The 144,179-nt window shown below is 37.2% G+C and overlaps 3 protein-coding genes and 2 pseudogenes across 3 annotated transcripts; 3 read left to right on the top strand and 2 right to left on the bottom strand.

Annotated features, from left to right (window-relative positions):
- Positions 1–58,410: 58,410 nt before the first annotated feature.
- LOC140846065 (olfactory receptor 14I1-like) lies at positions 58,411–59,373 on the bottom strand. Its single transcript, XM_073221475.1, has one exon. It carries the CDS (start codon positions 59,371–59,373, stop codon positions 58,411–58,413), a length of 963 nt encoding a protein of 320 aa, XP_073077576.1.
- A 370-nt stretch (positions 59,374–59,743) lies between these two features.
- On the bottom strand, positions 59,744–71,496 carry LOC140846064 (olfactory receptor 14I1-like). The gene is made up of 2 exons (XM_073221474.1): positions 70,900–71,496; positions 59,744–59,962 (listed from the first exon to the last, which is right to left on the bottom strand). The coding sequence occupies exons 1-2, from the start codon at positions 71,494–71,496 to the stop codon at positions 59,744–59,746; spliced, it is 816 nt and encodes a 271-aa protein (XP_073077575.1).
- Positions 71,497–88,716: 17,220 nt separating this feature from the next.
- On the top strand, positions 88,717–89,667 carry LOC108387239 (olfactory receptor 14A16-like; annotated as a pseudogene).
- A 5,644-nt stretch (positions 89,668–95,311) lies between these two features.
- On the top strand, positions 95,312–96,258 carry LOC140846101 (olfactory receptor 2T8-like; annotated as a pseudogene).
- A 23,917-nt stretch (positions 96,259–120,175) lies between these two features.
- On the top strand, positions 120,176–129,207 carry LOC118967761 (olfactory receptor 6P1-like). The gene is made up of 3 exons (XM_036994979.2): positions 120,176–121,104; positions 122,641–122,687; positions 129,083–129,207. Exons 1-3 carry the CDS (start codon positions 120,176–120,178, stop codon positions 129,205–129,207), a joined length of 1,101 nt encoding a protein of 366 aa, XP_036850874.2.
- The last annotated feature ends 14,972 nt before the right edge of the window (positions 129,208–144,179 follow it).

The raw sequence follows: 144,179 nt of genomic DNA, 5'->3' as shown, positions 1-144,179 counted from the left end.
AGTGAATGTCCATTGCCAGCCTTCCAACATGAAGGCAAACTGTTTCTGGCTTTCCTGTTTATGTCAATACAGAAGAAAGCATTAAAAAGGTCCACAACATGACAATATATCCCTAGTTCATGTCTAAGAATGTCCATAATGGCTGCTACAGAAGGGACAGCAGCATGCAAAGGGGTTTTAACTTTATTCAATTCCCTGTAATCCATGATCATTCACAAGGACTTATCCACCTTTTTCACTGGCCATCTGGGGGATTAAAAGGACTGAATGAGCAACATGATGCCCACCATCTCCAACTCCTGCAGAGTTTCTCCAATTTCATTGTGCCCTCCAGGCAATTTATACTGCTTAATATTTGTCACTTACTTAGATACAAGCAGAGCTATAGGTGGGTGCTTAGCATGTCCCCTCAGAACTGCCTTTACTTAGGGTATCTGCAGTCTGAAATCACCTGCAGTGGTCTGTAACCACAGGCCCTGCAGGATATATACCCCCAAAACATATTCTGGGATGGGAGTAATGTACACAGCATAGTTCTTCAGGGGTAAACACCCTATCCCTAGTGGGATTTGGGATTTATTCACTCTAATTGCTTTATACCCACAGTCATCTATTGTGGCAGGTGTCCCAAGAAAATACTCAGCATTGCCGTAAATCAGAGAACATTAAGCTACTGTGTTCACTAGCACCGGGACTCATGGTACATTCATGGGGGAGCAATGATTGCTAATTTTCCATATAGTCTCTAGTCCCAAGCATGTCCCCCAAGATACAGACTTTGACTTCCTTCTCAAGTCAATCCATGACACCCAGTTGTCCTCCTTGGGGGTGAGGACCCAGGCAGAGACTGAGTACTGTCCCACAGGAAGTCTTGCAGGGGCCCAGGTGGCACATGGGGTTTGCCTCTGGCTTCTGTGTCCTGGTCATCAGCGACTGGAACTGCTGCTCTGACTTTACTTGGCGCTGCAGTTCTAACAAGATACTTTGCGCTGCCCATCAAGGTTTTTTTTTTACTACCACAGCCTTTATTCATCAACCCCCATCTGGGTACTCAAGACCTTCATGGGGCTATTTTCACCTCTCCTTTCAGTCATAGCCTGGGTGGGCCTTTAATATGGGGAAGATTGGTACCTCAGGTGCTGACTCAGCAAAAGTTCCTCCCTCAGCCCCAACCCCTCATAATCTCCCAACATCTCTTCTACCATTTCCTGGGCTGAAGGCGCCACTCTTTCCTCCCCCTTCCCATGGCCTCTGGCAACACAGATTCTCTAGCTGCCTCTTCCCTCGCTGCCAACACATCTTCCAGGAGCACAATCTCACTTCTCAATATTCTCAATACTTGCCCCTCTTTTCTAAAGGCATCAGATAGGTTGCTGTCCAGCTCCTCTAAGTGACACTGAAGTGTGACTCTCTCCTCAATAACCCTTTACACTGTCTCAAACACTAACATCCCACAATCCTGACTGCCACATGGGTACTCTGTGCCACTAAGCAGTCTTCTCTATCATGGAGGGCTAATTCCACAGCTTCTCATATCTCCACCCTTCCCCAACTCTGTCTTTAAAAAATAAATCATTCCACCCAGTAATTCCACTTCTAAGAATTTACCTAAGGAAACAAAACCCCTGATTTGAAAAGATACACATGCCCCTGTTTATCACTGCATTATTTATTATAGCCAAGATATGGAAGCCACCGAGCTGTCCATTTGTAGATGAATGGATAGAAAAGACGTGGAATATATACAAAATGGAATATTATTTTAGCCATAAAAAGTCGAGAAATCCTGCAACAACATGGATAAACATAGAGAGTGTTATGCTCAGTGAAATAAGGTGGGTAGAGAAAGACAAATACTATATGATTTCATTTTTTCATAGAATATAAAAACAAAGCAAAACAGAAAGAACAGAACAGTAGCAGCCCCTTAGGCACTGAGAGAAGACTAGTGGTTACCAAGAGGGAGGATTTGGGAAGTGTGTGTGTGGACAGTGAGTGGTATAAAGGGGCACAGAAATTCTCAGTCATAATATAATGTGATCTTGGGTACTGTAGTACAAAATGAGGAATATAATCAAAGATTCAGTAGTGTCTTTTTTTAAACTTACTTTGGTATCATTAATCTACAATTAAATGAAGGACATTATGTTTACTAGGCTCCCTGCTTCACCAAGTACCCCCACATCACCGTTCACTGTCACTGTCCATCAACATAGTAAGATGCTGTAAAATCACTACTTGTCACCAATTTCACAGTCATTGTCCTTCAACATAGTAAGATGCTGTAGAATCACTACTTGTCTTCTCTGTGTTGCACAGCTCTCCCCGTGCCACCCCAACACTATACATGCTAATTGTAATGCCCCCTTTCTTTTCATCCACCCTTATCCCTCCCTTAACACCTTTCCTCCCCAGTCCCTTTCCCTTTGGTAACTATTAGTCCATTCTTGGGTTCTGTGCTTCTGCTGCTGTTTTGTTTTCTCAGTTTTCTATTGTTCTTATACTCCACATATGAGTGAGATCATTTGGTACTTGTCATTCTCCACCTGGCTTATTCCACTGAGAATAATACCCTCTAGCTCCATCCATGTTGTTGCGAATTGTAGGATTTGTTTTTTTCTTAGGGCTATGTAATATTCCATTGCGTATATGTACCACATCTTCTTTATCCATTCATCTACTGATGGACACTGAGGTTGCTTCCATTTCTTGGCTATTGTAAATAGTGCTGTGATAAACATAGGGGTACACCTGTCTTTTTCAAAGTGGAGTGCTGCTTTCTTAGGGCAAATTCCTAGGAGTGGAATTCCTGGGTCAAATAGTATTTCTATTTTGAGCATTTTGAGGAAACTCCATACTGCTTTCCATAATGGTTGAATGAATTTACATTCCCACCAGCAGTATAGGAGGGTTCCCCTTTCTCCACAAGTTCGCCAACATTTGTTGTTGTTTGTCGTTTGGATGGTAGCTATCCTTACTTGTATGAGATGATATCTCATTGTGGTTTTAATTTGCATTTCTCTGATGACAAGCGATGTGGAGCATCTTTTCATGCGTCTGTTGGCCATCTGAATTTCTTCTTTAGCGAACTGTCTATACAGCTCCTCTGCCCATTTTTTAATTGGATTATTTGCTTTTAGTTTGTTGAGGTGTGTGAGCTCTTTATATATTTTGGATGTCAACCCTTTATCGGATCTGTCATTTTCGAATATATTCTCCCATACTGTAGGATACTGTTTTGTTCTAAGGATGGTGTCCTTTGCTATACAGAAGCTTTTCAGCTTGATATAGTCCCATTTGTTCATTTTTGCATTTGTTTCCCTTGCCCAGGGAGATATGTTAAAGAAGAGGTCACTCATGTTTATGTCTAAGAGATTTTTGCCTATGTTTTTTTCTAAGAGTTTTATGGTTTCATGACTTACATTCAATTCTTTGATCCATTTTGAATTTACTTTTGTGTATGGGGTTAGACAGTGATCCAGTTTCATTCTCTTACATGTAGCTGTCCAGTTCTGGCCTTTATTATGTTGAGGTACTTGCCCTCTATAACCATTTAATTGAGAGTTTTTATCATGAATGTATGTTGAATTTTATCGAATGCTTTTTCAGCATCTATGGAGATGATCATGTGGTTTTTGTCTTTCTTTTTGTTGATGTGGTGGATGATGTTGATGGATTTTCGAATGTTGTACCATCCTTGCATCCCTGAGATGAATCCCACTTGGTCATGGTGTACAATCCTTTTGATGTAATTTTGATTTCGGTTTGCTAATATTTTGTTGAGTATTTTTGCGTCTACGTTCATCAGGGATATTGGTCTGTAGTTTTCTTTTTTGGTGGGGTCTTTGCCTGGTTTTGCTATTAAGCTGATGTTGGCTTCATAGAATGAGTTTGGGAGTATTCCCTCCTCTTCTATTTTTTGTAAAACTTTAAGGAGAATGGGTATTATGTCTTCCCTGTATGTCTGATAAAATTCTGAGGTAAATCCATCTGGCCCAGAGGTTTTGTTCTTTGGTAGTTTTTTGACTACCGCTACAATTTCGTTGCTGGTAAATGGTCTACTTAGATTTTCGTTTCTTTCTGGGTCAGTCTTGAAAGGTTGTATTTTTCTAGGAAGTTGTCCATTTCTCTTAGGTTTCCCAGCTTGTAAGCATATAGTTTTCACAGTACTCTCTAATAATTCTTTGTATTTCTGTGGGGTCCGTCGTGATTTTTCCTTTCTAGTTTCTGATACTGTTGATTTGTGTTGACTCTCTTTTCCTCTTAATAGGTCTGGCTAAAGGCTTATCTATTTTGTTTATTTTCTTGAAGAACCAGCTCTTGGTTTCATTGATTTTTGCTATTGTTTTATTCTTCTCAATTTTATTTCTTCTCTGATATTTATTATGTCCCTCGTTCTGCTGACCTTAGGCCTCATTTTTTCTTCTTTTTCCAATTTCAATAATTGTGACATTAGACCATTCATTTGGAATTGTTCTTCCTTCTTTAAATATGCCTGGATTACTGTATACTTTCCTCTTAAGACTGCTTTTGCTGTATGCTACAGTAGTTGGGGCTTTGTGTTGCTGATGTCCTTTCTTTCCATATATTGCTGAATCTCCATTTTGATGTGGTCATTGATGCATTGATTATTTAGGAGCATGTTGATAAGCCTCCATGTGTTTGTGAGCCTTTTTGTTTTCTTTGTACAGTTTATTTCTAGTTTTATGCCTTTGTGGTCTGAAAAGTTGTTGGTAGGATTTCAATCTTTTGGAAATTACTGAGGCTCTCTTTGTGGCCTAGTTTGTGGTCTATTCTGGAGAATGTTCCATGTGCTCTTGAGAAGAATGTGTATCCTGTTGCTTTTGGATGTAGAGTTCTGTAGATGTCTATTAGGTCCATCTGTTCTAGTGTGTTGTTCAGTGCTTCTGTGTCCTTACTTATTTTCTGTCTGGTGGATCTCTCCTTTGGAGTGAGTTGTGTGTTGAAGTCTCCCAGAATGAATGCATTGCATTCTATTTCCTCCATTAGTTCTGTTAGTATTTGTTTTAGATATGTTGGTGCTCCTGTATTGGGTGAATATATATTGATAATGGTTATATCCTCTTGTTGGACTCAGCCCTTTATCATTATGTAATGTCCTTCTTTATCTTTTGTTACTTTCTTTATTTGAAGTCTGTTTTGTCTGATACTAATATTACAATACCTGCTTTTTTCTCTCTGTTGTTTGCATGAAGTATCTTTTTCCATCCATTGACTTTAAGTCTGTGCATATCTTTGGGTATGAGGTGAGTCTCTTGTCAGCAGCATATGGATGGATCTTGCTTTTTTATCCATTCTATTACTCTGTGTTTTCTGTTTGGTGCATTCAGTCCATTTACATTTAGGGTGATTATTGAAAGGTATGTACTTATTGCCACTGCAGGCTTTAAGTTTGTGGTTACCAAAGGTTCAGGGTTAGCTTCTTTACTATCTTACTGTCTAACTTAACTCGCTCATTGAGATAATATTTCTCTCCCTTCTTATTCCTCCTCCTCCCTTCTTCATATGTTGGGTGTTTTGTGCTGTTTTTAGGAGTGCTCCCATCTAGATCAGTCCCTGTAAGATGCCCTGTAGTGGTGGTTTGTGGGAGGCAAATTCCCTCAACTTTTGCTTGTCTGGGAATTGTTTAATCCCTCCTTCATATTTAAATGATAATCATGCTGGATACAGTAGTCTTGGTTCGAGACCCTTCTGTTTCATTGCATTAAGTATATCATGCCATTCTCTTCTGGCCTGTAGGGTTTCTGTTGAGAAGTCTGATGATAGCCTGATGGGTTTTCATTTGTAGGTGACCTTTTTTTCTCTCTGGCTGCCTTTTATACTTTGTCCCTTTCTTTGGTCTTTACCATTTTAATTATTATGTGTCTTGGTGTTGCCCTCCTTGAATCCCTTGTCATGGGTGTTCTGTGTACCTCTGTGATCTGAGAGGCCATTTCCTCCCCTAGTTTGGGGACATTTTCAGCAATTATTTCTTCAAAGACACTTTCTATCCCTTTTTCTCTCTCTTCTTCTTCTGGTACCCCTGTAATGCGGATATTGTTCCATTTCGATTATTCACACAGTTCTCTTAAAATTATTTCATTCCTGGAGATCCTTTTATCTCTCTCTGCATCAGCTTCTCTGTGTTCCTATTCTATTTTCTAGTCCATTAATGGTCTCTAACATCTCGTCCACTCTGTTTTGAAGTCCTTCCAGAGCTTGTTTTATTTCTGCATTCTCCTTCCTTAGTTCTTGCATATTTCTCTGCAAGTCCATCAGCCTGGTTATGACTTTTGTTTTGAATTCTTTTTCAGGAAGACTGGTTAAATCTATCTCCCCAAGTTCCTTCTCAGGGGAAGATGTAGCAGATCCCGAAGCTGTGTGGGTTAGTCTTGTCTGGATCAAATATTTTTGCCTTTTCATGTTGATAGGTGCAGTGGAGAGCTATTGTCGCATCTATCAGCTTTCCACTTGGCTCCTGGCCTTTCTTTACTGGGACAACTCCGACCCCTAGTGGCTTCTGTTGGGCAATTGCATGTAGACTGGGTCTTTGTATCTTGTCTGGCCAGTATGGGGGAAGCTCCCTTGCTGAGGTTGTGGCCAGCCTCAGGTTGCTTCTCTGCTTTGCAGGGCCCCAGAGGGTTAATGGATGGGGCGCTCATTGGCTGTTTACCTCTGTGAGGGGTCTCAGAACTGTTGCCCAGGGGGTTAGTGCACCCGGATTTTCCTTTAATTTCCAGCTTCTGGACTGTGACCTGGGTTGTTTCCATCCATCTGTGGCGTCCCTGTCCCTTTAAGACTTTCAAAAAGCACTCGCTTTTCTTTGTCACAGGGGCATCAGCTTTGGGACCCACTCAGAGTTCTTGCTGCCCTGTTTCCCTAGTATCCAGGACCCCATGCATGCACGGTGTCTGCGCTCTGGTCCGGATGGCTGGGGCTGGGTGTTCAGCAGTCCTGGGCTCCCTCTCCCTCCCCGCTCTGACTCCTCTCCTCCTGCCCGGAGCTGGGGTGAGGGGTGCTCGGGTCCTGCCAGGCCGGGGCTTGTATCTTACCCCTTTCACCAGGTGCTGGGCTCTCGCAGGTGTGGATGTAGTGTGGCTGTTGTCCTGTGTCTTTTGGAATGTCTTTTAGGATTACTTGTGTTTGTTGTATTTTCATAAATATATATGTTTTTGGGAGGTGATTCCCACTGTCCTACTCATGCTGCCATCTTGGCTCTGCCCTTCAGTAGTATCTTTTATGTGAACGGATAGCAACCACAGTAGTGGGTTTGAGGTTTAATAATGTGGATACTGTTGGCATTTTGATAGAGATTGCTTTGAATCTGTACATTGGTTTAGGCAGGATGGCCATTTTGACATTGTTAATTGTTTCTATCCATGAGTATGGCATGGATTTCCATTTATTGTTGTCTTCTTTAATTTTTCTCATGAGTGACTTATAATTTTCAGAGTAAAGGTCTTCCACCTCCTTGAATAGTTTTATTTCTAGATTTTATTCTTTTTAATGCAATTGTAAAAAAGTTGTTTTCCTTATTACTCTTTCTGCTAGTTTGTTCTTAATATATAGGAATATGACAGATTTCTGTGTATTAATTTTGTTTTCTGCAACCTTGCTGAATTCAGCTATAGTTCTAAGTTTTTTGATGAGATCTTTAGGGTATTCTATATATAATATCATGTTATCTGCAAATAGTGACAGTCTAATTTCTTCCCTATCAATCTGGATACCTTTTATCTCTTTGTGTTGTCTGATTGCCATGGCTGGGACCTCCACAACTATGTTGAATAAAAGCGGTGAGAGTGGGTATCCATGTCTTGTTCCCCATCTAAGAGGAAAAGCTCTCCGCTTTTCATATTAAGTATTATGTTGACTGTGGTTCTGTCATATGTGGCCTTAATTTTGTTATGTGCCCTCTATACCCATTTTGTTGAGTATTTTTATCATGAATGGATGTTGAATATTTTCAAATGTTTTTTCAGCAACTATTGAGATGATATTTTTATAATATTTGTTAATGGGGTGTATTATAATGATTTATGAATGTTGTACCATACTTGGAATAAATCCTACCTGGGCATGATGGATGACCTTTTTTATTTAGTTTTGAATGCTGTTTACTAATATTTTGAGAATTTTTGTATCCATGTTCTTCATTAGGCATTTGCCAAAGATAAAAAAAATCTCTGATTTGAAAAAGCATTTCCACCCCTATATTTATTACCACATTTTTTGCAATAGCCAAGATAGGGAAGCAACCAAAGAATCCATCAATAGGTGATTGGATGAAGAAGAAATGGTACACATACTCAGAGGAATATAATTCAGCTATAAGAAAGAAAGAAATCCTGCCATTTGTGACAACATGGATGGAACTAGAGGTTACTATACTAAGTGGAATAAACTGCATAGAGAAAGACAAATACCCAAACAGTGGAGGACTCATAGATACTGAAAAGTGACTGGTGGTTACCTTGGTGGCAGTGGGACAGGGATAAAGGGGCACAAAATCTCAATAATACCAAATTAGTCACAGGGATGAAAGTATAGCATAGCATAGAGAATATTGTCAATTTTTTCTGTAACACTTTTCTATACTGACAGACATTAACTACACTGGTTGAAATGAGGATTTAATAATGTAGACTGTCAAATCACTCTTTTGTATATCAAAAATACTTCAGGAAAAATATGTATCAAAAAATATGTTTTGTGCCAGATTGTAATCAGGCCATGGTTCCCCAATGCTTCAGTTTTTCCTAATGTGCCAGTAATTTATGACAGTACTTCAAGTGGCTAGTTATACAAACCCATGGATAGTAAAAGTATATATAATCCAAGTTAAAAATTGACATAAGACCTGAGTATACACTTTTCCAGAGAAGACATACAAATAGCCAACAGGTGCTTGAAAATATGCTCAACACCACTAGGCATTAGGAAAGAGACAACAAAACCACAATGAGATATCACATGAAAGTTTTGTGGTGAAAATATTTAAGATGTAGTCCCTTGGCAACTTGCAAGTATACAACTCAATATTTGTTAACTAAGGCCACCATGCTGTACCTATATTAACTCTCGTCATTATTATGGACATACCATCCCAGTATTTATTTATTTTATAAATGGAAATTTGCATCACTTACCTAACTCCTACCAGTTCCATTTCTCTCTACCCTCTGCCCCAGGTAACCACAACTCTGATCTCAGTTTCTGTAATGATTACTTATTAGTTCCCACAAATATATGAAATCAAATGGTATTATTTTTCTGTATCTGACATTTCACTTACCATGTTGCCTTCAAGATCCATTCATGTATTTTTTTATCTTCACAAGGTTTATTAAACATTAGAGGCTCAGTCATCAACTCTCTGAGGATCTGTGGATCCGAGGTTAAGACACCCTAGTGGTGGACATGGCACTAGTCTTGAGTTTGACTAAGTCATTTGTCATCCATGTGACCTTGGACAAATCAACTCTTCTCTCTGAATTTCAGGTTCCTTGCTGTGTTTGTTGAATGACTATTACATGGAGGACTCAGGGATGGCTGTATAATTTCTTAATTGTACCTTTTATACACAGTTCTACAGTATATGAATCTACTTACAGTCCTATGCAGTTCTATACAGTTATTTCAGATCTGTCATCAATAGCTTGTACTCTCCCACTGAAGAATTTCCTCTTTTCCTCCAACCCACCAGCATGAGTGTGCCTCTGGGAGATTCTACACCCTCACACACAGGGCAAGGCCATAGCCTTCTGTGTTAGCTTGCTGTTTCAACCCTTACGCATTCCTGTTCATGAATCACACTATTCTCGACCCACTGCTTCTTCCTACAATTCTCTTCCTTAAAACTCCACTAAGGCTCCCTACCCCGGCAGAGATCACACTGAAAACCTAATGGTCTTTTTTTTGGCTTACCTTGCTTAGTCGATCTCATCTCCTCAGCTCCAGTCAGCTAAATTTTACCACTAAAAGGAAGCTCTCAGAGGAGGGACAAGAGCGATGAGCGGAGTCCCTGGCTGGGCCACTTACTACCTTTTTTCATCCTGGGAAAATCACTTATTCTATCAGGGCCTTAATTTTCCCAACTCTTAAATGAAGTAGTTGGACTAGACAATTTCCAAGATCTCTTCCAGCCCTGATATTCCCTGGCCCCCTTACACTGTGCCCCCTAAATGCCATATTCTTTGCAGTCTGAATCCGTGCTCCCTCTGGGTCCACCTGCTGCAATGTTCTTTCTCTCAGAGTAAATGTCAGTATTCCTCATTTTTATGGCTGAAAACTTTATTATGATCCATTCATCTGCATAAAGGCACTGAGGGTTTTTTTTATGTTTTGGTTACTGTAAATAACGCTGCTGTGAACAAGGGCTACAGATACCTTGTAGCATAATTGATTCCATTGGACATACTCTAATAAATAGAAATACTAGTAGTTCTTTTTTTTATGTCTTTGAGGATTCTCCAAACTGTTTTTATAATGATGTACCAGTTTATAAGCCCACACACCATACACAAATTTTCCCTTTTTCTTACATCCTCATCTATCTCTTGTCTACAAGATGATAGCCATTCTAACAGGTTGTTGATAATGTGCTAACTATCCTTATTGTGGTAATAATTTCACCATATACTTGTGAATTGCATTATCACTTTGTATAACTTAAACTTACACAAAGTCAGAAAACAAAAATATCTCAATCAAGCTGGGAAATATAAATTACATATATTAGAAAAAATAGGTGCTGTTTCTGACACACTTTGGTGTTTGACAGACATTTTCTCAAAACTGAAGCAAATGTAATACAAAAACTGAGCTGCTCATAATAATATTTGTTTTAAGTCAAAACTATAATTTTAATGATTATGTTCCCCACATGAGCTTGACAATTTTATAGTACTTAAAGGCTTTTCTAATGAAATTAGTAGTGATATTTAAGTGCTTTATTTTTACATATGATAAAGTATGTCATATTTGTAAAATTTACATGTCTCTGGGAGCCAATCTATTCCAGGTGATCAACAATATGTTACAAAATCAGAATTGGTAAAATCCAAAGTGCTAAGTAGATTTAAATCAGCATATAAAAGTTCAATATGTTGTTTTAAATTATAAAACCAACTAATCTTCAATAAATCACTTGTTGAATTTAGCATGCTATCAATGATGAATATTAACTATTATATGGTGGTGTTTAATCAATGCTTCCAATTTCCAGCTATACATTTGTATGAGGCCTTATTTTCTCTATATACATTAATCCACAATAACTGCAACAGAGTGAGTGAAGAGGCATATCTGAGAATAACCTATCTTATATTAAGGCGGATATAAAACAGATTTGTAAAAATGCAAAATAATGCCTCTTCTCTTATTTGTGTTTTTGTAAAACCACTCGTCAACAAAATCAGATATTAAATTTGTATCAAAATGGTTTGTCACCTTATTAAATTCAATATATGTAAGAAAAATGTATCATTTCAAATATGTTAAGTAACAACCAACACATCCAAGACAAGTAACTTTAAGGTGTGGTGTCTTCAAACCTTTCAAAGAGTGAAATATCCCAATAATAACAAAAAAATTGAAAACTGCTGAATTATGTAAAACATATTCCAAATTATTATCTTTAGTATGTCACAGAACAAAGTTCAGTTTAGCATTTATTTTTGCCTATCATTATTCTTTTCAGTATCTTTTTGAGTGTTATGATTTCATTAAAATAAAATTTTGAAAATTTGGTAGTTGTCACATGGTAATTGTGTGTAAAACTGTGATATTTCCATAACCTCTCACTGGTCTTAGTCCATCTCACTATCAATAGGTGATTACAAGGGGGAGGGAGGGTACACCTGGACCAGAGAGGTATGGTGGGGTCCTTTACAGCCTGGTCATGAAAGACATAGGCAAGCAAAAGTAGGCAATTTCTTATAAGCAAAAACATATTTCTCCCACTTTATTTCTCCCTTTGACTGATTTTGGTTTCAAAGGTTTATTTAATTGAGCCTGTAAACATAAATCCAGCTGGGAGTTACACCTGCTGTTAGTGAGCAGGACCTCTAAACACAAAGTCTATCATTATGGAAGAAATGCTATGCCTGACTGCCCGTAGGGATGGTGGGGAGATTATTCAGGAACCCCCATGTGAATTGTGGGAAGGCCCCAGTTGCTGCTTCAGTGGGGCGTGATGATTCACCCAAGCCCCCCTTCCATGGGGCTTCAATTTGGGGAGCCCCCAGTGGGCAATTGGTCAAGGGTAAAGCAACTCCTAGAAGGGTGGAGACATCAGAAGCTGTGTAATTAGCCCTCCATGAGATAGAAGATTACATAGAGGACGTGAGGGGCCACATGGCAGCTGAGATTGTGGGATGTATGTTTCTCAAGATATTGGAAAGCATTATCAAAGAGAGAGAGAGAGACTTCAGCAGGACAGATTCACAGTTCAGCATCATGTGGAGGAGCAGGATGATAACCTACAGGATGCCCTTCCGAAAGAGAGACAGTTATTGAGAAAGTAGGTTGCATTCCTGGAAGATATGTTAGCAGCAAGGGAGGAGGCAGCAGGAGCATCCACACTGCAGGAGGCTGTTGGGGAGGTGGAGGAAAGGGCCGTGCCTTCAGCCTTGGAGATGGTAGAGGAGATTTGGGAGAGGATGGGGGGCTTGGGTTAAGGGCCTACCTGTTGTTGGGCCACCGCCGAAGGCTACCGCCCCTCCTCAGTGGGAGGAGCCATCCCCTCCCCAGGTTATGGACCACTCCATACTCCACCTGTATACCCAGGATGAGCTGGTGGACATGAGCATAGGTTTCGGTAGGAGCCGTCAGAACCTCGGCCTCCATGGCTTTTGCAATTTGCCATATGGGGGTGGAGAAATTGTTATGTTGGGTCCTGAAATGGGTTGACTGGCTTCCCAGAGGACTCACCTTTCCCTCCAGGTGCACTTGCAAAGTGCCCATCACCCACCAGGGAATCATGCCCTTCAGGATTGGATGACAACAGCATCAGGGTAGTTTGACCTAATCAGGGAGATTTACCATACTTACCCACTAGCTGGAAAATGTATGCAGAGCTCCAGCACATGTTATGGGAGCTGGGCAAGAAAAATGTCATCTATACTATGGACCTCTAGGGCCCCAATAAGGACTTGTTCATCATGGGAATGAGAAATCTGGTGCTCCATACAGCTCCCCCATCTCGCTTTAGGACTCTAGTGACTATTATTGCCCCCATATAAGGCAGCCCATAAGTGAGGCTACTTGCACTTTAGAAGTTCTCGGGGAGGGTGAAACAATAAGATCATGGAAGGAACTACGGGATACAATGGAAAGGAGAGGTGCAAAGGGCCCCATGAGATTATGAGGACCCAGGTGTGGGCTGATTGGATAAACGCAGGGGTAGTGAAAGAAAAACTTGGGGGTCAGCCCAATAAGATCTCGTTAAAGCTGTGGTACCAATTAATCCAGAGCAGCAGTTTCAGCCACTGAAGTCCAGGATACAGAACCTGGAGGCAAAGTCCCATGTCTCGCCTCTGTCCTGTCCATCTTGGTTATCAAAAATCAGCTCTAAACAGGGTTAATTCGAGCTGAGAAAATAGAAGTGATCATATATCTCACAGGCAGTTCCTCCAGTGCTCCAACTATTACCTACAAGACTCAGAATCACACACAGAGCTCTTCCTCTGTGACCTTAGATGACGTGTCAGTCCTCCTGCCTAAACCCAATCATTGCCTTTGAGCTTTCGCTCTCAGCCCCTTTCCAGACTCTAGGGAATCCATTCAGTAATTGGTCTCTTTATCTCTCTCTGTATCCTCACGATTTCTTTCTGAATATATAAGGCAAATACTAAAAGACAAGAAGGAATAAAGAGACATTAATACAATAATAGTAGAAGATATAGTACTTCACTTACATCAAATGATAGCTCACCCAGTAAAATCAATAAGGAAATTTTGGCCTTAAAGTACATGTTCGAATGGATGGACTTACTGAGGTACACAGAACATTCCATCTAAACAGGAAAGTAAATTCTTTTCAGGTGCACATAGATCATTCTACTGGAGTGATCAATGTCAGGCCACAAAACAAGTCTCAATGAATTTAGGAAGTCTAGGGTAATATCAAATGTCTTTTCTGACCACAATGGAATAAAAATAGAAATCAACTACAAAAGTAAAAGAAAAAAATGCAGACAGAGCGAGACTAAACAACATTCTAATAAACAGCCTATGTGTAACCAAACAAAATAGATACCTTGTTACAAATGCAAATGGAAACATGATGTTTCAAAATATTTCAGATGCAGCACTTACAAATATTTATGAAGAAAACAAAAAGAACAAGAAAATCATAAACAACCATGTGTTTGGTAATGAAGTTTCATATATAGAAAAAGGCATGACCAACAAAACAAATAATCAACAATTGGGATGTCATCACATGTAAAAGTTCTTCATGTGCAGACCACGGTCAAGAGAATGAAAATACAAGCCACACACTAGAAGAAAATATTGGCATTAACCACATCTAATAAAAGATTAATATTCCAAATATATTTTTTTAAAAACTTAAAAATATCCAACAATACAATCTGATTTAAAAATGTTCCAACGACCTTCACGGGTGGCTCATCACAGAGATAACATATAAGCATGTGAATATCCTACATCATGTGTTGTTATAGAAATCCAAATTAAAGCCACAAGGAGATAACCACTGAGCACTAAGAAATGTCAAAATCCCAGATCTGCATGGGCGAGGTCTTCAGTGAAGGCTTCCACTCCCCTGGAACCTGCTTGACCTTCCCCCTCAAGCAGGGAGCTGTTCACAGCTGGGAGCACTGCTGAGTGTAGCTAGTGTCCCTGACACCAGGATGCCTTGTTGGAGCACCAGGAAGTTGTATAAATCAGCAGGGCTCGACCAGACAGCATGGTCATCACATTGATCATCTGCACAGAAAAGGTTGGGGCTGCATTTATGCAGAGAACCTGGGAGTAGATCTGCTTGATCAAAACCAACAAAGACCTTGATTAGAACTGAAGCCCAGGCTTCCCAGGCAGAAGAGCTGATTCAAACCCCACTCCTGCTGAATGGAGCTCCAGGAACACATGGTTATAAGGCAAGACGAGAACCACTTGCAGGGAACTGGGACCAGCCCTCTAGATCTTAAGGATAGGGATCTAATAGCAGCCACACTGAGTGCTGAATAGATAACACAGCCCACCTGGATAAGGATCCAAATCATAGTAAAAGGGAAGCAGCATAGCAAAGCAACAGTCCTCCTGCCAGTGGCACTTAAACAGAGAGCAGAGCCCATGGATTACCACCTGCAGAGGAAACATGCAACTCTATCCCCACAGGGAACCAGTGCCCAGTCTTACCCAATTTGGGTCCACAGACAATGAGCCATGCAGGCCATGGGGCCAGTTCTGTTATCCCACAAGGACAGGGAAGCTCATTAATAAAGCTGCATACTGCTGGATACAAATGGGTTGGAAAACAGGTAAATGCTCAGGAGCCTGTCACACCTGGCCCTGGGGATCTGCTCTGGGAAGACAAGTCCACAATTCATTGGGCTTTTATAATTAATGAGGATGGATAGCAGGGAGAACAGGGGCACTATTGGAGACTGAGTCTCTGTGACTTATAGACAGGTATTTTCTGTTGTTCCCACTAAGACCCAACACAGAAGCAGCAGTTTAAAAAACGGACTAGTCTTGGGAATAGTGCTGCAGGGGTAGGGGTCTGTGGGAACTCCCTCCAGAGGAGAAAGAGCAGAAGTATGATGGTTCCCCAGGCCTCCTCCAGCCCAACTGGTCAAGAAAAACACAAGCCAGCAACAAATGCACCATCTCCCTCACTGGCAGCACAGACCCCAACAACTAAAGGAAAAGGAACTAGGACAAGAAGAACAAACAAAGCCAAAAGGTAGTAGAAGGAGGGACATAATAAAGATCACAGCAGAAATAAGTAACATAGAAAGTAGCAAAGAGAAAAAAAATCAATGAAACCAAGAGCTGGTTCATTGAGATAAACAAAATAGACAAACACCTAGCCCAACTTAACAAGGAAAAAGAGAGAGACACAAGTAAACATAATCAGAAAGAAAAAGGAAGGTACAATCAACAACACTGAAATATAGATAATTATTAGAAATTCTATGAAAAATTACATGCCAGTAAATTGGACAAGCAAAAAGTAATGGACGAATTCCCAGAAATGTACAATCCTGCAAGACTGATACAGGAAGAAACAAAATCTGAACAGACCACCTACCATTAAAAATTTTGAACTGGTAATCAAAACAACCAAAAAACAAAAAAGCAGCACCACATGGACTCAATGGAGTATTCTGTGAAGCATTTAAAGAATTAATATCCATTCTTAAAGTATTCCAAATTATGGAAGAGGAAATACTTCCAAACTCATTCTCTAAGGCCAAAATTACTCTAACATTAAACATATACAAAGAAAATACAAAAAATAGAAAACTACAGACCAATATCCTTAATGTACATAGATGCAAGAATCTTCAACAAAGTATTCAGCAAAGTGAATTTAAAATATACATCAACAGGATCATCCAGCACATGAGGGATTTATTCCAGGGTTGAAAGTTTGGTACAATATCTGCAAATCAATCAGTGTGATAAACCACAGTAACTGAAGGGAGGATGGAAAGCATATGATCATAACAATAGAAGCTGAAAATAATTTGACAAAATTCAACATCCATTCATGATTAAATTCTCAACCAAATGGTTATAGATGGAACATTTCTCAATATCCTAAAGGACACATACAACAAACACACAGCTAACATCATGCTTACTGGCAAAAGGGGAAAGTTTTCCTCTAAGATCAGAGACAAGGAAAGGATGCCCACTCTCAACTTTTTTTCAGCAGAGTACTGGAAGTCCTAACCACAGCAATAAGGCAACAGAAAAAGATAAAAGGTATCCAAATTGGTAAGGAAGGAGTGAATCTTTTGGTTTTTCCAGATGACATGATACTAGACCTAAAGATTCCACCAAAAACCTAAATCTAATAACTGGATTCAGCAAGTTTCAGGATACAAAATCAGTATACAGCAACCTGTTGTATTCCTATATAGTAACAATAAACTACCAAAAAGAGAAATCAGGAAAATAATTCTATTTACAATTGCATCAAGGAGATTAAAATACCTAGGAATAAACCAAACCAAGAAGGTGAAACACCTATACTCTGAAAGCTATAAGAGACTGATGGAAGAATTGAAGACAAAATCAATGAAAATCTATCCCATTCTCATGGACTGGAAGAACTAATATTATCAAAATGGCCAATGGGCCCAGAGAAATTTACAGATTCAATGCAATCCCTATTGCAATAATAATGAAAATTTTCAATGTAATGGAGCAAATAATCCTAAATTAATATGGAACCACAAAATGCCCTGGACTGCCACAACATATTTAAAAAAGAAACACAAACTTGGGTGTGTTATATTCCCTGACTTTAAGCTACACTAATCTAGACAGTATAGTAGTTGTGCAAGAACAAATGCATAGTTCAATGGAACAGAACAGAAAGCCTAAAAACACACCCAAACATAGATATTCAATTAATATATGACAAAGGATCTATTAATACAGAATGGGAAAAAGATATTAACTTCAATAAATGGTGTTGGGAAAACTGGATAATTGCATGCAAGTGAATGAAACTGTAATATTCCCAGACACCATATATAAAAGTACGCAGGGTATAGGGCAATGTGATCATTCAGAATTGAAGGGGAAATATTCGAGTAAAACAAGTATCAGGGTCCTTTGTGTCCCCTAAACCAGTCTTAAAAAATGAGAAAAAGAATGCTCCTAATTATAAATAGTTACATATATGAAAGAAAAAAAAATCACTGGTAAAGGCAAATATACAGCAAACATGATGGACCAGTGACTTGCATAAGGTAGAAGAAAGTTAAAAGACAAAAATAGTAAAATCAACTAGAACAACATTAAGTAGTTAAGAGACAGATAAAATAAATAGAGGTAATATAGGAAACTAAAAAATAAACAAGGTGAGGGAATTACAAACGGTGTGACTCTAGAATGTTCAAACTTAAGTGACTTAGGTTCAAATAGACTATAATATATAGAGGTCAATATATGTATATGTGAAACTCATGATATCCATTGACTAAGATGCACCAATAGATATAGAAAAATAAAGTGAAAGGCACACAAACGTAACACTGCAGAAAGAAACCAAACCACAGGTGAACATAGAGAAAAATATATGAAGAGGAAGAACTATAGGAACAACCAGAAAACAGTTAACAAGACAGCAAGAAGTCCATACCTATCAATAATTACTTTAAATATAAATGGAATACAATCTGAAATCAAAAGACACGGGGTAGCCAAATAGATAAAAATGACTCTGTGTTGTCTAGAGGAAATTCTCTTCAGTTAAAAAACACACAAACATTATGAGTGATGTGAGAGAAAAGACACTCTAATGCTGGAGAATCAATAGTCATATCTGACAAAACACTTTAATATACTGTTATGGAATACAAAGATGAGAATTGTGTAATGACTAAGGAATCCATCCAACCAAGACAAACATATAAAGATTAACAGTAACACAATTAAAGTAGATGATTTTAATACTAGAGTGGAAAGATCATCAAGACAGAAAGTCAGTAAGGAAATATTTTTCCTAAAAGACATAGATCAGATGAGCTTAAACATATATGCATAGCATTTCATGAAAACACTACAAAAATCACATTCTTTTTAAGTGCACATGCAACATTCTCCAGAATATGGCACATGTTAAGGTACAAAAAAATACTTCAGTATATTCTAGAGGATTTAAACCTTATCAAGCCCCTTTACCTACTAATACTGTAGGAATTAGACATCAACTACAGAAAGAAAACAAAAAACCTCACAAACACATGAAGATTAAACAGCATGCTACTAAACAGTGAATGAGTCAATAAAGAAATCAAGAAATCAAAACAGAAAAATTAAGAAAAATACCTTGAGGTAAATGCAAATAGAAAAGCAATGTTTGAAAATCTTTTGGTGGTGAGAAAAGCAATTCTGGTCTACCTCTAAAAACAAGGAATATACCAAATAATTAATATACTTTAAACACAAAGGAATTGGAATAAATACAACCAATGTCCAAAGTTAGTAAAATGAAGGCTATGATAAAAATCAGAGTGGAAATGATTAGAAAAGAACAGAAATGAAATAGAAGAAGTTACAACTGACCACAGAAAGGCAAAGGATCATAAAAGATTAATATGAACAATTACCTTCCAACAAATTGGAAAACCTACAAGAAAGGGAAATATATTAAATACATAAAATCTTCCAAAATGAATCATGAAGAAACAGAAAATCTGAATAGATTGATTATAATAATGAAATTGAATATCTAGTGTACTTATTTTTATTTTTTTTTGAGAGGGCATCTCTCATAGTTATTGATCATATGGTTGTTAACAACAATAAATTTCTGTATAGGGGACTCAATGCACAGTCATTAATCAACCCCAAGCCTAGTTCTCAAAGGTCCCCCAATCTTCTGAACCATAACGAACAAGTTCTTACATGGTGAACAAGTTCTTACATAGTGAATAAGTTCGTACATGGTGAACAGTGCAAGGACAGTCATCACAGAACCTTTCGGTTTTGATCACTCATCATGAACTGTAAACAATCAGATCAATTATGATTATTCATTTGATTTTTATATGTGACTTATATGTGAATCCCACATTTCTCCATTATTATTATTATTATTTTTTAAATAAAATGCTAAAGTGGTAGGTAGGTGCAAGATAAAGGTAGAAAACATAGTTTAGTGTTGTAAGACCAAATGTAGATGATCAGGTGTGTGCGTATAGCATAAGTACTAATCGAAGCTAGACAAGGGCAACGAAACATCCATAGATGCAGAAGATTTCTCTCAAAACAGGGGGTTGAGGTTCTAAGCCTCACCTCTGTTGATCCCCAATTTCTCACCTGATGGACCCCCTTCCACTGTGTCTGTCTTAGGCTGTTCCTCCCTTGAGGAATCTTACCCATCTCTGGCTAACCAGTCATCTTCCAGGGCCATACAGGGAAATGTAAAGTTGGTAAGTGAGAGAGAAGCAATATCGCTTGAAAAGGTTAGCTTTTTACTTTTTTGCAGATTTATGCCCTGTGGCTTCTATGCCCAGTATTTGTCTTGAGTTATCTTTACCACTTGGGAGAATTATGATACTCGGTAATTTCATTATGAGGCATGAATTCTACTTAGGGGTTGTAATTATGAAGGAATAAGAGAAGCTATAGAAGTAGCAGATGGAAGAAAACATGGGAAGATTGATTATTCATTTGACATATCTTCTTGTAGAGTAACATAATCGTGAATAGGTTTTAAATTACTAAATAAATTGTGTGCACACATTAACATAATAGGAATACAACTACATAACCAAAGCAGCCTTACAATTATCAGCCATATCCAGTGAAACAAAGAAAACCAGTTAGGCGCCCTAGGCATTTCTGAAAACTTATCAGTGATATGATGAATATTGTCTAACTGAACTTGAATATTTTAAGAAAAATCAGACAATTTAAAACAACACATTCCTGGGAACTGTTCACATCCCATATGTTCTTTTAACAGTAGATAGTCTACAGTCACAATATTTTGGAGCACTGCAACTTGCACTTCACCTAATTCTTAGTTAAGTTCCAACAGTAGAGCTCCAGTCAAATTTGTTGTTTTACTGTATGCACAGGCCAGCTTAGATATCTCCTTCTTCATTCCAATGGCAAGTCCAGGATCTGGTGGGATGAATGCAGCTACAACTGCAACAGCACCAGGACTTTGTTGAAGTTTTTTGATGATCATCTTCTGAAATGACTCTTCCAGAGAATGTTGATGTTGGAAGTTCTTCTTCATATTGTATCTTAATTCGTTTTCTGGGTAGCCAAATTAGGCTTTGATCCTCTGTAAAAAATGAAACAAACCCTTTGCGCACACTTTGATATGCCGTTTATAACATTGTGAAAAACTTATTGGAGATCATCACACAACTGCTATTTTTTTGTTATCATTAATGTACAATTACATGAAGAACATTCTGTTTACTAGGCTCTCCACTAAACCAGGTCTCCCCGCCCCACAAACCCCATTACAGTCACTCTCCATCAGCTTATCAAAATGTTGTGTAATCACTACTAGTCTTCTCTGTGTTGTACATCCCTCCCCTTTCTCCCACCACCCCATTATGCATGCTAATCATAATACCCCCTTTCTTCTTCCCCCCTTATCCCTCCCTACCCACCCATGCTGCCTAGTCACTTTCCCTTTGGTACCTGTTAGTCCATTCTTGGGGTCTGTGATTCTGATGCTGTTTTGTTCCTTCAGTTGTTCCTTTATTCTTATACTCCACAGATAAGTGAAATCATTTGGCATTTGTCTTTCTCTGCCTGGCTTGTTTCACTTAGCATAATACCCTCTAGCTCCTTCCATGTTGTTGCAAAAGGTAGGATTTTTTTTCTTCTTCTGGCTGAATAATATTCCATTGTGTATATGTACAACATCTTCTTTATCCATTCATCTACTGATGGACACTTAGGTTGCTTCCAATTCTTGGCTATTGTAAATAGTGCTGTAATAAACATAGGGGTGCATCTGTCTTTTTCAAACTGGGCTGCTGCATTCTTACGGTAAATTCCTAGGAGAGGAATTCCTGGGTCAAATGGTAAGTCTATTTTGAGCATGTTGAGGAACCTCCATACTGCTTTCCACAATGGTTGAACTAATATACATTCCCACCAGCAGTATAGGAGGGTTCCCCTTTCCCCACAACCTCGCCAACATTTGTTGTTGTTTGATTTTGGATGGTAGCCATACTTGCTGGTGTGAGATGATATCTCATTGGGATTTTAATTTGCATTTCTCTGATAATTAGTGATGTGGACCATCTATTCATGTGTCTGTTCGCCATCTGAATTTATTTTTTGGAGAACTGTCTGTTAAGTTCCTCTGCCCATTTCCTAATTGGATTATTTTTTGTTTGTTTGTTGAGGTGGGTGAGCTCTTTATATATTTTGGATGTCAAGCCTTCATCGGAACTGTCATTTACAAATATATTCTCCCATACTGCAGGGTACCTTTTTGTTCTATTGATGGTGTCTTTTGCTGTACAGAAGCTTGTCAGCTTAATATAGTCACACTCGTTCATTTTTGCTGTGGTTTTCCTTGCCTGGAGAGATATGATCAAGAAGAGGCCACACATGTTTATGTCTAAGAGGGTTTTGCCTATGTTTTTTCTAAGTTTTATGGTTTTGTGACTTACCTTCAGGTCTTTGATATATTTTGAGTTTGCTATTGTATATGGGGTTAGACAATGGTCCAGTTTCATTCTCCTACATGTAGCTGTCCAGTTTTGCCAGCACCATCTGTTGAAGAGATAGTCATTTCGCCATTGTATGTCCATGGCTCCTTTATCAAATATTAATTGACCATATATGTTTGGGTTAATGTCTGGAGTCTCTAATCTGTTCCACTGGTGTGTGGCTCTGTTCTTGTGCCAGTACCAAATTGTCATGATTAGTATGGTTTTGTAGTAGAGCTTGAAGTTGAGGAGTGATATCCCCCCTACTTTATTCTTCTTTCTCAGGATTGCCTTGGCTATTCGGAGTCTTTGGTGTTTCCATATGAATTTTTGAATTATTTGTTCCAGTTCATTGAAGAATGCTGCTGGTAATTTGATAGGGATTGCATCAAATCTGTATATTGCTTTGGGCAGGATGGCCATTTTGACTATATTAATTCTTCCTAACCGCAAACATGGGATGAGTTTCCACCTGTTAGTGTCCCCTTTAATTTCTCTTAAGAGTGACTTGTAGTTTTCAGGGTATAGGTCTTTCACTTCTTTGGTTAGGTTTATTCCTAGGTATTTTCTTCTTTTTGATGCAATTGTAAAAGCTGTTGTTTTCCTGATTTCTCTTTCTATTGGTTCATTGTTAGTGTATAGGAAAGCCACAGATTTCTGTGTGTTAATTTTGTATCCTGCAACTTTGCTGTATTCCAATACCAGTCCTAGTAGTTTTGGGTGGAGTATTTAGTGTTTTTTGTACAATATCATGTCATCTGCAAATAGTGACAGTTTAACCTCTACTTTACCAATCGGGAATCCTTGTATTTCTTTTTTTTTTGACTGATTGCCATGGATAGGACCTCCAGTACTATGTTACGTAATAGTGGGGAGACTGGCCATCATTGTCTTGTTCCCGATTGCAGAGGAAAAACTTTCAGCTTCTCGCTGTTCAGTATAATGTTGTCTGTGTGTTTATCATATATGGCCTTCATTATGTTGAGGTACTTGCCCTCTATACCCATTTTGCTGTGAGTTTTTATTATGAATGGATGTTGAACTTGTTCAAATGCTTTTTCAGCATCTATGGAGATGATCATGTGGTTTTTATCTTTCTTTTTGTTGATCTGGTGGATGATGTTGATGGATTTTTGAATGTTGTACCATCCTTGCATCCCTTGGATGAATCACACTTGGTTATGGTGTATGATCCTTTTGATATATTTTTGAATTCGGTTTGCTAATATTTTATTGAGTAATTTTGCATGTACATTCATCAGGGATATTGGTCTGTAAATTTCTATTTGGTGGGGCCTTTGCCTGGTTTTGGTATTAGGGTGATGTTGGCTTCATAGAATGAGTTTGGGAGTATTCCCTCCTCTTCTATGTTTTAAATTTAAGGAGAATGGGTATTATGTCTTCTCTGTGTGTCTGATAAAATTCTGAGGTAAATCTGTCTGGCTCGGGGGTTTTGTTCTTGGGTAGTTTTTTATTACCATTTCAATTTCTTTGCTCATAATTGGCTTGTTTAACTTTTTTGTTTCTTCCTTGGTCAGTCTAGGAAGGTTGTATTTGTCTAGGAAGTTGTCCATTTCTTCTGGTTTTCCAGATTGTTGGCATATAGGTTTTCATAGTAGTCTTTAATAATTCTTTGCATTTCTGTGGAGACTGTCATGATTTTTCCATTCTCATTTCTGATTCTGTTGATTTGTGTTCATTCTCTTTTTCTCTTAATAAGTTGGGCTAGAGGCTTATCTATTTTGTTTATTTTCACAAAGAACCAGCTCTTGTTTTCATTGATTTTTGCTATTTTATTCTTCTCAATTTTGTTTATTTCTTCTCTGATCTTTATTATGTCCCTCCTTCTACTGACTTTAGGCCTCATTTGTTCTTCTTTTTCCAGTTTCTATAATTGTGATGTCAGACTATTATTTTGGGATCGTTCTTCCTTCTTCAAGTGTGCCTGGATTGCTATATACTTTCTTGTTAAGACTGATTTCACTGCATCCCACAGACTTTGGGGCTTTATGTTGTTGTCATTTTTTTCCATATATACCTTGATCTCTATTTTAATTTGTTTGTTGATCCATTGATTTTTTAGGAGCGTGTTGTTAAGCCTTCATGTGTTTGTGAGGCATTTTGTTTTCTTTGTAGAATTTATTTCTAGTTTTATACCTTTGTGGTCTGAAAAGTTGGTTGGTAGAATTTCAATCTTTTGGAATTTACTGAGTCTCTTTTTGTGTGCTTGTATGTGGTCTATTCTGGAGAATGTTCCATGTGCACTTGAGAAGAATGTATGTCCTGTTGCTTTTGGATATAGAGTCCTATAGATGTCTATTAGGTCCATCTGTTCTACTTTGTTGTTCAGTGCCTCCATGTCCTTCCTTATTATCTGCCCAGTGGATCTATCCTTTGTGGTGAGTGGCGTGTTGAAGTCTCCTATAATGAATGCATTCCATCCTCTTTCCCCCTTAAGTTCTGTTAGTATTTGTTTCACATATGCTGGTGCTCCTGTGTTGGGTGCATATATATTTAGAATGGTTATATCCTCTTCTTGTACTGCACCCTTTATCATTTTGTAATGTCCTTCTTTATCTCTTGTTACTTTCTTTGTTTTGAAATCTATTTTGTGTGACACTAGCACCACAACCCCTGCTTTCTTCTCTCTGTTGTTTGCCTGAAATATGTTTTTCCATCCCTTGACGTTTAGTCTGTGCATGTCTTTGGGTTTGAAGTGAGTTTCTTGTAAGCAGCATATAGATGGGTCTTGCTTTTTTATCCATTCTATTACTCTGCATCTTTTGATTGGTGCATTCAGACCATTTACATTTAGGGTGACTATTGAAAGATATGTACTTATTGCCATTGCAGGCTTTAGATTCGTGATTAGCAAAGGTTCAAAATTAGCCTCTTTAGTGTCTTACTGCCTAACTTAGCTCACTTATTGAACTCTTATATATGCTGTCTGGAGATTCTTTTATTCTCTCCCCTCTTATTCCTCTTCCTCCATTTTTTATATGTTGGTTGTTTTATTCTGTGCTCTTTCTTGTTTCTGTTAACTGCTTTTAGTGGGTAGTTGATTTTATTTTTTTGCGTTTAGTTTGTATTTGGTTGGTCTGCTTTCTTTGCTGTGATTTTATTTTCTCTGGTGACATCTGTTTAGTTTTAGGAGTGCTCCCATCTAGAACAGTCCCTCTAAAATACCCTGTAGAAGTGGTTTCTGGGAGGCAAATTCCCTGAACTTTTTCTTGTCTGGGAATTGTTTAATCTCTCCATCATATTTAAATGATAATCGTGCTGGATGCAGTATCCTTCATTCAAGGCTCTTCTGTTTCATTGCATTAAATATATCATGCCATTCTCTTCTGGCTTGTAATGTTTCTGTCAAGAGGTCTGATAATAGCCTGATGGGTTTTCCTTTATAGGTGACCTTTTTCTGTCTAGCTGCCTTTAAAACTCTTTCCTTGTCCTTGATCTTTGCCATTTTAATTATTATGTGTCTTGGTGTTGTCCTCTTTGGGTTCTTTCTGTTGAGAGTACTGTGTATTTCCGTGGTCTGTTTGATTACTTCCTGTCCCAGTTTGGGGAAGTTTTCAGCAATTATTTCTTCAAAGACACTTTCTATCTCTTTTTCTCTCTCTTCTTCTTCTGGTACCCCTATAATAGGGACATTGTTCCTTTTGGATTGGTCACACAGTTCTCTTAATATTGTTTCATTCCTGGATATCCTTTTATCTCTCTGTGTCAGCTTCTATTCATTCCTGTTCTCTAGTTTCTATTCCATCAATGGCCTCTTGCATCTTATCCAGTCTGTTTATGAATCCTTCCAGAGTTTGTTTCACTTCTGTAATCTCCTTCCTGGCATCTGTAATCTACCTCTGGACTTCATCCCTTAGCTCTTATATATTTCTCTGCATGTCCATAAGCATGTTTACGATTTTTATTTTGAATGCTTTTTCAGGAAGACTGCTTAGGTCTGTTTCCTTCCCTGGTGTTGTCTGTCTGATCTTTGTCTGCCTTTAATTTTGCCTTTTCATGCCAATTGAGATACTTTGCAGAGCTGGCATGAGTGATGGCTGGAAGAAATTCCCTTCTTGTTTGTTTGTGGCCTTCCTCTCCTGGGAGAACAGCGACCTCTAATGGCTTGTGCTGGGCAGCTGCGCACAGAAAAGGCTTCTGATTCTTGCCTGGCTGCAATGGAGCTTATCTCTGCTGTTGCCATGGGTGTGGCCTGTCTTGGGCTGCTGCTGAGATGTGGTGAAACTGCGTTGGAGGGTGAACAGCCGGGAGGCTATTTATCTCCGTGTGGGGCCTCTGTGCTCCCTGCTGCCCAGGGGGTTAGAGTGCCCAGAGATCCCCAGATTCCCTGCTGCTGTACTAAGTGTCCCGGGACCTTTCCATCCAGTTTTGGGGCCCCTGTCCCTTTAAGTCTTCCAAAAAGCACTCGCTTTTCTTTGTCCCCAGGGCACTGGCTCTGGGGACCCACTCACAGGTCTTACTGTCCTGTTTACCTTGTATCCAGCACCCCACGCATCCACTGTGTGTCTGCGCTCTAGTGCAGATGGCTAGGGCTGGCTATTTAGCAGGCTTGGACTCCCTCTCCCTCCCTGCTCCAAGTCCTCTCCTCCTGCCTAGAGCTGGGGTGTGGGGTACTCGGGTTCCACTGTGCCGGGGCTTGTATCTTACCCCCTTTGTGAAGTGCTGGGTTCTCACAGGTGTGGATGTGGTCTGGATGTTGTTCTGTGTCTTCTGGTCTCTCTTTTAGGAAGAGTTGTCTTTGTTGTATTTTCAAAAATATATGTGGTTTTGGGAGGAGATTTCTGCTGCTCTACTCACACCATCATCTTGGCTCCCCCTGGGGATCCTTTTATCTCTCTCTCTGTGTCAGCTTCGATGAATTCCTGTTCTCTGGTATCTATTCCATCAGTGGCCTCTTGCATCTTATCCATTCTGCTTTTAAATCTTTCCAGTTTGTTTCACTTCTCTAATCTCCTTCCGGACATCTGTTATCTCCCTCCAGACTTCATCCCTTAGCTCTTGTATATTTCTCTGCATCTCTGTCAGCATGTTTATGATTTTTATTTGAATTCTTTTTCTGGAAGACTGGTTAGGTCTGTCTCCTCAGGTGTTGTCTCTGTTATCTTTGTCTGCCTGGAATTTTGCCTTTTCATGGCAATTGAGATAGTTTGTAGAGCTGGCCGAGTGACGGCTGGAAGAACTTCCCTGCTTGTTGGTTTGTGGCCTTCCTCTCCAGGGAGGCCAACAACCTCTAGTGGCTTGTGCTGGGCAGCTGCATGCAGATGGGGCTGCTGATTCTTGCCCAGCTGCTATGGAGTTTATCTCTGCTGTTACTCTGGGCACTGGGGGAATGAAACATTTCTTAAATTCTAACAGAGTTGCATGCTACATGTTGGACATCAGTAAGGCATAGAAGTGTTGTTGAAAAATCATCACAGGGTAATGATTCATAGTTGAGCTTTGATTTGTGAACCTTGATTGAAACCAGCAGTACAAAATTGGTTAGAACAAGGTTTCTGGCACAATATTTGAGACATTGGTGGATCCCATTTACTGGTCAGTCTCAATGTAGTGGGATTAGAAGGAGGAGGGTGAGTTATTTGACTTTTGCTCTTCAGAAATGCTAGTCTAAAAAACCAGGGTCCTCTGAGTATTGTAAACTCTTGAGCAAAGGGCATCTAGTTTGTTCTGAATAGTTCCAGAAAGCTCCATCATCAGTTTCATTAGTGCAGCAGAAGAATTCATTGCAAAACCATAAGTGTCCACAGAAAGTGCCATACAGTCAGACTACAATGGAGCAAAGTTGAGGAGTGACATAACCAATGCATTTGCCTATTGTTTTGTTGTGTAGTTGTTGAACCATCTCTGTCTGCAGAAAATAAAAATTGTTAAGAACAGGATGTATTCTCTCACATGTGCATTTCACACATTTTTCCTCTTACTAGTAGTACCTACAACACAGAAACTCTCACATCTAGTTTCAGTGATTAAAGCCACATTTTCAGCAATCTATGTTTTGTTCAACATTGCAGGGAGGCCATGTCTGCAGCATCCTACAGGAATTCCCTAACTCATCTATTCTGTAATTGTTGATAGAGATGAGGTGGCTGCACAAACCACAAGGGTGAGCTGTGGGTTGAGCCTGAGAGTTGGAGATGCTCAGATGGCCACACTGCCTGGGCCAGGCCATTTCAGCTCTCCAGTCCATCTGTACTAGTTACTGAGTGAATAAGTCTACCATTACATTGAGAATAAGAGCTGCCTCTCATTATTACTAATCACTACATTTATTCCTGGTTATATAATGTAGCATATGAAAATACTCAAACATTCTATGTGCATATTGTTTCATGTAAAATTATTAATTTATATTTCTTTAAGTTGATATTATCTGAAAAAAATGGGCTTTCTCTGCATAGAATATTTATTGATTGATTTATTTTTACATTTTGTGGAGTACATACTATAAAATGCACAAATTCTAGAGTAGAGTTAAATGAATTCAGACATGCGATATACACTCAGGTTGCCATCCCACAGATCAAGATGTGAAGTGATAGCAGAATCTTTTTACCTTCTCTTAGCTCACCAGTCCCCTCACCACCCTCCCCTGTGGCAACCACCAGTGTCTTCTCTGTCCAAGTGATGGATTGGAATTCATAATCAAGATGAAACTGCAGACCTCTCTGGTTGACATTGAGAAAAGCATTGGTGACTCCCCTTCCGAATTGCACTGTGAACATCTCTGCACTGACCTGTATGACAGTGGAGGTGGGTATATATCTGAAGGAAATGAAGACACTGTGTCAATAAGGTATCTGCCCACCATGCTCATTGCAGCACTATTTACAACGGCGAGACATGTTAACAGCAGAAGTTTCCATCAACATATTTATATTCTAAGAGATTGTAATATATAGGACACACAATGGAATATGATACTTTCATAAAGAAGGAAATATTGTCATTTGTGACATCATGGATAAACATAGAGGATATTCGGCTCTGTGAAGTAAGTCACACAGCCAAAAACAGTATATTCATTCACTTGCATGTGAAATATAAACAAGAATCAAATGATTCATAGCAACTAGGCATACATTGTGTATGCTAGGACTGGAAATGGGAGTGTGAAGCTAGATGAAGGGGTTCAAAGTACCGAATTCCAGGTATAAATTCACTAAATCCTGGAGATCTAATATACAGTGCATGACTACAGTTAATACTTATGCAATGTGTTCTTGCAACTTGCTAAAAGAGTAGATTTCAAACCTCATTACAATAAAAATGCTGTTAAGTTGTGCAGTGCTGGATGTGGTAGCTCACATGTGGTAATCATTTTTTAACAAGTACACTCATCAAATCATCCCATTTTACACCTTAAGTGTAATTGTGTCCATTATATTTGAGTATGGCTGCATAAATATGATCACAAAATATATTCCTGAATCAACGCGAGTGAATTCAGGAGGCCTGAGTTTGATTTGGCTCCAGAGTGAACTTGTGCAAATGGGCAATTTTCTTAATCGGTGCCTTTACCTTTCTTTTGAAAACATATTCTACCTGTACGAGGTACTGTGATTCCACAGTAAGGTGGCATGTGTCACATTCCTAGAATCAAATAAGCAAACATAATCTTCCACTATTTATATGATAAATTAAAATGTCTGTCATAATAAAAATTATATGAAAATCATGAGTTTTTTTTTCCAATATGGTTAAAAAATAGGAAACTGTATATTAAAAAATCAGTGGTTCACTATATGAAAACCATCCTAGATATCTAATTTCACTATCTCAAGTATACTAAAAAAAAGAAATTTTCTTACAGAAATAAATTCAAGTTCAATTATATGTAATTTCCAAGGTATATTATTTTTGTTAAAATATTACCCAACACACATTGAAATCAGAAAAGGATATTAGATATAAAAATTCATTTAATCACTCAAGGAAGGCATAAATTGTGCCCCTAAAAATAACAGTAACTCTACTGTAGCAGAGGTAGGTACAGCTGTTAGCTTGTGTTGCATAAAAGGCCTTATCAGAAGCCAGTGTTCAGTGAAGTTTCCATGGGGCAGTTCTGCGTTGTTCTCTGCTCTAAGGATGGATTGTATCTGTGAGAGTCTTTGCCTTGATGTCACTTAAAATGAGTTTTCATTACTTTCTCCCCTTTCTGAGTCACCTTCTGCCACCAGTACCACTTCAATTATTACACAAAATTTAACATCATACTGACTGTTTCCCATGGGCTTAATCAACATGCTGAATTCGTTTAGTTTCCAGGTCACTCCTGGACTCTGGTCGCTAATCACGTCCCTACTGGCTGGTCCAAGCCTTGAAAAGATGTGACGTGTTAGGCCACTCAGTTCATATTTTATTCCAGGAAGCCACTCACTGCTCAGATCTGCTGAGGGTGTCCATCCACTTGTGATTGATAGTTGTTCTTTCTGTTTCAAGGTTGGTACAAATATAATGTTTTTTTTCTTTATTTGGTCAGAATGTGAAGCCAGTATATAGAACAAAACCTTCAAATCCAAACATGAATGTGACAAAGCTGTGGAAAAATAGAGGAACCTTCTCATAAAAAAGTCATCACTTCACAAACTGACACATAACTACCATGTAAGTAAACTCCCCATAGTTTGATGTGCCATTGTCTATTGAAATGAGAAAATATTACTCACATTTTATTCAGTTCTGATCACTGCCAAGTGCTCATTGTCATCGTAGAGTATCAATTAGAATTCTGTACATTTGAAGGTTCCAATTTATCTCAACATAGTATTAAACCCCAGTTAATGAAAGCAGTTAATTGTGAACTCTAAAGAAAATCTATTCAAAAGGTTGTAAATTATGTTATATTATATCAAATTATGTAGTAATTATGCAGTAATTTGATACATTTTGCATAAATTATTATAAGAAATATCATCTATGATGACACATCTACTTAAATGTATAAAACCAGAAAGTAAGCTTAGAGCTAAATATTGATAATAAAGAAATTCAAGCCATATGATTTCTAGAAAACAAAAATAGCTCTGTTGATGTACTTAAATCTATTCATTCATGTGTTTTAATTCCACAAATATATATCACCCAGCTATTTTTTGGCTGGTTCTGTCTCATTTTTGAAAATACAACAATGAATAAATATTTTGTTATACTTGTGGTCATAGAAAATAAATAAAACATTTAGTATATTATAAGTGTATGAACATACAATACAGTGCTTCGGGTTGGGGATAGTACCTTTAGGGAAACATTTCTATTATAAATGTCTTCCCTTCACTCCCAGGGTCAGCTGCATTATTCACAATAGGCAGGATACTGACACAACCTAAATGTCCTTTCATGATGAAAGGTTAAAAAGTTCTGTTACATACATACAATGAAAAAATCATCCTTGAAAAAACAACGAAATCTTCAGTTTTATTTTGATAAACCTGACAATCACAATGTACCAATTCATCAATATTTTAAACAAATATGCATGTGTATATGCACACCATCAAAGGAAATGGCAGTAAAGTATGTGATTTGCCTTTTGCCACCATCAAATTGCACAGTACCCATACCTACTACCTTAACATTTAATGTGTGCTGGAAGTACTTTAAAAGGTTACATATTTTTGGTCCATTTCACTCTACATATTCTAAAGCCAGCACAGAGTTTGCCCAGGAGTTGGGCAAATCCTAGTCCTGCTATTGTTTAATTGCATGGAGCCATTGCATTTGTGTTCTCCTAGAATAAAATCCTTGATACACTGTAAGAAATAAATGAAATAATCCAGTGTCCTTACGTTTGATCTGACTTAATGCTCCAAAGCTCCCTATGAGGACCTGCCTCTATTTACTCCTTTTTTTTTTGGTAGATGAGTATCCTTAAGGTGGAGAAGTGTGTGCAAGGTTCCATTTCTTTGGCAGGTGACTAACAGAGGCAATATTCACAATGCCAGGACTTCTGTGTGACTTAAAATCACTGTGTGACACAATAGATCACAAACCCACTATGTGGGATAAACCTGTCCATAAGCCAGCATTTTCATTGTATGAAAGTGAAACAAATTTTTCACTATGTTACTAAACTCTTACTATATGCACATAATATCTGTTCATTTTATCCTTCAACAAATGTTTATCACATTATGTTCCCTATATTATAGTGATATAACATGGAGCTTCAGACATATGATAGAATACATGTAGTTTATTCTTCACCTGCAGTTAGGGGGTTTATATTTTTGTCTCATTTACCATTACAGTATGAAACTGAGTAGCCCTCCATGGAAAATCCTAATATATGCAGTTTCACTTACAAATATAATATTTGAAACATTAACTATGGACACTTCAACCTTCCATTAATATATGAATATATTCAGAGAACACAGATAGTTCTGGAAAAGCATCAAGGAACATAAAGCAAGTTTTGAGTTTACAGCTTTAAAAAGAAACAGTACAGTGCAATATAATGGAGAGGTGCTCCCTGATTACAGCAGATTCCCAGTGATTCATGTTTTATATTGCAATAATTTTGCAAGACACACATTTCCTTCATAAAAACATGTAATTCGCTGTCATTTTAAAAACAGCCAAATTGCACTGCACAAAAATGTTAATATGCATTTTAGGATGAATTAGCCTTTGCTACCTCTAATTCACTCCAAAGGCAGTTTTATAGGTTTGAGTTTGTTGTTTTTCTGTGCAGTTGGGACATGGAGGCACCTTCACCTGGTGGCTTATGTGTGCTTCATTTACATCAGTGACACTTGGGAACACACCATGGATGTGATGATCAACTACACAGGAGTCACTGAGTTTCTTCTGGGATTGTCTGAGGACCCGAGGATGCAACCCCTACAGGGCATCCTGTTCCTCATGGTCTACCTGGCAGCCCTGTTAGGAAATGGACTCATCATCATGCTTATTACTTGGGATCCTCTGCTTCACACATCCATGTATTTCTTCCTGAAGACCCTGTCACTCATAGATCTCTGCTACATTTCTGTCACTGTTCCTAAATTTGTTCTCAACTCCCTGATGAACAGGAACACAATATCCTTCCTTGGGTGTGTTTTCCAGGTGCTGTTCTTTGCAGGTTTTGGTGCTGCTGAATTTGCCATCCTCACAGTGATGTCCTATGACCGCTATGTGGCCATCTGCTGCCCGCTGCACTATGAGACCATCATGAACAAGGGGGCCTGTGGGCGGATGGTGGTGGCTTCATATGTCAGCGCATTGGTTTATGGAGCCATGCACGCTTCAGCGACATTTTCAACAAATTTCAGTTCCAATAAAATCCACCATTTCTTCTGTGATATCCCTCAGATTATGGTGATCTCAGACCCCAAAATGAACATAGATGAAGCTTCCCTGACATTAGTAGGTGTAATTATGACAATAATGTGTTTCACCTCCATTTCATGTTCCTATGTTAGCATCTTCTCTGCTGTCCTGAAGATCTCCTCCAAGGAGGGAAGGTCCAAAACCCTGTCCACATGCATCCCTCATCTGGTGGTTGTGTCATTGTTTATTTTCACAGCTGCCTTGGCCTACTTGAAGCCGCCCTCCCCCTCTCAGACCATCCTGGACCTCCTTTTGTCTGTTTCTTATAGTGTGTTGTCTCCAATCATGAACCCCATCATATACAGCCTGAGAAATAAGGATATGAAGGCAGCTCTGGAAAGAGTTCTGATTAAAGAAGTACAGAAAATATTTTAACTACATTTGAGAGTGTTGGGGAAATAATACATTTCTTAAATTCTAACAGAGGTGCATGCTTCATATTGGACATCAGTGAGGCAGAGAATTGTTTTACAATTTATGTTGTTGCACAATCATCACAGGATGATGATTCATAGTTGATCCTTGGTTGATGATCTTTGATTGAAACTTTCAGTGTGAAAAAGTTGGAATAATGTTTCTGCAACAATATTCTAGGGACTTTGTTGTATCTCCTTTTTAAGTTAGTCCCAATGTAGTGGGATGAGGAGGAGGGTGAGTTACTTGGCTTTACCTTTCAAGAAGCAGGAGTCTAAAGGAATCAGGGTCCTCTAAATATGCATGAACTCTTGAGCAAAGGGCATCTAGTTCAGTTCTGAATTGCTCCCGGAAGTCTCCATAAACAAATTCATTAGGGGAGCAAAAGGACTCATTGCAAAAGCACAAGTGTCCAGATAAAGTGCCGCAGAAACAGACTGCGACTGTGGAAAGTTTAGGAGTGACTTAATCAATGCACCTGCCTATTGTTTTGTTTTGTAGTTGATGATCCATCTTTGTCCATTTGAAATCATGCAAAATAAATACTGTTAAGAACAGGGTACATTCTTTGACGTGTATTTCACACATTTTCCCCCTTCCTAGTATTACTTACAACAACATAGATACTCTCTCAACTATCCTCAGTAATTAAAGCGACATTTTTAGCAATCTGTTTTGTACAACATTGCAGTGAGGCCAAGTCTGCACTATCCTACAGGAATTCCCAACTTGTCTATTATGTAGTTGTTGATAAGAAATCAGGTGGCTGCACAAACAGCAAGGGTGAACCCTGGTTGAGCCTGAGAGCTGGAGATGCTCAGACGGCCCCGCTGCCTTGGGCCAGGCCTTGTGTCATTGTTCAGCTCTCCTGTCCTTCTGCACTGCTTACGAAATGAGTGAAGCTACCACTATGTGGAGAATAACACCTGCCAATAATTTTTCCTAAATCACTACATTTATTCCTGTTTATACAAAGTAGGATGTGAAAATACTAACATTTTATACATACAGTGTTTTGTGTAAATTGATTAATTTACCTTCCTTTAAGTTGAGGTTAGCTCGGATCAACTTCTCTGGACAGACATTTCTTTATTTGTTTTTCTTTTTTGTGTGTGGTGCAGTATATACAATAAAATGCAGAATCCTGAGTAGATTTCAAGGAATGACTATATATAGTCATGTCACCATCAGCCAGATCAGGATGTCAAACAATCTCACTACTTTTCTTCCTTCCCGTAGTTCAGCAATCCTTTAACCACCCTCATCTGTGGTAATGACCAGTGTCTTTTCTATGCACATGATGGACAAATATTTATAATCAAAACTATAATACAGAATTCTCTGGTTGACATTGACAAGTGTATTGGTGACCCTCCTTCAAAAGCCTCCTAGGAACAACCAAACACTGATGTATTTGACAGGTTAGGTGGGTATGTAACTGAAGGAAATGGCATCACTTTACCAAAGAGGTATCTGCCCTCTGTGCTCATTGCAGCACTATTTATAACAGGAGATGTGCAAACAACAAAAGTGTCCATCAACATGTGAATAGACTAATAAGTTGTTATATATATATATATATATATATATATATATGTAATATATGTTATGTACACACACATATATATGTATGTACATATGTACACATATGCACACAGGGATGGTAGTATAGCATTGGAGAATATTGTCTATAGTTCTGCAACATCTTTATATGTTGATAGGTAATAACTCCAGTCATGGGGTGAGGATATTATTATATGAGGAACTGTGTGCATATTTGAAACCAATATAAGTTTGTATGTCAACAATAATTCAATTAAAAAGTAAAAAGGAAAGAATATATATAGCCATAAAAATCTCATCATGTATAAATAAATATTTTTGTGAAATGAGCAACACAGAAAAAAAATAGTATATTAGCTCACTTATATGTGGAATATAAATAAAAATCAAATGATTTATAGTCACTGGAAGTACATTCTTGCTTCCCAGGGCTGGAAATAGGGGTGGAAGGTAAGTGAAGGTGGTCAAAGGTACCATCTTATAGCTAAGCTATAAGATGACTAAATCCTGGAGAGCTAATATACAGCATGTAAATACAGTTAATAATTATGCATTGTATTCTTGAAACTTGCTTAAAGAGAAGATCCTTCTTCTCATTGCAATAAAAATGTAGTTATTATGTGAAGTGGTGTATGTGCCAATCATTTTGTAACATGTATGTTGGGAGCTTTTGCCTCTTTTAGGCCTGTGACGGCCGCAGACTGGAGGTTTCCACCCTCCCTTATTACTTCCGCGTTTGTAGCCTAACTAGCTTCCAGTGTGCGCACTCTTGGCCCTAACTCCGCCTCCCCACCTAACCCAAAACCTGCCTAAAGACCCCAGTGACAGATAAGATAATCAATTCCCATCGGTTTCTGTTACTTCCTTATCTTCCCCTATATAACTAAGCCTCTGATGAAATAAAGCTGAGTTTTGCTGCACCCTTGAGGCTGACACATCTCCCGGCTTGGTGTGGTTTTGTTTTTTCTGGATCTCAGGGGAGGTTGTCCAAGCCACCGACACTTGCCCTCTCGCTCAGCCCCGGGGATAACAGGCTGGTCCTGCTTGTTCCCCTGCCTTCTTGTTGTTGAAAAGCAACATATGTACACACATCAAATCATCCCATTTTGTACCTTAAATGTACATGTGTCAATTATATTTGAACAAAGCTGGACAAAAATGATCATAAAATATGTTACTGAAATAAAGAGAGTGAATCCAGGAATGTGCTGGCCTGTGTTTGATTTGTTTCCACAGCAAACTTGTGCAATTTGGCAAGTTTCTTAATATGCCCATTAAACCTCTGGTCAAAGAGATTCTACTTCCATGAGTTACTGTGATTCCACAGTAAGGTGGTATGTGTCACATTCCCAGAATAAAATAAGCAAGCATAATTTTTCAGTATTTATTTGGTAAATTAAAATGGCTATCATAATAAAAATTATGTGACCATCATGAGGTGTTTATTCCAACATGGTTAACTAATAGAAAACTGTATCTTTTAGGATCAACAGGAAAACATAAGATAACCATGCATGATTTCTAAATGCATTACATCTGCTTTAATATATTAAAAATGGAAATTTCCTTAAGGAAAATATATTCAAGCACAAATATACTCCAAGGTATATTATTTCTATTAAACCATTACCTGAGACACACTGAAATTAGAAATATTTATTACACATGAAACTTCAATTAATAAAACAAAGAAGATATAAATTTGTCCTATCAAATTCAAGTATCCCTACAGTAGTAGAGGTAGATCTAGTCGTTAGCTTTTCCTGCATAGAAATGATTTTTAAATGACATGTGTTAAGTGAAGTTGTTACCAGTGAAGATGCTGTTTTCCCAGGATCATGTCTTGGAGGCTATGAAGAATGAAGTCAGCAGACAAGAGTATGGAGCAACCGGCAAAGTTTTCAATGAAAAGTGAAAAGGAAAGAGTAAAACTCCCACTGACCAGGAGGGCTCCAAGAGGGGATGCCACTAGAGCTGCATTGTTTGGGGTTTATCAGCACAAAAAGCGTGCAAGTGGCTGGGAGTTATTGCTGGTACCTGTTGCTATGGACAAGCTCAGATGAAAGGGAAGAGAAAAAACCTTTTTTCTCTGGCTGATTTTCCCAGATGTTCAGGGTGAGGCTTCTTGTTTACTGTGAAGCCCTGACCATGACTTTGCCTTACCAGAGCCTTGAACTTTATCTTCCTAAGTCCCACCTGCCTCAACCCCACCTCAGAAGAGGTAACCCTCACTGTCACTAGGCAGAAGGGGAAAGACCACTTAGACTGCTTCCTACTGACAATGGGCAACTCCTGGAGAACAGCAGTCTGGGTTCAAATCTCTGAGTGGCCTATCTAGTGACCCCTGGTAAATGTGGGATGACTGTCATGGGGGTTTCCATTTGCATCACCATCTGGAGCTTGATGGACTCTAAAAAAGAGGTGACAGATTTAATTAGAAGACTAAGTAGACATGGTCCAGATATGAGAGCAAATAATATCACTCCAGGGAGGGGAATGAAGGGTACCAACTGGGGACACACCCACCCATGGTGGATATGACAAACTGGCCCAGCCAGGAGTCTTGCATTTCCCTTTCTTTGAGCTCATTAAAGAGATGGATGTGCTGCTTGATCCTCTCTAAATTGTCTTCTACTAGTCCTGAGGTGATATCATAAAAACAGCAGGTCTCACTGGGCCCAGCACAGGTGCCTCTGGCCTCAGCAGTGAGCATATACAAGTCTCTCCTAATCAAAGAACCGCCTGAAATGAGGAGTCTGAGGCTTTTTTTCTGGGTTTCTATGGCTCCTACTATCACTTTTCAGGTGCCCTACATCACTAGGAAGATGTTTCTAATGCTCCTTTCAAGCTCAGGAATCCCTATAAACCAAAACAGGCCATGGAATATTAAGTATCCTACACCATTCATCTGTAATATAGCACTATCTATGGATGGCCCACTGAAATCAGGGGTCTCGGGCACCTGGCTCCTAGGCTGGTGCCATAGTGACATATCCAGGAATGGACCTGGGTCAGGCAGCTGCCTGGAGGTGAGGAAGGAGGTATGTTAAGAGTCAATACATCAGGTATAGTTGCAATTATTGTGCACCACCCATTACATCCCCTCAGTAGGGCAAAGCACACATTTGTTCCACAAAGAAAAATGGTCCCGTCCTATCCAGTGAGACTCTAGGCAACCACGCTTGTAGCTGAGAGTATTTGTGTGAGGTTGGGAGACTACTATAGGTGGCCAAAATAGAGGAAACCTGTGGCCTTCAGGTGTCAAAACTAGAAGGGTTTAAGCCCATGAAATAATCATGAGCACACAAGGGAGAGAAGCCGGTGAGGAATTCATTATGACTATGAGGAATCTGACAGTGAAAGCTTCCAAAAATGAGTTGAATGACATGAAAAGGAGGGTAAGTCTGGGAGTTGTCACAGGAGATGTTGACTACTGTCTCTGTTTTAGCTCCAATGCCAAGAGTCTCTTGCCCCAGGGAATTGTTGGCCATGGACCAAACCTCATTATCATAATGATTGGCGGCATTGAATTTTTTATTGCTCCACCATAACCAGAGGCCAGATATTTGCCTTGCAAACATGGGTCTCGGATGATGGTGTAGGAAGGCTATAGACATCAAAGTCCTCTTCCTCTTCAGTGAAATCCCCCCAGATTTGTGGCTTCCACTAATGTAAGGTATGATTATACATAAACGTGGTGTTATAGAAATAGAAGACCCATGAGCCATGAGTCAGAGAAACACAGACTGGTTTTGGCAGCAAGGTGTTAGACTTTGCCTACTTGCTTAGCTAGTAATGGAGTAACCCACTGTGGATCATGGGACCTTGGGCCTCTACCTAGTCCATCGTTTTTGGTGGTGGTATAGTTTGTGTAAGTAAAACCCCAATATTGTGTTATGGTATTAGCAAATGTTCCTAGTGATATAAGAATACCGAGGTGGTCTGCATTATCCACCAAATGATCTCAGTGGAGGCAGATCCAGTTATTGCTCTGGTTAGTTAGATTAGCAATTTTGGTAACTATTGGAGTCAGAGGATACACTGCTGCTATGGGAGGAGCCAATAAGGATGGTGTCAATAATAGTAATAAGTTTGGTTTAAGGTCATTGTTTGTACTTTAAACCCAGAAGGTACAGAGATACTGCTGGCCACTAGGAGGGGGTCACAAAAACATTGAACAATAGGAAAACAAGAAATTCCACTCCCACAGTGTTGATGAAAAGGTCCCAGGTCTCTGGAGTCATGAGGTGCTTATTTTAGGCATCTACCACTTAAAAAGGATCTTCAGAAATCCTACAAACTCACAAGAATAATGGGGCAGGGAGTCCTCCTTGATCAGAGTACAGCTTGGTTCTTCAGACACCGAGGCCTTCAGTCAGGAGTGATGGATTGGAGACTTGTGCCCTGTCAACTTTGTTGCAGTGGGAGTGAGGGGAATTACTGTAAGCAGTCCTTCCCAGATGAGAGTGAGAGAAGAACTAGGAGACAGCACTGTCTTAACTAAGACTAAGTATCCTGGCTCAAAATGAGGACTTCTTTCCTTTCTCAAGCTTCTTTCAGTTTCTGGAGAGTTTGCTGGAATTGGGCCAGGGAAGTGACCTGATTTACTTGTGCAACTGTCTCTGAGTCAAGGAGGAAGTTATTGGTCAAGAAAGGCCTAGCACTATGGAAGTCCACAGATCTCCTAACACAAGGGACCCAAGTAGTACAACACCAAGACATATAATAATTAAAATTGCAAAAATCAAGGACAAGGACAGAGTAGTAAAAGCATCCAGGGAGAGAAAAAAGAAAACCTACAAAGGAAAACACATCAGGCTATCATCAGACTTCTCAGCAGAAACCTTACAGGTAAGAAGGGAGTGCCATGATGCATTCAATGCAATAAAGCAGAAGGGCGTCAAACCAAGGGTACTCTACTCAGCAAGATTATCTTTTAAATGTGAAGGAGGGATTAAACAATTCCCATATAAGCAAAAGTTGAGTGTATTTACCACCCACAAACCATCTCTACACTGTATTGTGAAGGGACTGCTCTAGATGGAAGTGTGCCGAAGGCTAAATAGCTGTCACCAGAGAAAATAAAACCACAGCAAAGGAAGTAGACCAACTAAATACTAACCAAATACAAAATTAAATGAGTTACCCACAAAGTCATTCAAGGGATACACAAAGAGTACAGAATATGCCACCTACCATATAAAGAGTGGAGGAGGAAGAAAAAGAAGGGAGAGAAAAAAGACTCTACAGACTATGTTTATAATAGTGTAGTAAGTGACTTAAGGTAGACTGTGAGATAGAAAAGAAGCTTCCCTTGAACATTTGGTAAACATGAATCTAAATACTGCAATGGCAATAAGTACATATCTATCAATAGGCACACAAAATATAAATGGACTGCATGCATCAACCAAACGACATATTACAGAATGGATAAAAAAGCAAGACCCATCTATATGCTCCCTACAAGAGACTCACCTGGAACCCGAAGGCATGCACAGACTAAAAGTGAAGGGATGGGAAAAGTTATTTCATGCAAAAATAGGGAGGAAAAAGTAGGTGTTGGAGTACTTGTATCAGATAAAATAGACTTCAAAACAAAGAAAGTAACAGGAAACAAAGAAGGAAATTACAAAATTATAAAGGGGTCAGTCCAACAAGAGGATATAACCATTATAAATATCTGTTCACCCAATAAATGAGCACCTACATATGTGAAACAAATACTAACAGAATTAAGGGGGGGAAAAGAAAGGAATGCATTCATTTTAGGAGAATTCAACATACCACTCACTCCAAAGAACAGATCACCCAGACAGAAAATAAGTAAGGACACAGAGGCACTGAACAGCACATTAGAACAGATGGACCTAACAAACAAATATGAAACACTCCACCCAAAAGCATCAGGTTGCACATTCTTCTCAAGTGCACATTGAACATTTTCCCAAATAGACCACATACTAGGCCACAAAAATAACCTCAGTAAGTTCAAAAATATTGAAATTCTACCTACCAACTCCTCATACGACAAAGGTATGAAACAAGAAATAAATTGTACAAAGAAAATAAGAAGGCTCACAAACACATGGAGGCTTAACAACATGCTCCTGAAAAATCAATGGGTCAATGACCAAATTAAAACAGAAATAAAGCAATATATGTAGACAAATGAAAACAACAGAGAAGCACACCAACTTCTGTGGGATGTAGTGAAGGCAGAGGAAATGGCCTTTATTATGTTGCAGTGCTTGCCATCTATACCCATTTTGTTGAAAGGAAAGTATATATCAATCCCAGCCTATTTAATCAGGAAGAACAATCCCATATGAACAGTTTAAATTAACAATTATTGAAACTGGAAAAAGAGAACAAATGAGGACCAAAGTCAGTAGAAGGAGGGCCATAATAAAGATTAGAAGAAATAAATAATATTGAAATGAATAAAACAATAGAAAAAATAGTGAAACCAAGAGATTGTCATTTGAGAAAATAAACAAAATAGATAAACCCCTAGTCAGACTTATGAAGAAAAAAAGAAATTCTACACATGTAAACAGAATCAGAAATAAGAAAGGAAAAAAATCACTACTGACACCACAGAAATACAAAGAATTATTAGAGAAGACTATGACAAATTCTTTGCTAACAAACTGAATAACCTAGAAGAAATGGATAACTTTCTAGTAACAATCTTTCAAGACTCAGCCAGGAAGAAACAGAAAATCTGAAGAAACCAATTACCAGCAGTGACATTGAATCAGTAGTCAAAAAAACTACCCTAGAATAAAATCCCTGGACCAGATGGGTTCACCACAGAATTTCATCAGACATTTAGAGAAGGCATAATACCCATTCTCCTTAAGGTTCTCCAAAAAAACGAAGAGGGAATACTTAAAAACTCATTCTATGAAGCCAGTGTCACTCTATTACTAAAACCAGCCAATGACACTACAAAAAAACTACAGACCAATATCCCTGATGAACATAGATGCAAAAATACTCAACAAAATATTAGCAAACTGAATTCAAAAATACATCAAGAGGATCATCTATCATGATCAATTGGGATTCATCCCAGGGATATATGGATGGTACAACAATCAAAAATTCATCATCATCATCCACCATATAATTAAAAAGAAGGACAGAAATCACATGATCATCTCCATAGATAATGAAAAAAGATTCGACAAAATTCAGCACCCATTCATGATAAAAACTCTCAACAAAATGGGTATGAAGGTCAAACACCTCAACATAATAAAGACCATATATAACAAACCCACAGCAAACATCATACTTAACAGTGAAAAGCTGAAAGCTTTTCCTTGAAGATTGGGAACAAGACAGGGATGCCCACTCTCCCCACTTTTATTCAACATTGTACTGGAGGTCCTACCCATGGAAATCAGACAACACAAAGAAATAGAAAGCATCCAGATTGGTAAGAAAGAAGTTAAACTGTCACTGTTTGCAGATGACATGATATTGTATGTAAAAAATCCTAAAGAATCCATTCCAAAACTACTAGAAACAATATCTGAATTCAGAAAATTTTCAAGATACAAATTTAATACGCAGAAATCTGTTGCATTCCTATACACTAATGATGAACTAGCAGAAAGAGAAATCAGGAAAATAATTTCATTCACAGTTGCATCAAAAAGAATAAAATAAGAATAAAATACATAGAAATAAACCTAACACAGCAAGTAAAAGACCTATACCCTGAAAACTACAAGACACTCGAGATAAATTAAGGAGGACACTAATAAATGAAAATTCATCCCTTGCTCTTGGGTAGGAAGAATTAAAATCGTCAAAATGGCCATCCTGTATAAAGCAATCCACAGATTCTCTGCAATCCCTACCAAAATACTGACAGCATTTTTCAACGAACTGGAACAAATAGTTCTAAAATACATATAGAACTTCAAAAGATTCCAAATAGCATAAACAATCCTGTGAATGAATAATAAAGCTGGGGTAATTAGTCTCTTCAACTTCAAGCTCTACTACAAAGCGGCAATAATCAAGACAATTTGGTACTGGCACAAGAACAGACACATAGATCAATGGAACAGAATAGAGAGCCCAGATGTAAAGTCACACATGTATGGCCCATTAATATATATAAAGGAACCATGGGCATACAATGGGAAAATGATAGCCTCCTCAACAACTGGTTTTGGTAAAACTGGACAGCTGAATTTAAGGGAATGAAACTAGATTACTGTCTAACCCCATACACAAAAGTAAACTTGAGGAGGGGGAGCCAAGATGGCGGCGTGAGTAGAGCAGTGGAAATCTCCTCCCAAAAACACATAGAGCTATGAAAATATAACAAAGAAAAATCTTCCTAAAATAGAGACCACAGGACACAGGACAACATCCAGACCACATCCACACCTGCAAGAACCCAGCGCCTTGTGAAGGGGGTAAGATACAAGCCCCAGCCCGGCGGGACCTGAGCGCCCCTCCCCCCGGCTCCCAGCGGGTGGAGAGAAACCGGAGCGGTTTTTTTTTTTTTTTTTTTGGCGAGCGCTTTTTGGAAGCCTTAGAGGGACGGGCCCCCGTTGCTGGGGAGGCAGGGTGGCGGGACCGGTGAGGAGGTGGCTGGGAACGGCACCGGAGGACAAAGAATATCCCGCATTTCTCCCTGCGAGACCTGGGGGCGGGTGCCTGAGACCGGTGCCTGAGGACGGAGGAGGTCGCGAGTTTTTCCCCTTTTTTTTTTTTCTCTTTTTGGCGAGCGCTTTTTGGAAGCCTTGAAGGGACGGGGACCCCAGTGCTAGGGAGGCACGGTGGCGGGACTGGTGAGCGGGTGGCTGGGACCGGCGCCTGAGGACAAAGAATATCCCCAGTTTTTCCCTGCGGGACCGGTGGGCGGGTGCCTAAGACCGGAACTTGAGGACAGAGGAAATCGCGCGTTTTTCCCCTTTTTTTTTTCTCTTTTCTGCGAGTGCTTTTTGGAAGCCTAAAAGGGACAGGGACCCCGGTGCTAGGGAGGCAGGGCGGCGGGACTGGTGAGCGGGTGCGTGGGACCAGTGCCTGAGGACAAAGAATATTGAGCGTTCCTTCCCTGCGGGACCGGTGGGTGGGTGCTTTTTGGAAGCCTTGAAAGGACAGGGACCCTGGTGCTAGGGAGACAGGGCAGCAGGACCAGTGAGCGGGTGCCTGGGACCGGCACCTGAGGACAAAAAAAAAAAAAAAAAAAAATCGCTTGTTTTTTCCTTTTTTTTCCTTTTTTTTTTCTCCTTCTTTCTGTTCCCTCTCTCATTGTTGCTGCTGTTGTTTTGGTATGGAGAGTGCTTTTTGGAAATCTTAAAGGGGCAGGACAGGTCACTTAGACCAGAGGCAGGGAATCTGGGGATCTCTGGGCACTCTAACCCCCTGGGCAGCAGGGAGCACAGAGGACCCTTACAGAGATAAATAGTCTCCTGGCTGCTCCCCCTCCAACGGGGCTCCACCATTTTGGAGGAACAGCCCCAGCCAGGCCAAGCCCACAGCAACAGCGGAGATAAACCCCAAAGCAACTGGGCAGGAAGCAGAAGCCCTGTCTGTGCACAGCTGCCCAGCACAAGCCACTAGAGGTCGCTATTCTCCCAGGAAAAGGATACAAACCAACAAGAAGGGAAGCTCTTCCAGCGGTCACTTGTACCAGCTCTGCAAACTATCTCTATCACCATGAAAAGGCAAAACTACAGGCAGACAAAGATCACAGAGACAACACCTGAGAAGGAGACAGACCTAACTAGTCCTCCTGAAAAAGAATTCAAAATAAAAATCATGAACATGCTGACAGAGATGCAGAAAAAAATGCAAGAGCAATGGGATGAGATGCAGAGAAAAATGCAAGAGCAGTGGGATGAAGTCCGGAAGGAGATCACAGATGTCAGGAAAGAGATCACAGAAGTGAAACAATCCCTGGAAGGATTTATAAGCAGAATGGATAAGATGCAAGAGGCCATTGAAGGAATAGAAGCCAGAGAACAGGAACGTATAGAAGCTGACATAGAGAGAGATAAAAGGATCTCCAGGAATGAAACAACACTAAGAGAAATATGTGACCAATACAAAAGGAAAAACATTCGTATTATAGGGATACCAGAAGAGGAAGAAAGAGGAAAAGGGATAGAAAGTGTCTTTGAAGAAATAATTGCTGAAAACTTCCCCAAACTGGGGGAGGAAATAATCGAACAGACCATGGAATTATACAGAACCCCCAACAGAAAGGATCCAAGGAGGACAACACCAAGACACATAATAATTAAAATGGCAAGGATCAAGGACAAGGAAAGAGTTTTAAAGGCAGCTAGAGAGAAAAAGGTCACCTATAAAGGAAAACCAATCAGGCTAACATCAGACTTCTTAACAGAAACCCTACAGGCCAGAAGAGAATGGCATGATATACTTAATGCAATGAAACAGAAGGGCCTTGAACCAAGGATACTGTATCCAGCATGACTATCATTTAAATATGATGGTGGGATCAAACAATTCCCAGACAAGCAAAAGCTGAGGGAATTTGCTTCCCACAAACCACCTCTACAGGGCATCCTACAGGGACTGCTCTAGATGGGAGCACCCCTAAAAAGAGCACAGAACAAAACACACAACATATGAAGAATGGAGGAGGAGGAATAAGAAGGGAGAGAAGAAAAGAATCTCCAGACAGTGTATATAACAGCTCAATAAGCGAGCTAAGTTAGGCAGTAAGATACTAAAGAAGCTAACCTTGAACCTTTTGTAACCACGAATCTAAAGCCTGCAATGGCAATAAGTACATATCTTTCAATAGTCACCCTAAATGTAAATGGACTTAATGCACCAATCAAAAGACATAGAGTAATAGAATGGATAAAAAAGCAAGACCCATCTATATGCTGCTTACAAGAAACTCACCTTAAACCCAAAGATAAGCATAGACTAAAAGTCAAGGGATGGAAAAACATATTTTAGGCAAACAACAGTGAGAAGAAAGCAGGGGTTGCAGTACTAATATCAGACAAAATAGACTTCAAAACAAAGAAAGTAACAAGAGATAAAGAAGGCCACTACATAATGATAAAGGGCTTAGTCCAACAAGAGGATATAACCATTCTAAATATATATGCACCCAATACAGGAGCAACAGCATATGTGAAGCAAATACTAACAGAACTAAAGAGGGAAATAGACTGCAATGCATTCATTGTAGGAGACTTCAACACACCACTCACCCCAAAGGATAGATCCACCGGGCAGAAAATAAGTAAAGACACACAGGCACTGAACAACACACTAGAACAGATGGACCTAATAGACATCTATAGAACTTTACATCCAAAAGCAACAGGATATACATTCTTCTCAAGTGCACATGGAACATTCTCCAGAATAGACCACATACTAGCTCACAAAAAGAGCCTCAGTAAATTCCACAATATTGAAATTCTACCAACCAATTTTTCAGACCACAAAGGTATGAAAGTAGAAATAAATTCTACAAAGAAAACAAAAAGGCTCACAAACACATGGAGGCTTAACAACATGCTACTAAATAATCAATGGATCAATGAACAAATCAAAATAGAGATCAAGGAATATATAGAAACAAATGACAACAACAACACTAAGCCCCAACTTCTGTGGGATGCAGCGAAAGCAGTCTTAAGAGGAAAGTATATAGCAATCCAGGCACACTTGAAGAAGGGAGAACAATCCCAAATGAATAGTTTAACATCACAATTATTAAAACTGGAAAAAGAAGAACAAATGAGGCCTAAAGTCAGCAGAAGGAGGGACATAATAAAGATCAGAGAAGAAATAAACAAAATTGAGAAGAATAAAACAATAGCAAAAATCAACGAAACCAAGAGTTGGTTCTTTGAGAAAATAAACAAAATAGATAAGCCTTTAGCCCAACTTATTAAGAGAAAAAGAGAGTCAACACAAATCAACATAATCAGAAATGAGAATGGAAAAATCACGACAGACTCCACAGAAATACAAAGAATTATTAAAGACTACTATGAAAACCTATATGCCAACAAGCTGGAAAACCTAGAAGAAATGGACAACTAGCTAGAAAAATACAACCTCCCAAGACTGACCAAGGAAGAAACACAAAAGTTAAACAAACCAATTACAAGCAAAGAAATTGAAACAGTAATCAAAAAACTACCCAAGAACAAAACCCAGGGGCCGGACGGATTTACCTCGGAATTTTATCAGACACACAGAGAAGACATAATACCCATTCTCCTTAAAGTGTTCCAAAAAATAGAAGAAGAGGGAATACTCCCAAACTCATTCTATGAAGCCAACATCACCCTAATACCAAAACCAGGAAAAGACCCCACCAAAAAAGAAAATTACAGACCAATATCCCTGATGAATGTAGATGCAAAAATACTCAATAAAATATTAGCAAACAGAATTCAACAGTATATCAAAAGGATCATACACCATGACCAAGTGGGGTTCATCCCAGGGATGCAAGGATGGTACAACATTCGAAAATCCATCAACATCATCCACCACATCAACAAAAAGAAAGACAAAAACCACATGATCATCTCCATAGATGCTGAAAAAGCATTTGACAAAATTCAACATCCATTCATGATAAAAACTCTCAGCAAAATGGGAATAGAGGGCAAGTACCTCAACATAATAAAGGCCATATATGATAAACCCACAGCCAGCATTATACTGAACAGCGAGAAGCTGAAAGCATTTCCACTGAGATCGGGAACCAGACAGGGATGCCCACTCTCCCCACTGTTATTTAACATAGTACTGGAGGTCCTAGCCACGGCAATCAGACAAAACAAAGAAATACAAGGAATCCAGATTGGTAAAGAAGAAGTTAAACTGTCACTATTTGCAGATGATATGATACTGTACATAAAAAACCCTAAAGACTCCACTCCAAAACTACTAGAACTGATATCGGAATACAGCAAAGTTGCAGGATACAAAATCAACACACAGAAATCTGTAGCTTTCCTATACACTAACAACGAATCAATAGAAAGAGAAATCAGGAAAACAATTCCATTCACCATTGCATCAAAAAGAATAAAATACCTAGGAATAAACCTAACCAAGGAAGTGAAAGACTTATACTCTGAAAACTACAAGTCACTCTTAAGAGAAATTAAAGGGGACACTAATAAATGGAAACTCATCCCATGCTCATGGCTAGGAAGAATTAATATCGTCAAAATGGCCATCCTGCCGAAAGCAATATACAAATTTGATGCAATCCCTCTCAAATTACCAGCAACATTCTTCAATGAATTGGAACAAATAATTCAAAAATTCATATGGAAACACCAAAGACCCCTAATAGCCAAAGCAATCCTGAAAAAGAAGAATAAAGTAGGGGGGATCTCACTCCCCAACTTCAAGCTCTACTACAAAGCCATAGTAATCAAGACAATTTCGTACTGGCACAAGAACAGAGCCACAGACCAGTGGAACAGATTAGAGACCCCAGAAATTAACCCAAACATATATGGTCAATTAATATTTGATAAAGGAGCCATGGACATACAATGGCAAAATGACAGTCTCTTCAACAGATGGTGCTGGCAAAACTGGACAGCTACATGTAGGAGAATGAAACTGGACCATTGTCTAACCCCATATACAAAGGTAAACTCAAAATGGATCAAAGACCTGAATGTAAGTCACGAAACCATTAAACTCTTGGAAAAAAACATAGGCAAAAACCTCTTAGACATAAACATGAGTGATCTCTTCTTGAACATATCTCCCCGGGCAAGGAAAACAACAGCAAAAATGAGCAAGTGGGACTACATTAAGCTGAAAAGCTTCTGTACAGCGAAAGACACCATCAATAGAACAAAAAGGAACCCTACAGTATGGGAGAATATATTTGAAAATGACAGATCTGATAAAGGCTTGACGTCCAGAATATATAAAGAGCTCACACGCCTCAACAAACAAAAAACAAATAACCCAACTAAAAAATGGGCAGAGGAACTGAACAGACAGTTCTCCAAAAAAGAAATACAGATGGCCAAGAGACACATGAAAAGATGCTCCACATCGCTAATTATCAGAGAAATGCAAATTAAAACTACAATGAGGTATCACCTCACACCAGTAAGGATAGCTGCCATCCAAAAGACAAACAACAACAAATGTTGGCGAGGCTGTGGAGAAAGGGGAACCCTCCTACACTGCTGGTGGGAATGTAAATTAGTTCAACCATTGTGGAAAGCAGTATGGAGGTGCATCAAAATGCTCAAAACAGACCTACCATTTGACCCAGGAATTCCACTCCTAGGAATTTACCCTAAGAACGCAGCAATCAAGTTTGAGAAAGACAGATGCACTCCTATGTTTATTGCAGCACTATTTACAATAGCCAAGAATTGGAAGCAACCTAAATGTCCATCTGTAGATGAATGGATAAAGAAGATGTGGTACATATACACAATGGAATACTACTCAGCCATAAGAAGTGGAAAAATCCAACCATTTGCAGCAACATGGATGGAGCTGGAGAGTATTGTGCTCAGTGAAATAAGCCAAGTGGAGAAAGAGAAATACCAAATAATTTCACTCATCTGAGGAGTATAGGAACAAAGGAAAAACTGAAGGAACAAAACAGCAGCAGAATTACAGAACCCAAAAATGGACTAACAGGTACCAAAGGGAAAGGAACTGGGGAGGATGGGTGGGCAGGGAGGGATAAGGGGGGGGAAGAAGAAGGGGGGTATTAAGATTAGCATGCATGGGGGGGAGGGAGAAAGGGGAGGGTGGGCTGCACAACACAGAGAGGACAAGTAGTGACTCTAACACATTTTGCTAAGCTGATGGACAGTAACCGTAATGTGGTTGTTAGGGGGTCCTGATATAGGGGAGAGCATAGTAAACATAGTATTCTTCAGGTAAGTGTAGATTAAAAATTTAAAAAAAAAGAAAGAAAGAAAGAAAAGGGGGATTACTCCTTAACAGGATAAAACTATTGGTAAATCAAAGATCAACGCATGCTTTAAATATCCTTAATGTTGATCACTTAAAGGGTGTCAGATGATCAGCTACGGAGGTACTCTTTTCTGATAATATTCCTTTCTCTTAATTAAAAAAAACAAAAAAAAATCAGTTACTGTGTGCTGACCTCCAATGAGTTCTGCACAGTGGTATAGAGGGCATGTCAAAGTGTGGGCAAAGGGTCTGTTTGTTTCTATGCAGAAGATCAAGGCCTAGCTTGGATACCCAGAAAATGAACTAAGATACGATATGAGGAGGAGCTTCCGGCATCAGCACTCTCTGGAGGACTCGTGCCGGGGGATGATCATCAAAAAGCCTCCACAGGGATCCGGACGATGCTGCGGTTGTGGCTGCATCCAGCCCACCGTCTCCTGGACTTGCCATAAGAAGGAGGAGGGAGATGTCTAGGCTGGCATGTGCATACAGTGAGACAATGAATTTGACTGGATCTGTACTGTTGGAACTCAACCAGGAGTTGGGAGGGGTGCAAGTTGTAGCACCCCAAAATCTCATGACTATAGACTATCTATGGTTAAAAGAACATATGGGATGTGAACAGATCCCAGAAATGGGCTGCTTTAATTTGTCTGATGGTTCAAGTACAGTTGGAAAATATCCATCATATCATAGATAAATTTTCACAAATGCCTAGGGTGCCTAAATGGTTCTCTTGGCTTCACTGGAGATGGCTGGTAATTATAGATTTGCTTTGTTTATGTCACCATATTCCTATTATGTTAATATGTGTGTGCAAATTAGTTAGTAGTTTAAAACCTATACATACTTAAGGTACTATACAAGAAGATATGTCAAAGAAATAATCAATCCTCCCAAGTTTCCTTCATATGCTACATCTATAGCTTTTCTTCTTCCTTCCTAATTACAAACCTTAAATAGAATTCGTGCCTCATATCGAATTTACCGAGTATCATAATTCCTCCAGGTGGTAAAGATACCTCGAGACAAGTGCTGGGCATAGAAGCCACAGGGCATAAATCTGCAAAGAAGTAAAAAGCTAACCTTTGCAAACAATATGGCTTCTCTGTCACTTACCAACTTTACATTTCCCTGTATGGCCCCGGAAGATGACTGGTTAGCCAGAGACGGGTAAGATTCCTCAAGGGAGGAACAACCTAAGACAGGCACAGTCGCAGGGGGGCCATCAGGTGAGAATTTGGGGATCAACAGAGGTGAGGCTCAGAACCTCACCCCCCCTGCTTTGAGAGATATCTTCTGCATCCGTGGATGTCTTGCTGCCCTTGTCTAGCCTGGATTAATACTTAGTCCATAGGCACACACCTGATCATCTGATCATCTACATTTGCCTTCTTACAGCACTAAACTATGTTTTCTACCTTTATCTTGCATCTACCTACCACTTCAGCATTTTATTAAAAATAAAAATAATAATAATAATAGGAGAAATGTGGGATCAACATATAAATCAAGTACAAAAATCAAATGAATATTCATATTTGACCTGATGGTTTATAGGTCATATTGCATGATCAAAACCGAAAGTTTCTGTGATGAATGCCCTTGTACTGTTCACCATTTAAGAATTTATTCACTCTGTAAGAATTCGTTCACCATGTAAGAACTTGTTCGTTATGCTTCAGAAGATTGGAGACTGACGAGAATTAGGCTTGAGATGGATTAATGATTGTACATTGAGCATTGACCCCCCTATACTGAATTTTATTGTTGTTAACAACCATTTGATCAATAAATATGACAGATGCCCTCTCAAAAAAAAAAAAAAAAAAGTAAACTTGAAATGGATCAAAGACCTGACTGTAAGTCATGGAACCATAAAGGTCTTAGAAGAAAACAAAGGTAAAACTCTCTTGAATATAAACATGAGCAACTTCTTCATGAACATACCTCCCCGAGCAAGGGAAATAAAAGAAAGATGAACAAATGGGACTACATCGAAGTAAAAATCTTCCATACAGCAAAGGACACCATCAGCAGGACAAAAAGGAATCTTAGAGTATGGGAGAATATTTTCATGAATGACATATCCAATAAGGGGTTGACATCCAAAGTATATAAGGAGCTCCCTTCCTTCAACACCCAAAAAAGAAATAACCTGATTAAAAAAATGGGCAGAGGATCTGAACAGACATTTCCCCAAAGAAAAATTTCAGATGGCCAACAGGTACATAAAAGATGCTCCACATCACTAAACATCAGAGAAATGCCAATTGAAACCACAATGAGGTATTACCTCACACCAGTTAAGATGGCCATCATCCAAAAGACAAGAAACAACAAATTCTGGCAAGGATGCGGAGAAAGGGGAACCCTCCTAACACTGTTGGTGAGAATGTAAATTAGTTCAATCATTGTGGAAAGCAATAGAAGCTTCCTTAAAAAACTAAAATTAGAAATACCATTTGACCCAGGACTTCCAGTCCTAGGAATTTACTCAAAGGAAACAAGATCCCTGATTCAAAAAGATATATGGTCCCTTATGTTTATCACAGCACTATTTATATTAGGCAAGATATGGAAGCAACCTAAGTGTCCATCATTAGATGTAATACATATACACAATGCATACTATTCAGCCATAAGAGAAAAACAAATCCTACCATTTGTCACAACATGGATGGAACTAGAGGGTATTTTGCTCAGTGAAATAAGCCAGTTGGAGAAAGACAAGTACCAAATAATTTCACTCATTTGTGCAGTATAACATCAAAGCAAAACTGAAGGAACAAAACAGCAGCAGACTCACTGACTCTTAAGAACTGACTAGCAGTTACCGAAAGAAAGTGTTTGGGGAGGGTTGGCAAGCATGGAAGGAAAAGGGCATTAAGGAGCATTGTAATTTGCACACATAATTTATGTAGGTCACAGGGAAGCAGTACAGCAGGAAGAAGACAAGTAATGACTATAACATCTTACTAGGCTGATGGACAGTTATTGCAGTGGGGTGTGGAGCAACTTGATAATATGGATGAATGCTGATACTACAATGTTGCTCATGAGAAACTTTCATAAGATTGTGTACCAATGATACCATAAATTAACAGAAAAGAAAAAGCCAGTCCCAAAGTACTGCACACACTGTATGATTCTATTTATAGAACAATCTTGAAATGACAAAATTAGAAACAAAGACCAAATTAGTAGTTGCTGCGGGGTGAGGATTAGGGGCTTAGGAGGGAGGGAAGTAGGTGTGGCTATAAAAAGGCCACTGGAGGTTTCTTTGTGGTGATGGAAATGTTCTGTACCATAACTGTATCAAAACTAATCTTACTTCTGATATTTCACTATAGTTTTTACAAGACATTACCAGTAGCACAAATATTCACAACAGCATGTGAATCTTCAATTATCTTTAAATTGTAAGTTTAATTTAAGGAAAATATTACATACTTCATGATTATATTTACAGGATATTCTGGAAAAGGCAAACCTATAGGGTCATAAAGAGATGAGTGGTTGCCACCGTAAGGAGGGAAAAAGGAATTTTCTACAAAAGGGGCACAAGGAAATTTTGGAACGTGGTGGACATGTTCTGTATCTTGATTGTGGTACTGTTACACAGCTGTATGATTTTATTAAAATTTATGCAACTGCAGTATAACAATGAATCAAAACTGAAGGAACAATATGGCAGCAGACTCAGAGACTCCAAGAAGGGACTAGTGGTTACCAAAGGAGAGGCGTGTGGGAAGGCAGGTGTGGAGGGAGGGAGAAGGGGACTGAGGGACATTATGTTTAGTACACATGGTGTTCGGGGGTCATGGGGAGAACAGTGTAGCACAGAGGAGGCACATAGTGGATCTCTGGCAACTTGCTGCACTGATGGACAGTGACTGCTTTGGGGAATGGGAGGGGGCTTGATGATATGGGTGAATATAGTATCCACATTGTTTTTTCATGTGAAACCTTCATAAGAGTGTATATCAATCATAACTTCATAAAAATTTTAACATAAATTTATACAACTAGAAAAAGATGATAGGTCCTGGAGATCTAATGTACAGCATGTTGAATGTAATTAACCATACTGCATTATATAATTTAAAGATGCTGAGAGTAAATTGTAAAAGATGCCACACAACAAAAATATGTAATTATGTGGGGTAATGTGTTTAGCAACATTATTGCAGTTGTCATTCACCACATATATGGTTTAAAATTTTCATGGTTTGCACCGTAAACTTGCACAATGATACTTTTCTGTTTTGTTAATTGAAGTGTAATTGATATACACTCATATTAGTTCCAAGTATACAACATGGTGGTTCAACAGTTACCCATATTATTAAATCCTCACCCCGACCAGTGCAGTTATGATCTTCCCATATAGGAACATGTTACAGAATCATTAGATGTATTCTCCATGCTGTACTACCATCCACAAAATGTCTGATTCACCAAATTATATTACGATTAAGAATTTTTGTTCCCCTTTATCACCATCAACCTCCCCAACCCCCCATCACAAACCCTCCCCCATGGTAACCACCAGTCACTTCCCAGTGTTTATAAGTGTACTGCCCTTTTGTTCATTTTGTATTGTTTTTATTTTAGCTTCCACAAGTAAATAAAATCATATATTTGTCTTTCTCTGCCTGACTTGTTACACTTAGCATAATATCCTCTAGATACTTACATGCTGTCACATATGGCAGGATTTCTTTCCTTTTATGGCTGAATAATATCCCATTTTATATACATGACACTCTATCCATTCATCTCTCAATGGACAGTTTGGTTTCTTCCACATCATGGCTTTCAGTTATCACTCAATAAACCTGATAAAAGTGTATGCTAGTGTATGTGAATAAATAGCGTACATTGGAAAAAGATCTTCAAAGGTGTATTGATAATACAATAGGACATCAATGACAATTACCAGTAAAATATCCATTTAGAATTTTATCTTTCTTTACCTGCTTTCTTCTCCTGCCCTAAGTCTGTTAATGCCTACACAGAAAAAGCTAGTAAATTGATAACATTTAGAATAATAAAAAGTTGAGAAGCTAAATATGTTCCTTTCTCCAACTCTAAATTGCTAAGCATATAGTAGGTACATCTTAGGAGAGGGAAGGTTTGATATAACAATGCATTTTTCACTATGCAGAAATGGATTCTATTAGCACTGTACCAAACTCACCCTATTTAATGAAAGTGTTCAAGTGTAACTTTAAAATTAGAAAGAAATGAATTTTAGGATAAATACATATAAATGTGCAATAATTTTCAGGAAATTTGGATCTTCTTTATGGAGAACCACTAAAATATATCATTTCTTTCTGCACTTCAATTTTGCAATTAATATGTATTAATTCCATTTCTAACTTTATCTAAAAAATGATTATATTACCTCATATTTGTAAAATCAGTTTTCCCAGAGTATTCCTGGTATTACACAACTTGAAAAAGAACAAGTTTATAAATAAAATAAATGTTTCTTCAGTAGCCCTAGGTAGCCAGACTAATATTATAATGGAGAAGTAAATATATAGAATGAACATAAAGTGCTCATAAATAAGTGTATGCATTCAAGGTAAATTTATATTTTAATTAAGGGTTTTCCCAAAGCAAAAGAAAAGTAGATTTGCAGATAGTGACAAACCAACTGTATCATCATTAGGAGATAAGTCACTTATATAATCACCTGCATTCTTTCTGCTCTAAAATGCAGGAATTTGAATAATTAAAATTAAACTGTAAATAGTACAATCCCAGAGAAAATAAAAAAATTAGATACTTTTATGCTCTTGGGTTGATAAAGATTTCTCAAATAATATTGAAACCCAGAAAATTCAGATAAAATAGTTTGTTGGTAATAAAACTTCTTTCTTCAAAGAGAAGACACCACCACTTAAACATGTAAATGTAGGAATTGCTTCTCTTTCTTCAAAGTGAGAAAGGAAGTTTATATATATATATATATATATATATATATAGTATTAACAAATCAATATATATAGTAATATTTTCAAATAACAGTGATATGATCAGAAATTCAATAACTCAATAAAAATGGCAAAAAACTAGTTTTACATATGTATAAAGTAACTCCCTCACATATTTTAAGTACAATATGTATATCATTTAAAAGAAATTCTAATTCTCTAATATTCTGAAATACAACTGAGATGAAACTTTATTAACACATAAATGATAGCAATTGGAAAACTGGATTTCCAATTTTCTAAGGATGTGCGGTAAATATCATATAGAGGCATACGAATGGAGTAGAAATGGGTGGAGATATTTTTTAACAAAATACTTTAGTATAGGTGAGTTGGAATAATGTAGATATTCATGGGTGAGGGTATGAATAAATGAAATGTGGTGAGTCCTATGAGGTGCAATGCTGTAGGAAGAATAAATTAAACAGTTACACTCAGCAACTTCAGTGGTCCCTTTGAGTTAAAGCAAAACATACATGAGATTTATTTTTAGTAATATTTATTAGAACGAAAGGATCACACAACAAAAACAGATGGCCATATTGAGTATGAATTCTGACTTATCTAACAACTAAACTGGAGGGACTTCTCCCATTGAGTTTGTTCAGTTAGGGCTGTAGATCATGAAATGCCATAGCTTGTTCAATTTAAGATTTAATTTTAGGCTAGATCAATGTTACTGTATATCTGAAAATCATGGAAATCATATGTCTTTTTATAAGGAAAAGTTCCTCCCCTCTGCTGGAATAAAAATATTTAACTCAACACTGAAATAGGAATTATACATACAATTTCACCAAAACTTCTTAAGGTTACAGAGAACAACAAATATTTTTTCTCTGATAGGAATCATACAATGTGTGTTAAGCTGTATTTTCTCTCCTACCTACCATAATGGCTAGCTCCTCCTGGCCCCAAATTTGTACTTCCCTGTGTCTAACTCCATCACATGCATCCAGATTCCATGTGCAAGAAGGTCAATGACTGACTTCAACTAATGTATATCCATGTCTTTATTATTTGCATATAAATAATTAATACTTCTAAGCATTAATTAAAACACTATCAAAATTATATGTTTGCAATAAACACTATTTTATGATGCTTTGTTTTATATGTCTATAAGGAGTTATTCAGGGTTTCCTAGTATGTGTACCAATTATTAACTTTTACTTTACTAAGTCTTCAAGAGTTGGACAATCTGAAAACAGAATTATGTGGTGCATGTTTATGCACATGATGGGCATATTAACAGACACAAGTATTATTTTCTATAGGTATCTAATAAAATTACATGCTTTATGTTCATCCATGGAATGTGAAAATACACTGAAATAAGGGGATAAGGTGAAAAATTACAGGTATGGATTATCTTACAGAAAAACTGAACTGATTTTTCATCTCAGCTTTACAAAAAATCAGTGTACCTGTGAGGAAATAAATTTATCATTTTAGATCTTTATTCACTTGCAAAATCCTTTTAATGAAACTACATAAAATACCACCATATACTGTGTAACAATTAGTGTTTAAAAACAGTGGCTACAAGAAATAATAGCTCATTTTATTCAAACAGGTATTTTGTTCACATGATTTACTTCAAATTTATTAATACATCCATCTCTTTTATTAAATGACCACACTACTAATATGTAATTTAAAAATTAACGTTAATACTTTTGTTCACATTTTTCCACATTGATTAGAGCAACATTAATTTCTGGTTAAGAAATAAATTCGCTTCTATAGAACCGGAAAGCTTTCTTTAACATTCTATGCACAGCAGACTTAATCTCCCTGTTCCTCAGACTAAAGATGATGGGGTTGACTAAGGGGGACACCATGGAGTAGAACATAGCTGTGAGGAGGGTTTGAATGCTTGATGAGTTTGAAACAGGTCCTAAGGAAGCAAACAATCCTGTAACTATAAACAGAGTAAGTGTAGCTATCTGTGGGGAGCAGGTGGACAAAGCTTTGTTCTGGGCTTCCACAGAATGCATGTGCAGCACGGTTGAAAAGATGTGAACATATGAGGCAAATAAGATGACAAAGCCAAATAATACAATGCAGGCACTGATAGCAAGGGCCACAAACTCAGAAAATTGCACATCCTTGGATGAAATGCTCATAACTTGAGGTATATCACAGAAAAACTGGTGAATCACATTGGACTCAGTGAAGGGATGACTGAACATGATCCCTGTGTGGACAGCAGAATAGACCAGTCCACTGGCCCATGAGCCACATGATGCCTGTGTGCAGAAACGGGGGCTCACAGTGGACCCATAGTGCAGAGGGTGACAGATGGCGACATAGCGGTCATAGGACATGACCACAAGGAAGAAGAACTCTGCAGATCCAAAGAAAATATATAGGAAAGTCTGAGCAGCACATGCTCTAAGAGAAATCGCTTTATGATCCATCAAAGAATTTGTGATGGATTTGGGAACAGTAACTGATATGTATCCAAAATCTATAAGTGATAAATTTCCCATAAAAAAGTACATGGGGAAGTGAAGATGTGGATCTATAACAATGATGGTAAATGTTACTAGATTTCCAGCCAGGGCAGCCAGATAAACCACTAAGAATATCAAACCTTGCAGGATTTGGAGCTCCCGGGAGCTTGAGACATCCATCAGGAGGAATTCTGTGAAGATGGTGAGGTTGTCCGTATCTGCTAACATACTTCAGAACCCGTAGTCAATTGCAAAGGGATAAGATGATGCTAGAAACAAATTGGTTAGAGAACAATTATGTCCTTATATGCTGTAAAAATGTGGTATAAATTGGTTTACTGAATTAAATATGCACAACTCATATACAAAACTTTTACCTTGAAAAGTGCTTATTAATTAATCAAATGAAATAATCAAGGTATAAGAAATACAATAAAGCTAAAATATTAAATACTGTCTATATACCTTCAAAAAATCTGTTTTGTCCAATGGGGTATAAAAATCAAAATAGAGTCCAAATAAGGAATGAACATGAAGGGTAAACACAGATATGCTGATGACTGAGACATGAGGTCTCTCTCCCACATATGAATACTTCTCACAAAGACTTGCTTCGGTAAAGGCCAAGACCATACTCTTTAATTTTCTTCATCAGGCACACCAGAGAGTCCTTTCTTGAAGATGAAAGGACTTTCACTCTAAGCCACGTGAGATCACCTGTATCGAGCTCTTCTGTTTTACCAGGTGATCCCTCTCTGAAAGGCAATGTTTTATTTGTGCGCCTGGGAAGCCCCAGGAGACTAGTAATTTCACCTTTCTGAAATGAAAAAGGCTCTTCAATACCCTGTTTTCTGCAGATATTTTGGCCAGTCCACTGAGATTAATTAAATCAGCAAAAGTCCATTTTTAGAGATGATATTTGAAGCAGGTTTCATAAAACTTGAGAAAGCACAAATCCTCAAATGGTTCATGGGTCAATAGTAGTTAATGAATAAATAAATTATGAAATGTGTGTTAAAAGAGTCAAATAAATACCATATGTCTTAACTTCTTTTGTTAAGCAATGCAAAACAGAATAAACAACAGCAGACTCAGAAACACTGAGAAGTGGCTAGTGGTTACTATGGGGGAGCAATTGGCATGGATGGATTGGGAGTGTGAGGGGGATAAAAGAGGACAAAAAAATCTCAATCATAATGTAAGTTGATCAAAGGGATAGTAATCAAACATGACGAATACAGTCAATGGGTCTGTAACATCTTTCTATGTTTACAGATAGCAACCACATTAGTGGGGATGAGGATTTAATAATATGTGTAACTGTTCAACCACTGTGTTTTATACTTGAAACCAATATAAGATCATATATCAATAATACTTCAATTTAAAAAATTAGAAGCTGTGTTCAACTTTCATATCTGAATTAAACTAACCAAAAGTGCCTGATGCAGACCCAAATTCATCATTATAATTGGTGAAGTTGCTGCTATAATTTTGAAAATTGGCTGCCACAGGATGAAAACTGAAAATGGCTATTATGTATGACAATGTAAATTATTACCTATGCTAGAATGAGTCCCTGATAAGTAGCTAATGCAAAGGTTGTAATGAAAAAAGTAAAATGCACAAAATATTAAGGTGATTCTGAGACTGTCATGAAAAATGAGTAGACAAATCTTGAATAAATACTAGGAGAAAAACTTAAAAATTGTATATTCTAATAACCATGACACCAGTAAGAGGGATATTAACAAGCCAACTATACTAAGAATAGTACCCAGCCTTGGGGTACCTAGTAATGAAAAGTAAATGACTGTAGAATGCAAAAATGATTAAAAAACATATAGTGTACATTTCACTTCTGGACAATTTAACAAGCACATTGAATTAACGATTATTAAAAATTCCTAGGGCTGAAATGTCCTCAGAAGTTCCTTGTGGCAATTTCAGGAGAATGGATGATGCCTGTGGACCACTCCAGATCTTATCATGGCAGCACCCAGTGTGTAGAAGGCCTGCTGTGGTCTCCTTGCCCCGGGAACATCTCTTTGCTCAAGCAGAAGCTGACACTCTGTCCAAAGTTACTTCTTTCTGATTTTCTCTCAGCTGGGAAATGGTTGTTATTTTCTGGTTAATTTTGGTTATCTAGGTTTTTTTTCTAGTTTTTATGCTATTATTTATAATTTATAAAGTATCTGTCTTAATAAATATTTTCACAATCAATAAATTCTTACCCCATTTTATACTTTTCATACTGTAAATTGTTTTTTCTTTGAAGTCATTGATTTGACTTAAAAACATAAAGTCAACACAAAAGTTTTGATTCAGGGTTACATAAAATACTTCCCAATATTTGAATGAGAATATTCCACTGTTAGTAATTAATTAAGTGGTACAAATTGCTCCCACTACTGCAATATTCAGCTAATTAAATCAGACGAAAGCCTGAGTGACCGTACAATCAGCACTCTCATGAAACCAGTAAACCCAGTTTCCTAACCAACAGGACACACAGTGCATCTCTAAGTAGCTGTCTAGACATCAAACTACATGTACCAATAGTTTTAGAATTATTTTCTCAGTATAATACTTTTACAGTTCTTTCCTAATATTATTTCAGTATCTAATAAAGTCTAGCACTAGTTCATCTTGAATGAATTGATATACTTAAAAGAATTACATAATTTTACATAATTAACTTAGGAACTAGTACATCCACTTTCATTGAGAGTATATAGATGTTGTCATAATTGAATATCATTCATCTAGACCTTAAGTGCTAGATGACCAAATATCTCTTCTAATGATTTCTGCACGGCCCACCTAATTTGTTATGGAGAAGAGCAACATAGGGATTTGAAACATGATAAAAAGAGTTTGATGATATTAACTTTATTAAATATAGCAGGTGCCTATGTCCCTAAATATGTGAGACACTAGTGGCTGATATTTAGGTAAACTTTGGAGATAAAAGTACATAAAATATATTGTACACTCTTCTGTCTTTGGAAGGGGTGTTTAGTTCAGCTGTTGTGATGGTCTATTTCATGAAAACAGTACTGGGCTACTATCACCTATGGTCCATTCCCATCATACAGGGTAGGGATTCATAAGTATAGAACTTGTAGGCCCTTTCAATGATTAATCAATGTAGATTTTACTATAAACTCCAGTATTTCAAGATGAAGCAAAAGCATAATCCACTCCATCAGGCCCTTACAAATACTAACCAAAAAATTTTAGAGTATAGTTGTACTTTCTTGTCTAGAGAACATCCTCTCTTCAAGCACCCACTGACGAACTGTTGGCCTGGGACAACAAATCTGTTTGAAATAAAGGGTTGAGGTGATCTTGGACAAAAATAAAGCTGAAGTCATATACTGAAGAATTGTACAGTCATAGCAGTGTCTTCTCATCCTCCCTCCCCACAAGTCCTAAAAAAAATCTATTTAGGGTACCTCCTATTAGTCTTCCTCTTATTGGGTGTGATTCTCAGATCTATGAAAGTTGTAAGAGCCTTTCATGCCTGTATATCCTCAGTTTCAGTCATCAAATACTTCAATTGCTCATTCAAATTGTCTAGGAATCCATTACTCTGAAAATGATATGAAAGATGGTATACTCATTTGATGTGATAACACTGTCCCAATATCTTCCATTTCAGGAATTTTGTAAACTGTTGCTTCTACAACAGTGTATGCAAACCCATTCAGGATTTTATTGTAATTCCTGTCAGGACCCATTTGAAGTCTCTTGTGTGTACCTGCATAATTACAAACTTCCAGCTACATGGGAGATAGAATTTGGTGATTAGAGGATGGAAGGAAAATATCAGACTATCTCTCCATCACAGCAGCTCTTCAATTTCCTATCATTTCATGAATTCAGTGGCCACCTTCATGAGAGCATCAGGATGCCCTCTTTTCAATTCCAATCAACTTCCAATGCTGTGAAGGCTTCCTCTGAAGCCTTGAATTCCTATGGTAATTTTCAAGGTCCATAGTCAACAAGGTTTTCCTTAAACAAACAAGTATTCCATTGCTCAAAAAATATATTATTTTTGACAGACCTTTAATCACTGGCCATGAAGCAGTACAGCCCAGGGATAAGGAGAAACAACATGTAATTCAGCACCCCAGGCTGATGTGATTTTCCTTTTCTATCACTGTGGATGGCTCCCCAGTAGGATGCTGCCTGTTCATGTTGCAATGACAAACCATAAACCAGGCAGTTCTTTGTTGTTCAAATTTATTTGTTCATAAGACTGCCCATGGGACTACAGGATTCAGAAGTTCCTCAGTTGGTTCCAATGTCAGTCTTGGGAAAAAGATGTTGTCAGCTTGTGAATAGTGGGTGGTTTCATTACCTGGTAGCATGGTCTTGCAGAATCCATTTCCACTTTACTGTGGAACTCCTCTGGACACCACCATCCCCATTAGAGTATTCAATATCAACCAAATATATGGGCTACCTTACCTTTTATGATTACTGTAGGTCCTTCAGCCAGACTACAATATCATTAAGGGAAATACCAAGCTAGTATCTCTCCACTGAAAATTCTATGGTCTAAATTCAAGAAGTCCCTGTTAGAAGCTTTTCACAGCCTTTTCCACAGGTTTCATCCTGCACAGGGACATGCTACAGGCACTTCCAAAATCAAATCTGTGTGTGGATCTTTGGGGCCCAAAGCATCTAGAGGAAGACCACTATTTTCAGAACAGATTGTCCACTATTTATTTCACCATTTAAAGATGTACTTAGGTAGTTTTATGGATAAGAGTTAGCATTATCCCCAGATGTGGAATATGGAGTCTAAAAAATTCCAAAAACAACTGGGCTGCTAACATGTTATGTATTAAAATATTAATCTCTTTTTATCCACCAGGTATATTTATCTATTCCAAAACAACAATCTGGGGGCATTTCAGCATTTCTGTATATTCCCATTTGGCTTATCAAGTTGGTACATGAAGAATGTTGGCTATACATGCCTACTTTTTTTACAAGAATAGGTGGAAGTGTTCTCCAATTACACATAATATTAATTTCCATAATAAATTCAGACAAATGAAACTACTCACATAAAGTTTGTTCATATATTCCAGATTTCACCCAAGCTTTTACCTTCATTTCATTGATAGTAATAGCCCCATTTATCTTAAGCCAAAGCTTGTACATTATAATTTTACTGGTAATTTTTGAGATTGTTTGTTATGGAAGCTCCATTCCTTGGCCATTTTCCTCATACCTATGTCATGGCTCTGATTTCTGTAGCCAGGTGCTGGCCTAGGATACATTGGTCCTTTTGCTTAGCATATGTATATGGTGGTGGTGACACCAGACAGCACCTCAACAAACTATCAGTATTAACATATTCAGTGTTAATGGACTTAATCTAAAATATACAGTGATAGAGTGGAATCGAAGGGAGCTTCATTTCTGTATTGCTCTTCCCAAAGCTTATAGCTCAAATCTAATCATGAGAAAGCATCAGACACAAAAGGGGAAGCATTCTGTAAAATCATTGACCACTGTGTTCCAAAAAAATGAAATAATGGTCATGAAACTCAGGGAAGACTGAGAATTGGTCACAGATGTGAGGACAATAGATAACATGATCACTAAATACCATGTAATATAGTGGATTGAACGCCATGATTCCATCTCATAAGTGGATGCTGGATTGAAATGAGAGCAAAACAAAAAAAAAAAAGAAAAGAAAAGAAGGAGGACAAAGAAACTGCCCATGAGGTCTATAGTTTAGTTTAAATTTTAAAAGACCCAGATCTTTTATACAAATCAGAATTTTCGAGTTAAAATATATTTGTGGACAATGGCATTTTAGGCATTGCAAAAGAAAAGAATGAAGCTGAAATTACAGTTATAGAAATGATTGGGAATAAAACACGCAAAAGAGTTTTTAAATGTAAAACATCAACTAAAATTAGCCGATTTTACATATAATCTACAAAGGAGAAGAGTAAGAAAAAGGGGAAGAAATATGTTTAAAAAAATAATGGCCAAAGTTTTACAAATTTGATGTTAACTATAAACCACCATGTCTGAGATAAATGTATTGTAAGCAAAACAAATATGAAGAAAGCTTCACAAAGACACATCATGGTAAAATTACTCCTTGTCGTAAAGAGTAAAACTAAAAATCAGCTGGAGAGAAAACATACAAAGGACAAAGAATAAGTTTGATTGCACACTTTCATTTAAACAATATAAGGAAGAAGATAAAGGAACACTTCACAGTATATAGCAAAATTAAAAATTTCCCAGGAAAAATAATATCTGTAAAACTATAAGGAAATGAAGTGATGTCATAGAAGATGAACAGTCTGGGTATTAGTCCCTTCACCAAAACTATTGATCTGGAAATATCTGTCATGAAAAACTATATCAGAGCTCCAGAATAACATTGGCAACATTTGGGAGCATGTCTGAAGAGAAAAGATATACTTCCAAGTTTAGGTGAATTCTGATGTTTCAAAGAAAGGCTACCAACCCACATTACTCCATCCAATGAGAGAAAGAAATGGATGTTGTGGAATGTGTTCCTACTTCATGTGTGAGTGTTGGGTTGGTCAGTAAGAACCTTGTCACCTAAGGATGTGTATTGTGTTGTGTTAAGCCACACTTTTCCTCCTGGATGGCCTCAGGGACGACCATTGTTTTAATAAACCCCAGGCTGATATACTTTTCACCTAACATCTCTTAAGGAACCTGAGTAATATCAATGGAAGGACAGATTTTGAATAGCATGATAAACTAAAATGACATAAAAGACACGTTAACAATACCCTCAAACAAGAAAATAATATGCATCATTAAAAATTTTTAAAATTTTAATTTTCCAAGGAGTACATAAAACATTCTACATATAACCCTGATATTATGCCAGAAAACAATAATCAACATAATATGTCAAGTTACAGCTAACACAACAGAAATATAAGAAGTTTTTACAGAATTCTATGAATAATTATATGCCCATATATTGAACAACCTAGAAGAAATGGAAAAGTTCCTAGAAGAGTACACATCCAAGACTGATCCAGAAAGAAGCAGAAAATCTAAACCAGCAATGAAATTGAATTTGTAATAATAAAAAGTTCCCAGTAGAAAAAATTCCAAAACCAGAGAGCTTCACAGCTAATTTCTACCAAACATTTAAAGAAAACACAATACTGAACTTTTTAAAAGTATTGCAAAATGTAAAAGAAAAGGCAATACCTTACAAACTTATTATTTGAGGGTAGCATTATTCCAAAACACAAATTAAAGACACTACAAAAATAAAACAATAAACCAATATCCTTGATGAACATAGATACAAAAATCCTCAACAAAATATTGTCAAAACATATTCAAATATATATAAAAAGTTGCATCCATGACCAAGTCAGATTAATTCCAAAAATGAAAGGATGGTGCACTATTCACAAATCAGTCAATGTGACACACCATATTACAAAAAAGGATAAAAATCATGTGATCAACTTAATAGATGCTAAAAAATCATTTGAAAAAATTCAATATCCACTCATGATTAAAAACTACAAATAAAATGGTTCTAGAGGGAACAAACCTCAACATAATAAATGCCATATGCAGCAGACCCAAAGTTAACATCATACTTAATAGTGAAAACATGAAAGCTTTTCCTCTAAGATCAGGAACAAGACAAGGATGTCCACTCTCTCCACTTTAATTCAACGAAGTATAGGAAGTCCTCATGAAGGTTATCAGAAAATGAAAAAGAGGTAAAAGACATAAAATTGGTATGGATGAAGTAATACTGTCACTATTTGCAGATGAAATGATACTACATATAGAATACACTAAAATCTCCACCAAAATGTATTAGAAAATTAACTGGATTCAACAAAGATGCAGGACATAAAATTAATAAACAAATCTGTTGAATTACTATATTCTAACAATAAAATAGCAGACAATAAACTCAAGAAAACAATTCCATTTACAACTGCATCATCCAAGAGAATAAAATTCCTGCAAATAAACCTAACCAAGGAGGCAAAAGACATCTACTTTGAAAACTCTAAGGCACTCATGAGTGAAAATACAGAAGACAAAAATCAATGGAAATCTAACCATACGAATGGATAGCAGGAGTTATTATTGTCAAAATTCCCATTGTCTGCAATGTAATATACAGCTTCCATACAACAAATATCAAAATATCAATGGTATTTTTCAAAGAACTGGTGCAAATAACCATAAAATCCATATGAAACCACAAAAGATTCCAATAATCAAAGCAATCTTGAGAAAGAAGAACAAAGCTGAGGGTATGTTTCCTGATTTCAAGCTATATGACAAAGCTACAGTAATCAAAACAGTATAGTACTCATGTAGGAATAGACACAGAGATCAATAGAAGAGACTAGAGCACAAATAATCTCTGGTAAATTAATATATAATACATGGGCCATGAAAATACAATGAGGGATAGTCTCTTCAATAACTTTTGTAGTGAAAACTAGACAGCTACATACAACACAATGAAACTGTATTACTGTCTAACTCCAAACATAAAAATAAACTCAGAATCAATTAAAGTACTAAATGATGACATTGATGCACGAAGCTCTATAAAGAAAATATAAGCAAAATCTCTTGAACATATGCAGGAGCAATTTTTTTGTCTGGACACATCGCAGGTAAAAGAAACAAAATATAAAAAGGTACAAGTCAGACTACATCTAACTAAAAGCTTCAGTACAGCAAAGGACACCATCCACAGAACAGAAAGACAAGGTACACTATGGGAAAATATATTCATTAATGATTTCTCCTATAAGGGGTTAACATTCCAAATATACATAGAAATCCTGTGCCTCAACACCAACAAAACAAATAACCTGATTAAAAAATGGGTGGAAGACCTTAACAGACCTTCTCTCAAAAGAAGAAATACAAATGGCCAACAGGCACTTAAAGAGATGCTCCTCCTCATTAATCATCATGGTTTTGCAAATCAAAATGTCATGAGATATCAGCATCACTTTGTGACTCTAAGAGTTGTGCAAACTAAGTACAAAACTTAGTCTCCAGCAATTAGTCAATTGCAGTTCAGGTATTCATACCCATCCCTGTGCTGATTCCAATGGTGATTTTCATTTGAGAGTCTTTATTTAGTTAAGGCATGGCTTTCAGTATGAGCCTGCCTGTAACTCCAGTTTTCTGGAGAACTAATATACACCACGGTGACTATAAGTAACACTAATATACTGTGTACTTGAGATTTTCTTAGAAGGAAGTTCCTGTTTTCCAATGACACACAAAAAATGGTAATTATGTGAGATGATGGCTGTGTTAATTATCATAATTGTCGTAATTATTTCACAATGTGCAAGTATGTAAAAAATTTAATTCTCGCATTAATACATCAACTAAAACATGGGAAAACTAATATTTTTAATATCTGTGACATAATTCCCACATGTTTATTCAATTGTGACATCTAATTCACTAGTAATCTGAAAAATGCAAGTCAGACAAATATAACACATAACTTAATAAACATAAAATAGCAACAATTAGAAAGCTAGGTTTGACCATATTTAGCATAGTTGTGGAAAAAGTGCCATGCTGGTGAATTGCTGATGGGAGTTAAATATGTGAATTTTTTTTCTGAAAACAGAAATATTTTATATGCTTAGGATTGTAACTACTTAGATATTCATGGACTATGGAATAAATGGGTGAAATGTGGTGAGTGGTATGAAATTCAATGCAATTAGTACAAATTTGTATATTTAGTTTTAAGTTCAAAAGCTCTCACTGACCCACTTGATTTAAACAAAAACCAACAACAGATATTACATTACAACCATATTTATTAGAATTAATGAAATGCATAAACACAGATAGAGGCATTCAGTATGAATTAAGCCTTCAGTATAAATTGCATTTGAAGGAAAAATATTTTTGGCCACTGCCCATTGAGACCTGAATGCCAGCTGTCATAATTTGTTCAACAAAAGATTAATATTACAGTAGACCAAAATTATCTAATATCCAGGCATCTTTGAATTAGCAAATAGTTTTTTCCTGAATATATAACCCCCATCATTTCTGGAACAAAAGTATTCTACCAAACAAAAAATTAAACATTATAAAACTGTAATAATTATATAAGCAGTTCTGAATGGTACTGAGAACAAAATATATTTAGCTGTGGTTCATACAGTTTGTGCCAAAGTCTGTTTTCTTGTCCAATCTGCATTGTCACTAGCTTCTCCTGGATCTATGTTTTGATTCATTGCCCTTCACTATTTTCTGTTACTATTGTTGTATATATTGGAGTGTAAATGAATGAATGTGGCCACCTTATTGTAATTTTCTTAATCTTTGTTTTACTAAACTATTTATATTTATGTTAAGCATTAAAACTTCACTAGAAGCATCTGTTTCCTATGTTGGATATGATTACATATTGTTCATCTACATTTTTTTCATGTCCACTAACCAGTAACCTCTTACAAACTGGTGATTTTACAAGTTGCCTTTTGCTCACCACAACTAGGTTGTTGAGTTACAGGAACCCTGAAACAATTTTACACTGTGTATGTTACAAATATGATTGAATCCATTTATAGGTGTAAGTACTTCTCTTTGTAATTCCTCAGAAAATGCCCAGATTATATTTTCACAGATATAATAAGTAGATATACTGAAAAAAAATTATGTAGTTCAAATTATATATATATATATTTATTTACATAAAATTAAGCATATACACACATATTTAATGCAAATGTATACATAGTTATTTAAACATCAGATCTTCATATGTTTATTTCTGTAGCTTTCATATATATTATATGTAAAATTTGTATTTATTTGCATTTATGTTTTATATATTTATTTCTATATGCATATATGTACAGACATATACATATATAGGTATTTGAAATGCAGAACTTTATTTCAGTATTCTACCCCTTACGTTTATGAAAATGCAATAGACCTGTATGTCTAAATATATTAAATGTCAAAAAAAGAAGAGATTATGACACAATATTGCAGTTAGTTATGACTATGTTTGCAACTTAATTTTTCTGCAATGAAATCATTATTCCTGTAAGAAAAGACTTTCTTTTGACATCTTAATTCACTTACATCATGAGAAGGTAAGACCAAAAATTTACTACTGTATGTTATATTTTAACAAGAGTGAATGTAAGAAATAATTTTTACACAATCCATAATTTATTTCAAATGATTAAATACACCTAATTTATCTATAAATCCTTTGAAGTATAAAATAATTATGTGGCTTAAATTCTAACTATATTTGAAATTTAGATTAATGGTTACTAGGAACTCACTTTCCACTTTGATTATTGAAAATAATATTTCCAATCACACACACATACAAACTCTTTTAGGCAAATGAAGTATTCTAATAAACATTCTACCCAGAGCCCTCTTAATTTCCCTATTTCGTAGACTAAAGATAATAGGGTTTGCAAAGGGGGGCACCATACAATAGAACATGGCTGTAAGAAGGTTTTGAATGGTTGAAACATGTGAAATGGGGCTCAAATAAGCAAACAATGCAGACATTACAAATAGGATGAAAGTAGCTATCTGGGGGGAGCAGGTTGACAGGGCTTTATTCCGGGCTTCCACAGAACGCATCTGGAGCACAGCTGAAAATATGTGAATATATGAGCTGAATAAGATGACAGAGCAGAGTAAAACAATGCAAGCACTTACAGCAAGAGTCACACACTCAGCAAACTGCACCTCCTGGGATGAGATGCTCAGAACTTGAGGGACATCACAGAAAAACTGGTGAATCACATTGGACACTGTGAAGGGAAGCCTGAACATGGTCCCTGTGTGGACAGCAGAGTTGACCAGTCCACCTGCCCATGAGACACCTGCCACCTGTGTGCACAGACGTGGGGTCATGGTGAGCCCATAGTGCAGAGGATGGCAAATGGCAACATAGCGGTCATAGGACATCACCACAAGGAAGAAGATCTCTGTGGACCCAAAGGAAATATACAGAAAGGTCTGAGCAGCACATGCTTTGACAGAAATCAGTTTACTGCCTATTAGAGAATTCATGATCGATTTGGGAATGATAACTGAGATGAAACCAAAATCTATAAGAGATAAGTTACCTATAAAGAAGTACATAGGGAAGTGAAGACTTGAGTCCATCACAATGATAATAATGGTCAGGAGATTTCCAGCCAAGGCACCCAGATAAATTACTAAGAACATGAGACCTCGCAAGATTTCAAGTTCCTGGGAACTGGAGATATCCATGAGAACAAATTCTGTGAAGATGGTGAGATTGTCCATGTCTACTAACGTGCTCTGTAACCTCGAGTCTGAAGATGATGTAGTAAGATGATGCTACACTCAAAATAGAGAACAAAATGATTGTCATATATTGTAAAATATTTTTTATGAATTGATTACTGACTTTAAGGTTGCATGTCTTATAATCACCAAGCAACGTGCAGTACATATTAGACAAATGAATGAAATCAATAAAATGAAATACAGGAAAATACAGAAATGCTATAACTGTAAACTGGATATCTTAGAAATTTGTAAAATGGAATTTAAAATTCTAAATTACAGTCCCACAAAGATCTGAACATGATGAAAAAACAGATATACCTGAGAGCTTAGACATGAGGTCTGTCTTCCCACACACCAGCATTTCTTACAGAATCACTAAAGTGCAATACCATTGTCCTTCATTTTATTTCATGACTCATAATCCTGAGAGCCCTTTCTCAGAGTGTATCATTACACTAAGTCACATGAGGAAGTGTGTACTGTTTCTCCGTTTTGTACTGTCATTTCTTTCTGGAGGGCACTGTGGTACTTATACACCTTACAGCCCTCAGAGGAACTAATAATTGCAGACTCCTGAAAAGCTGAGACCTTCAACACCTTGTTATATTTTGGCCAATCCAGTGAGATTAATTAGATTCATAATAGATTTTTTTAGGAGATAACTTTGACTAGAGGTTTTTAAACTACCTGAAAAAACATAATTTCTCTAAAATGGGGTCTGGGTCAGTGTTGGTTTAATAACATTTCAAAGTTAATGCCTCATGATAATAAGAGCAATATACTTGGAGTGAAAATTAAAACTATATAATATAATGTTTTATTTGTATGAATATTCATATATAAATATTATAACATATTGAAATTAAAGTAGTATCAATACAATTATCACTTTTGAAAAATAAATGTCTAAAAATGTGTGAAAATAGGAAATAAAGCAAGATCTATTGACCCACCTCTCACATCTACAATTAAGTGTTTGAAACAGCCTCAATGTCACCAACATTAATAGTAAATAAACTAGCATAAGTTTGAAGATCACAAGACACAGAATACAACAGGAAAATGTCTATTAAAGCAAAATGCAAGATCCTACCCTTAAAGCTTATAATTACTCTCTGCTCCATTACTGCTTTTGAAGGATAGTAAAGAAAGAATCCTGACTGATTTTGAGATGATATCATCAATATTTGAGTAGAAAGATGTTGAGGTAAGTCCAGAGTGGGGAAAAAAGTAAATGTTCTACATTTCATTATCACGATCCCAAAGTGGTATTCTCTCTCTCCGGTGAGGAGAGATGTCATGAGGAGGGCATGCACTACTTCAAAATAGTAATGAGTTTTAAGAAACAGCAAAAAAGTAGATTAGTCTGAGAAGTAAAGATAACATGGATAAAGACTAAGCTAAAATAATTTTCACTGTTTAAAGCTTAATAAGTTAGCTGAATTAATAGAATTAGATCTCCAAAGCTTCAATGCCCTAATAGTTTTGTGTTGGGACTAAGGATGATGGCTTTGAAAACTTCATTTATTTCATTTTCTTACATTTTATGTATTTCAACAGTTTCATTTCGGCATAATTGATATACAGAAACTGCATATTTAGCATATTCAGTTGACATGTTTGGACATATGCAAATAGCTATCATACCATCATAACGACTAAGCTAATGGGTACAGCCAACATCTCCCAGAGTTTCCTTGTGCTCTTATGTGTGTTTGTGCATGAGCGTGTGTGTGGGAGGAGCATTACCTGATATCTACTCATTTAGTAAATTTTGAAGAGCAGAATACTCCGTGGGCTTTGTCCCACATAGTCAGCAGTAGCAGAAAGAACTACTCAAGATAGGAAAGTCAGGAGAGGTGAGAGGGAGGCTAAGGGAGGTCTCCCCAAACTGCTCTCAAGCTCTCATATTTATTAAGCCTACATTTACAAAAGCAATGTATGGTATGTCAGAAGGCTACGTGCCAAACAGGATGCTGCAGGGAACGTGCAGGCAGTCAAGTATAGCCATTTGCTTGACTTCAAAGGAAAGTAAAATCCTAAGCAACTGTGAAAAGATAAGTAAAGCATATTGTGCTATTTTCAACATGATGAGGAAGCAGTGTTCTGCTTTGCCAGGTGGACCTACAGCTTTCCAATCCAGGACATAGCCATTTGGTTCCCCACATATCCCCATTTTTGGTTCTAATATCCTTCAACCTTCTCAGAAAACAGCAACATAACCATCTCCTGCTCATGATGCTTGGAGTCGGTCATAACAATACAAATCATTCATAAGGCTATGAGAAAAATGAAAAAGATTAACAGACCAAGAGCTGCAATGACCCAATACATAAATTAATGCTATGGAATCATTTTGTTGTGTAACCATTTCATGATATTGGATGAATCTTGTTCAACCTGTATTTTTGTGTTTCTGGTTAGATGTCAAGTAATTGTTGATGTAATTCAGTAGAGAAAGCATTAATTCCCATCTGAAGATTAGAGAAAAAGGCTCCTTGCAAGTGTCGATTTACAAGTTCCCATGAGTCCTGGAATTGATCATATGGAAATGGGGTGACACAGATTTTGTCATGTTGTCAATCGCATTGCATGTGTTGTTGATCAATAGAGCTTGTTTCTGGTCCCCAAGCCACTCAAGAGCAGCCTCCATAGCCTGCAGCCTCTGCATAATGCCCTTGTCAATTTGTGTTCATGTTATCATTGCTCAAGTGATGTGAGTCATAAAATGGTTAACTACCTGTAGGTTAGGTAACATTGCAATATTTCCAGGATCTCTCACCTGGCCTTCTCCACATCAATAGATAATTACAAGGTGAGCAGAGAATATCTGACTGGAGAGGTTTGGTGGGGTCTTTTTTGCAGCCAGGTTGTGATAGACATGGGTAAGCAGAAGTGAACAACTGTGTGTAATCAATAAAGAGGTTTCTCCCATTTCATTTCTCCCTTTGTCTGATTTCAGTTCAAAGCTATTTTGCCCCAGGCTGGGAAAATATTTTCCCCCTGGAGTCACACTACCATAGCCGTGTGAATAGATTCAGTAAGAGACACTGCTGCTACAGAGACAGTAGCTAAAATAATGAATGCGGAAATGAAGAAGACAATGCACCATCCCGTAAATTTCTTGGGTCTCCATTTAGATATGGCAAGAGTTAATTTAGCAAGACCACTGAACCCTTCCCAGGGTTGTGTCAAATTTACCAGAAAAGAAACTTGAGACTTTTTAATATAACCACGTGTGAAATATTGAATTTAGTCACTTTATAATGACTAAGGAAGGACATATACCAAGCCATGGAAGTTACAGTAAAAATATAATATATGTTGTCAAAAATCATATCTAAATTGTTGCTTGTCATTAGGAAGATGTAAGGATGAGGAGTTCTCAATAGCATGCTATTAGGGATACTATGGGTGAAAGACATGGAGTGCAAGTCCAAGAGGGACAGTCCTGGGGCAAAATACCTCTGAAACCAAAATTAGTCAAAGGGAGATATTAAGGTAAGAGACCTGTTTATTTCTTGCAGGCAGTCATCCCATCTCTCTCTTGACCAGGCTGCAGCAGAAAAAAAGCTCACAAAACCTTCCCGGTCCAAATAAACCCTCTCACACACTTGTAATTACCTATTGATAGTAAGATGGACTACTAATGTCCACCACTTGGAAACACCGATTGATATGCAGATGCATCAAAACCAGATGAGAGATTCTGGAAATATCACAGTTTTATCCACAGCCCATCACTGCAGAAATCTCACCTCACAATGTACACATTCCCCATTTTCTGCAATGGCCCTGTTCATGAAAACTGGATCATTGCAAGGAGGCTAAAAACATAAAATAACAGAAGCAATAAAATCATGATAACCTCAAGTTGGAGGCTTCAGCTAGGTTCAAAGTTCTAGGCAGATTAGGTCCAAAGCTCACCCACTCCACAGGCAGTAAGAAGCTGAACAGGTAATTCAGAGCAATCATCATGCCACACCTGCAGCCAGAGGACACATCCAGGCCATAAGGAATGTATAAGAAAATAACTTTAAGGGTGATAAGATTCATGTTTTAAATGACTCCAGCATAGGCAACTCTCGTCCATCAGGTAGGATGAATGAAAGGGAGTGGTCCTATGATAGGACAGTGGCAGGAATGAGATCTCATCCTGGTCTAGCACACCAGACTTTCACCCCTCTCCCTGTGGGAGTTACAGGTGGGTCATTATGGAGGGCTGTGGGAGGTACATTTACTGGCCATAAAGATAAAACAAAATTTCCCAGTAAGATGCTTTTACCTCAAAGATGTATTTGGTACACTACTGTGACTTTGGGGCCCACTCTGCAGTTCCTCCAGGAATACACATGAAGCCAGCTTCAAGGCCTTTTTCCCAAGGTGCCAAAAGGGCCAGCCATCTCTTGTCCATGCGGCAAAATGTCCAGGGCCATGTCCAATCAACAGCGTCTCCAGGGCTTACTGCAGTAGGGGCTGGCAGCACGATGTTACTCTGTTGGCCATATCCCGGCTTCAACAACTCCTCTTTGGTTAGCACAGGCAGGTGTACAGGAGACCCAGCAATCTGTGTTAGCCTATCCACAGGGCTCAAAGATCCTTTTCAGGGCTTCTCATTCAAACACCATAGCACTGTCCATAATTGAACTGACCCACCAAATACACTACTGGTATCTGATTTCATGCCAGATTTCAGTAAAACATTGTACCTCTCTGTCATGATTTCTCCAGGAGGGTTATATGGTACATGAAACTTCCACTTTATTCCTAATTGCTGCAATCATCCTTGTAACTCATGTACAATAAAGTGGGTGCTTGATCACTCAATGACCTGTGGCTGGCCATAGGCTGCACAGAGATGATCTAGACCCCACTTGAGGATTTGCTGATTTGCACCACATGCAAGAAAAGCAACCAAAGGCCAGTAGCTCTATCCATACAAATCATGGCATACTTTCTGTTATGGGCAGAGGAACAATATAGTCTATCTGCAACCAGGCAAAGGGTATCAGCCCCTTTACTATTATCCCATGTTGTTGTAGGACTCAGTGTCAGTCCCTCTTAGAGCACACAGGACAGTCCTTCCAGGCTCTGCTGACTTCTTCAAATGTCAACAGCAAGCTCCACTGACAGGCTACAGCCCACATTGTCTTTTTCCCATTTGCAACAAATGCTCATGTAACCATTGGGTGAATTAGAGGCAGGCGTTCCTTCTAACCAGTGCATCTGGGCCAGTGTGTCTGCTTCATTATTCCAAGGGGATACCAAGAGCAAATGGCCAGTCACATGTTATACAGTAACAGTCTTACTCTTACCAAAGGCCCACAGGTCTTGCCAGAACTCTTACCCCCAAAGGGGCTGGGGATCAACCAACCAGTTGACATGGTACATTGTCGGTAGCCACAGGGTCAAGCCCTGAAAGACAGCCCATCTGTCAGTGCAGGCAACTATGGGGAAGGCTCCTGGGTGATCATGAGCCACACTGCCGGCAACTCAGTCCATTGACTTCTCTTCCCCTCTCCATCCTCCATCCATATTTTCTCAGTCTTAGGATGAAAAGCCACAGCCCTCCACTTTGGGGGCTGCCCACAAGTGGAGCCATCTGTATACCATGTATATGTAGGGGCTTTTCCATCCTGGCAAGGACTCTCAGCTACCAATGGCTAAAAGCAAGTTCTTCCTGCTTTCCACTGGTATACATCACTGACACTAGTAAGTATTGAAGTTCTCCACTTAAGGGGCTAGTAGAGCGGGTGTTATGCTGCTGTAAATATGCACCCCATTTGGCCAGTATAGGCATCTATGCCACACCACTCCATGGCCTTTTGATCCAGTCTTGCACACACCCCTCAATGGGATAGGTGGTCATCTTGAAGCTGTTCCAGTGATGGGCTCCATAGCCAGCAAGGTGTGGCACACAGCAGGCCATTGTTTCTCTGTCAAGGTGTATTGGACTTCTGCTCCTTTCCACAGTTGTGACCAGAATCCAATGGGTTGTCGTGTCCATCCAAGGGGCTACTAAAGTGCCCCTCCAGAACCACCTTTGGTTACATGAACACCTTGCTCACAGAGCTGTGATGGGTCCATTACACTCAAGGTCTATACGGCCTTGACTGCTCACTTAGCAGCAGTAAAAGCAGATGCACATGTCTCACCCCAGTGCCCCCTGATGCCCTTACATACCAACCGGTATGAGGGCTTCATAATTTGTGCCAAGTGTGGGATTAATATTCTCTAGTAGCCTAAAAGATCGAAAACCATGGTGGTAGGGGTAGGGAAAGCCTGGACCTTGACTATGACTATTTCAGGAATAACTTTAGTTCTACCCAACTCAGCTACCCCCAAGAATTTTACAGACAAACCAGGTCCCTGAACCTTAGTGCTATTCACAGTCCATCCTTTCTCCTATAGATGTTGAAGCATCTAGGAACTGCTTCTTTTCAATTTGAAAGAGAAACAGGCATGAGCATAATATCATCAATGTAGTGATACACCTGCATTGTTTGCTGTTTCTTCCATGTGGCCAGTCCAGGGCTACAATGCATGACAGATGGTAGGACTGTGGAGGTATCCCTGTGGAAGGACAGTGAATGTCCACTGCCAGCCTTCCCACATGAAAGCAAACTGTTCCTGACTTTCCTGTACTATGTCAATAGAGAAGAAAGCATTAGCAGGGTCTACTACATAGTGAGAAGTCCCCAGTTCATGACTTCATGTGTCCATAAGGGCTGCTATAGAGGGGACAGCAGCATGCAAAGGGTGTGTGACTTTGTTCAGTTCACTGTAGTCCAGAGCTGTCTGGCTTTTTCATTGGCCACACTGGGGAATTAAAGGGACTATGAGTGGGCTTTATGATGCCCACCTTTCCAACTACTGCAGAGTTTTTCCAATTTTCATGTGCCCCTCCAGCAATTTATACTGCTTAATAATTGTCACTCACCTAGTTATAGGCAGAGGTATGGGTGGGTGCTTACCACGTCCCCTCAGAACTTCCTTTACCACTTGTACCCTCGGTCTGAACTCAACTGCAATGGTCTGTAACCACAGGCCCTGCATTATGTCCACCCCCAAAATATATTCCGGGATGGGAGAAATATACACAGTATACTCCTTTGGGGGTAAATGTCCTCTCCCCCATGGGATTTGGGCCTTCTTCACTCTAATTGCCTTACCCCCATAGGCATCTGTCATAGCAGGGGTATGAAATCAAAAATACCATTCAATTTACAACAAAAAGTTATAATTTTTTTAGTAAAAATTTTAACTAAACAAGTATAAATCTTATACTCAGAAAAATATAAGAAATTGTTGACAGAAATTAAAAAACTGTGAAAAGGGAAAAATCATAAATTCTTGAATTCTGAAATTATGATGCTTTTAAGATGGCAATACTCCCCAAATTGATTTACATATTTAGTTAAATTCCACTTAGATTTTTTGTAAAAATTGATAAGCCAGTAACATAATTAATTCATGGATATGCATGAGTTCCCTTTGTTTTCATGTAAAAATTCAAATGACCCAGAATACTCATAGAAAAATTGGGAGAAAATTCAAGCTTAGAGAATATACTGCCTTATTTAAAACTTCCTGGAAAGGTACAGTAGTCAACTATATATGACAGACATATAGACTAATGCAGTAGAATAAAGACATCAGAATAGATTCTAAATTTTAAATCAGTTTAAGAATTTAATAGGAAATGAACTTTTTTTCCTGAATTCTTTTTGGTTTTTAAATTGAGGTATCAGTGATATATAGTCTTATGAAGGTTTCCCATGAGCAGCATTGTGTTTCAGCAATCACTCATATTAAGTCCTCCCACCCCATTGCAATCAATGTCCATCAGCAGAGCAAGATGCTGTAGAGTCACTACTTGTCTTCTCCGTCCTATACTGCTTTCTCCATGATTTATCTATATATTGTGCTAAATATAATACCCCTTGATCCCCTGCTCCATCCCTCTCCACCCACCCTCCCCAACCCTTTCCCTTTGGTAACCGCTAGTCATTTCTTGGAGTCCGTGAGTCTGCTGCTGTTTTGTTCCTTCAGGTTTGCTTCGTTGTTATACTCCACAAATGAGGGAAATCATTTGATACTTGTCTTTATCCCTCTGGCTTATTTCACTGAGCACAATACCCTCTAGTTCCATCCATGTTGTTGCAAATGGTGGGATTTGTTTCTTTCTTATGGCTGAATAGTATTCCATTGTGTATATGTACCATATCTTCATCTATTAATCTACTGATGGACACTTAGGTTGCTTCCATATCTTGGCTATTGTAAATAGTGATGCAGTAAACATAGGGGTGCATATGTCTTTTTGAATCTGATAAATTGTTTTCTTTGGGTAAATTCCTAGGAGTGGAATTCCCAGGTCAAATGGTATTTCTAATTTTAATTTTTTGAGGAACCTCCATATTGCTTTCCACAATGGTTGAACTAGATTATATTCCCACCAGCAGTGTAGGAGGTTTCCCCTTTCTGCATCCTCTCAAGCATTTGTTGTTTCTTGTCTTTTGGATGTTGGCAATCCTAACTGGTGTGAGGTGATAACTCATTGTGTTTTTAATTTACATTTCCTTAATAATTAGTGATGTGAAACATCTTTTCATGTGCCTTTTGGCCATCTAATTTTCTACTTTGGAGAAGTGTGTGTTCAGATTCTCCACCTATTTTGTATTTGGGTTATTTGCTTTCTGGGTGTTAAGATTGTGATGGAGCTCATTATATAGTTCGGGTGTTAAACTCTTATTGGATAAGTTATTTATGAATATATTCTCCAATACTGTAGTATGCTTTTTTTTTCTGCTCACAGTATAATTTCCTGCACAGAAACATTTTAGTTCGATATAGTTCCACTTGTTCATTGTTGCTTTTGTTTCCCTTGCCCAAGGTGATGTCTGCAGGAAAAAGTGGCTCATGTTTACATTCTAGGGAATTTGGGTCCTGCCGGAGGGCAGCTTCGCTACTTTATCCTTTTCTGTGACGTCTTCTATTTCCCACAGATGTAGAAAGTCTGTTCTGTCATCTTTGAGTTGCCTTTTCAGGATTAGTTGTATTTGCTCTATTTTTGTGTTGTATGTGGTTTTGGGAAGTTTCTGCTTCTTTTCTCACACTGCCATCCTTTTCCCCTCCAATATACTTACATGCTCCTCCAATATATTCCAAGGTTTTTTGTTTTAAAAGAGGGAAATCTGAATACATTGAACCTGACAAAGAAAATCAAAATTTTTTTGGTTTTATTGATATGACTAATGGTTTTTTAAAAATAATCCAGTTCACTTCTTGTTCAAACCTTCCAAACTCTGATATATATAACGCGCAGAAAAATATAACAAAGGTAGTGTGTATATCCTAGTCAAATTGCTATCTCTTTAAAAAATTCCAGACTGTATACATAATTCAATTATTATTTGATCTTCCTTTTCTCTTTAAGACACATATCCATATTAAAATACATTAATAATTAAACTTATATGAATACAATGAAGATCTTCAGAAGAATAATTTTTAAGTTGGAGTTTAAAAATTAAATACCAAAAAATTTTTTTTGATCTAATATATGATAAAACTAGAATGGTTTCAGTAAAAAAATAAAATAATAGAATAGAATATATTTTCTCCATTATTTGTAAAATGCACACCAAAAATATTACAAATATCACAATATTGTTAAAATCAAGATATATCAATTTTATAAAGCATTTAAGGGTAATTATAAAATCTATTTTGCAAAAAACTTCGTTTTCAAAAATATGTACATGATACTTTGAGAAAATTCTACACTCATATGTAAGACTAAAACATATCATAATTGAAAGCTCCTATCAGAAGCACTAATAAATTAAATGAAATACACCATCACTGCAGTTAATTTCTTTGAAACTGACGAATTTCATTCTAAATGTGCATTAAGTTATATTGGTCATAAAAATTCAGTTATTGAAATAGATCATTCTGAAAATAATTATATTAATCATATACCACATTCCTCATCTTTCATTTTGTCTAGGATAATGACAATGAGAAGTCAAACTGGGCATGATCATCCAGGTGGGGAATCTTGGAGGGTAAATGACTCAATAAAAGTGGTGAGAAGGAAGTATAGGCTTATGATATAAAATTCAAGCAACTCATCACCCCTGGAAGAAGCAGGGAGAAGGATCTAGAACTGGTGATGGACAGTAAAGCAGGCATGTTCTTCCTTAGACTGAGTGATAGAAGAGAGTTAAACAGAAGGCAGCCCCCTCCTGTGTTGCAGGAAGGGTTGCCTGGACACAGATATTAAATTGAGATGGATATACTCCAGAAATCAACACCACCAGTGGAAAGAATTAGAAAGAAGTAGGATTGGGCAGAGGGTGAGTCAGCAAACCTTTTCCCTACCTAGTGTTGGAGGAGGTCATGGAGAGGGTATAACTGCTATTTATGAAAAAGCTGAAACTGGGAAGGGGAAGACTTCTCTCTCTCCCTTCTCCTTAGATTGTGACACCTTCCCACTGTAGGCGCTGATTCAAGAATACAGCCATGACAGATAAGTGTTATTGAGACCATCCTGACCCTATAACTTCCTGTAACCCATTAATACTTCTGTGTTCACTTTTAAGATACTGGTGGGCAGGCACAGACATGTGTTCATCTTGCAGCCAGCCAAAAATAACAATGTATGTAAGTTCCTTTGCTTTTCAAACCTGCAGCCTACTTACATGGAGTGGCCTGCCTCTTTCTGTAGTTTTTCCTTGCCCTCCATTGAGTGGTGGTCAGTTTGAATCTCATCTGAAGAACTCCTAAGGTCATGAACCAACATCCAGTTAGGGCTCAGAGCCAGCATTTTCTACTGTGGTGTCCCTTCACCCCAACATTGCTCGTAGTTTGCTGTCATGGCAGGGCACGGACTGCTTTCCCCCAGATAGGTCCTGAGATGGTGGTACCTGAGCATGTCTGCTGATCTCAGTTAGGCAGCAAGTGCTTATTCCAGAGACATATCAACACCATTTGAGAGGACTTCAGGGTGGGATGTAATCTGCGCTTTATGGAGATGATGATGCTTGAATGGACATGCAGAGTAAAGTTTTAAACACTAAAGGATTTTGCTGATCAATAATTTCCAGATGGCATGGCAGATTTTTAACACTTCTGAAGGAGTAGATATGGGGCAGAAAAATGAGTTTGCAGAGCCATGTGTTTATACCTTTAGGGATTATAAGTCTCCATGTTGTGACATACATCTAAAGGAAGATTGACCAGGAGAAGTTGTGCATACAGGCAGGAGAGAGACAATGTTATTGAAACAACAATAGTCAGGTCTCATGGGCCCCTTCCTGTATGACTCCCCAGAGGTGTGGAGAAGCATAATGTTCATAGATCCCTTGCTTCTGAAGAGCAAAGGACACTTGTTGTTTCTTTTGGATCCCTTCTTAACTGCACATTCCACATTAGCAACTTGTCTTGGCTCCAATTTCAAAAAGTATATAGAATCTGACATTATATGAACACTTTCCACTGGTACAAACATTTCAAACTGAAGATGAGGAAATGAAGAAAAGAAAACATTTCTACACTGTTGGTGGGAATATGAATTGGTGCAATCAGTATGGAGGTTCTTTGAAAACTAAAGATAGAAATACCATATGACCCAGTAACCCCACTTCTAGGAATTTACCTAAAGAAAGCAAGATCTCAGATTCAAAAAGACACATGCACCCCTATGTTTATCACAGCACTATTTACAATAGCCAAGATATGGAAGCAACCTAAGTGTACATCAATCAATGAATGGATAAGGAAGTTGTGGTACATATACACAATGGGATACTATTCAGCCATGAGAAGAAAACAAATCCTACCATTTGCAACAACATGGATGGAACTAGAGGTTATTATGCTCAGTGAAATAAGCCAGGTGGAGAAAGACAAGTACCAAATGATTTTCCTCATTTGTGGAGTATAACAACAAAGCAAAACTGAAGGAACAAAACAGCAGCAGACTCACAGACTTCAAGAAGGGAGTAGTGGTTACCAAAGGGGAGGGGAGGGAAGAGGGAGGATGGGTGGAGATGGAGAGAGAAAGGGATTGAGAGGTATTATGATTAGTAGACGTGAGGTGTGGGGAGGTCACAGGGAAGACAGTGTAGCACAGAGTAGACAAGTAGTGACTCTGTGGCATCTTACTACACTGATGGGCAGTGACTGCAATGGGGTAGGGGGGGACTTTGCAATATGGGTGAATGTAGTAACCACAATGTTTTTCATGTGAAACCTTCATAAGAGTGTATATCAATGATAACTTAATAAAAAATGTATTATTCACTAAAAAACATCCCACTAAGCACAATGCACAGAATGTCAGGAGAGTGTATGGCATATAAATAACTTAAGGGATTAAAAAATGGAATGATATCTTTCAGTCTAACAAGAGGTCTAGTATCAAGGTATCTGCCCACCTAGTACTGATCATTACTCCTGAATGATTTGGCAGACACCATCTCAAGCGAGTGATCAAAATTAGTATCAATAGCAGTGAAATTGTCATAGTGTGTCTCCTTTTGTTCTTGCATTATTTTTCCCTAGATTTATTTAGGTATTATTGAAACAAAACATTAGTAGATTTCAACTGTACAATGTTATAATTAGATGCAAATGTATTGAAAAATTGTTCGTAATGTAAGGTTAGTTAACACCTTTAAGTCCTCACATAATCATGATTTGTGTGTGTGTAGTGATAATATGACCTACTTTCTTAATGACCCCCAAGTATATACACAGTATTGTTAATTATAGTCATGATGCTGTACATTAGAGAAACGGCTTTTATTTGTCTTACAGCTGGGAATTTGTTCCATTTGACCAACTACTACAAATTTCTCCCTCATCCAAGACCCAGCAATCAACATTTGATGCTCTATTTCTATAAGCTCAGCTTCTTTAGACTCGTCATATAAATAAAAACAGAGTGTTGTTATTCTTTGTATATCTCACTTATGTCACTCAGCTTAATGCCTCCAAGGTCTATCCAAATTATTGAGAAAGGCAAAACTTCCGTTTATAGAACTGCATAATATTTCATTACATATATATATATTAATATATATATATTATGTATATGAAGCCACACTTTTTCCATCATTCATTGAAGGTCACTTAGGATTTCCACATCTAGATGTTTCCACATCTTTCTTGGTTATGGGTGTGGTACTGAAATGAATACAATATTTGCATTTCTCTCAGTTATATAGGCAGAAGTGGGATTGGTGAATTGTATGGTAGTTTTATTTTTTGAGTGACGTCCACAGTGTCTTACACACGGGCTGTGCCAATTTACATTCCCACCAAGGACTCCCTTTTCTCCACACATCCTTGCCAACACTTAGTGTCTCGTTTTATTGGGAATAGCCCTCTAACAGATCATAAAGTGACACCTCATTTAATTTGGATTTTATTGCAGATATCTATTTTTAAACCATTTTTTGTTTATTTTATTTGCTTAGTTTTTGCAATTACATTGCATGTATGTATTTTGGGTATTAATTCCTTGTCAGGTAGATGGTCTGCAAATATTTTTTCCCTTTCCATGCATTGCTTTTTGTTTTACTGTTTCTCTGCTCTGCAGAAGGGCTGTAGTTCAGGGTAGTCCTACTTGTTTATTTTTGCCTTAATGCTTATGCTTTTGGTGTCATATCCAATAAACTTTTCCACGACCAGTGTCCAGGTGGCTTGGGTCTGGTTTCTAGGAGTGTTATGGTATCAGATCTTATGTGTAAGTCTTTAATACACCTTGAGTTAGTTTTTGTGAGTTTTGTAAAATAGGGGACCATTGTATTTTTATTCATGTAGTTATTCACTTTCCCCACTATTATTAATTGAAGAGGATACCATTTCTCATTTCATTTTCTTGGCTCCCTTGATGAATATTACTTGAATATATATAAGTGTACTAATTTCTGGGTAGCCAATATGTTCCATTGATCTATGTATCTATCTATTTTTATGCCAATAGTATACTATTTTGATTACTGCGGTTTTATAATAATGCTTGAAATGAGAGTGAGAGCTTCCAACTTTGTCCCTCTTTTAAAGGCTGTTTTTGCTAGTCAGAGTATTTTTTTATTTCATACTAATTTATGATAGTTTCTATTTCTGTGAAAAATGGCACTATAATTTTGATAGCGATTAAATTGAATCTCTAAGATGGTTTGGTGTAGTATAGTGTATTAAAAATAGTAATTCTTATAATCTGTAGACATATTTCCTTTCCATGTATTTGCATCCAGTCCTCCTCCCAGTCTACTTTCTCTACAGTCTACACTTACCAGAGAGGGATCAAGGTAAGTATAGCATGACATGCTTCTCTCCTACTCAGAACCACCTGTGTCTTTCCTCTCACAGTAAAAATTAACAGCTTCACATGAAGTGCGGTATTCCTGATGATGAAATCTTTTTGTTCACTCATATTCTAGTCTCTTGTTTCCTTGCTCTCACATAGATCGCCAAGCTCACCTGTCACACCTCCGCTTGTGCTCTTAACTGACCTGCTGGTGGTGGCCCTACCTCTGGGACTGCACTGTATTCTCTTCCTCCAGTCTCTCTCCAAGGCCTCCATCTCTGGGCGAGAGGCAGTACATTCATGCTCACCTTTGGACTTTGACTCTCTGCATTGCTTTTAATGCTGTACTGCCATTTACTGAGTCTGACCCATAGTAGGCACTCAATAAATGACTGAAACATTGGATGCTAGATTAACTGGAGTTCTGTCACAGATATGTAAACCACTAACAAAGGTAAAATAGGGCACACTGATCGCACTACTAATTGAGTGAGATTTAGTATAGGCTGATACTGACTGAGCAGGTTAATGGAGAAAACAATAACACTGTATTCCCTTTGGAATAAAACAAGTTGATAAATTACAACTCTTGGTCTACGGTTAAACACACAAGAGATCAGCAGGAGAGGTAAAATGGTCAAGCTCTTCAGGTCTCCTGTTTCTTTTGACTGAGTTATTGATGAAGCCAGAGTTGAGAATCGTACAACTTTTAAGAGGAATCAACAAAGGTAGTCATCTCTACTCAGTTGAGATGTGTATCCTTCTGTCCTTGTGATGGCAGTGAATTTCACTAGAAAAAAGCTTAAGTTGTCTACTTTTTTGTACCAGTATTTGGAGGTATACTATCATATATTTTTTTGGAAAGATCATTTTAACTTTAAAGTATTCTAGATTTAAAATTTCATTTTATATTTGAAAAAAGTAACAGTAGTTAAAATACTCATTTTACAAGAATGAACACTGAAAAAATATCTAGAGGAATCAATTTATTATGTGGTACCCAATTTGTTCAATTAACAATATCAGCTTTTTTGAGGTGAGTTTCAGTGGGATAAAATATTATTTTTCTTAAACTTAAGGTGCTCCACTGATTATGATTTTTAGTGGTTTTATTACCGTATTACATTCCTATCTGTTAGTGCTGAATTTAGCATTTAGAATACTAAGGTGAAAGTGTATAAAATGTTAAATAAAATAACAATTAATGAGAAGTAGACAGTAAATAATGAAGAGCCTCAAGATGAAACTAAAATTAAAATAATGTTGTCTTCAAAAAAGACGTGTTATATTTTTCAACCCCTAAAATATTAATGACTTATATGATTCAGATTGTATCTTCATGGACTCTATGAAGCATTATTTCTTAATCATTTAATATATCACAGTAGAAGTAATGGACAGATATGGACATCTATTTATCATGATGAACACCTGGGTTTTTCTTAGTCTGTCACTGAGAGGCTGCTACTGATCTTGCAAAATGAAGAGTTCACAATATTTTAACAGGGACATCAGCACATGTATATCAAATCTAATTTTATCATTATGAACATGTATTTTAAGTCACCTCCAAATTTTTACATCTATGACAGGAATATGTTCTAAGCTTTATTTTGTTTTCATTAAAATATGTGGAATTATTTCCACTAATATATTAAAATTGCTTTATATTATTATTTTCCCAAACCTAAAAACCAATATTTACTGAAGATGTTCACATTGTCCAGCACCATGGAGAAAAGTGGAACATAATATTTTAGAGAATTAGAATAAGAAGAGTGTGTGTGATAGAATATTTTAAAGGCTTAATATTTTACCACATTTGCATGAAGGTTCATGAACACAATCTGTACAAACAGAAGGTATCAATGTGTTACTGCAAAAAGAGGAAAATTACACTCGACAGAACAAGACTGAATTTAGCTCCTGCTATAAATGGTCCCTTCTCCCCCTCCACGTATTTGCATTCATCTTATGTTAGGGATAGAAGGAGACGGGAAAACAGATGTGGAATAGTTGAACTTGGAAAATACCATACTTGCAAGTTCATATATTCTGTGACTGGAAGTTCAGACATGATGAAAAAGAAAAAAAATTATGGAGAAACACTTTTTAACTAATTAAATATGGGGAATAAGTCAGATAAACTGGGAAATAATAAGAGGAAGTGATAAACTGATGAATATGAGGCCAACAATCTCAGGTCATACCCTGTAGGATTTGATACCTAAGGTTATCAGGATATGTGTCACATAGAACCATAATGCATATATGCATAAAACTACCTACTTCTATGATAAATAATTTGAGTATTATGAATGAGAAAAAAGCAGTTAGATCTATCTCTATATTAAAATGCTAAATGTAAGAACATATCCAGATTGAGAATTTTGTAGAGAGAATGTAGGTTAAATAGCTTATAGGATTGAGGAAGGTCTGTATTCATTTTTTTAAAGAATTGTTTAATGTTCAATTTCCTGGAAGATGTGCTGAAACAAATGTTAGTCACGCTATAGGATGTAAGGACATTAAGATTAGGACACACTTTAACAGTTATCGGTTTGTTTCTCAAGATTCATTTACAAATATGGGGAAGGTGCTTTTCGTGAGGACACTCATGTTAAGATCGGTTCAAATTTTCAGTCCTTCAGTATCTTTCATAGAACATATTTGGGTAATAAAAACGGCATGTGCATATGCACTGAGTATAAAGTGTTTCAGTAAAGCAATGTTACTCAGGTACTGTTAGTGACCAACCAACAGGATAGGAGAAACATTTTTATTAAGTAGATTGTGTGATGACCATATGAATTTACAAATATATTGTAAGTTGAATATGGAATGACTTGAAAATGATGTTTCATTTCTCTTTTTTTAAACACAGATTTATGTCTCCAAGCACAACAAATCTCACAGCTGTGACAGAATTTACCCTCATTGGATTTTCTACCAATGAAAATTGTACATTTTGCACTCAGGTCTCTTCGTCTTCATATACTTCTTTGCACTAATGGAAATCGTCCTCATTATCATGATCATAACTTTGGACAAGCGTCTCTGCACCCCCAGGTACTTCTTCCTGAAGAATTTGTCCTTCTTGGTTCTCTGCCTAGTTACATTCACAATCCCCAAATCCATTGCCAACTCCTTGACTCACAGTAACTCCATCTCATGTCCTGGCTGTGTAGCCCAGGTCTCTCTGCTTGTGTTTTTAGCTACTGCAGAGCTGAATCTCCTCACCGTAATGTGCTTTGACCGCTATGCTGCCATATACCACCCCATGCACTACGAGGTCGTCATGAATGTGAATATGTGTGTTCAGTTGGCAGCCGTGTCCTGGCTGGGTGGGGGTTTGATCGCCATAATGCACACAGCCGGTACCTTCTTCTTATCCTACTGTGGTTCTAACGTGGTCCATCATTTTTTTTGTGTGTGATATCCCACAGTTATTGGCTATTTCTTGCTCAGAAAACATAATAAGAGAGATTGTACCTATCCTCATTAGTGTGGTATTGGATATCTGCTGCTTTATTTTCATCACTGTTTCCTATGCCTACATCTTCTACACTGTCAAGAAAATGCCATTAACAGAAGGTCAGTCAAAAGCCTTCTCCACTTGCCTTCCACATCTGATTGTGATTGTGTTATTTCTCTCCACTGGTTTCTCTGCTTATCTGAGGCCGATTTCACAGGCCCCTTCCATTTTTGACTTTGTCATTTCTATGTACTACACCATGGTGCCCCCAACCTTTAATCCCATGATACATAGTCTGAGAAATAATGCCATAAAAAAGTCTCTGGAAATGTTGCTGAAGGGACTATTCATCCAAAATCATTAGGTATTCCGTCTATTATTTCAATAACAATTATCATCAATAATTATATATGTCCATTATTTTGTAATATTTTTACTTAAAATACTTTGAAAATTCTTTTCAGAAGATTTTTAGGTTTGTAACAAAATTGATTGTGATGTATAGAGATTTTCCACATAACCCTTATACCCACAAATGCATAGCCTCCCACAAGAGCAATATAACTAACTAGAGTCATACTTCTTTTAAACCAAGAATGTAACGTTGACATCTCATAATTATTCAACATCCATAGTTTACTAATATTAGGGTTTCCATCTTACTGTTTTGCATTCTATGAGTTGTAGAAATGTAAAGTGACATTTTGTCATGAGTATAATATCATGCAGAGCATTTTACTACCCCCAAAATCTTCTGTGCTTTGCCTATTTTTCTCCCTTACTTCCACCAGCTTCTGGCAGCCACTGAATTCTTCCATTCTCCATAGTTTTGGCTTCTGTAGAATGTGGTATAGTTGGAATCATGCAATAAAGAACATTTTGAAATTAGCTTCTTTTACTTAGTAATAGGCATTTAAGTTTCTCCATGTCTTTTTATAGCTGGACGGCTCGTTTCCTTTTATTTATGAATAATATCTCATTGACTGCATGCACCACATTCATTTACCTTTTCACCTGCTGAATGCCACCTTGGCTCGTTCCAAGTTTCAGCAATTAAGAATAAAGCTGCAATAGATACTCTTTTGCATTTTCATTTGTGTACATAAGTTTTCACCTCCTTTGGGTAAATACCAAGGAACATGTTTGCTGGACCACATGATAAAACTATATATGGTTTGTAAAAAAACCACCAACACTGGCTTCCAAGTGGCTGTACCATTTTGAATTCCTGTTACTAATATGTATGACTTCCTGGTGCTGCACCTCTCAGCAGTGTTTCTATTAATGTCTGGAACTGGCCATTCAAATTGTGTGCAGTGGTATCTCATTGTTTTTATTTTTATTTTCTTGATGACATATGATATGGAGCATCTTTTCAAATGTTTATTTGACATCTGTCTGTCTTTGTCAGTGAAGTGCCCAATTTTCAGTGGGATTGTTTGTTTTCTTGTTGTTGAATTTTATTTGTTGTTTGCATGTTTTGAATAAGGGTATTTTATCCTATATGTCTTCCACAAAATATTTCTCCCAGCCTGTTGCTTGTCTTCTCCTTCTCTTCATATTTTCTTTCTCAGAACAGGAGTTTCTAATATTACTGTAGTCCAGGTTACCAACATTTGCTTTCGTGAGTCTTGCCTTTGATGTTGTATCTAAAAAGGCATCATATAACTAAGGTTATCTAGGCTTTCTCTTAGGCTATCTAGCAGGGTTTTATACTACAATGCTTTGCATTCAGGTCTAAGATTCATTTTAAAGTAAATTCTGTCAAGTGTGTACGGTCTATATCTGGACTGTTTCATACCAGTTTTTTCCAGCGACTTTATTAGTTGAATAGACAATCTGCTCCTTTGTCGAATATGAGTTGATTATATTTACAGAGGTCTATTTCTGAGCTTTCTATTCTATTGCATTGACCTATTTTATGCTTTTTGGTCATTACCACACTATCTTGATAATTGTAGCTTCCAACTAAGTCCTGATGTTGGGCAGTATCCGTCCTCTAACTCTGTTTTTGTTCTTCATTTTATGATGTGACTGGTTTTGCTTTTTAAAACATTTTTTATTGTGGGATGATTGACAAACATAATTGTATTTATGTGTATATTTATTGAGTCATTATGTTGTACATCTGAAACAAATATATTGTATATCCTAATAATAAATAAAAATAAAGTATACAATGTGAAAATTTTATATACATATATGTATTTATATATAAGTATCTATATACTTGAATCATTACCAAGATGTGGATAGTCAATGCATCAACTCACATAGCTCACAGAATTAACTCATTGAGCGTTAGTGGTAATTTATAAGATTATTTTAAGCAACTGCTAAATATAGAAAAAGCATATTATTAACTATAGTCACCAAGCTCTATGTAAGATCCTCTGAACTTTTCCTTCTAACTAAAAAGTTTTACCTTTTGACATTCTTCGCCCCTTTTCCCCCTCACTGAAGCGCGAGGCAGCTACCATTGTATTCTCTATAAATATGAACTTGTTTGTTTGCTTGTTTTTTAGATTCGACATGTAAGTGAGGCCATGCAGTATTTGTCTTTCTGTCTGGCTGACCTCACTTAGCATAATGCCTTCCAGATTCAGCCACTTGGTCACCGATGGCAAGACTTCCATCTTTTTTACTGTTGAATGATATACCATGGATGTGTGTGTGCGTATAATTTTATTTGTGCACTTATCCATCAAAGATCTTTCAGGTTGTTTCTATAGCTCGGCTTTTGTGAATAATGCGGCAATGAACATGGGTGTGCAGATCCTCTTTAATGGACTGATTTCCATTCTTTCAGGTACATCCCAGCAGTGGTATCGCTGGATAAAATGGGGTTTATGTTTTAAGTTTCTGAGTCACCACTGTACTGTATTCCATACATAGACTGCTCCATTTCACATTTACATCAATAGTGTCTGAGGGATACCTTTTTCCATATCTTATTGATATTTGTTTTCTGTCTGACAACAGCCATGGTGAGATATGTGAGGTGATACTGGTTATGGTTTTGACTTCTAGTTCTCTGTCCATTAGTGATGTTGAGACACCTTTTCAATACCTGTTGGCCTTTTGTATATCCACTTTGGAAAAATTATACTCAGGTCCTTTCTTCATTTTCTAATTAGATTATTCGCTCTTGTTATACTGAGCTGTGTGTATGTTTCTTTAATATATTTTGGATATAAAGCCCTTATAATAAATGTGGTTGGCAAATAGTTCATCCTTTTCCAAAGACTGACTTTTGAACCTCAGAAAATACATAGTTCTGCTGTTTACTCCATATAGATTCACAGATAAATGCCTCTCTTTGTCTATCCTACGATCCGAAGAACTGAAATGTATGCAAGCTTACACAGTCATCAGGTAAATACTATAGTAATAACCTGTCGATTCAGTCCAGTGAATGATTTGGCTGTTACTATTTTAGTTTTATCAGCACAGGTTGGTTAATCATCTCAGCATCCTAAAGAAAAAGAGTTCAGTTTTAATGTTAGGGCAACAAGGATCAGAAAAATGTAGAAGAAAAATTCTAGACACTATTCTAAATTTTCTGTGGCAACTCTGAAATAGGAAGGGAATATCTCTGTGCCTTCTATTAGCATTGTGAAAGACATGATTCTGAGACTGAACACAAAGATCTAGAAGTTTTAGAAATATTCTAAGCAAAAGTCCAGGAGCAGACAAAAATAAAAAGATTTCTGAAGCCATAGTGAAAAAAGAAAGATAAATATTTAGGTTTTAGAGTAGTAAATCTTCCTGTTCCTGCACTAGTCAATGTTGAACTTCCATTCTTCCACTTAGTGCCACTATTCTTTACTTGCAAGATGAGCTAATTCTTCATTTTTATTTCCATCCACACTTTTATGCATTGGCAATTTAGTTAGGAATTATCTCTTAATATCTTATTTGTGTAGGTTTACAGATACTTAAATCAGTGGAAAACTGACTCATTCACATAGTGTGAAAGTAGAGTTAGGAATATTAATGCAGCATCAATCAACCCAAATGTCCATAGATGGATGGAATCAATAAGGAAATCATTATACATACAAAGGAATGTATTATTGACCTTAGGAAAGAATGAAATTCTGACAAATTTGCAGCGTGGATAAATGTTGAGGATGTTATGTTAAATGAAATAAGCCAGTCACAAAAGGGCAAATTTTGTATAATTCCACTTATCTGATGATCCCATAAGAGTCAAATTTAAAGAGACAGGATAGTAGTAAGATGCCTGCTAGTTCCTGGGGGGAGGGGGGATAGAGGGTCACTGTTTCATGGGCACATATTTTCAGTTTGAGAATATGCATAGAGTTCTGGCAATGGATATTGGTGATGGTTGCAGAAAAATGCAAATATGCATGTCACTGTACTACAGAATACTTAAAAATGGGTACAATAATAGCAAAAATTATTTTAAGAAAATGACCCAACACCCGACAATGCCTAAACTACAGATTTTTTAACACTTTCTTGCCTTACCTTTTATTGTTGTTTTAAAAAGACTAAATAGTAAGTGGCATTCAGACTTCCCACCTCTTAAAAATGTTCTTCCTCTTTCTCGAGTGCTCTCTTACTTCACACACACACACACACACACACACACACACACACACACACACACACAAAGGCACCATTTACTTTTTATGCATTGATTTTTAAACAAGTTTAAAGTTTTGTCAACATTCAACAAGGAGAGATCAGAATAATGGAAAATAAGAAGCCTTCCAATCAAAGAAATGAGTCAGGAGGATTAGTTACTAGGTGTTCAGAGTGCAAGTCACAAATGTAGGGCTTTGCAGATAGAAAAGTTTTGGAAAATGCAAAGAGGAAGTGGGCTCTGTGACGTCTAACTCTGGGTCAACCAACTAAAACCGCCCGTACAACCATGATGCTCCCGCACTGGGGCTGGGGACTGAGTGAGGCCTGGCACTGCCTTTGTCTGCCTTCATTGACCTTCCAGTACAGGAGGGCTGTGTGCAGTGGGGAGAAGTAATGACCACGGAGGATGGGGACTCCTGCCGCCATGTCACTTCATTGAATGACATCAGATCCTTGAGACTGAATTATCATCCCCATCTCTGGTCATATTTATTCAAAAAGGATACATAGGTCCATTACCAGCAAATAAGAAATGAAATTGCCTTTAAATACGTATGTTCTCTTGGCACCAAGGATGAAAGTAATTTATCTCTATGTTGCGTGAGAAACGAATGAGTTTTTATTTTTTCTTCTCTATCAGAAGATACTATATTTCTGTGAATTTGAGGGGAAACAGTGTCATTACACGAGGGCCTTTATACAGTAAATGAGAGTACATTAAGCAGTACAGTCTTGCTTTGGGGGAAAGCATTCAAAAAAGGTCATTCTTGTTTTCATTGTATAACGTGATACATTCAAGCTAAAGACACTGTCAATCCAAGTAGTTATGTTTCCATCTGCAGACTCAGTCCTGTCAGTCCCTAGACCAGAGGAAATAAGGTATCTTCTTTGGAAAAAAATATAATGTCTTCTAAGATTACTCAACATCAGGAAAAATTATATGATTTTTGGTAAGTTTCAATAAGTTTTGAAATGTTACATAGGTATAACTCCATTATCAAGTACTTAGCTTTTACACAGTTAAATGCATCGATTTAATTCAGTTTCCAAGAATATTACTGTGTTTGATACAAGGCTAGAACAAATATTTTATAAATTATCTAATTAATATCTTGTCCATTTGTGTTGCTATCATAGAGCATAAAGATACACTTAAAAAGCAAATCGGATTTATGAAGAATTCTCATTCATTGTGTCAATTAAACAAACTAAACTGAGAAGTACTAAAAATTCAAACCTTGAAAACAAGAAAATACTGAAATTAATTTTATACCCTTGTTAAAAGATTTTGCAAATGGCAGATCAAGTATTTGAAATAAGTTTTGTTATTTTCAGTTATTTTCATGAAAAATATAATTGAAATGGAGCATTGTGACTGATGAAAACTCATCTTTTTCACTGTCTTCAGAGTCAATCCTGTTGAAATCATGGAAAGTGGAAACAGCACCTCAGAGTTCATTCTCCTAGGACTCTTTAACCACTCAGGAGCCCACCCGTTCTGTTTGTGATGGCTCCGACAGTTGCTTTCCCCTCCCTCCTGGGCAACGCCCTCTTGAACCTGCTGATTCACGGGGACCTCCAGCTGCACACGCCCATGTACCTCCTGCTGAGCCAGCTCTCCCTCACGGACCGGGTGCTGGTCTGCACTACTGTACCCAAGATGGCTGCTCACTAAGTGACAGGGAGAAAGTCCATCTTCCCCACTGGCTATGGGATGCAGATCTTCTTCCTCACATTGGCAGGAGGTGGGTGCCTCTTCTTGGCGGCCATGTCCTACGACCGCTATATGGCTATTTGCCACCCCCTGAGATACCCCAACCTCATGAACTGAAGACTATGCCTGCTAATGACCTGGGGGTCCTGGTTCCTGGGAGCAGCTGATGGGCTCATGCAGGCTGCTGCCACCCTGGGCTTCCTGTTCAGCAGGGCTCATGAGACTGACCATTTCTTTGATGACGTGCTCACTCTGGTGTGTTTGGCTTGTGCCAACGTGTACACCTGCTCTGTGGTAATGCTCCTGGTGCCACTTTTCCTCATCCAGATTTCCTATAGTCTCATTCTGGCTGCTCTTCTCCGGATGCGTTCTACAGAAGCCCACAAAAAGGCTTTTGCCACCTGCTTCTCACATTTGGCTGTGGTGGCTCTGTTGTATGGAGCAGGCATTTTTACTTACATGAGATACAAATCCTATAGGTCAGCTAACCATGACAAGGTTGTGTCAGCATTTTATACTATATTAACCCCTGTGTTGTACCCCCTCATCTACAGTCTGAGGATCAATGAGGTCAAGGGAGCCCTGACAAGGTTTATGGGCCAGTGTCCTGCCTTAAATAATGACTGAGGGTAAGATTCCTAGAGAGAAGTTATATATGCATTATATCTATAACGTTTATTTCTCTTTTTCTTTGAAATGCAGATGGACCTCCATACATTGGGATTGTCTATTATATTGTCATCAAGAATAAATTGTGGATGTTAAAAGTCTGTTCACTACAAATCCTTATTACAATGTTTACACACCACACCTCACAAATTTATTCAATGAATTAAATTGGCTACTTTTACCTACCTAGCTGTCTTATGCTCTTACTGAATGGTTCTACTGGAGCTATGTATTTGATATATGCATAAATTATTGGCAAAATTTTGTTTATAAGAAAATTCAGGAAGGCATGTGTTACCATAAATTAGGTATTTTACTGTGCCACCATCTTTATATCAGTGATTATCAAACTAATGTTCCTTTCTACCTGTAATAACTTCCTCTCTGATATACTCCATTCTTTATGAAATACTATAAACAAAGAAATCACAGTATTATATATATAACAACTATTATATGGAGTTTACCTTGGGACTTCCTGAACTAAAAATAAATTTGAAATTTTTGGTGGGGTGTAACTTCCATCCATGAAATAGAAATCATGGACTAGAATCATCTTCCCCCTATTATTTACATGAAACTTCTTTTTCCATCCCTTCACTTTTAATTTGTGCACGTCTTTGGGTCTGAAATGAATCTCCTGTAGGCAGCATATATATTTGTCTTGTTTCTTTATCTATTCTGCCACTCGTGTTTTTTGATTGGTGCACTCAGTCCATTTACATATAATGTAATTATTGGTAGGTATATATTATCACCAGTTTATCAACTGTTTTCTGTTTGTTTTGTGGTTCCTCTCTGTTCCTTTCTTCCTCTCTTGTTGATGGTTTTCTTTAGTGCTGTGTGGTTAAATTTCCCTTTGTTACTTTTTTGTGCGTCTGTTACAGGCTTTAGGTTTGTGGTTATCATAAGGTTCAAGGATAGCTTCTGAAGTAGATAACAGCCTATATTAAGTTGATGAGTGCTTTATTTCAAACACAATCTAAAAGTGCTTTTGTCTTCTTCTTCCTCCTCTGCACTTTATGTATTAGATGTCATAATCTGAATTTTTTTTGGTATCCTTTGAGCCATCTTATGTAGTTAACTTTACTACCTTTGTTTTGTTTAAATTTTTTGTGTGCTTGGTAATTAATTGGTCTACTACCTTTAATGTGCATTTATTTTTACTGTTGAAAGCTCTTCAGGCTAAGGAACATTTCTGTCTACAGCAGTCCTTTTAATGTGTTCTGTAATTCCAGTTTAATGATTATAAATTCCTTAGGCCTTCATTTACCTGGGAAACGTTTAATCTCTGCTTCAAATTTGAATGAAAATCTTGCTGAGTTGAGATTCTTGTTTGGAGGTCCTTCTGTTTCAGTACATCAAATTATTCATGCCCCTCCCTCTGGCCTATAAAGTCTCTGCTGAGAAGTCTGATGATAATTTCATGGGGTTTCCATTCTCTGGTTTCTTTCAATACTCTCTCCTTATCCTTAATCTTTGCCATTTTAATTACTGTATGTCTCGGTGGTGTCCTCCTGGGGTTCCTTTGTTAGAGGGTCTCTGGCCTTCTATGACCTGAGTGCATATTTTCTTCCCCAGAAGTTTTCAACAGTTATTTCCTCAAGGAGTGTTTCTAACCCTTTGTCTCTATCTTGTCCTTCTGCCATCCCTATTACACAAATATTGATTCATTTGGAGTTACCATACAACTCTCTTTTCATTCATTCATTCCTAGAGATCCATTTTTCTCTCTGTCTTTCACTTTCATGTGTCCTTATTCAAGGAGATACATGACAATCGCACAACTAACATTATAATCAATGATAAGAAGATCAAATAATTTCCTCCAAGATCAGGAACAAGGCATGTGTGCCCACTCCCTCCAGTTCTTTTCAGTGAGGTGCTGAAAATCTTAACTAAAGCAATTAGACAAATAAATAAAACTTGTGAAATATATACAAATTGGAAATGAAGAATTAAATTGTCTTTGTTTGCAAATGACATGATCTTTTTTATAGAAACTCCCAAGAACTCTATAAAAAACTGTTAGAAATAAAGTAAATTTCTATGATGTATAATCAACATACACATTCAGTTGTTTCTAAACAGAAAAATGAACTATATGAAATAAATAAAACAATCCCATATATAATACCTTCAAAAACAATAAAATATTTAGCAAGAAATTCAGATGAGATAAAAGATATGTGCTCTCAATTATAAACCATTGATTAAAGAAATTAAATAAAATACAAATAAATGAAAATATGTAGCATGCCTATGGATTGGTAAAATTAATATTGTCATAATGATAAAATTATCCAGAGCTGTTTGTAGATTAAATGCAGTCTTTATCAAAATTGTAAAGGCATTTTTCACAGAAATAGAAAATAATTTTGAAAGTCATATAAAAGCATAGAAATACCCTTGTAGCAAAGAAATTCTTAAAATGAAGAACAAAATTGGAGGCTTCACAGTTTGTGATTTCAAACTACATTACAAAGATATTGTAATTAAAACAATATGGCACTGGCATGAAAGAAAACTCATAGACCAATGGAACCAAATCAACATTCCAGAAATAAAACTCATGCACGTACAATGAAGTAACTAATATTTGACAAAGGAGTCATATGACCTAACAATCTGTTTTGAAAAGACAGCTCCATGCCTATGTTCACTGCAGTATTAGTCACAAAAGTCAAAAGAAAACATAAAAACAACCTGTGCCCATTGAAAGATGAATGAATAAAGGTAATACAATATAGGAGATCCTTCCATTTGCATCAAAATACATGAACCTTAAGGACATTATTGTAAGTGAAATGAGTTAGATAGTAAAGATGAATACTGTATAGTGTCACTTATACGTGGAATCTAAGTAAGCCAAATTCATAGAAATTGAATAGTGGTTGTCAGGAGCTGGGGTTTTGGAATATATAACAGATGTTGATCAAAGGGATCAAACTTCCAATTTTAATAGAAATAAGTTCTGGGTATTTAATGTACAGCAGGGTGACTAGAGGTACCAATATTGTGTTATACAGTTGAAAGGTGCTGAGAATGTAAATCTTAAATATATTACCACAGACTCACATGCACATGAGGTAATTTTGTGAGGTGATGTATGTCTGAATTATCATCATTGTGGTAATCATTTTGCAGCATATAAATGTATCAAATCATCACATTGTGCAACTTAAACTCAATGTTGTACATCAATTATGTCTCAATAAAACTAGAAAAATATACTATGTATATTAATACAGTCATGTAAATCAACATTAATGATTTGTACAATTCTTATATCTGCTTTAATATCTGTTTACAACAGTCATTTATAATTGATAACTTATAAAATAATGAGAAATTCACCCTTAAAATTACACATGGGAAAATTTAAAGGATACAAATTAGAAGTAATCCCTTAAGGATTTTATGTCTGTATTATCAACCAACAGCCATGTTTAGGAGAAAATAGAAATAATGACAAAATAAAAATATTTGAAGATATTATGCTTGCTGATGCCAATATTCACTAACTGTTTAAGTGAGATGATAGACAAGGTAGGGTGGTACTCAAGTTAATCTAAGTTTTAGATATCTAGCACATAATAAATTACTTTTCAATTCTATCTTTATTGTTTTGATGCATTAATTATCATTTTACTTCACATAGTAGCATACCTTAGTAAAGGAAAAGTTTTCTATTTTTCCACAAAGTCTTGGAAATCCTGATCTGAATAACATGTGCCATCTGTATTGAAGAGGTTTTTAGGATAAAGGTTATACAATTACATGCAAAAAGCAATAAGTGCTATAAAAGGTGTACAGACTCCTGGATAAATAAGTTATGTCATACAACGTAGTAGACAAAAAGAAAGTAACACAACATAATGTTTTTAAACACAACGGTTTAGATGAAGGATATTTGTTTACTGATAAGGGAACCAATTAAATACAGTAGAATTCAGATTTTGTCAGGTGATATTAACCTAAGTTCATACCTGAAATTTTACTTTAAAGAGTGTTAACAGAAACTCCTGGGAAATGTAACAATTTCCTAATCACTGTGGTGAAAAAATCCTATCATTGGATTACTGTGAGTATTACCAAAAGAAGGGATAACTTTATAAATCTTTATTCCTCTCCAGAGAAAATGTCTCTGGGGTACACACCTGAGGTTGACTATCTGCTTAGTATCCCTTTCTCTTGAGAAACTGAATAGATTGTACCTTGGAGGCCACCTAAGAGCAAGTTAATGTTCTTCATGCTTCCTTGTTTACCTCTTCCAACCCCATATCCTTTGGTTAAATCATTATGACCAACCACGAATTCATCATGCACATGCTTTATCGTTGCTGCTGGAGATGAAACTGGTGGATCAATTAAGCCCACTTTATTCATGAGAATAAACAGTAATGACAGCAGTGAAAAAGTATTCCAATAAAAACATTAATTTAGGTAAGTTATTTCCAGTTTTTTACAGAAGCCCCTTTGCTGGCAGCCTATGATACATAGAATGTGTACATGGGCATCTTTTAGTTTTATAGATGTAGTAGTCCCTGCTCTCAAAGAAAGTTATTCTGAGAGATTTAGTATACAGATGTCCAGCCAAATAATAAGGCTTAGAGGTATTGATGTTATTTAGTATCTGAAAACTATAGCTATGGGTTATAGTTCATATTTTTAAATGACTTTTAGGTTGAAAACTCTTCTAACAGCTCCATTTCCAAGGCTGTTCTAGAAATATTTAAAAGTATATGTCATTACACATTTCTGAATTTATCTTCCTTATAATATAAGCTGGTCCTCTTGATTTTATGCTGATGAGACTATAAAGTGTCCAAACCATGACAATTCAGTTAATGTAGAATTATGGTTTGTAGTTTTCTTTTTTCATATTTGTCTAGTTTTTGTAGTTTGACCTCCCAGAATGAGTTTAGAATTACTCCTTCCTCTTCAATTTTTCTGGAATACTTTCAAAAGTGTATTAGCTCTTTAAAAGTTTGGTAGATTTCACCCATGAAGCTGTCTAGTTGTGGAATTTTGTTTATTCGGAATTTTTTGATTACCAATTCAATCTTGTTAGAAGTAATTGGTCTGTTCAGGTTTTCAGTTTATTCCTGGGTAAGTCTTGAAAGATGGTATGTTTCTAGGAATTTATATATTTCTTTTAGTTTGTCAAATTTATTGTCATATCATTTCCCATGTGATTTTCTTATAATTGTTTGAGTTTTTCTGTGTCAGTGGTAACTTCTTTTTACATTTCTGCTCTTTTCTTTCTTTTTGTCTTCTCTTTCTTTTCCTTGATATCTCTGCCTAAGGGTTTGTCTATCATGTATGTTGTAGAAATATATATTACACTCTCTGAATTTCTGTGTTCTTTCTAGCATGAGATAAGTTGGTCTTTGATTTTATGCTGATGAGACTATAAATTTTCCAAAAAATAAAACTTCAGTCAATGTGATAAATTCAACCTTCAAATAATATGTTGGTATCATTAAACACAACTATGCAGCCAACACATACAAGATTTGGTTCTAGTGTGACTTTTCTAGATGTTTATGTTATACACATGATCTGCTGTAATTAATATTTTGTCTAGACCAGGGGTGGAATGTGGTATTTGAGGAAGAACAACTCCATCCACACATTTATTACTAAAGAGAACATGATTGTTTTGGGCCATACATAGTCAGAAATTATGATAATTTCCATGGATCCCTTGAGCACAATTTTCAATTAATATTCTTTAAGTATTCTACATTTGAGAGTTTTATTTATCTCTAATGTATGAGAGTTAGACTCTAGCTTCTTAAGTTTGTCACCTATTCAATAATGAATCCTTGGCTTTTCCTCTCTTAGAAGTCATGTATGTTTCAATAGATGTGTTAAAATGGCTGTACTTGGAGGAGCGCTGTGGACCAGCAATCTAAGATAAAGGAATATGCCTGGGGAGATATGAGAAAAGCTGAGATTCTGGTTACATTTGTTTTCCATAAGAGATTTTTTGATAACATGATGCTTAAAAAAATCATACACCTCACTGTTTCTTGGAATTAATATTATTGAAAACTTAGCTTATATCCACTTCGAGAGCATTAGCCTGACTCTGAAAGGAAAACTCACATTGAACTTCAAGATGAGTTTAAGCCGTCAATAAGATAGGCACAGATAACACAAATAACACAAAGGAAGGACGTCAATCTTAATACTCCCTCTATGCAATCATTGCCATAGTCTACTCCTGGAAATGTCATCATTTCATTCAATTCAGCTATTAGTCTCCAAACACATTAGACTAATTGTATATTCATTATATTTGTTCTATTATTAATTCAAATAGATAAAGGTTTTTTTAAAGTAAAGTAATTGTTTTCATTATTCTATAAACCAGAAAACTGTTAATAACAAATTTTCATTTCACAGCTACAGAGCTAATAATCTTTGAATCCTTTTCTGTCTAGGTTAATTCACTTAGAATTACATGATTTTGATTCATGTGTTTCAAATAATTCATTTGCTCTTCAACAATTCTCTGATATGAGTTTAATCTCACAAATGGAGACAATGAAAAATTGTAAATTGCTTCACTTAATTCTTAAAAATCATTTACTCCTTATTTTTTGCAAGTGGGAACACATAGGCCTTATGTTATAAAAATAGATGAGCCACTCCCTATCTTGCCAGATGCTATATTAGCCAAAGTTTCCTGAGATGTATTAATTTGTTTTATAATTTTTCATTCATGTAATTATTCCATTATCTAAGTCTGAACTATTAAAAGATGTGATACAAGAGTAAACATGACATAGGATCTATTATTCAAGGGCCTTGCAGGTTAATTTAAAAATACATAAATTAAGGATCAATTGAATTGCTACAGCTTAATTGTTTTGACAAAAAAGGCTCTGGAACACACACCCAAAATCAGCTGGAATGAGTCTTATATATATTATAACCACTACTTTTGATACTAAAAAAACAAGAGTGTTTGAATAATTTTACATTTGGCATTTTCATGGTGAACTTACACCTCATATGAATTGCAAAAGAACAGTCAAAAATATGTGTTGAAATATTAGTTTCACTCACTTATAAGTGTATAATAAATCATGGAAAAAATTAACATCTATTGAATCTCAGTTTATTCATTGGTAATCAGATAATATGATTTCCAGGGGAATTGAATGAAAATGAATTAGATAATGTATGTCATAGCTAAGTTTGGGTGTGATAAAATGTTTTTGTTTTAATATAGAATTTAATTATTCTTGAACTAATTTGATGGTAATGAATCAATTGAACAAATATGACTACACCGTACCCCAAATGAATTGTATTTATATTTTCACAGAAAAAAAATCCAACATGGATTGATGGCCTGATTAAATCTGGTTTCTGAGCTTCATGCTTCTGTAAACCACAAGACCTACATGCAGGTGATGGAATTTTTGAGGGGGCTACACCAGCCCAGTGCTGTGGAGTTCCTTCCCAAGGGGTTTTCTGATGACCCAGCTGAACAGCCGCTCCTGTTTTCCCTGCTCCTCTGCATTTATCTGACCACCATGGTGGGAAACCTACTGATCATCCTAACAATCATCTCAAATGCTTGTTTTCACTCCCCCATGTATTTCTTCCTTAGCAATTTGTCCTTGATTGATCTCTGTTTGTCTCCCACTACAGTTCCCAAACTTCTTGTAGACATCCAGACAGGAAATTCCACCATCTCTTTCAATAGCTGCATGATGCAAATGTACCTGTTTATCTGCTTTTAAGGGTTGGACACATTGCTTCTCCCTATCATGTCCTATGGACGTTTAGTGGCCGTCTGCCTCCCTCTGTCCTACTTATCCATCATGACTCCCAAATTTTGTGCCTATTTGCTGGCCAGCTCCTGGATCTTTGTCGTCTTGAGTGCACAGATACACACCATCTTATTGGTGCAATTACCCTTCTGTGAGGATAACAAGATTCCTCAGTTGTTCTGTGATATTCATCCATTGCTAAAGTTGTCCTGTTCAGATACCCACATCAATGAGTTATTTATTTTTATTGAGGGGGAACTTGTAGTGGTGGTGAGCTTTACCTGTATTTTAGTTTCTTACATACTCATTGGTTGTGCTATAGTCAGAATACCATCAACCACAGGGAAGTTTAAAGCATTCTCCACGTGTTCTTCTCACATCTGTGTGGTCCTCTTGTTTTTTGGTACAATAATTGTTGTTTATTTATGTCCCTCCACCTTCCACACAGCTGAAACAGACAGAGCAGCAGCTGTGATGTACACTGTGATCACTCCCCTGTTAAACCCTTTTATCTATAGTCTAAGGAATAGTAATCTGACAGGAGTTCTTAGGAAAACCATCCAAAAGAAATTGTTTATATGATACATGTCAAGGTGTGAGGACTTTTCAGGTGAACAAATAAATGAGTCAATAATTTTATTACATGTTCCCATTTTCATCTGCTTTCTGTGACTGTAAGGCTTACTTATAGTTTCTTCGGTAAATTATTTTATTTGTGTATAACAATTTATGAATTATAATATCTTAACACAACTGTTAGCATAAAATTTTTAAAGTCCATAAACCTGAGTATCATAAATATTGTAGATGCTGTAGAAAAAAATGTCTAATTCCTAGGATTTTTACAAACCTGACATCCTAAAATGTCAAATAAATCTCAAATATGATTAATCTAAAATTTATTCTATTGGATATGATTAAAAATTGTGTAATAACATTATTCCAAAGGGAATAATTACACTTATTTGATATTAGTTCTGATTGTATTTAGGTAGATTCTTTTGGATATTCTAAGTATAAAGTCAAATCATTGCAAACAGAAATATATTTATCAATTAATTTCCAATTTTAATTATCTTTTCAGTATATTTTAGGTGAATTGCATTGGTAATAAACACTAATACATATAAAAAAAGCAGGTGTGGTGGGCATCCTGTTTCATTTACTTTCAATATTACCATGCTTTTATTTTCAACTTTTTTATTTTCAGTTTTATCATGTTTTTAAGATGCTGGAATGTGTTTTTATATACATATATGAAATAATGTATATAATTACTTTATTTTACATATATAAATTTTATTTTCTAATTATTTTGTATACATATTATTTTATATAATGTATCCATATATTATTTCCTATTTTCTCTCTCTCTCTCTCTCTCTTTCTCTCTATTATATATATTAATCTAATTTCCATTTCTCTTTGGTTTATGTGTGCATCTGTGTTGTGTATGTGTGTTTACTTGGGGTAAAGAAGGATGGTGGTCCTAAATAGGTGTTAAATATGTCATATACCTTTCAATGTCTAAAAACTTGGTCATGTAACTTTTCTTCCTTGATCTATGAGTTTAATACATGTGAGGATAAGGCACTTCTTACTCCAAAATATGCTGGTTGGGTTGTACCAAATATCCTCGTTTCACATCAGTGCACATATGTATGCAACAGGAATAAATTGTGCTTAATAGTATTGGCTGAATCCTGAAAACACATGCCTAAAACTTGATCTTCATGGTGTCATGGCCACTCTGCAACCCTCACTGCAAAATACCTGTAATCTCAATAAATAAAGTCTCCATCATAGTTGTACTAACACTAAGGGTCTATATACCAATGATGAGATTGCAAACGGGTCACGATTGATGAGTATGAAACAGATGATCCAGGATAGATAGTGGATAAGTACTATCTATCTATATTCCTCATAATGTTCTATATAATAACAAAAAATGGAAACCCACCAAGGACTTTTAAGATGGTAGCAAAAAGGTCAAATATGAATGTTGCATCAAACAGATATGTGTTACATACACCTATGCTCACATGTGTTTTCTCCTAAAATATTTAGTAATTTATATTTCAAATTTAGAATTACAATGCAGCTGATATTATCTATGGTGTTAGTGATGTTAAAGATACATTTTCACTATGGATGTTTAATTGATAAGACATCTTTTTTCTTTTTATATATTTTAACTATAGTGGATATGTTATATTTATTTCAACATACAACATAGTGATTCAACAGTTATATACATTACTAAATGTGTACCACAAATAATGCACTTACTATCTGTCAGCATAGAAACATATTGAAGAGATACTGACTACATTCTCTAGGCTGTACTTTCATCCTTGAAACTAATTTATATTATGATTGAGATTTTCTGCTTCTTTATCCACTTTTCATGGTAACCACCAGTTATATCTGTGTCTATGAGTCTACTGCTGTTTTATTCATTTTGTTTTGTTTTTAGATTCCACATATAAGTTTTCAGAAGGATATGTGTGTGTGTGTGTGTGTGTGTGTGTTTGTAAGTTTATTAACTCTTTCTGAAATGTACATGGAGTCCAAATGTTTAGAAAATCAACAATGTTGGAAATAGGAAACCATATAGTCCAATTTTACCACCTGATTTTCAGAATGACTATACAGGTATGTTAATCAGAACTGTTATTAGCATAAATATAAACAAATTAATCAGATAGGACTTTAGAAATAGTTACATAGACTTACACTGAACTTTTTTCTAATGGGCTATGGAAATTTAATAAGGAAAGGATTATAAAATGGTGTAGAAAACTAGTATAGGAAAAACGTAGAATCTCATGTTATTTCATGCCATACACAAATTCACTAGAAAAAGTTGATAGACCTAAATATATGATGTAAAACTACATTTTACTGAAGAAAATAGAGAAAACTGTCTTCAAAAAATTGGAATAATATAAGAAGTCTTATAAGACACATGCCAAAAATCATAAACCATGAAATATGAAAGAAACAAATGATGATAGAGATAAATCTCAGTAAAATTTAAACTCTTACTCTTTAGAAATCATTGCTAAGTCTAGGGAAAATCAAGTAAAAAATTGGGATAAAAATACACACACACATATAATAAAAAATAAATATATGAGAATAAACTATCCAATTTAAGATGCCAGCATTTGAACACTTGACAAAAAATGCCATAAGGTTGGCCAGTGAACACATGAAAACATGCTCACTGTCATTAGTTGCAAGAAAAGCACAAACTGAGACATGAAATACAGTACATACCCACCAGAATAGCTTAAATGATAGAGGAACAGAATTAAGTGTTGGTGAAGACATGGACAGTGGGGCACTTGTCACTCCTCATTGGAATATAAAGTGTTCCAGAAAATCTGGCTATTTTGGTAATAATTTCTTACTATGTTTAATACTTAACTCTATATATATAAATTATCATCTTAGCTATTTATTCAAGCATAAGCAAGCACATCTTCATACAAGGATTTGTATGTGTAAGGCTCATTGTAGTTTTATCCCTAATTACTGTAAATTGGAAACAATCTAAAAATTTAGAGGGAAGAGTGGTACCTTCACCCCTGGAGATGGCAGAGGAGTCATCAGGAGGGGAAGAGGGGATGGGGCAAGGGGCCGAGGTCACTGCCCAAGGCACCAACTTCTCCCATATTAAAGTTCTGTGGGTTGTAATTAAAAAATAAAAACACAACTGTGGGCCCTTCAGGGGTAGGGGCTGCCTCCTCCCCAGGTTGTGGAGCACTCCATGCTCCATCCCTATACCCAGGATGAGCTGGTGGTCATGAGCATCTGGTATAGGCAAATACCATTGGAATCTCTGCCTACATGGTTTTTACATCTCTGGGATATGCAGGTGGAAAACATTGTTATGTCAGGTACTGAGATGAGTAGACTGGCTTTCCTGACACCTCATCCTTCCTTCTGGCAACAGTTGTAAAGTGGCCATCATGCCTCAGGGAATCAGGCACTTCTGGATTGACTGGCAGTAGCCATCAGGGCACTTTGACCTAATCAGGGTGATTTATCATACTCACCCACTAGCTGGAAAATGTATGCACAGCTACAGCAGGTTTTATGGGAGATGGGGATGAAAAATATCATCTATAATATGGACACTCAGTGCCCCAATGAAAAGTTGTTCACTGTGGGAATGAGAAATATGGTGCTCCATATAGCTCCCCCATCTCTCCTTGGGTCCCTAGTGACTATTCTTGCCCTCCACATAAAGCAACCCATAAATGAGGCTACTCATACTTTAGCAGATCTGGGGGAGGTTGAAACAATAAGAAAATGGAAGGAAGTACAGGGTACAACTGAAAGGAGAGGGGCAAAGGGCCCCATGAATGTCTCGAGGACTCGGATGTGGGTTGATTTGATAAAGGCTGGGATAGTGAAAGAAAAACTTGATAGGCAACCCAATAAGATGATGTCATAACTGTGGGATCAACTAAGCCAGAGCAACAGTTCCACCCACTGAGGTCCAAGACGTGGAAGTGAGAGGCAAAGTCCCATGCTTGGCCTGTGTCCCTGCAGGACTTCCTGGGGGACAGTACTAAGGCTCTTCCTGGACCCTCACCACCACAGGATGATGATTGGGTATTGCCATACATGCCTTGAGTGTCATGGACTCATCAAGGCCCTATGAGCTAGATGTTCATGTAAATGAAGATGGTTATGGATGGGACCTTTGGTAGCAGCTTGAACTAATCTGCCAACCTATTGCATTCTGGTCACAACTATGGAAAGGAGCAGAAATCCAGTACACTTTGACAATGAAGCAACTGGATGCTGGGTACCATGCCTTTTTGACTGTGGAGCCCATCACCAGAACAACTCTGACCTAGGTAAAAACCACCTATCCCATTGAAGGGTGGGTGCAAGACTGGACCCAAAGGCCATGGAGTGGTGTGCCACAGATGCTTACACTAGTCAAATGGGACATATATTCACAATAGATTAACATGCTTTCCAATAGCCCCTTAAGTGGAGAACTCCAATGATTATTGTTGCCAGTGATGTTTACCAGTGGAAAAGCAGGAAGAGCTTGCTTTTGAGCCATTGGTAGCCTAGAGTGCTTATCAGGAGGGAAAAGCCCCTATATCTTAAGATGCTTAGTATACAGACAGCTCCAGTTGCGAGCAGTCGTGAAAGTGGAGGGCCACGGCTTTCCATCCTAAGACTGAGACAATATGGATGGGGATGGAGAGGGGAAGAGCAGTCAGTGGGCTGAGTTGTAGGCAGTATAGCTCATGATCACCCAGAAGCCTTCCCCTGTAGTTGTCTGCACTTACAGCTGGGCCATCTATTGGGGCTTGACCCTGTGGCTACCAACATGGTACCATGCCACTGAATCATTGGTCATTGGCCCTTTTGGGGGCAAGGGCTGTGGCAAAACCCTTGGGTCTCTGCTCAGACTAAGACAATTACCATGTATCATGTGACTGGCCATTTGCCTTTGGCATCCTCAGATCATGATGAAGCAATCACTTTGGTCCAGAAGCACTGGCTAGAAGGAAAGCCTGCCTCTGATGGAGCCCAGTGGTTACATCAGTGTTTGTTGCACATGGGGTAAAAGAGAAGGTGGGCTGTAGCCTGTCAGTAGGGCTTAACATTGACCTTTGAGGAAGTCAGCAGAGCCTGGAAGGAGTGTCTTGTGTGCTCTAAGAGGGACTTATGCTGAGTCCTGCAGCAACATGGGACAATCGCAAGGAGGCCTATACCCCTTGTGAGATGACAGATAGACTATACTGGGCCTCTGCACAAACAAGAAGGATATCGGTACACCATGATTTGTGTGGACACAGCTACTGGACCCTTGGTTGCTTTTCCTGCATGTTGTACAGATCAGCAAACCAACAAGAGGGACCCAGAGCATCTCTTTGCAGCCCATGGCTGGCCACAGGTGATTGAGAGCGATTAAGGTATCCACTTTCCTCGACATGCATTACAAGAATGGGTATAGCAATTAGGAATAAAATGGATGTTTCAGGTACCATATAACACTACTGGGGCAGGAATGATAGAGAGGTACAATTTTTTGTTGAATTCTGACCTGAAGTTGGACACTAATAGTCTACAGGGCTTGTCAGTTCACTTATGGATGATGGTATGACATTTGAATAAGAAGCCCCAGAAAAGAGCCCTGAACCCTCTATGGATATGCTAACACACAGTGTTGTCTCTCCTACACATGTATGTGCAAACCAAAGAGGAATAATTGAAGCCAGGATATGACCAGCAGAGCAACATCCTGCTGCCAGCCCCAACTGCTTTAAACCCTGGAAACTCTGTTGAGTGGACGTGGCCCTGCACATTCCAACACACAGACCAGTGATGGCTGGCCCTTCTGGCACCTTGGGGAAAAGCCCTGGAAGCTGGCCTTGTGAATGTACCAGGAGTAACAAGAGGGTGGACCCCAAAGATCCTGGTAGTATACCCAAAGTGTCTGGGGAGTAAGAGCTTCTTTCCAGGAAGTTTTGTTTTATCTTTATGACCAGGGCATGTACCTCCTGTAGCCCCATATGATGACCCATCTGTAACTCCCACAGGGAGGGGGTGAAAGTCTGGTGTACCAGACCAGGATGAGATCCCATTCCTGCCAGTGTCCTCTCACAGGACCACTCTCTTGGATACATCCTATCAGATGGACAAGATTTGCCTATGCTGGTGTCATTAAAACATGTATCTTATTGCCCTTAAGGTTATTTTCTTCTGCATTCCCCGTGACCTGGATGTGCCCATTGGCTGCAGCTGCTGCATGATGATTGCTCTGAACTCCTTTAGCTATTGGCGCCTTTAGTATGGATAAGCTATGGACTTAATCTGTATAGGACTTTGAACCTAGCTGAATCCTCCTGCTTGAGGATTTTCATGATTTTATTGCTGTTGTTATTGCATGTTATGAGTCTGGTTACAGTGCTCCAGTTTTCTTACACAGGGGCCATTGTGGAAGATGGGGATCGAGTATATTGTGAGGTGAGATTTCTGGAGGGGTGGGCAGTTGGGAAAATTTCAATATTTCCAGACTCTCTGGCCTGGCATTAGTGCATCTCCATATCAATAGGTGTTTCCAGGCTGTGGAGAGAAGTAGTCCATCTCCATACCAATAGATGATCACAAGAGTGAGGCCACATCTTTACTGAAGAGTTTGAGTTGGATCAGTTGCAGCCCAGTTGGGAGAGACACTGGTGAGCAGAAGTGGACAACCACTTCTAAGAAATAAACAGGTTTATCACACTTAATTTTTCCCTTTGACTGATTTTGCTGTCAAAGGTAATTTGTTCTCGGCTGGGAACATATTTCCCCCCAGAGTTACAGTGACAAAACAGAAAGCAGCAATTTCTTGTGTCTAAGTGGTGAAAATAATTGAATGCATGGATCAAGAGGACACGTTCTGAGAGCTCTATTTCTTGATTGCAGTTGTGGTTACATTTGAATACATTTATTAAAACTCAAACTCTATCCTTATAATGGCTGTATCTTATAGTATGCAGTTATAGCTCAAAAAGTTCATTTTAAAAATTATCTTCTATTGTCTTTAGATAGTGATTCTTAGTGGGACCACTATTAATACCTTTGGTAGGGCATTTGACAACCCTAAATAATTATCATTCTTCATGCTCATATTAAATCATGCCACCAATATCCCATGTTACTTTCAACAAGCTACATGAGCATAGTTTCAAATAAATACCTCCTGGTACTTCCTACTTCCTCAGGGATAACAACTGACTTATAGTTTCTTTAATTAATGCTTAAATGTTTGATCTGCTTGACTTTTATTCACAAGGTTTTATTTTTAAAATATTTACATATGGGCTAATTTTCACGAACCATGTATTTAAGAAAATATTTTCCTTGGCAACATGAACTTAATGTGAACAAGCTCACACTTATATTCTAAGTTCTCTTTTTGCCATTCATATGTAGAAATAATCTAGATTTATCTTATTCAGACACATACATTGTCATTTTTTGCTTCTTTTGTTCTTGTAGATTGTCAGTCTTTCATACCCTCTATGCATATCTAGTATGCTGCTATAACAATTGTGTGTGTGTGTGTGTGTGTGTGTGTGTGTGTGAAATGACTTAACTTTGGCATCTACTAAGTTGAGCAGTGTTGTTTTCCACATATGCTTGGTAAATATTGAGAGTTGAGGTTTTTGGTATGAAGAGAATGTCACACCAGCATTGTTTCATTTTGCATGTTTAGTAGTGCTGTCACTATAAAGGAAGTGTTTTAAGTACTGATCCAGTGTGTGCTTTGTATGCAGGCAGTGTGATCTTCTAGGTATGTTTGTTATGGATGAAATATTGAAGGGTGCAATTTGTATACATGAATGACAGGTGAATGTCATGAGCAGTGGCATTATAAAGCCAATTAGGAGATTATTTTTTCAGTTCCTGTAGAAACATTTCTGCTGTTTCCCACACTTCCTTTGTTCTTTCTTTATTGCTCATGTGAGACTATTACGACTCTCACCTGAGGAAAATCTTCAGGGAAACTTTGTGGATGTCCCACGTTGAAAGACAAGTCTCCAAGACCCCTGGCTGAACACATAACAGTAATTCCCACAAGGGGGATCTCAGACCTGGACTTTCTTTACATCCTGCTCATAAGGAAAAAAAAGCTCTTAAAAAAAAAGACGGGGAATTCGTGTTTATCAATAACATAGATGGACGGGGAGAGCCAATGACATAGCAGTGAAGAGATTATTTGTTTCTTCTCCTTATGGTCCAGTTGAATGTAGTGTCCTTTAATACTGTAACCTTCTGAAAAGAAAGCTTAAAGAAAATTTAATAACATTCCATTCCTGAAAAATAACCAAAGAGAGTACAAGCTGTGAGTATATCTGGGAGGATATAATCCATGTTTTTATTTGGGTAGAAGATAATGGAGCTACGTAATAGTACTTTTATAGTTTGGTTCCTTCTGTAATCACATGTAATATACCTTTGGCATGTCCAGTTCCCTTCAAAGTTAATATACATTTAAAGAGGGTATAACCTTATTTTTGCTAAAGGCAGAATTAGCCATAATATCTTTAAGAAAATGAAATGTTCTCTTTGACATGATGTTGACCTGATTGTTGCCAAAAACCTACTGCTATTTTTTTCAAATTGCTGAATTTGCTTTGGTAGTGCCAGCAGAAAGAGAGCCATGCAATACCCTTTTCATAAAAGCAATGCAGAAACCTTGAAACATTTATAGTAAAGTGACAATATGAATTGTAATATTTGTCTTATGGAAACAGGAAATAAATTTTTAAATATTGCTCCCAATTCTTTCATCCAAATAGTTTTCTTAAATTGATAAATTCTCTGTGTTCGCTAGTCACAATATTTTTAAAAATACTTTGAATAGTTATAAACGCTGAAAAAAAGTAAATGTTATATTATGTTAGAGTAAACACCAAAAGTAGCATTTTTAGGAAATTAAAATCTGAAGGTTGATGTAGTGGGACAAATAAAATGTCTCTGGATCATACTGATGTTACTTTTACCACATCTAATAATTTTTATGACATACACATCTTGAAAACTTCTCTTCTGTATCAGCAGTACACTACACTGGACCATTAATACTGTGCCATAAAACATATACATATTTACAAATACAGTTTTATGGTTCAAAATTCCCATAAAGAGGTGGAGCCAACATGGCGGCGTGCGTAGGACAGTGGGAATCTCCTCCCAAAAACATACATATTTTTGAAAATACAACAAATACAACTAATCCTAAAAGAGAGATCAGAAGACACATTACAACAGCCTGACTACATCGACACGTGCGAGAGCCCAGCACCTGGCGAAAGGTGTACGATACAAGCCCCAGCCGGCAGGACCCCAGCACACCTCCCCTCAGCTCCCGGACGAAGGGAGAGGGAACCCAGGACTGATAAACACCCAGCTCCAGCCACCCGCACCAGAGCGCAGACACAGTGCATGCATGGAGGGCTGGAAACTAGGGGAATAGGGCAGCAAGACCTCTGAGCGTGTGCCAAAGCTGATGACCCTGTGACAAAGAAAAGCCAGTGCTCTTTGAAAGTCTTACAGGGACAGGGATTTAACAGCTAGACGGAAACAACACAGGTCACAGCCCAGTGACTGGAAATTACAGGGAAAACTGGGTGCACTATCCCCCAGGCAACAGCTCTGAGACCCCTCACAGAGGTAAACAGCCAAACAGCCCTGTCTCAGTCCATTACCCATCCCGGCGCTGCGAAAGCAGAGAAACAGCCTAAGGCAAAACACGCCCACAGAAAGGCAGAAAGGAAAATTCCTACACTTCGCGGGAAAGACACAAAGTCCCAGCCTACATGCAATTATACAACACAAGACACTAGGGGTAAAGAAAGGCCAGTAGCAAGTGAAAAGTTTAGCCCTCCCAGCTGACAGTCAATAGCACCTGTCAACATGAAAAGGCAAAAAAATATGATCCAGACAAGACTAGCCCAGACAGCTTCGGCTCTGCTACATCTTCCCCTGAGAAGGAACCTGGGGAGATAGATTTAACCAGTCTTCCTGAAAAGAATTCAAAACAAAAGTCATAACCATGCTGATGGACTTGCAGAGAAATATGCAAGAACTAAGGAAGGAGAATACAGAAATAAAACAAGCTCTGGAAGGACTTCAAAACAGAATGGACGAAATGCAAGAGAGCATTAATGGACTAGAAAATAGAGAATAGGAATGCAGAGAAACTGATGCAGAGAGAGATAAAAGGATCTCCAGGAACGAAAGAATTCTAAGAGAGACGAGTGATCAATCAAAAAGGAACAATATATGCATTACAGGAATACCAGAAGAAGAAGAGAGAAAGAAAGGGATAGAAAGTGTCTTTGAAGAAATAATTGCCAAAAACTTCCCCAAACTAGGGGAGGAAATGGCGTCTCAGATCACAGAGGTACACAGAACTCCCATGACAAGGGATCCAAGGAGGGCAACACAAAGAGATATAATAATTAAAATGGCAAAGATCAAAGACAAGGACAAAGTATTAAAGGCAGCCAGAGAGAAAAAAAAGGTTACCTACAAAGGAAAACCCATCAGGCTATCATCAGACTTCTCAACAGAAACCCTACAGGCCAGAAGAGAATGGCATGATATACTTAATGCAATGAAACAGAAGGGCCTCGAACCAAGACTACTGTATCCAGCACGAATATCATTTAAATATGAAGGAGGGATTAAACAATTCCCAGAAAAGCAAAAGTTGAGGGAATTTGCCTCCCACAAACCACCTCTTCATGGCATCTTACAGGGACTGCTCTAGATGGGAGCACACCTAAAAAAAGCATAGAACAAAACACCCAATATATGAAGAAGGGAGGAGGAGGAATAAGAAGGGAGAGAAATAAAGAATCATCAGACCACGTTTATAATAGCTCAACAAGCGAGTTAGGTTAGACAGTAAGATAGTAAAAAAGCGAACCCAGAACCTTTGGTAACCACAAACTTAAAGCCTGCAATGGCAATAAGTTCATACCTTTCAATAATCACCCTAAATGTAAATGGACTGAATGCAACAATAAAAAGATACAGAGTAATAGAATGGATAAAAAAGCAAGATCCATCCATATGCTGCTTGCAAGAGACTCACCTCAAACCCACATGCACAGACTGAAAGTCAAGGGATGGAAAAAGATATTTCATGCAAAAAACAGAGAAAAGAAAGCAGGTGTTGCAATCTGGTATCAGACAAAACAGACTTCAAAATAAAGAATGTAACAAAAGACAAAGAAGGACATTACATAATGATAAAGGCTCAGTCCAACAAGAGGATATAACCATTATACATATATATGCACCTAATACAGGAGCACCAACATACCAGAAGCAAATATTAACAGAACTAAAGTAGGAAATAGAAAGCAATGCATTCATTCTAGGAGACTTCAGCACACCACTCACTCCAAAGGACAGATCCACCAGACAGAAAATAAGTAAGGACACTGAGGCACTGAACACCACACTAGAACAGATGGACCTAATACACATCTACAGAACTCTACATCCAAAAGCAACAGGATACACATTCTTCTCAAGTGCACATGGAACATTCTCCAGAATAGACCACATACTAGGCCACAAAAAAAGCCTCAGTAAATTCCAAAAGATTGAAATCCTACCAACCAACTTTTCAGACCACAAACGCATAAAACTAGAAATAAACTGTACAAAGTAAGCAAAAAGGCTCACAAACACATGGAGGCTTAAGAACATGCTCTTAAATAATCAATGGATCAATGACCAAAACAAAATGGAGATCCAGCAATATATGGAAACAAATGACAACAACAACATTAAGCCCCAACTTCTGTGGGACACAGCAAAAGCAGTCTTAAGAGGAAAGTATATAGCAATCCAAGCATATTTAAAAAAGGAAGAACAATCCCAAATGAAAGGTCTAATGTCACAATTATCGAAATTGGAAAAAGAAGAACAAATGAGGCCTAAGGTCAGCAGAAGGAGGGACATAATAAAGATCAGAGAAGAAATAAATAAAATTGAGAAGAATAAAACAATAGCAAAAATCAATGAAACCAAGAGCTGGTTCTTCAAGAAAATAAACAAAATAGACAAGCCTCTAGCCAGACTTATTAAGAGGAAAAGAGAGTCAACACAAATCAACAGTATCAGAAACGAGAAAGGAAAAATCACAACGGACCCCACAGAAATACAAAGAATTATAAGAGAATACAATGAAAACCTATATGCTAACAAGCTGGGAAACCTAGGAGAAATGGACAACTTCCTAGAAAAACACAACCTTCCAAGACTGACACAGAAAGAAACAGAAAATCTAAACAGACCCATTATCAGCAATGAAATTGTAGTGTTAATCAAAAAACTACCAAAGAACAAAACCCCTGGGCCAGATGGATTTACCTCAGAATTTTATCAGACATACAGGGAAGACATTATACCCATTCTCCTTAAAGTTTTCCAAAAAATAGAAGAGGAGGGGATACACCCAAACTCATTCTATAAAGCTAACATCACCCTAATAGCAAAACCAGGCAAAGACCCCACCAAAAAAGAAAACTACAGACCAATATACCTGATAAACGTAGATGCAAAAATACTCAACAAAATATTGGAAAACCGAATTCAAAAATACATCAAAAGGATCATACACCGTGACCAAGTGGGATTCATCCCAGGGATGCAAGGATGGCACAACATTCGAAAGTCCATCAACATCATCCACCACATCAACAAAAAGAAAGACAACAACCACATGATCATCTCCATAGATGCGGAAAAAGCATTTGACAAAGTTCAACATCCATTCATGATAAAAACTCTCAGCAAAATGGGAATAGAGGGAAAGTACCTCAACATAATAAAGGCCATCTATGAAAAATTCACAGCCAACATTATATTGAACAGCGACAAGCTGAAAGCTTTTCCTCTGCGATCGGGAACAAGACAGGGATGCCCACTCTCCCCACTGTTATTTAACATAGTAATGGAGGTCCTAGCCACGGCAATCAGACAAAACAAAAAAATACAAGGAATCCAGATTGGTAAAGAAGAAGTTAAACTGTCACTATTTGCATATGACATGATACTGTACATAAAAACCCTAAAGACTCCACCCCAAAACTACTAGAACTGATATCGGAATACAGCAAAGTTGCAGGATACAAAATCAACACACAGAAATCTGTGGCTTTCCTATGCACTAACAATGAACCACAGAAAGAGAAATCAGGAAAACAACTCCATTCACAATTGCATCAAAAAAAAAATACCTAGGAATAAACCTAACCAAAGAAGTGAAAGACTTATACTCTGAAAACTACAAGTCACTCTTAAGAGAAATTTAAGCGGACACTAACAGATTGAAACGCATCCCATGTTCGTGGCTAGGAAGAATTAATATCATCAAAATGGCCATCCTGCCCAAAGCAATATACAAATTTGATGCAATCCCTATGAAACTACCAGCAACATTCTTCAATGAACTGGAACAAATGATTCAAAAATTCATATGGAACCACCAAAGACCCCGAATAGCCAAAGCAATCCTGAGAAAGAAGAATAAAGTAGGGGGGATCACACTCCCCAACTTCAAGCTCTATTATAAAGCCATAGTAATCAAGACAATTTGGTACTGGCACAAGAACAGAGCCACAGACCACTGGAACAGATTAGAGACTCCAGACATTAACCCAAACTTATATGGTCAATTAATATTTGATTAAGGAGCCATGGACATACAATGGAGAAATGACAGTCTCTTCAACAGATGGTGCTGGCAAAACTGGACAGCTACATGTAGGAGAATGAAACTGGACATTTGTCTAACCCCATATACAAAAGTAAACTCAAAGTGGATGAAAGACCTGAATGTAAGTCATGCAACCATTAAACTCTTGGACAAAAAACATAGGCAAAAACCTCTTAGACATAAACATGCGTGACCTCTTCTTGAACATATCTCCCTGGGCAAGGAAAACAACAGCAAAAATGAACAAGTGGGACTATATTAAGCTGAAAAGCTTCTGTACAGCAAAAGACACCATCAATAGAACAAAAAGGAACCCTACAGTATGGGAGAATATATTTGAAAATGACACATCCGATAAAGGCTTGACGTCCAGAATATATAAAGAGCTCACACGCCTCAACAAACAAAAAACAATAACCCATTTAAAAAATGGGCAGAGGAACTGAACAGACGGTTTTCCAAAAAAGAAATACAGATGGCCAACAGACACGTGAAAAGATGTATAGCATAAGGAATATAGTCAAAAAATTGTAACAGCTTGGTATGGTGATAGCTGGTACCTAGAATTATCATGTATATAAATGTTAAATCACTGTGTTGTACACCTGAAACTAATGTAATACTGTGTGTCAACTAGCCTTCAATAAAGAAAAAAATCCCAATAAAGTTTTGCTCACAGAAATACACATATATGAACACAATTGTCTCTACATTTCACTCAACATATTTTTTATTGTTATATAGGAGATATCAAGTCAGTATCTTTACATCAAATAATTTTTTGAAATATTAAAATTATATTTTACATATACAAGAAAGCTTTTATTATGAGCCCTAAGAATTTTTTTCTGCTATACTTTGCATTTATCATCTTGATACTTGGCACTAAAGCACATGTATACCTGATTGTACCCATTGGAATCCTTTTCTCTTTAAAGACAAGATTTCTAATTATTTTTTATTGTGGTAACACAACAGAACAACAGTTTGCAATATTATAAAGTACACTTAAATATTTGGAAAGTGGGTAGATCTCATGTTCTCTTCTTTCACAGTAACCAAGATATAGAAACCACCTCACTGTCTGTATAGGTTTATTTGTTTGACTATTTCTCCTAAATGTAGGAAAAGAGATGAATGCAATGATTCTAAAAACAAACCAACCAAGGACTAGGAATGTTAATATTTATAAACAGAATATTTTCCATATAGATTTTAAATCCTACTCTGTGCTACTGTTTTCTGGAGATAGTGTTTGCTCATGTCCCAATCTCCCACCAAACCATAATTGATGGAATTCATTAGGGATCTTGAAGATAAAATTATAAAAAACATTCTGTGTTGATTAGCAAATAGTATGTCCTAGAATCTCCATTCTGTGAGGCATAACGAACACTCCCAAGATCTTCTGGCTTCGGAAATGAGGTGTCTGCATATTTCATCACCATCCTCTAGTATCCAGGAAGTAAATTCCTCAGTGATGGGACAATAACAGAAACATATTTTATTTATTGGTGTGGACTCACCATTAAAATGAACCTGCTGAGTTCAAAACCTGCCCCGCCATTTAAAGTGATATAAGTGTAGGAAAATCACTCCCAAAGTTTCTTCATTTGAAGTTTTAAATTCTTTGAATATTTATCATTGAGATTTCTTTTCTAAATTGAGTGAGCTAATCCATGTGTAAATTTTAATTTTTACTAATACTAGAAGGCTATTATCATAATTTAAAAAAATGATTACAAATGTATCCCATTCTTGCTCATCCATCATCCGGGCTTTGTTGGTTCCTGATCAGAGAGGATGAGCTATGGAGGTGACACACCAGACCACAGTGACCGAGTTCATTTTTCTCAGGTTTCCTGGTATTCTCTACCCGCAACTCACATTGTTTGTGATGTTTCTCACTGTGTATCTGCTGTCCCTCGTGGCAAACACCCTCATCATATTCACTGTTGTGATGGAGCCCACACTCCAGACACCCATGTCCATTTTCTTAGGAAATCTGTCCTTCCTGGAGATCTGGTACACCACAGTCACACTACCCAAACTGCTGGCCACTTGCCTGTCACGGGGTGTCACCATCTCTGTGTCTGGCTGTATAGCCCAGTGCTACTTCTTTTTCTCCATGGGAGCTACCGAGTGCATCCTCCTGGCAGTGACGGCCTGTGACCGGTACCCGGCCATCTGCAACCCTCTAAGATACTCACTGCTCATGAGGATCCCAGTGTGCCTGCAGTTCTCTGCTGGATCTTGGATTGGGGGCTTCATTTATCCTCTTCTATCTACCGTACTTACCTCTCATCTGAAGTTCTGTGGCCCCCAGAAGATCAACCATTTCTTTTGTGACTCAGACCCCATTTTTAAACTCTCTTGCTCAGATACATTCTTGGTGGAGGCCTTGGGCTACCCATGTAGCTCTGTTGTGATTCTCAGTTCTTTTCTTCTCACCATGTCCTCCTATGGACACATTGTGGTCACAGTAATCAGAATGTCTTCCCAGGAAGCTTGGAGAAAAGCTTTCTCCACCTGCGCCTCCCACCTCACTGTGGTCACCATCTACTATGGCACCATCATCTTTGCCTATGTCCGCCCTCTGGCCAAGTACAACTTCACCATTGGTAAAGTGGTCTCCGTGTTCTACTGTGTGGACACCCCATTGGTAAATCCTCTCATGTACACGCTTAGAAACAAAGATGTGAAAAAAGTCTTCAGAAAGTTTCTAGCAAAAAAGAGATTGCCCATGCAAGGGATTTGGGTGACCAACTAAAATAAGTAATTTAGAATGGATTCCCATAGTACATTTGCAAACAGTAAGTATTGAAGAGTACATTAGGAAATTGATACCACCTATTACGGACACTTCTCTCACTTTTCATATTCATTTGTATCTTCTTGAAATAGTTATACTATAATTAATGTATTTAAGAATGTTTTAGCTTAATGCCAAAGTTAAAAGTTTGCAGTCCATAAACCATTCAGAATAGGTAAAAAAGCTGGTTTAGTGCCATATAATATTTCAGTTAAATGTTATATGTACCTTAACAGTAACTATGGGTCAAAAATTGTCCCTGTTAAAGGGAGAAATGTTTTAATTCTGTCTGATAAATGGATTAATATAAATTTGTCACTATGTACATTAAAAAACACATGATGATTCAGTATTATTCCAAGGCATTGATGTAGATTTAATTATGAATATAAACATAAAAATTAAATTAGAAACTAGAAATTACTCTCTAATTATCATTTTTCATAGTAATATAACTGAATGTGAAAATATTAGCAAATGTAACACGATCAATAATTTGAGGGGGAGAAAATGGGAAAAGTTTGAACTGGACAGTACAAGAATTGGATATCTAACATGGAAAAGCAAGCATCGACTCTCTTAGATTTTAATATAATAGTCAAAGACACACTCATTTTACTATATGCTAATTCAATTCAGACTAAGAGGCAAAAAAAGGATGGACAACTACTTTTCCATTATTGCATATCACTCTCCCATGTGAATAAAAAAGTTCTATAATTTTCAGTACAGTTAATAATCTACAGGGATGGTAAAGGTGATGGAAGAAAAGGTATCATCAATGCTTTTTAAGTATGAATTTTCCACTAGATTGCCTCACAAAGCCTCCCTATTCAAAGTATGGCCAGTGGATGAGCACAGTCAGAATAATCTAGGAGGTTTAGAGACTGAGAATTTACATAGTTACAGGATACCTAGTTGATTGATTTGATATGCATATTAAACCATTAAAAAACGCTATTTTAGACACCCAAGATTCCAAACAATTAAATTTTAATGGGAAATGAATATAAAGAAATCAGAGAACAGACTGGTGGATGCCATAGTGGAGGGGGATGGGAGAATGCGTAAAATATCTGAAAGGGTAAATATTAGTGAGAAGTTTGATATCTTCATCTGCATGATGCTTACATGATTGTATATGCATATCAAAATTCATCAAGCTGTACACTAAAATATGGGTATTTTATTGCATATACCACAAACGATTTAATAAAAAAACAAAGAACTTACTGCACATGCCAATGTTTAAATATGTCTTTGTTTAAATCTGAACTCTTATTTTCTGGTATAAATTAGAATTGCGATTTTTTTCTGAATGCCTAATTACTTTTCATTTCTAAAGCAGTATGCGTGCATGGAAACTTGTCAAAATTACATTTGCATGTAAATGTGAAACAAGTCTTAATCAACATTTTTGCTAAATCTTCCATTTCTATCAGCATATGAAAGATTATACATAGACTTTCACAACATGAGCAAAACATTCTGTATCAGTCCAGTTACTTCTGTATGCCATCCCACTGCAGGGGAGGGAAAAAAGGCTTTCATCCTTTTTGGGTATTGTGTTTGAGGCTAAGTATTAAGCAGTCATTAGACAGATTAACAGGAAAATGGCATGTTAGCTATATTTAATATTTTCATGTCCACATAGAAATTTTCTAAAGGAAAATGAAGACCTAGAGAAGCAAGTGTAATCAAAAGGTCATATGCATTTAAAAATATTTTATTAATTCATTTTTATTGAAGTATAAATGACGTACAATATTTTATTAGTTTCAAGTGCACAATATAGTGATTCAACAGCTCTACATAGAGTTAAATACTCACCCAACTAGTGAATTTATTATGTCATAATAAGATGTTAGAATTACTGACTGTATTACATATGATGCACTTTCATTGCCATGACTAATTTATAATTGAGATTTTGTGCCTCTTTACCCACTTCACCTATTTCACTGACCCACCCTGACCCCTCTCCCACAATAACCACCAGTCACCTCTGTGTCAATGAGACTGTTCTGCTTATTTATTGTTTAGATACCACATATTAGTGAAATCATGTGTAATTTCTCTTTCTCTGCCTTACTAATTTCACTTACAATAATACCCTCAAGGTCTTTCCATGTCCTAAATATAGCAGGTATTCTTTTTGTTTTTATGGCTGAGTAATATTCCACTGTGTTTATGGGCTGCATCATTATCCATTTATGTATTGATGGACACTGAATGTTTCCACATCTTGGCTACTGTAGTCAATCTTGCAATAAATATAGGAGTGCATATATTTTTGAATCAGAGGGTTTTGTTTTCTTCAGGTAAATTCCTAAAAGTAGAAATAAGGGTTCACAGAGTACTTCTATTTTTAGTGTTTGGAGGAACCTCCATACAGCTTTCCACCATACCTGTACTAATTTACACTCCCACCTAAAGTGCAGGAGGGTTTCCATTTATGCACATCCTTGCAAACACTTGTTATTTCTTGTCTTTTGGAGAGTGACTATTCTGACTGGTGTGAGGCGATAACTCATTGTGGATTTGATTTGCATGAACAGACATTTTCAAAGAAGAAATACAGATGGCTAACAGGCACATGAAAATACACTCCAATTCGATAACCATCAAAATTTTATGCTCTTTGAAAGGCAATGGTAGGAGCATGAAATGAGTAGCTACCAAATGTATAAAACAATTGCAAAACATGTAGTCAACAGAGTATTTTAGAATAAATATCTAAACTCAATAATAAAGCAAAAATAAAAATTCAATTAAGACATAAGAAAAATACATGAAGACTTATTTCACTGAAGATGTAGGCAAGGCAATAAGCAATTGATAAAAAAATTTTCATTTATTACCCAATAAGGAAATGCAAATTAGAATCACAATGTGTTGATTTCAGGGCTTCTCAGCCATAGTGCTTATTGATATTTTGGTTGTATAATTCTTCACTGTGGAGGGCATGTCCAGTATATTCTAGGATGTTTAACACCATTCCATCCTCTACCTACTAGATTCTAATAGCCCTCCTCTCCCTTCAGTCATGATAATGAAAAATCTCTTCAGACCATGTGAAATGTACCCTGGGGATAAAATTATCCCCTAAGCCATCATGGAGACCCACTGATGTAGATCCTACTACTGTAAATGACCAATGAAATAATCATACATGCTACAAGTAGGTATTAAGATAAAGAGATATTTAGTCCCCAGACAATTAATAACCCTCCATATGAAGTACCAAAGGAGGCTTTTAAAACAACTTTAGTTTTCTGCTCATTAAGTTAAATTTATAGCTTATTGAAGAAGAGCTGCACTTGTAAGTCACAATCTGTGATCACAGCAGAGACCTGAATATATAGAGATCACATGGCAGCCTCATATCCAAGATGGCAGGTTATCGAAGCAGAAACTTTTAAAGGATCAGTTGACCCTTAGTGATGAAAATATATTTTCATGGACTGCTTATTGACTGTGTTTGGTCAATCAGCATATTGCATATGCAGTCTGATTTTATAGTGTCCCCAAAGTTACTTGTACTTTTTAAAATTCAAATAGTTTTATATGAGTGGCATTACTAAACTGTTGATTGTTTTACCCAATATACAAAAATGTTACAGAATTTCCATCTGTGATCACTTTAATGTCAAAACTGCATATGTACCCCAATCTTATTTTGAATTCAAATAATTATAATTTCTTCTTTATTTTTGATGTCGACCATTTTATGAATTGCCTATTGTACTAAAATAATCAAATGCGAAGAAAATTAAACTACAACATGATATCACTAAACATCTATCAGACTGGTGAAAATAAAAAGAATGTCAACCCCAAATACTGGCAATGCTTCAGAGTTACCAAGTAACTCACATGTTGCTGATGTGAAAATAAAATGGGACAGTCAACCTGGAGAGTAGTTTGGCATATCCCTTAAAATAAACAGGCAACTATCACACAATACAGCAATTTCACCTGGGACATTTACCCCAGAGAAATACTTTTGTTCACAGAAAAATCTCTTCAAGAAGACTTACAGGAGCTTTATTCATAACAGCCAAAGCCTGGAAAGAGCTCGTTCGCCCTGCTACAGGTAAATAATTAAAATAAAATACAATGATTTATGAATAATATGAAATACTCCACAATACAAAACAAGAAACTGTCAATACATGCAATAACCTGGTTGATCAGGGGCATTATGCTGAGTAGAAAAAGGCCGGTCTCAAAAGTTTATATATTATATGACCCCATTAATAAAATGTTCTTAAAATGACGAAATTGTGGGTATATAGAAGATGTTAGTGTTAGCCAGGATTTAGGTGGTGGTGTAGCTATTAAATGGCAACATGAAGAATCCTTGTGGCTTGGGAATGTTCTGCATCTTCAATGTCAATATCTTGGGTGTGACACTGCACTACAGTTTTGTTAAATGTTATTTGATATGGAAAAAGGGTACGTGGTACTACATAAATCTACAAATTCATGTGAATCTACAACCTTAAAAATTTTTTTAACAAATTAAATAGAAAATTATTAGAATAGGTGATTTCATTATCCATCCCTTGTATCTTAAATACTATTTAACTGCCTTTCAAATATGTTATATCAGTTTAGCATTAAACTGTAGGCATGAGACTAGCTTTAGACAGATACTTGGGATGGTTATTATCAGTCCTTTAAATTGTTAGGCTGAGTGAAAACCTGTTTGTTTGCTTTGAAATTAATTAATTGTAACTAAAAAATTACTTATGTTTTTATATATGTAAAGTTTATTTAGAAAAAACAAAAATCCCTTAATTTGATTTCAAGTATTGTTAAAAACCTTCCATTTTCAGCTCTGTCTTTGAGCTCTTGGTTTTACACTTTATGCTCATGGTTCTGCCCTCTGGACTCGGGGCTCCACCTAGATTCATCTTATTTTTTCTGAAATGTTGGTAAACAACTGAAAATGAGTATTTCTACCTTCCTGCTTATAGAGAGCATAATTTGCATATGCATAATTTCATGTCCCACCAGGATTCTCTTTCTCTTTTTCAGTTCAAGCTCAGCAGGCAGTTTTTCCTGATTCAAAATTGTCAAGAATAAAGTGAAGACTGCATAAATTTCATGGATATTCACTCCACTGCACAAAAGCCAAATTGATATAAAATTGATACACAAAGAATTTCTATAATTCCTTCTCTATTTTTGGCTTTTGTTGAAATGGCTGAGGAACAGACTCTTAAATACCCTACGTGGCCTCTAGTTTGAAAAGATTTGTGAGGAGTATCCTTCCTCTCTTGTGAATAAATAGTCTATTTCTATCTTCCCAAGTTTCAGAAGAATGTAGTAAAGCCACCCACTAAGTCTTTTTTCTGTGCAATGCTTTCAGCAGACATTTCAGAATTTTCGCTTTTTTTTTTTGTGCCTTGGTATGGTACAGCATGACCATTTCTCATGTAATCAAATTCTAATTATTTTATTAAACATTAATTCTCTCATTTTATGACTTTCCCAGTTTATTATAAGCAAAGAGGATCCTAGGTGCAGGTCCAACACATTGCTTGGAAATATCCTCAGTGAAATATTCAAGTTCACATGTCTGACTCCTGCTTCCCACAAAACTGTAGAACACAATTTAACTAAGAGTTATGTGACTGCATACCACAGAGCCCACTAACTCCAGGACCCAATACCATATTCCACTTCCACCTAAACTCACCTAGAAGCAGTCTCATAGTTGGATTTCTGGTATCAGTCTGCCAGCATTACATATATTAGGTTTTCTCCAAGGTGATTTAGGAGTTTTCTATTAAAACAAGACAACAGGCCCTGCGTGGAGTTGCGTATGCTAAGTTCCACATCACTAACTTGAGACTTAATTACAGTTTTGGTTTCACCAAGAATGAAATCCTAAAGGAGTCACAGAAATCTCCTGATTGTTATTAATTAGGTAATTTGCCTAATAGATATTATCTATCCTGTAACGGAAGTATCCTTTAAATATCTAATCTGCTCTTTTTCTCACTACAGTTTCCTCATTCCTTCCCCCTTATGCATATAAAATATCTTGCCTTCTATAAAACTCTTCAAAGCCCCTTTGAATGTGCTAGATTAAATGCTGACTCGTGAATCACTGAATAGAGACAATAATACCTTTATAATTTATTTAGTTGAATTTTGTTTAACATTACTAAACTCTCACCAGTGGCATCTTGAATGTCTGTACTTCAACTAACAGTCTGATTCAGGAAAGCTACGTTTGCTACATCTACACCAAATTATATCCACTCCCTCAACTTGTATTATATTGAATAACATTTAGTGGCTATTCCTGCTTGATAAAAATAGTCACATATCACCAATTGTATGTTTTGTCCTAATGTTTACACATGATATGATATTGTGTAAGCACAATTCATAGTATTACATTTTGTTAATTCCTTAAAATTCATGACCATCTCATAATTTTATCCCCCCCAGCTCATGATAGTAATTTCAGAATATTTTATGACTCCAAGAAAAATCTTGTTTCGTGTTTATTTGGATTTCATTGATTTATTTGGGAAGGAATGAAATCTCCAAAACATTTCATTAGACAAAAGAATATACGTGATCCCTTTTGTAAAGTCAAATTAAATTCTATTGCTTAGTTTTGATTCATTTTTTCTTATATATGAGTTACAGATTTTTAAAAACAAAACTATTATTCACTTACTTCGTCATTATGAAAACAAGTTAAGGTTGTTGACTTTTATACCTTATCCTATTTGGGGTTTAAATCCATATAATCATTGTGTCCTACAGAGCACATGAGACCCATTGAATATATGAGTTATTACTTATACTTTATTTGTTCTAGCTACAAGCACAGTGAGATGTGGAAGATTTTCTATAATCAAGAAGGTCCCAGAATTAAGGAAATACACTGTTAATCATTTTTATCAGAGCACAAATCTCACTCATTTTGTCCACTATAGAAACAAATTTCAAAGTGTTGCCAGAACCCTCTTTTGAGAGAAGCTAATTACATCAGGATTTTTCTAATAGTTTAAGTGTTTAATTATTTAGTGTAGCCATTTTTCTTTTACCACTTTATTTTCTCAGGCATGGCTAAACCTGAGATTTTCTTATACCCTCTCATTTCACTAGAACCTTCCTTAGAAACAATTAAGGCTTCATCCATTCACAGAGAGAATACTGACTGACAAAGCCCTTAATGGGCTGAAGTCTTTTGTTATATACAGTCTTGGAGTTTTGCTCTTAAAAATACCTATAAAAATCACTCTTCTATAGTGGAGGATGTCACTGGTGAGGAAATAACTTTTTCTGACCATAATTTTCATTATGATTTTATCTGCTGATTTGACAGGTAAAGGAATAAAACCGATCTTATTTTTTATTAAGGTTATACGCAAATAGAAATTTTCATGGCTGTAGAAAACATATTAAGAACAAAAATACCAAAAAGATTTACTGACAACCCACCCATTACATATAAATGATACGCAGTGACAGAGAGCTTTGGCGAGGCGCAGCATTTTTCTATGTGCGCCGCGGTTTTTATGTGTGAGTGAAGATGCAGCTGGAAAGCAACAGCTCTTCCAACATCAGGACTTTATAGAGAATATGCCCCTGGAATGGCTGACAAGCATTTCTGTGGCTCTGAAAGCTTTCTTTCCTCCGTTAAGAACATAGAATGAGCAATAGCCCTACATTTTCTTCTGGAATTGCCGCCAGCCCACTCAGCTCTTCAGGGAACTTATCACATTCCTAGACCCCCCTCCAAGCACCACCATAAATCTGCTCACATTAAAGACCGAATGCCCCCTACCCGGCAGGGCTGCTCTGGCATCTGAAATGATGCTACTCGCCTTGTTTGAAGGAGTGACATGATCAGTATCCTCCTCTACACAACAGCAAGGTGCCCTGGACCCCAACGGGCAGGGAGCGCGAGGCGCGGCTCTGCCTCTCGGGAGCCCCCGGCAGGAGAAACGCCGCCGCCTCCCCCACCGACTCGCCAGAGCCTTCTTTCCAGCTGGTAGGCTCCAATGTACTTCCTCCCCTCTCTATACTCTGTTTTGGTCTTGAATCCTGGAAACTGCTTGATGGATGAAGGTTCTTTTCTCTCTAGTGTCCTTGACAACCTCGATGGCAACACTGGTTTCCTTATTTTTAAAAAGTTGGAGCTCTTGTAAAAGCTGCTCTTCTTCAGCTGTCAGAACTGTAAATACATCTTCTGAAGGATCCTCCTCATCCACAGGGACGGACAAGTTATCCAAATGGATGATTTGTCCATCTTTTCCTATTTCATGAACCACGACGTCAGAGTACCTGTAAGATTCCTGAGAGTCCTTGATGGGCGCTTACAGACCTGGGGATGCCCACGTCCAGTTCGGTGAGGCAGGGCTCCGTCACGTCTGCCGAGCTCTCGGTGTCCTCGCTCCCTCCCCCTCCTCTGAAAGGCCGTCCGCCCCGTCCCCTTCCCCTTCTTCCCGCCGAGCCCCAGAGCTCTCCAGGCCCTCTCCGGCGCCACAGTCTCAGGTGGCCCGGCACGCCGACACTGCGGGGAGGAGAGTCATTCTCGGCCCTTCTGGCCCTCTGGTCACACAGCACTCTGGGACGTTCTGTCTTTTTGCTTCCTCATCATCTTCGACAGCAAGGAACCCACGCTTCAGTGACACCCCGGTCATTTCAGTCATCTCCATTTTTAAGGTTACAAGAAAACATTTAAGAGAACCAGGGGCCTGGGAGCGTGGGCGCCGCTCCCGCAGGAAGGCAAGAGAGAGGGCGTGCGGCTCCCGACACGGGAGAGCGGCGGCGGCGAGGGCCCCTCGGAAAAGCCGGCTACGAGGCGAGCTGCGAATAGGCAGCGCAGTCGGCTCTGCCCGTCCGGGGCGCTCACGTGGACTAGCCGACCGCCTCGCTTGCACACCTGCCGCGCAGCGACGCGCGGATGCAGGGAGGTCCCACCCCCGGGGCGGAGCCCGGGCATCCGAGGCCCCGCCCCGCTGAGGCCACACCCACTTCCCGCAGCTCAGTGCCAGGGCGGCCCACTTCTGGACATTTTTGTTATCAGGTCATTAGAACTTGGAAAGGCTCTGATGACTATGCAAAAATTCTGGCCAGATGGGGTTTTTCTTTTCCGTTTTATCCTTGAAATTGGTCAATATTTTGCTTCAGTTGTTTATTTGTTTTGTGACGGCTAATGATTCCGAGTAGCATATATTAACATATAAAGATCTTTAAAAGAGTCACCAATCCTTTCACTCTTTCCTTAAATGAAATTGTCACCTTGAAAAAATTCCCTCCACTCTCTTTCCTAAAATTGTCACTGTGAGACAGGGACCATGGGCTTAGATAGAAGAGTGTGAGGGCCTCCGGAGAAAGCAAGGCAGGATATTTAGTTAGAACAATGTAACTACATGCAAGAAAACCCCCTACCAAAACTCTGTGTTAAACATTAAGCTCTAGAGTCATTCTTCAGTGAAATTGGTTGATATGCCCGAGATAAAGAAAAGTAGCCCATGTTTTTATTATGCTCATAGTTTGTAATCATGTGTAAGATTCACTTTAGCATGCTAAAATGGACTTAATACCTCATCAAAGACAAACATCCTAAGGCCACTTTTAACAAGTCCACACCCTAAGCCCTTTATAAGTTCACAAAAATCCTCAAACTGCCTATAAATTCCCTAGACAACGCACCACCTCGGACTATCTTGTCTCCTCCTGGCATGAGCCAGGAGCTCTGTCCTCTAACTGTCTGCCTGGATAAAAGCCACTCTCTCGCTCTCCTACTTTGAGTGTTTACTAAGTTCATGCTTTGACTCCACAAACAAGAACCCTGGCGTCAGCTGAAGAACAGGTTCTTGGTAAAATGGATTTCTCTCTCTCAGAAAAATACGATGCTCAACATCTCATACATAAACTCTTCCCTGTAGACCTATGTCTGAAAACTGAATGTTGTACACATCATAGAAAAATATACCTAGTGATTTTTATATTTTAAGTTTAGGTTTTGGGATTTTACTCAATCACTTAAACTCTAACCCTGTGAATGTCCATATGGCAGCCACCTGCCACAGGTAGCAGCCTACATTTAAATTAATTAAAATGAAATTCAGATCTCACTTTCTTTAGCACATTAGGCATATTATCACCCTGGAGGACGGCTATTGGATGGTACTGTTCCGTATCACTCAGCTGCATCATTTGTTTAATTCAAAACTTTCTTGTTCTGTGCCATCAGTTTACAGAGCCCTCTGAGCAGTCTCTCTAGTGAACACATGACTTCAGAAGCTCCCTAGAAAAAACTTAACTATTGATTTCTCAGAGCCTCTCTGAGAACATCACTCGGAAGTACTTTTTGAAAAATTTCTATCCCTTCCTTGCTGGATAGCCAGTTAAAATAACCCAATATTTCCCCAAACATATGTTGTTCAAAACCTACCCCTCTCCCTGTAATATCCTATAGGTGAGAGAGATCACATGAAAGAATTAACAATGGAAAGATATTTTGCCAAAAACTACCTTTCTTAAGGCATCTTTGATGTCTTTATTCCTCAAGCTATAGATCATGGGATTCAGAGTCGGAGGCATCACAGTATAGAAGACAGAAAATAGAACATCCACCAGTGGTGAGATATCTGACATGGACACCAAATAGGGAGTAGTGCCAGTTGAGAAAAATAAGATTATGACAAAGAGGTGAGGTAGGCAGGTGGAGAAGGACTTTGATCTGCCCTTTGCTGAAGGGATTCTCAGTACAGTATGAAATATCTAAGTGTAGGATACTATGATGGAAGTAAAGCACCCCAAAGCCAAGAAAAAAATTATGGCAGTATGACATTCTTTGCAATATGTGTACCAATGCATGAGATCTTCAGTAAGGAAGGAACATCACAGAAAAATTGTTGTATGAGGAAGCTGCAGAAGGTTAATGAGAAGGTGCTAGAGTGTACATGCCCCCACCTATGCCCCCACTGAACCAAGAAGCTGTTGCTAGGTACACACAGACCTTCTTGTTCATGATGGCTTCATAGTGTAAGGGACGGCAAATGGCCACATAGCGGTCATAGGCCATCACAGTGAGTAAGACCAGCTCCGAAAATGCCAAGTAGAGGACCAAAAACAGCTGTGTGGCACAGCCTAGGAAAGAGATGGTCCTGGTATGTGTTAATGAATTGATGATAGATTTGGGTACAGTGACTGAGATGAATAAAGAATCTAAGAGGGAGAGATGCTTCAGGAAAAAGTACATAGGAGTAGAAAGGCGCTGGTCCACCGAGGTGAGGGTGATGATGAGGATATTACCCAGGAGAGCGGTCATGTAGATCAGTAAGAATAGGATAGCATGTAAGGATTGAATCTCATGAATCTCTGAGAACCCCATGAGGATGAAGTCTGTCATACGAGTAAGGTTGGCCATTTCCTCCAGCTGGTGAAAGAAAGGTCAGAGTTAGGAAAGAGAAACATGGTTCTAGAAGGTAAGCCAACATCTCACTTATGATATCAAGTATATATAATCTTAATTACACAGATGTGTTTGCTTTAACAACCAGTAATTTCACATTTATTCTTACATATCTTTCTATTGTTAGATAAACATGTTTCATGTGTTTGTTGAGAAAATAAAAGACACCCTTATACAGAATCATCAATGACATATTTACATAACTCAAAATTTAAATGTGCTTTCATTAGTCCTTGCAAAGAAAGGCTATATATTACATGCAATACCTATCATATCCCCACTTATATATTTTAATCTTTCTACAATTCTGCTCTTGTGAATGTACATGTAGATGGAAAACCTTTGTATACTGTGCAAAACATCCATTCAGAAATATCTAAATAATCAACTTTGAATGTATACTTTTACATTCTTTTTACTTGGATTCAGCTGTTTGCCTTACATTTCCTTGTACTTAATTACAGTGAACAAGAATGATGATAACCAGTTAATTTACAATATGATCAATGACAGACAGTCAGGGTGGTATACGGATCTCAGGTGGTAAGCCACTGGTCTGCTCTGTGAGTTTTGCAGAATTAGGACAGTAAATTCACTAAGATCAAAGTCCTAATAAAACAAAGAGCCCAGAGGATCAGTCCTTTGAATTGGAGTCTCATCACCAAATTTATTTCACCTATTTAGGCTTAATTTACGGGTACTACATTTCTAAATAAGGCTAATTTATTTTTTGCATAATATATAACTAACACAATGACATGGAAATAGGTATCATGATGACTAATATTTTCTTTCCTGTCTTTTTTGCTCAATAGTTACTTTTAAAAATTTATTTACATACATGTTTTTGAGGGTAAGATGCTGGGACCATTAGAATTCAATATATGTTGAGAATATGACATATGCACTGAGAATAAACTAAACGCTGTGAATGAACTATGTCATAAAATATGCAACAAGATTATAAAAACAATCTTGGGCCACATTAAAATAATGTCAGTGTTACCATCTGAACTCTAGTTCTGGATCAGTTCTCTATATAATGAGTATAAGGTAGAGCAACAGAATAAGTCAAAATGAAGCCATCATTTATAGGCAGCCTGAAATATCAAAGAGGTAACAAGGGTGAATATGATCAAAAAAGTGAGTTTTTTCTAAAGCAAACTTAGTTCAATTTCTATAAAATAACCGAGATATTTCAATACAGGATATATCTACTCTTCCTAGAATATTTAATTAATTTCATGAACATTTAAATTAATATTTAGCAAACATAGTAAATCAACTCTTATAGATAAAAAAATGGGAAATGGGAATAATTTGAGACTATAATAGCATTATGTTTCTGTTATTGCTGCAATAATTCATGCTTTAATCAAGTTCTATCATTAACATATCATGTAATCTTAAAACATTTCCCTTTCCAGAAGTTGCCATATTCACAATTACCTCTAGAATTTCTGAAAGCCTGATAATACAGCTTATCTCTGCCATTAAGTGACTTTTACTTACTATATCAAGTCAAAATTTCTTCATTTTACTTTTTAGTATGGGGTGTTCTAAACCTTACACATCCTTATTCATTTCTCAGAAATTCCAACATGAAAACTTTCTTGAAGTCTGACACATTTCAAATTCTTTACAATATCTTACTTTCCATTATGCCTTCACTATATCATTCTCCCTTTCATATAAGATAGACAGACATGAGGTACACTGAGGGTTTTTTTCCAAAACTAAACAATCTTACACTTTTTATTGTAAATACTAAAATTAGCATTTATTATTAATAGTATGTCAAAATAGTAATTTTCTATAAAATGTATCATTACCATGTTTTCCTGTAAATAAGTGGTCTTACACAATGTCTGTGGTATTTTATCCCTGAAATTGTTTCAAGCTTGTTAATTCAGGAATATGAGTATTACCTCAAATGCCAATGTAGTAAATTTAATTAACACTCAATATTATAATAAATTCTCAGAGGACTTAGTGAATAACTTGCAACTTGGCAGGCTTGTGATTTGTTCTGGCTATTTTCTTCAAGACTATACTTTTACTTGAGAAAAGGATAAACTCACTTGATAAACTTGCCCATCAATTTTGGTTAAGCTACTACATGAATGATGAAATCCACTGTTGGCTGAAAAGAAATTCAATTCCAAAGACATATATTTTCCTCTTTTCTTCTGGATAATATGTCCAAAGTAATGTATTAGATCACCTCTTTGTTCCTTCAGCAGCTTTTAAAGGTTTGCCGGCTCCCTCCCTTACCAGAGTAGGCATGGGACTCACCCTGGAAAGCAGATTATGTCACATGAAAACAAGTGCTCCAGAGATTTACTCCCAAGAAATTCAACAAATCAGCAATTATGATTAATTGTCTGGTTTGGACCATTTATGAATCATGATCCCAAAGGATCACTTTTTCTTGTGAATAACTTTATTGATATTTTCTGAATTACAAAACATATTCATAAACTGAATTTCAAACAGTTACTAGGATGCTTATATTTTATTAGCATTTTGATAAGCATGCTTCGTTCCATTCTTCCCTCCCCCTATCCCTCCCACAATTATTTATTTAATTACTGCTATGTTATGCAGGGAAAAACCTGAGGAATGGTATTCTAAGCAGAGAGAAAAGCGAGCTCGAAATCTTGGATTTTCTGTGATGTCTGGGCACTGCAATTAGGGTCCTGTACCTTAAATATTGTGAGTGGTAGGACAAGGGAAAAGTGCAAGGTGATTATTCATTGGTAGCCAAAAGCCAAATAATCATGTCAAACTGTTCACTCTGTTTTATTTCTAGACTTGGAGGTTTTGTTAAATATCAGTAGGAATTTGCCATCTTATTGAAAGAAGTTTTGGGAAAACCCTTGTAAGTGCTGGACTGGTGTGAGGGATCAAAGTGCTAGATTACTGCATTTAGCATCCTTCCACCACTCAAAAGCTTACCATTCTTCTTAAGGTAGTCAGCTTTTTAAAGAAATTGGAATACATCATGCTATTTTTAATTCTCTATTCTCTGTTCATTTTAAGGAATGACAAACTATGAGAAAAATATTCATTTTTGGAAATTGAGGTTCTGTAATTAAAATAGGGAAATATTTGTTATATACCAATTATGAATTATAAATTGATATTGAATACTACATAGTACAGTTTTATATGTATTATGATCAAATGTAATTTATTCCCATCAAGTATATTTATGCATATTAATTGTATTTCTATTTTTTACTTAATATTGTTTTTTATGAGAAGAAAAGCAGCAAAGGTAACTAAATTAGAAAATTGTTTAGAAGTAAAAGATTCAGATTTGTTGTGGGCAAACAGTAGGTGTTGCAAATGAACTTTAGCCTAAGTACTAGAGCTACATGAATCCAAAGGTGTAGAGCAGTCAGACAAATAAAAGCAAAGTTATCCATATTGGAGGGAAGAAGAAAAACATCCTCTGTTTGAGGACATAGATGATGTTGATTTGAGATCTTTCGTCTTGACGTAGGCATTGACAGCTCTGTATTTCCCACTGAAGACTGCCTTCACTGTGTCCTGTAAGTTTTGAGATGCTCTGTTTTCATTTATTCACCCCTAAATATCTCATAATTTCCCTTGTGTTTCTTTTTTTTACAACGTGGTTTTTTAGAATGTGTTGTTAAATTTCCATGTATTTGTGTATTTTCTAGTTTCCTTCTGTTTTTAATTTCCATCTTCATACCTTTGTCGCTGGAGAAAGTATTAATGTAGTACCAGAAAATTTTCAATATATCGAGGCTTGTTTTGTGTTTACCACATAGTTTTCCTAGGGAATATTCCATGTGAACTAGAGAAGAATATGAATTATATCACTGTTGCTACACTGCACTATATATGTTTATAAGGTATCTGTTTTATTGTGCTATACAAGCCCTCTAATTTTTTTATGGTTAGATGTTCTATATATTATTGAAAATGAAATATTGAATTTACCAAATATACTATAAAACTATTTCTCAATTCTGGCAAAGGTTGCATCATACATTTTGGGGTTCTGTCGTGTAGTGCAAATATTTATATAATTGCTACATCTTCATGAATTAATAATATTCTATCAAAATAGAGATGTTTTTCGCTTTTTAAACTTTCTTGTCTTATAAGCCTATTTTTTCCAAGGTTAGTTTAGTAAACCTAACTCCATGTTGGTTACCATTTGCATTAAATATATTTTTCTGTCCTTTCATTTTCAGTCAATTTGTATCTAAAACAAGTATCCAATGGACGACCCATAACAGGATCACATTGTTTCACTTATTCCACTAATTTTGACATTTGATTAGATAGTTTACCACTTACACTTTTAGTGATTATTGATAAAGGACTTCGGCCTGACTATTGCTTTTTTTTAGCAGTAAATTATTCATTTATTAAATCTTGACACTTTGTTATATGTTTTTTTAATATTCTCTGTAAATATGGGAAATATGCATAAAGCACTTCTGCTGAATACCAACAAGCACGATATTGTCTTGAGTAAAAGCGCCTTTACCATTGCCATTGGTTGAGATACAAGCTGAACTAGCTGCTTTCCATTTTTTTTTTCTTGAGAGGGCATCTCTCATATTTATTGATCAAATGGTTGTTAAAAACAATAAAATTCTGTATAGGGGAGTCAATGCTCAATGTACAGTCATTAATCCCCCCCAAGCCTAATTCTCGTCAGTCTCCAATCTTCTGAAGCATAACGAACAAGTTCTTACATGGTGAACAAATTCTTACATAGTGAATAAGTTCTTACATGGTGAACAGTACAAGGGCAGTCATCACAAAAACTTTCGATTTTGATCACTCATTATGAACTATAAACAATCAGATCAAATATGAACATTCGTTTGATTTTTATACTTGATTTATATGTGAATCCCACATTTCTCCCTTTATTATTATTATTATTATTTGCTATTGTTTTTGTATGTCTTTTTTACTTTTTATATCCTCCAACACTTATTCCATTTCTATTTGCCTTTGTAATGAATTGTTTTATTTCCCTTTACTATATCCTTTTTTTGTATATTTAATACATATTTACTGTTACATTGAAGTTTATTTTTCCCATTATAAATTTACAGCAATCAAATTTGAACTTATGAGAACTTAATTTGAATAACATAAAGCTGTTTATATGCTCTGTTTCTGTGTTATTGCTGTAGCAAATTACATCTTTTTATGTTGTGAGGCATTGACATTAATTTTTACCATTTGTTTTTGAAATCATGAAGAAAATCAAAATGCAATTACTCTCTAAAGAAACAATAATTTTGAATTTACATTTTTCCGAAATATTTAACACTATCAAATCTTAAATTTATTCACAGGGCATTGATTTATTCTCTAGTTTCCTTTCATTTCAGTTGGAATTATTCACTTTAGCATTTCTTATAGGGCAAGACAACAAGTGACATCTCTCATGTTTTATTTTCTGTGAAGGGCTTATTTTCTCCACATATTTAAAGAACAGTGTTACTGGATACAAAATTCTAGTTTGACAGAATTTTTTTTTCCTTCAGCATTTTGAAAATATCATCCACCTTCCATTCAGTCTTTCTGCTTTCTGATGAGCAACTGACTGTAGTCCACAGAGGGTCCCCGGTGTGTGAGGATCTGTGTGGTACTGGCTGCTTCTAGAATCAGCCTTTGTCCTGGGTTCTCTGTTTTAGCCTCCAGCCCCTTTCTTGTAGTCTCAATTGTCAATCTCTGTAAGTTTTTCCTATTCAAAGTTGTTTAAGCTTCATGAGTAAAGTTGCGTCTTTCATCAAATATAGGGAATTTTGTGCAATATTCCTTAAAACATTGTCACATTCTCTTTTCTTCTTAGAACCTTGCACTCTGTGTACTGGCCTCCTTGATGGCAGAGTATCCTTAGGCTCTAGTCATTTTTCTTCATTGATTTTTCATTCTTGTCATGAGATTCAATAATTTCAATTGTTGTATATTCAAGTTTGTTTGTTCTTTTTTTTCTCTGCTCATATCTGATGTTAAACTTTACTACTAGATTTTTCATTTCACTGACTGTATTTTTCAGCTATAGAATTTTGTTTGGTTCATTTCCAAACTTTCAATAGTTTCATTAATAATATTGTGTTAACACATCATTTTCCTATTTTCCTTTTTTTTGGTTTAGGGCTTCTTTTAGCAAGTTGAGCATATTTTTGCCTTTGTTATAAATCTCTCTTCAGTCGTTTTAAACACTGAGCTTCATCAGCAATGATATTTGTTATTTATTTTATTCCTTTGGGACATAATTTCCTATTTTTTTGTATAGTTCCTAGGTTTGTGGTGTGTATGTCTGTGTTTGTGTGACTATTGGACATTTTCTTATTATGATGTGGTAACTCTGGAAGTCATATTCTCACACCTTCCCTCAGAAATGGCTGATTTTAAAAAAATTATTGAAGTCTCTAATAGTTCATTTGTTTAGGAACCATTCCAATCTATTTTTAAACAATTTTTCCCTGTGTGAAGTCACTGAATTCTGTCCTGTAATATACTCTTCTTTGTGTTTAGCACACATTTTAACAGACATTTTATTGAATTCTAGGAAGAAGAGAAAAAGAGAAGAAAAGTAAAACACACATCTGCACACTGCTGGTCTATGCACACTGGCTTTCTATTGGACACTTCTTACACTGTGGGCCAGCATTGCACTGCTCACTGGTACCAGCCTATGTTAAAAGCTTTGCATATTCTCCAATCTTTTCTCAGCACATGTTGCCATGACCATTCATACGGATTTCTATAGTGCCCTGTATGCATGACTACTTGTGAATGTCCAAGATTTCCAATGAATTTCCAGAGCTTTCTTGCCTGAGCCTTCCGTAATTAATTCTGTTTTACCAGTAATATTTTCCTAGTTTTCTGTGGTCTGTCAGTGTTTATTGCAATATTTTTGTGTAACATTTACCAGTCTTCCAGTCTACATTCCATGTTAGGCAAAACAGGTAAGCCCCTTATGGTACACTTTCAGATAGTTCCCATGTTTGTTTGAATACACACACACACACACAGATAATATGTGAGTTGGGCTTCCAGAATCAGTGATTAGGGTACCTATTGGGAATGTGGTCTGTCACTGCTTTGGACTGTTGCTGACTTAATAATCCACCACTGTACCATGGAGGAGGCTGGGATAAGGGAATTTTAAAATAACATACATAATCCTACTCTGTGTAAGTTGCCTATTTTTCTAGTTTCAGCATTTCTTAGGTTGCCGGAAAATGCTGGACATTTTTCTGGAGTTATGATCACACTTGATCTGAGAGTTTCTGCTCAATTTTCAATATTTCTTAAAGGAAAAAGCTCTTGGAGATGCTAAATCTGCCACTTTGCTGACATCATACTTCAGGTTTTTTGTAGCTTTAAATAATGTGATTGTAAGATTATCGTTTTTAACTTCTAATGTTTTCTCTCTTTAGAAATAGATTTTATATGTTATAAACTGTCTAAGTTTTGGCATATTTTTGTTTCTTCAACAGTCAATATAATTAATAATAATGGCTTATTTTTAAAAGTTAAACCAGTGTTTCATTTTAGATATTACAACACATACTTTGTCTTTGTTTAATAAATTGCTGGTTTGATTGTTTTGTCGGTGTTACTAAACATAGTGTCATATAATTTTAATTCTTGTTTTTCTGTTGAACCTGTATGTTAACTCTGTGAAAGTTTTTAAAAGGGGTGCCTCTTGTTTTATAACCAATAAAAAATTACAGGTGATAAAGTTTTTTTTAATATACTTATTAAGATATTCTGAAGTGATCATCAATTAAAAATAAATTAATGTTAAAATACTTATGCTATGAAACAATCTGAAAAATAAGAAAAAATAGAAAAATGTGTAGTTTAAGTATTGTGACACTGAAATCTTAGTCATAAGAATGGTTAGAAGAAAAAAATTGTAAGGATGTAGAAGACTTGAAATAATGAATCCTCTATATTTACACAGTTTACATTCATAAACATTATTTTTTTCAGTGTTTTTTTCAGTACATATAAGCCAAAACAAAACATTCAATAAATGCAAATAACAACCTGTGGTGCATTTTCTGTGGTATAATTGAATCAAATCAGAGATCATAAGAGAAATGTATGTCAAAATCTTCAAATATTTTGAAAAATTTAAATATGAATAAAGATGAAGAAATGACAGACACATAAAAATATTTTGTACTTTTTGTCAAATGTATTGTCAAAAGAGAAATACAGTTTTAAATGCTGATACAGGGAAATGAAATTTATAAGATGAATCTTCTACTTTAGGAGCTAGAGAAATAAGGACAGATCAAGGCAAAGTAGGGTAGTATAAAAAAATAATTATAAGAACAGAAATCAATGAAATACAGAGGAAAAACATAGAGAATGTCAATGAAATTAAAAATTGGTACTAAAAATATTACAATAAAAATATGGAAGTCTCTTTCCTAGATAATCAAGAAAAAAAAAAACACTTTCAGTACCAGGAATTAAGGAAGATATATCAGGCAGTAAAAAGATTAAAATATTACAGCCTGCTCTGCCAATAGTTGCAACAACATGAATGACATTTACAAATATCTTAACAGACACAAATCATGACAATTTCCTCTATAAGAAATACAAAACCTGATCAGTCACAGTTTGGAGATATACTGAATAATAAAATGTCCTTCCAAATCATTTTATTGAGCAGACAGTCATGTGAACTTAACAAAAATATAGAACCCTTAATTAATACCTTTTGTGAAGAAATAAATACCCTCATGGACACATAAGCATATCAAATATTCCAAACTATTCAAAGGATAATACAACATAACCAGATGAAATATATTCAAGAAATGTGAAGTTGGTTTAGCATTTGAAAACAAACAATTCTACTTTCCATACAAAAACAAGTGTTAAAAATGATATGAATGTCTCAATAGAAAGAAGCATTATAGGATATGAAAATTTCAGGATATGAAAGTTTCAGGAGTGTTTTCTGTTTCAAAAGCAACAGTCACAGCAAAAACACTCTCAGCAAACTATAACAGAAATAGGTTTTGTTAATACTTTAAAGAGCTTCTATTTAAAAAACCTGTACCTAACATCTTAGCTAATAGTGGAAAACTGAAATCCTTCTTTCAAGAATAGGCACAAGGCACGTCCAAACTCAGTATTTCCACTAGAGACCCTCACAATAAGGCAAGATGAATGATGAAGGCACAGTTAAAAGTCAGCATATTGAGTTGAGAGAATGAAGAAAACTTTATTTGTAAATAAAATTGTGTATATATGAAATCACAGAGACTATGTTTTAAATATTTACTAGAAGCAGCAAATTAATTTATACAAATCACAGATTACAAAGTCATTATACGAAATCAAATGTATTTTTACATTCAAACAACAAAAAGTAGAAACTGATATTTGGAAAACACTTTTAATAACAATCACATCATAAATTTAAATGATAATTTTTAAAAAGCATGAGGAATACCTTACAAAATATTGCTAAAATAAATTAAAGAAGGTCAAATAAATGGTAAAATATGCTGTGTTCATATTCAAAAGACTCAAAACTCCAGAAGATGTTTGTGTGTGTGTTTTTAAATTGATAACCTTCTTGTGAAATATTTATGGAAATATATTGGTTTAAAAAGGGCAGAACAATTTTTAAAAAGTAAATCAGACTTGGAGAAAAATGGTGGAATTGAGGTCACCTCAATCACCTGTTATACCTGTACACCTAGGAAGAAACTACATTGACTATAACCCTGAAAATGACCTGCAGACGTCATAATAAACCATCTATAACTGGCAAGGAAGGGGAGACCACACTGAGAAGGGTAAGGGGCGTAGCCATTACCATTTGTAACCCAAGCCATCCCCTTATAAAAGTCCACAATCAGGAGGGAGAGAACTGGAACAAAGAGGCTTAACCAATCAGGAATGTGGCATACATGGCCCTGGAGATAAGCTCCAGGAAGAAGGGTACACATTGAATTGGGGCTTGATGATCAGCAGGACCAGATGTCAGGGAGAGCAGGAGCTCTGGGAGGGAGAGCAAGGCTCCTCTCACTTGTGGAGGACCAGTGTGCTCTGTTAGTCCTGCTGGGACCCAAAACAGAGGTTGCAGTCTGAAAGATGTGTTAAATGTTGGAAGTATGCTACAGTGGCAGGGTCTGAGGGAGCAATCTCTAGAGAGAGGAAGACACTCCCAGCTGCCCTCAGACCAACTGGACAGATGTTTTCAGAAACCAGTTCTGATATTCTACACCTGCCCCTCTGGTTCATCTCCAGCTTTCCCCTGGAGACCTGCCCCACCTACAACTCTAGGCCCAGTAGAGGTCTGTCATTAATAACAGGCATTCCCACTGGGATTCCCAAAAGAAATCCCTTACTTCAGACAAAGAACAAGAAGAGGCTAGTTGTGGATCCACCATTACTGGCAGAGAATTATGAAAATAGAAAAAAGACAACTCTTCCTAAAATAGAGAACAGAGGACACAGGGCAATATCCAGACCACATCCACATCTGCAAGAACCTAGCGCCTCACGAAGGGGGTAAGATACAAGCCCCGCCCTGGCGGGACACGAGCGCCCCTTCCCCTGGCTCCCGGCGGGTGGAAAGCAAACGGGGCAGTTTTTGATTTTTTTTTTTGGTGAGTGCTTTTAGGAAGCCTTAAAGGGACAGGGACCCCAATACCAAGGAAACAGGGCAGTAAGAACGGTGAGGGGGGGCCTGAGACTGGCGCCTGAGGACAAAGAAAATCGCGCATTTTTACCTTTTTTTTTTTGGCGAGTGCTTTTTGGAAGCCTTAAAGGGACAGGGACCCCAGACCTAGGGAAATAGGGAAGCAAGAGCAGTGAGCGGGTGCATGAGACCAGCACCTGAGGACAAAGAAAATTGCACGTTTTTTCCTTTTTTTTTTTCCTCTTTTGTTGTTGCTGTTGATGTTTTGGTTTGGAGAGTGCTTTTTGGAAGTCTTAAAGGGGCAGGACAGGACACTTAGCTCAGAGGCAGGGAATCTGGGGATCTCTGGGCACTCTAACCCCCTGGGCAACAGGGAGCACAGAGGCCCATCATGGAGATAAATAGCCTCCCGGCCGCTCCCCATCCAACGGGGCTCCATCACTTTGGAGGAGCAGCCCCAGCCAGGCCACGCACAAAGCAACAGCAGAGATAAACTCCATAGCACCCAGACAGGTAGCAGAAGCCATGTCTGCACACAGCTGCCAAGCATAAGCCACTAGAGGTCGCTTTTCTCCCAGGAGAGGAAGGCCACAAACCAACAAGAAGGAGAGCTCTTCCAGCTGTCACTCATACCAGCTCTGCAAACTATCTCTATCACCATGAAAAGGCAAAACTACAGGCAGACAAAGATCACAGATACAACACCTGAGAAGGAGACAGACCTAACCAGTACTCCTGAAAAAGAATTCAAAATAAAAATCATGAACATGCTGACAGAGATGCAGAGAAAAACACAAGAGCAATGGGATGAGATGCAGAGAAAAATGCAAGAGCAATGGGATGAAGTCTGG

Source organism: Manis javanica, chromosome 14, assembly GCF_040802235.1.
Source record: "Manis javanica isolate MJ-LG chromosome 14, MJ_LKY, whole genome shotgun sequence".
NCBI lineage: Eukaryota > Metazoa > Chordata > Mammalia > Pholidota > Manidae > Manis > Manis javanica.
This window is presented reverse-complemented; position numbering and strand designations above follow the sequence as displayed.

Coding starts and splice junctions, on each gene's coding strand:
- LOC140846065 (XM_073221475.1), bottom strand. CDS start 59,373: ATGTTAGCAGATACGGACAACCTCACCATCTTCACAGAATTCCTCCTG.
- LOC140846064 (XM_073221474.1), bottom strand. CDS start 71,496: ATGGACAATCTCACCATCTTCACAGAATTTGTTCTCATGGATATCTCC. Junction 59,963..70,899: donor CTGAGTGTGTGACTCTTGCT/GTAAGTGCTTGC, acceptor TTTTCATTTCAG/AAAGGTGAAATTACTAGTCT.
- LOC118967761 (XM_036994979.2), top strand. CDS start 120,176: ATGGAGGTGACACACCAGACCACAGTGACCGAGTTCATTTTTCTCAGG. Junction 121,105..122,640: donor TTTCTAGCAAAAAAGAGATT/GCCCATGCAAGG, acceptor GATTATACATAG/ACTTTCACAACATGAGCAAA. Junction 122,688..129,082: donor GTATCAGTCCAGTTACTTCT/GTATGCCATCCC, acceptor TCTACACAACAG/CAAGGTGCCCTGGACCCCAA.